Raw genomic sequence first — 143,153 nt, 5'->3', positions numbered from 1 at the left:
TATATATAGTGAAATACACAAATATCAAGGTATAGTAGAATGAATTTTGGCAAAGACATCCCCCAGTTCATCATAGCCAAGATAAAGAATATTGCCACCACCCGTGAGAGCCTCCTGCCCTTCCCACTGCCCCCAAAGCAGCTATTGCAAAGGTGTGCTCACTTTAGATTTATTCTGTCCTTAAGTCTCATGCAAATGGAATCGCAGCCTGCGCTGTTTCTAGTCAATTTTCATTTGCTCAACCTGAGGTTTCTGAGATTCATCCCAATTGTTGTGGGTTTCAGCAGTTTGTAATGTTTTTATTGATGAATAGGCTCCTACTGCATGGCTACACCACCATTTGTGTTTGTTTTCTTGTTAATGGACATTTGGGTTGTTTCCAGTTTGCGAATAAAGCTGCTATGAACATTTGTGAGCATTTGGTAGACATAGGCTTTCATTACTTCTGGACAAATACGTAGAGTGGGCCGGGTGCACTGGCTCATGACTATAATCCCGACACTTTGAGAAGCCAAGGCAGGTGGATCACCTGAACTCAGGAGTTCGAGACCACTCTGGGCAACACAGTGAAACCCGTCTATACTAAAATACAAAAAAATTAGCTAGGCATGGTGGCTCGTGCCTGTAATCCCATCTACTCCGGAGACTGAGGCACAAGAATCGCTTGAGCCCCAGAGGCAGGGGTTGCAGTGAGCGCAACTGCACTCCAGCTTGGGCTACAAAGTGAGACTTTGTTTAAAAAAAAAAATCAAAACAGTAAAATCACTGAGTCACAGGATGAGAAGTATATATTTAACTTTATTAGAAATTGCCAGTGATCCAAACAGGTATGGTTTTCCATTCTGATAGCAAATGGAGTCAGTTACCTGGGACAGGAGCATACCAGGTCCATTTTCCCAGTGCCCATGCAATAGCCCCACAACTGTACCTGGAGCAGCCCAGTGGCTGTCTATTCCTTGCACACAGGGTTTTACACATCTGAGTTAGGCACATGCACGGAGCACAGAATCCCGCCATGCCCGACGGTGTGTTTGCACAGGCATGGGCCATGTGTCCCTCCTCCCGGGAGCCTCTCCTGTCTCATGCCTTCCTCCACTGCTCCCTTCCTCTCGGAGGCTGAGCTCACATTCTGACCTCTGTCCTGCTCAGCCTCACCTGTGCCTCCTCTCCTCCCTCAGGCGTTTGGTTCCTGGGTGCCAGGATCTTGATTTGCCCCTGTGCCCTTGAAGGCTCAGCCAATGGTGTGATTAGCACCCTTCCCCTCGGTGCAAAGAGAAGTCTTCCTCTGCATTCAGGTGAGCTGAGCAAGCAGCCTCAGCCCGGGCATGCCCTTTGCCCAGAGAACAGAGGTGACTCCCTGCCATGCAATTCCCAGGAGTGTCTGGGAGCGCCCTGGGAGAAGCTCCACAAAGCAGGAGGGCTCAGCTCTGCCCCAGGCAAGGACAGCCCAGGAAGGAAAATTTCTCAGGGAGGTGAGGGTTGCACAGGGCCCTGATCTACTCAGAGAAGGGGACAAAGGGGAATTCCAGCAGATAGGACATGGACTCCTTCCACAAACACCTGGGCTTTGTGCTGGGCTCACTAAGTGTTGCAGATGTGCCCAGGAATAATATAGCCCAGTGTCCTCCCTTAGTGGTACAGAAGGCAGGAAAGTTAGCATAGGAGCTGCTGTGACAAGAAGGAACAGGAACAATCAAGAAGGAACAGGGACAATAAGAGCCAGGGCAGTGGCCACTTTCCCCTGGGGCTCGGGGCTCCTGCAGTGGGCCCAGGGCTGTCCTGACACAGCCTGGCCACTGTCACAGGTCTGACGGGGACAATCACCATTGCAGCTTTGTGGACAAAGGCTCAGAGGGGATAAGATCATCTGCCTAGGGTCACGCAGGGAGGAAGGAGCCGAACCAGGCTGCAGGGTAGCTTGGCCAAGTCCCTAAATCTGCACTTGTCCTGGACATGCCCGCAGAGGGACAGGAAGTTGGTGCGGGTAACCTCCCATATAGGCACCGAGGAATGAGAGCTAAGCAGAACCCTGACACAGTTAGGGCTTGAGGAATATCTCACTTTATAGCGTTACTGCTCAGCTATTTCCTTTTATATAATCCTTTACATAATAATATATTAGTTTATAGAAATAGGGCTTGAAGAATCCCTTTATATAATCCTCTATATATCATATAATAGTTGATACTATGAGTGCCTAAAGAATATTTCCCTACATATATACCTATAATTATATCTTAGTTCATAATCGGAGGAATGCCTAAAGTGGACAAAGTACAGAGTATGAATTAAGGAATAAGCAGCTTATAATCGGAGGAATGCCTAGAGCAGACACAGTGCAGAGCATGATTTAAGGGAAAAACAGTTATACCAGGACAAGAATCCATGGCCCAGGCGGCAGCGTTCAGTATCGTAAAGATATCCGCTGTATGGTCAGCTTGGGACAAGAGCCACTCCTCCTGATAAAGGAGCTGTAGGACCTTGCTCCAGTTCTTGTGGAAGGCTGCCCTCAGACCGGCAATCCACCTTGGTGACTGTGAACCTTATCAGCTCTTGCTACTGTGCTGCTTGAAAAGCATCTTCCCATAGAAGCCCAAAAGTGGGCACAGGATATGAACAGACACTTTACAAAAGAAGACATACATGAGGCCAACAAACATATGAAAAACAGCTCATCATCACTGGTCATTAGAGAAATGCAAATCAAAACTACATTGAGATACCATCTCATGCCAGTCAGAATGGCGATCATTAAAAAATCTGGAGACAACAGATGCTGGAGAGGATGTGGAGAAATAGGAACACTTTTACACTGTTGGTGGGAGTGTAAATTAGTTCAACCATTGTGGAAGACAGTGTGGCGATTCCTCAAGGACTTAGAAATAGATTCCATTTGACCCAGCAATCCCATTACTGGGTATATATCCAAAGGATTATAAATCGTTCTATTATAAGGACACATGCACACGAATGTTCATTGCCGCATAGTTTACAATAGCAAGGACCTGGAACCAACCCAAATGCCCACTGATGATAGACTGGACAGGGAAAATGTGGCACATATACACAATGGAATATTATGCAGCCATCAAAAACAATGAGTTCACATCCTTTGTAGGGACATGGATGAACCTGGAAACCATTTTCAGCAAACTGACACGAGAACAGAAAATCAAACACCACATGTTCTCACTCATAGGCGAGTGTTGAACAAAGAGAACACATGGACACAGGGAGGGGAGCACCACACACTGGGGTCCGTTACGGGGAAATAGGGGAGGGACAGCGGCGAGTGGGGAGTTGGGGAGAGATATCATGGGGAGAAATGTCAGATATAGGTGAAGGGAAGGAAGGCAGCAAATCATGCTGCCATGTGTGTACCTATGCAACAATCTTGCATGTTCTTCACATGTACCCCAAAACCTAAAATGCAATAAAAAAAAAAAGATTCTAAACTTGTCTCCCTGGCAGTCTTCCTCCTCAAAGACACCTATTATGATCAGTTGTTTATCTTTCCTATGTATATTTACGCAAATACAAGCAAATGAGTATAGTGTAAAAAAAGAAAAAAGAAATTGACCCACACAATGTATCACATGTGTGACTTTTAACTAGCTATGCTTACTACTTTCAAAAAAATAAAACACATGATTAAGAATTCTGGTGAAACCGAAGCTGTTTTTTTTAAATGAAATAGCATAAGTAGAAAGAAGCCAGAACCAAAAGGTTCTATATCATATGACTCCATTCATATGACATTCTGCAAAAGACAAAACTGTAAGGACAGAAAACACATGAGGAGTTAATGAGATTTGGGGGATCAGGAGGTGGCTATTATAAAGGGGATGCACAGGGCAATTTTTAGGGTGATGGAGATGCTCTGTCTGCTACTGGAGTAGCAGCTACAAGTACCTCTGTACTGGTTAAAACCCATAGAACTGTACACATTACAAAGAGTTCACTTTTAATGCATGCAAATTACAAAACCTCAACCAGTAGGCTGGGGAATCCCAGGATGGAACACAGACTGTGACAAGACACTCACTAATTTACAAACCTCCGCGAGGGGGTGGGAGGAGGATGACCTAAGTAAGTTGGGAAAGGGGCATTCTGACCGGAAGCGCCTGCAGACAAAGGGAGCTGTACTCTCCTTAGCACATGCATTCAAGTGAAAGCAGGCTAATGATTCCGAAGCTTCCACACGGGCACACTGGGCTTCAACAAACAGGCGAAGGCATGCTGCGTGGTAAGAGCCAGTGCCTCCCTGTGGGGAGTGTGGAGGGGGTTATGGATCAACAGCAGGAGTGGGAATGAGTCCTGCAGGGCTGGCCTTGAGTCTAAGACATCAGCGTGAATCTAGGCTTAGTTCAGTGGACAAACAGAGGGACAGAGGGAAAGCACTAAAGGCACAGGATATGATATGGTTTGGATGTGAGCCCCAGTGTCGGCAGCTCTCTCATGTATAGCTTGGTGCTCTCCTCAGGGTGATGAGTGAGTTCGCGCTGTTAGTCCACACAAGGGCTGGTTATCGAAAACAGCCTGGGCAGGGTGCGTTGGCTCACGCCTGTAATCCCAGCACTTTGGGCCTGAGGCAGGCAAATCACCTGAGGTCAGGAGTTCAAGACCAGCCTGGACAACATGGTGAAACCCTGTCGCTACTAAAAATACAAAAAATTAGCTGGGCACGGTGCGGGGCGCCTGTAATCCCAGCTACTTGGGAGGCTGAGGCAGAAGAATCGCTTGAATCCGGGAGGCAGAGGTTGCAGTGAGCCAACATCACACCATTGCACTCAGCCTGGGCAACAGAGCAAAACTCCATCTCAAAAAAAAGAAGAAGAAGAAGAAGAAGAAAAGAGCCTGACAACACCCCTCCCCTCTCTCTTGCTCCCTCTGTTGCATGTGACACACCAGCTCCCACTTTTCCTTCCACCATGACTGAAAGCTTCTCACTGAAACAGATGCTAACTCCATGCTTGCACAGCCTGTAGAACCAGGAGCCTAATAAAACTTTTTTCCTTTATAAATTACCCAGCCTCAGGTATTCCTTTATGGCAATGAAAATACACTAACATGGTATACAAATGGGTGAGTACACATACAAATGAGTCCTAGCACTGTCCACTGACAGAGGCTAGAGCAGCAACTCCCCAGTGGCCAGAACACCCAGCACCCAGATCTTGGGCTCCATACCATTTTCCAATTAAAGAGAGCAGGATCCCTGGAGAAACGGCTGATTCTGGAGCACAGCAGCTGGGGTAGCAGCTGGCCACACTTTGGCCTCTCCCTGGCTCCAGGGAGAAATCCAGGAAAGAAAGGCAGAGGCTGCAGCATGTCTCTACTCCCCTTCAGCCTGAGTTAGGGGAGACCCCTAGGGTTGCCCTGGGTCTAGCTGGAGCTCATTTGGTCATGCTTCAACTCAGGTCCATCTCTAAAAAGTCAGTAACACCACTCACCTGTGCTGCCATCAGAGGGACTTTGACAAGATGGGACTAGACCTGCCCTGAGGCCCCCTAACCTGGCAAATCCCCCCACCCCCTTCACCTCAGCCTGCAGGGTCCTAAAGCCAGCTAGGCCTGCTCTACTTAGTTCACCAGGTCACCTCGTGGGACAAAGCTTTGCATGAAGTGACCATTGGTTTTCTTCCTCCACAGTTGCACCCAGAATCTCTGCCCACAAAAGCTAAGGGGGAGAAAATGGCCAGTCCAGGTGTCTCACAGTTGCAGGCAGAGATCCTGGCAGGCCCCCCTCTGTAACCAGAAGGCACCCTGTGGGGGTATCCCTTTTGTCTTGGGGCACCTCCACCTCCACCTATAGCTGCCTGTGCCCCTGTGGCAGGCAGGGCAGGGTCACACTCTTAGCTCCAGCCCAGACAGCTTCTTGGGCCAAGGCTGCTGTGGGCTGGGCTGTGCAGTACAAGAGTCTGGGTTTGTCTGGAATCCACAGTAAATAAAAAGGACATTCCCAAGTGGCTCATGAAAATGACTTGTAAAGAGCAGGGAGAAAATAGATCATCTTAAGGAAAAAACAAAACCCCTAATCCACACTTCCTTCTCAGGCTCACTTTTTCGCAAAGAGATGTTTTTTATAAAGTCATGAATGGATTTTAAACACAGATAATAGAAGTATGGTGAAAGCGAGCTTAAAGGGGATGAAATGCTGATTTAGTTAAAACAGAGTGATTCAGAGAACTGGGGTCTGGACATCCATTCCCAAGGAGCCTGCAATGTGCCACATGTCCCTCCGGACACCCAAGCACATATGCACACGCATGAGGATATTCTGTGAGTAATCTGTACATGTGGGAGCATGCTGTACACTCGTCCAAGTATCCTGATCACAGAATCCTGCTTTCTGGAAAGACACGTGCCATTGTGTGAATGGGTGACACTTTACTTAAGTCAACCTGTTTGGTGGGCATCAGATGCTTCCTGACTTTTGTTGCAAACACTGCTTCAGTGAACACATCTGTCATTGTCTTTACTCAATTGTGAGTGCATTTGCAGGATAAAATCCTACAGAAGAAATCAGAGGCACATATGTGTAAACACAGTTTGAGTGATGTTGCTGGTGCCATGGGGAGTCGAGATGAGCAGAGCCCAGCAAGGGGTCCAAGCCAAAACTGGCCAGACACCAGTCACAAGGCCTCTGACCTCAGCCACGCTCCCCAGGGGGGCACCAGAGGCAGCGCCAGCATGCCCTGAAGAGAGGATGAGTGCCCACCAGCTGTCAGCACCACTGCAGGGAGGAGGAGCAGAGGAGGGCTTGGGAGACTCTCAGCCATCCGAATGAGACTGAGATTCCCATTAGGCTTTGGCCATCCTGTACCAGCTGAGAGGACCAGAAGGGGCACTGAGTCCAGTTGCCTTGTAGACCCTCCAGCCTGAGAAGCAAGGTGCAGTGGGTGGGGACAAACTGTTCCAGAATAAGGAGTGGGAAGAAGCTGCATTTCTCTACATGTGGGAGAAGCAGCCACATTCCCCTGCACCTGGAGTCCCAGCTGGAGGCCCCCAGTATCTTCCCGGGAGAGACAGGTCAGTATTTCTTATGCTGCCTCCAGCTGCCTGAGGTTAAGTTCTAGGTGAGGGTGATGAGAGGTGGGGGCTCCCTGACGTCCAGCCACCACTCATGACATGAAGGCTCTGCCTTGGGCATAGTGCCGCTGAGAATAGTGAGGCCCCACCAGAAAAGGCAAGCCGAAAAAGCCCGAGGCTACTGCCCACCTCCGTCCATCAGCGCCCAGCTCCTAAGTAGGAGTATCACCTGGAGAGAAGTGCACCACTGTCCCCGCCCCCAGCTCAATAACCACTGCTTGGAGATTTTTCCCAGGGAACTTGAGAAGTCCACCTGGAGTCAGAATATAATATCAAATACAGCTCATATCCACAAGGACTGGTTCCGGGACTCCCCAAGGATACCAGAATCCATGAGTGCTCAAGTCTCTTGTATAAAATGCCTACTATTTGCATATAAAATATACATATCCTCCCATATACTTGGAATCATTAAATTACTTATGCAATGTAAATACTAATACAATGTAAATGCTAGGTAAATATTTATTATAATGACAAAGAAAAAAAGACAGTTCAATACAAACATAACCATCTTCTTCTTTTTAAAAAACACCAAAACAGCATTTTCTATCTGCAGTTGGTTAAATGCATGGCTGTAGAACTCACTAACATGGAGAGCCAACAGTATCAACCTCCAGAACCACTCCTTCAAAGGATCCTGTATTTGACTGACTCCCTCTGTAGAGCAATTTAATCCCAAGGGCATTGTTGAGAACACCACCACAATCAGCCAGCAATCACTGGGGCTTAAAGCTAGGTGTGGTCAGGGAAAGAGACATTCAGAGACAGACTGCCAAAACCACTGCCATCACTGTGACCTGGGATCCAGCACTGCCTGAAGAAGCAATATCAAATGTTCAACACCAGGGGGAGTAGATTTCACTTAAACAATTCAGTCATTCACTAAAAAATAAACAAGTAAATAGCAAGCCCTTTGAGGAAAATGAGGATGAGCACCCAGCAACCCAAGTTGCTACAATATATTATCTATTATCTAAAATATCCCAGCAAAAAATACTGAAACATGCTAGGAAATCATAATCTGTACACCAGAAAAACATCAAGAGAAACTTCCTGTGAGAATAACTCGATGTCAGATTTTTTAAAATAAATTCTATTTGTCTATGTTTGAGGTTTACAGCATGATGTTATGAGATATGTATACACAGAAAAATGGTTACAATAGTGAAACAGATTAACACAGCTATCATCTCCCATAGCTATTTTGTGACAAGAGCACTTAAATAGGTGTCAGATTTAACAAAGACTTTAAAGTGGCCATTAAAATATGTTCAAAGAACTAAAGAAAACCATGACCCAAGAAGTAAAGTATAATGACAATATCACATCAAATAGGAAATATCAACAAAGAGAGATAAATTATTCTTTAAATGAAGATACTGGAATTAGAAAGTACAAAAATGGAAATAAATTTCACTAGAGGGACTCAACAGATTAAAACTGGCAGAAGAAAGAATTCATTAACTTGATAAATCAACAGAGAGTATGCAAGTCAAAGAACAGAGAGAAAAATAAATGAAAAATGAACAGAGCTTCAGAGATATACGAGACATCATCAAGCACACTAGCACACACATAATGAGAATACCAGGAGAGGAGAGAAAACGAAAAATATTCAAAGAAATCATGACTGTAAAATTTCTAAGTTTGATTCAAAAACAATATACATCCAGGAAGCTCAACAAACTCCAAGTAGGATAACCACAGAGAACCACAAAGAGTGAAATGTACTTTATCACAAACAGTTAATGTGCTGGGGGAAAAAGCTGAAAGTCAAAAAGAAGTGGACAATTTTGAAAACCTAAAAATAAACAAAGAAAAAAACTTGTCCTTTCCAAAAGAATTCCCATAAGATTCACTGCTGAATTCTTATCAGAAAAAAAAATGGTGGCCAGAAAGCACCGGAATCACATATTCAAAATGCTCAAAAAGGTCGGGCACGGTGGCTCACACCTGTAATCCCAGCACTTTCAGGGGCCAAGGTGGGCAGATCACCTGAGGTCAGGAGTTCAAGAGCAGCCTGGCCAACATGGTGAAACCCTACTAAAAATACAAAAATTAGCCTGTAATCCCAGCTACTCAGGAAGCTGAGGCAGGAGAATCGCTTGAACCCAGGAGGTGGAGATTGCAATGAGCCGAGATCATGCCACTGCACTCCAGCCTGGGCAATCTTTGCTGTTCTGCAGCCTCTGCAGGTGATTCCCAGGCAAGCAGGGTCTGGAGTAGACCTCCAGCAAACTCCAGCAGACCTGCAGCAGAGAGGCCTGTTAGAAGGAAAACTAATAAACAGAAAGAAATAGCTTGACTATCAACAGAAAGTCCGTCCATTCAAAGAACCTATCCAAAAGTCACCAACTTCAAAGACCAAAGGTAGATAAATCCATGAAGATGGGAAGAAACCAATGCAAAAAGGCTGAAATCACCAAAAACCAGAACATCTCTTCTCCTCCAAGGGCTCACAACCCCTCACCAGCAAAGGAACAACACTGGATGGAGAATGAGTTTGACAGTTTGACAGAAGCAGGCTTCAGAAGGTGGGTAATAACAAACTTCTCCAAGCTAAAGGAGCACGTTCTAACCCAATGCAAAGAAACTAAAAACCTTGAAAAAAGGTTAGATGAAAGGCTAACTAGAATAATCAGCATAGAGAAGAACATAAACGACTTGATGGAGGTAAAAAACACAGCACGAGAACTTTGTGAAGCATATACAAGTCTCAATAGCCAAATCAATCAATCGGAAGAAAGGATATCAGAGATTGAAGATCAACTCAATGAAATAAAGCAAAAAAACAAGATTAGAGAAAAAAGAGTGAAAAGAAATAACAAAGCCTCCAGAAACTAAGGGATTATGTGAAAAGAACAAATCTACGTTTGATAGGTGTACCCGAATGTGATGGGGAGAATGAAACCAAGTTTGAAAATACTCTTCAGGATATTTTCCAGGAGAACTTCCCCAACCTAACACAGCAGGCCAACATTCAAATACAGGAAATGCAGAGAACACCACAAAGATATTCCTCGAGAAGAGCAACCCCAAGGCATATAATCATCAGATTCACCAGGGTTGAAATTAAGGAAAAAATGCAAAGGGCAGCCACAGAGAAAGGTTGGGTTAATCACAAAGGGAAGCCCATCAGACTCACAGCAGATCTCTCGGCAGAAACCCTACAAGCCAGAAGAGAGTGAGGGCCAATATTCAACATTCTTATAGAAAAGAATTTTTAACCCGGAATTTCATATCCAGCCAAACTAAGCTTCATAAGTGAAGGAGAAATAAAATCCTTTACAGACAAGTAACTGCTGAGAGATTTTATCAGTGTCAGGCCTGCCTTATAAAAGCTCCTGAAGGAAGCACTAAACATGGAAAGGAAAACCTGTGCCAGCCACTGCAAAAACATATCAAATTATAAAGACCATCAACACTATGAATAACCTGCACCAACTAACAGGCAAAACAACCAGCTAGCATAAAAATGACAGGATCAAATTCACACATAAATGTATTAGCCTTAAATGTAAATGAGCTAAATGCCCCAGTCAAAAGATACAGACTGGTGAAGTGGATGGAGTCAAGACCCATCAGTGTGCTGTATTCAGGAAACCCATCTTCTGTGGAAAGACACACATAGGCTCAAAATGAAGGGATAGAGGAAGATTTACCAAGCAAATGGAGAGCAAAAAAAAAAACAGGAGTTGCAATCCTAGTCTCTGATAAAATGGACTTTAAACCAATAAAGATCAAAAGAGACAAAGAAGAGCATTACATAATGGTAAAGGGATCAATGCAACAAGAGCTAACGATCCTAAATATATATGTACCCAATACATCACACACTGGGGCCAGTCGGGGAGTGGGGGGCTAGGGGAGGGATAGCGGCGGGGGCAGGGATGGATGCAGCAAACCACGAAGGCACGTGGATACCTATGTAACAAACCTGCATGTTCTGCACATGTACCCCAGAACTTAAAGTATAATAAAAAATAAATAAATCAGAAAGCATGAAACAATGTAACAAAAATAATACCAAAAGTATTAGTTACAGTGACAAATGTGGGTAGTTCAAATACCTCTATAATGAGACAAAATTGGTTTATTAAACTCAAAAAACAGTATCCAACTATCTGCTGCTTATAAGTGACACAGTTAAATTAGAGTGAGGCGTGGAATGTGAGTTCACAAAGGCAAGAAACATGTCTCCTCCATGGCACTCTGCAAAGCCCAGTTCTGAGACACCACGTGGCATACATATAGGAGATGCTCACTATGGATTTGCTAATGAAAGCAAAGGAATGGACAAAAATGTCCTAGGTCAATTGCAAACAAGCAAGTGAAAAGAGCAGATGTCACATTTAAAAAAAAAAAGTTTTAGGCTGGGCATGGTGGCTCATGTCTGTAATCCAAGCACTTTGTAGGCCAAGGCGGGTGGATCACCTGAGGTCGGGAGTTCAAGACCAGCCTGACCAACATGGTGAAACCCCGTCTTTAAAAAAAAAAAAAAAAAAAAAGTTTGGAGAGAGATCCAAGATGGCTGATCACTAGCAGCTCGGGATTGTAGCTCCCAGAGAAAGTGCATAGAACAAGAGGACGCCACACTTTCAGACAAATTTTTGTTACCCACGGACTGGAAGATTCCCAGTGGAGGAGCCCCACGGGTCCCCAGGGCGACTCTTGTGGCCGGCGTGGCGGTTCTTGGTGCAGAGTAAATGGGACTGGGTCCCCTAGGTCGACGTTTGGAGCTCCGGGAAGGCAGAGTCACCCATTTACCTGATTGAAGAAGGGACTCAAGAGGGAAGCCAGACCGGAGATACCTGGGCAGAAAAGCACCACGAATCTTAATACCGCTGTTTTGGCCGGCGCAGTGGGTTGCTCAGATTTTGGTGCTGGGAATCAACAAGTTGGTCATCCACTCAGAGACCTAATTTGAAAGTAGGCAATTACAAAGATGACAGGTGGATGAACTCACAATGATGGGAAGAAACAGCGTAAAAAGGCTGAGAATACCGAAGATCAGAATGCCTCTCCTTCTACAGGGGATCACAGTTCCTCATCAACAAGAGAACAAGGCCTGACGGAAAACGAGTGTGTTCCATTAACAGATTTAGGCTTCAGAAAGTGGATAATAAGGAACTTTAGTGAGCTAAAAGAACATGTTCTAGCCCAATGTAAAGAAACTAAGAACTTCGAAAAAAGGTTTGACGAAATGCTAACGAGAATAGACAACTTAGAGAGGAATATAAGTGAATTAATGGAACTGAAGAACACAATACGAGAACTAAGCAAAGTATGCACAGGTTTTAACAGTCGAATTGATCAAGCAGAAGAAAGGATATCAGAGTTCGAAGACCAACTTAATGAAATGAAACGAGAAGACAAGATTAGAGAAGAAAGAGTAAAAAGGAATGAGCAAAGTCTCCAAGAAATATGGGACTATGTGAAAAGACCTAATTTACGTTTGATAGGTATACCTGAATGTCATGAAGAGAATGAATCCAAGTTGGAAAATATTCTTCAGGATATTATTCAGGAAAACTTTCTTAATCTAGTAAGGCAGGACAATACTCAACTCCAGCTAATCCAGAGAACACCACAAAGATATTCCTCAAGTAGGGCAACTCCAAGACACATAATCTCTAGATTCACTAGGGTTGAAATAAAGGAGAAAATTCTAAGGGCAGCTAGAGAGAAAGGTCACGTTACCCATAAAGGGAAGCCTATCAGACTCACAGCAGACCTCTCACCAGAAACGCTACAAACTAGAAGAGAGTGGGGGTCAATATTCAATATCCTCAAAGAAAAGAATTTTCAACCCAGAATCTCATATCCCGCCAAACTAAGCTTCATAAGCGAAGGAAAAATAAAATTTTTCGCAAACAAGCAAGCACTCAGAGATTTCATCACCACCAGGCCTGCTTTATAAGAGCTTCTGAAAGAAGCACTACAAACAGAAAGGAACAACCAGTATCAGTCATCCCAAAAACTTACCAAAACGTAAAGAGTATCTCTATAATGAAGAATCTACATCAACTAATGGGCAAAATAGCCAGCTAGCATTAAATGGCAATATTGAACTCACAAATATTAATTCTAAATTTAAATGGATTAAATGCCCCAATCAAAGACATAGGTAAACTGAATAAAAAGGCAAAACCCATCAGTACGCTGTATCCAGATCTATTTCACAAGCAACGACATACAAAGACACAAAGCAAAGGGATGGAGGAAGATTCACCAATTAAATGGAGAGCAAAAAAAAAAGGAGTTGTAACTTTCATCTCTCACAAAATAGACTTTAATAGTAACAAAGACTAAAAGAAACAAAGAAGGACATTACATAATGGTAAAAGGATCAATGCAACAATAGGAGTTAATGATTATAAATATGTATGCACCCAATATAGGAGCACCCAGATACATAATACAAGTTCTTAATGACTTATAAAGAGACCTGGACTCCCACACAATAATAGCGGGAGATTTTGACACCACATTGTTAATATTCGACGGATCAACGACATAGAAAATTAATAGGGACATCTATGATTTAAACTTAGACCTGGAATAAGTAAACTTTGTGAATATTTATAGAATTCTCCACCCCAGGTCGACAGAACATACATTTTTCTCAGTATCATATTACACATATTTTGTAAGTGACTACATAATTGGAAGTAAATGACTCTTCAGCATTTGCATAGCATTTCACAGACTTAAATAAAATACTGGTTGGCTGTTTGTTATTTTCTTCCCTTATTCCTTCCTGTCTCCGTTGTTAAGCACAATTATCAGCATAAAAGAGATTTTTAATACCTATTTTTAGACTGCATTCCAGCCCAGGCAATAGAGCAAGAATCTTGTTCTCTGTCCCCCTTTTTCTTTCTCTTTCTTTCTCTCATTTAAAAAAAAAAAAAAAAAAAAAAAAAGTTTATTAAAAAAACGTTTCACAGAAAATAGAATCTAAAACAAAAACTATGAAAATAAGTCAAAGGAGGTCATTTTATTTTTCTAAAGGATCTAAATCATGAAATGACAACTTCCACAATCCTTCCTACATGGGAAATATTATTCCACTAAAATGTATTAAAAGAAAACTTTAAAAATACAAGGGTAAATTGACAAAAATGCAATTGCACTGGGAGGTTTTACTGTATCTCTCACACTTTTTGATAGAGGCAGCAGATCAAGAATCCACAGGCATATGAACACCTTGAATAATATAATCAATATTGCTGATTGAACAGACACTGCTAATGAAGTCAATCCCTGCCACCCCACCCTCCCCACAACACTCACAAATGTTTGTTCAGAGATATCAGTTGTCACATGAATGCTTTCTTTTTTTAAAAGGAGCAGGCCGGGTGCCGTGGTGGATGCCTGTAACCCCAGCACTTCAGGAGGCTGAAGTGGGCAGATCACCTGAGGTCAGGAGTTCAAGACCAGCCTGATCAACATGGAGAAATCCCGTCTCTACTAGAAATACAAAATTAGCTGGGTGTGGTGGCACATGCCTGTAATCCCAGTTACTCTGGAGGCCGAGGCAGGAAAACTGCTTAAACACGGGTGTCAGAGGTTGCAGTGAGCTGAGATAAAGCCATTGCACTCTACCCTGGGCCACAGAGACTCTGTCTCAAAAAAAAAAAAAAAAAGAAAGAAAGAAAGAAAGAAATGTCAGTTCACAGGAAAAACAAGACTGCATTTACGTAAGATGGGAATGATGAGAAAACTGCCCAGCAAAACTTACGGGACATAGCCACGGCCTGTTTTTATTACTAAGCAAGAAGAAATGAATAGGCATGGAATGTGTTTTAAAAGACACAAGTCGGGACAAAAACAAAAGTTGTTTAAGTGATTTACATGAGAAAAAAAAACCCTAGTCTTGATAAATAACACGAAGGGCTGCTCTGGGAAGAGACTGGTCCCCAGCGGGCACCGGGTGGGGGAACTAGGATCCGCGCCCAGCCGCTGACATCAGCTGAGTCTCTCTCAACAACTCCCTGTCTTCCTCCATCTGCTGGATGAGTGTAAATCAGACTGTCACAGAGAAGCCTAGGGTACCAATTTGTGCCCAACTCTACCCTCTTCCTACCTAATGTAACTGCTTTGTAATTTTGCATGACTTGGGTCGAGTCGTTTATTCTTTGTGGGTCTCAGCCTCCTGATCCACGCCCCCTCCAGCATTAGGGTGCAGAATTATTAAACACGATGTGGCTCTCTGGGTCCTGGCAGTCAGCTTCCTCCAAGCCCGGGGACCAAGCCTCGGTGGCCCTGGATGGAGATTGGTTTTTGTCATGGAAAACCATCTCCTCAGAGCAGGGTCTTTGAAACAGTTCAACCAGCCAACCCTGTCCAGTTTGCAGATTCAAGAGTGAAATAAATGTGGCCATTGTCAAGCCACTGTTTCCAGGTGGTTTGGCACACAGCCATAGTGACTGGGAAAGTGCATCAAGGAAGAAATTAAGGAAAAGCAAGTGTGAAGTCAGAAGCCGAGAGACGATGCCTTAGACTGATACGTGTTCTACATCAATGTAAAAGGTTGGTGTTGGTAGGAATGGATATATCCTCGCGGGTCTGTGGTCAGGATAAAGGCCCTGAATGCAAACTACTCCGCAAAGTCCCTGGACACAGTAGGCCCTGAAGACGCAAACAGTGGCTACCATCATCATCCTCACACCACCAGCAGCAGCCCTTCTTCCAGTACTGGCAAGGGCGTACTCAGTCAGCGGCATTCAGGTGAAATAGCTACACGGTCCCGTAGCCACACAAACATATCAAAAGGGCCCGAGCGCGGTGGCTCCCGCCTGAATCCCAGCACTTACGGAGCTGAAGTAGTAGGATGGCTTGAGCCCAGGTGCTCAAGGCCAGCCTGGGATACATAGTGAAACCCCTCTCTACAAAAAATAACAAAATAAACAAAAACCTGTTGTGGTGGTGCGCGCCTGTGGTCCCAGCTACCCAGGAGACTGAGGAAGGCGGCTCGCCTGAGCGCGGGAGTTCCGAGGCTGCAGGAGCCGAGGTCGCCATACTGCACTCCTCCAGAGCAAGACTCTATCTCAAGAGAATAATAAAAATAAAAACATTAAGGGCGTTCTGGGGCCAACAACTCGCCCCCACTACTGCCCGTTGCTTTTCTTTTCATTCATGCGCCTCTTTTTTAAAGGACTTTGCAACCTGGTGTCCAGTCAGTGTCCCGATTTAAATCTAGGTTCTGGGGAAGCTGAGTTCGGGTGGGTTGTGGGAGGTGATGCGGCGCAGCGCGGGGGCCGCGTGGACAGGGTGCTGGGAGCGGGCACGGGGGTGCTCCGGGGCGGGTCTGCAGGCGCCGCCTGCGCTCGCGGGTCACCCTGACCTCCAAGCCGCGGGACTCTGACTCGCGCTTTCCGCTGGCTCCGCTGGGGCGGTGCCCCGACAGCGAAGGGCCCGCGGGTCAGCGTAGGCCGCCGCCTCCCGCTGTCTGCCAGGCGGCCACACAGGCCGCAGCAGGGGCGACTGCGTAGCGCCCCCCGGCACTCCAACCCTTCCCCCCACCGACCCACCCCCCGCCAAAGACTGGGGCGGGGCAGCTTAGTCACCTTAGTCCGGTGACTCGGGTGGGTGGCCTGAAGCCTCCGCAGTTCCGCTAACTCGGGACCGCAAGCAGATAATCCGCAGGCGTGGGGGGCGGGGCTGGACCCCTGACCTGCCCTCCAGGAGCCCCCCGTCCATAGGCAGCTGGTGAGCGCGAAGCGTTTCCAACAGACCTGCCAGTGAGGAGCCTGCTGCCAGAGCCCAGCTCCGGCTCTCGACGCTGGGCAAGTCCGCAAGCAACTGAATTCTGCCTTAAAGGAAGGCCCCTGGTGCACCCGTGCACCCGGAAGCAAGGCCCACGCAGGGAGCAGGACGGCGCAGGCCCAGGGGAGGACCCCGGAAGAAGCTCAAAGGACTAGGTTACGCCTAAGAGAAGGTTTGATGGGAAATAAGGCTAACCAATAGCATAACACGACTAACCCACGTCAGCCGTTAAGAACTTAGCTTGGGGCCGGGTGTGGTGGCTCACGCCTGTAATCCCAGCACTTTGGGAGGCCGAGGCGGGTGGATCACGAGGTCAAGAGATCGAGACCATCCTGGCCAACATGGTGAAACCCCGTCTCTACTAAAAATACAAAAAAAAATTAGCTGGGCGTGGTGGTGCGCACCTGTAATCCCAGCTACTCAGGAGGCTGAGGCAGGAGAATTGCTTGAACCCAGGAGGCGGAGGTTGCGGTGAGCCGAAATCGCGCCATTGCACTCCAGCCTGGGTAACAAGAGCGAAACTCCGTCTCAAAAAAAAAAAAAAAAAAAAAAAAGAACTTAGCTTGGTAGAGGGACAGGGGAAGGGGTTCGAGATGTTGGTCAAAGGATACAAAATTTCGGGCTGGGCGTGGTGGCTCACACCTGTAATCCCAGCACTTTAGGAGCCTGAAGCGGGCAGATCACCTGAGGTAGGAAGTTCGAGACCAGCCTCACCAACATAGAGAAACCCCGTCTCTACTGAAAATACAAAATTAGCCGCGTGTGGTGGTGCAGGCCTGTAATCCCAGCTACTGGGGAGGTTGAGGCAGGAGAATCACTTGAACCCAGGAGGTGGAGACTTAGGTGAGCCAACGTCATGTCATTGCACTCAGCCTGGGCAACTAGAGAGAAATTCTGTCTCCAAAAAAATAAATAAAAAGTAGGTGAGGTAATGGATATGTTAATTAGCTTGGTTTAGACACCCACAGTGTATACATACTGTATATCACACATCATGTTGTACATGTATACAGTTTTGTCAATTTAATTTTTTTTTAAAAAAGATATGGGCCGGGCGCAGTGGCTCACGAGGTCAAGAGATCGAGACCACCCTGGTCAACAAGGTGAAACCCCGTCTCTACTAAAAGTACAAAAATTAGCTGGGCATGGTGGCACGCGCCTGTAGTCCCAGCTACTCGGGAGGCTGAAGCAGGAGAATTGCTTGAACCCAGGAGGCAGAGGCTGCGGTGAGCCGAGATTGTGCCATTGCACTCCAGCCTGGGTAACAAGAGCGAAACTCCGTCTCAAAAAAAAAAAGATATTAGCTCATATTAGTATTTCGATCAGCCAGCCCAGGAATATTTGATACAGAAGGGGCAGGGCGCAGATCCCAAGAGACTAGAGAAGGAGCAGATCAGCTATCATGGGGCTGGTGGAGCCTCAGCTTGCCCAGGGACTGCTGAGGTGTCAGGAGAGGCATGTGCTGCAGCAGCAGACAGCACCAAACCTCAAGGCTGAGCACAGCGAAGGTGTGTCTCCCCTCACACAAGGTGCACTTCAGATCTGGGCAACTCTGCTCCCAGGAGGAGCAGTCACCCTGGTGGCAGGCAGTGGCTCAGTCTCCACCCAAGACGTCCTACGTGGTCACTGGGAGGGAAGAATGAGAGGACCTGGAGAGTCAGACTGGCAGGTAAATGCCTCCCCCTGGAGGTGACATAGCCTTCACGCATCACTTACTGTGACCCCACTTACTGTGAGGGATCCAGGAGTGTCATCTCCCAGGGACCTGGAAGGAGAGGAGAGCCAGATGGGGTTGGCGCTGAAAGTCTCCATCAGCCAAGGGTGGGAGCCTGCGGACTGGCTCTACCTATGCCCTGCTTTAGCAGGAGGCTGGCTTGCTGCCTGGGGCTACGCTCTGTCACCTGTCAGCTGTATACAGGCGCTCCTGGACTTACTATGGGGTCACATCCCAATAAACCCATTGTAGGTTGAAGATATGATAAGGTGAAAATGCATGTAATACACCTAACCTACTGAGCACCATAGCCCAGCCCACCCTACACGAGCTCAGAACACTCATTTCGCCTACAGCTGGGCAAATTGTCTGGCAGCACAGTCCCCTGGAGGGTTGTTTACCATCGCGATCGAGTGGCTGCTGTCCAGCATCGAGAGAGAGTATCGTACCGTTTCTTAATGAATACATATTGCTTTCTCACCATTATAAAGTCAGAAAAATTATAAGTGGAACCATTGTAAGTCGGTGACCATCTGTAATTACATGGCCTTCTGATTGGCTTGTTGGAAGTCGCAATGAGTGATCCCAGAGTGCTATGGAGAAGTCTCTTGTGGCCAAAGCTGCACTCAAACAAACCACCCCTGCCCCCAGTGAGGCCCCACTTAGGAACACACACACTCGGGAGGCAGGCAGAGAATGCAGCATGGGAGTGGCCTGCCGAGGTCACTCCCAATCTATATTTGTACGTGGACCTCCTGCGTGTATGAGAGTGAAGACATGACCCAGGACTAACCCCAGCTCTGCCTCTCCAGCCGAAGGGCTGGGCTCATGACCCAAGGGGGATGAGTGAGAAGACCACCCAGACTGTCTTGAGCACTACGCTCTGGAAGCTCGAGCTTCTCTGACCTTGGAGCTGTTGATGATCAGGTTGCTGCTGGGAGAGCTGGTCTGAGGAAGAAACCTAAAAAGTGGGGAACAGAATAGAATTGTGGAGAGAGAGACTATGTAAGAGAGACAGAATATGGACCCAACTAGAGCTCCTAAAACCAACAGTGCCTGAAGCTATGACATTCCACAGCCAATAAATTTCTTCTTTCTGTTTAAGCTAGCTTGAGCCATATCCTCAAACAGTTACAAATGAAAAATTCTAATAACAAATTGGTCTTTGGCTGCAAAGCCCAACACAGAATTCTCCTAAGCTAGGCTGATCCACTAGGAGCCCTCCTTTGGTGAGGCCCCCTTTTCCCCTAAGGCCAACCTGTTAGTGAAAAAAGCAAGTTACCCGGCCCTTGTGTGGGGGCAGGAAGACACAGGCCCTTCCTTCTACTGAGGGTGCATCTATCCTGGCCCTTCCCTCTCATGCCCAGTCTTCCCAGTTCCCTTCAAGCTCATGTCCTATGGGCCCAGGGGTGGGGATGTGACAGAAATGAGGTACTCCTAGGACCACTAGAGAGCCCCATACCCTGTGATGTGGGGTGGCCCAGGGGTCACTGAGTGAGCCTCCTCTGCACCTCATGGGAGAGCTCCTCGTGACTACTGCAGGGCGGGTGCTACAGGGGACAGGGTTTGGAAAACAGAGACCTTCCCAAGTGAGCTCAGGTGGAGGGGGATTTCCTAGCGGGTCCCAGGAGACCATGGCCCACCCACATGAGGGCTCACGGGGCCTTGGGAGTGTGTGCAGCTTCTCTCTTCTGCACCTGCAGGGGCTGGTTCTTTCGGCCCCTTCTAACCCCACATCCATTCTCTGCATGCGGGCTCTGCAGCCTGCTGGCCTGCCCTGGCTCACCCCAGGCGGCAGTCTCAGCCCCCTGCCCGTGCAGATGTCACTTCCAAAGACCTAACCACACAGCCCAAAGTCTAGCAGGTACAGCTGCCAGATAAATGCAGAACACCCATGCAACATTTGGGATGTGCTTATACTAAACTCTTGTTCAAATCTTTATTTGAAATACAAATATAACTGGGTATCCTGTATTTCTACTTGCTAAGAACTGACAGTACTCATGGGAGGAAGGCCCCTCAGCAGGAAGAAAAGCTAAGGTGGAAAGGTAGATCCCAGGACTGCTTTCTGGGGTGCACCCTTCCCTGTGCCCACCCCACAGATATTTAGGCTTTGAAGCAGGCCTTGGGCCGTCAATACCCCATCCTCACCGGGGGAGCTGTAAGTGGCTGCAGGAGCACCAGAGCAAACCCCAACATGGGGCATGGCAGAGAAGAGGCATCCTGCTGCTCCACCACATTCCCGGTCACCTGTGAGGGCCTCTGATGACTGGCACTCCAGGATCCTCTTCCCAGCCAGCAGCCACTCCTGGCGGTGACTGCATGGAAGCTCCCAGTGGCCTTGGTGGGTATGAGACTGCTGGGGTTCATCTCTAACCTGGCCTCGCCTTTGCAGGAAAGGATGATGAATGGCCACTCCTCATGCCATGCCCACACTTCATGAAAGTGCCCAGGGGACAGTCAGTCCACCTCAGATGGCCCTGGCAGTCAGGGCTGGTGTTCCACATGCCTAGGGGGCAGCCTGCACTTGGAGCAGCCCACCCACCAGGGTTTCCTAACTGAGCCTGCAGCAGGGAGCTAAGCCAGTGAGGATGGCAGCAGATCCTGAAGCCTGTGGCCTGAGCTCCAGTGGGTGGCTGGCTGGATGTTCAGTTCTCTCTCCTGCCTGTGATAATGAGTAGTAAAAAGGGGCTGGTCAGGTTCTTTCCAGGAAGCTAACATTGTCACACAGCGTGGAGTAAAGGGACCCCATATCCTGTTGGGCAGTGCAATAGCCCCAGGCCACACCCCTGTGAATGGAACTTCCTGGTCTGGGAGCCCAACCAGGGTGAGTGAGGGGTGAAGTGAGCAGTGCCCACCTCCTGCACCCCTCCCACCCACTCATGCCGGGCCCTAGGGGTGGGAAGAGCCGAGGGCCAAAAGTCCCACATGAATTCAAAGCACTTCCACCCTGCGTACCTCCTGCTGCACCGAGCGCTGCAGGAAACACACTCTTCCGGAGGCCGGCCAAGCCGCGGGCTGGGCATGGATTCTCATCATCACCTGCATTTAGAGGAGACCAGGACACAGAGGGGCTCAGAGGGGCCCGGCTGCCACATGGACTCACATCCTTGGATGTGTGACCCTGAATTCCTCTTACCTGGACCCCAGAAACACGTCATCCCCTAAGAAACCCCAGAGTCCCAGAGTGGTACCTAGCTTCCTGGCCCCGTTCAGCTCTCACGGGTCCTGCCCATGATGGTGGAGGTGCTCGCTTCCTCCCTCCCTCCTTTCCTTCCTTCCTTCCCTTCCTCCCTTCTTACCTTCCCTCCCTCCCTCCTTTCCTTCCCTCCCTCCCTCCTTTCCTTCCTTCCCTTTTTCCTTATGGGCTGAGTGCATATGCCAGCTTGACTGGGTGGAGCAGAGTGATCAGGACCCAAATTCAGGGACTCTTGGGGCCCCGCAGGCATGACTCCTCCCTGCTCAGTGTTTGCCAAACTTAGATTATGATCCACTGAGGTTTGGACAGAAGCTCAGTGGGCGGCGATTCCTAGAAAATAGGAGTATATCACATGCAGGGTGAGTGTTTCATGAAAATGGTATCAGCTATGCACATACATGAATATATGTGCATACATTTGTACATGCATGCATATATCAACTATGAATGTATACTTGAATTTTCTGTCGAGATGGAGGATGAGTGTAGGGTGAATGTGTCTCGAATAAGGGTGAGTGTTTTGTGAAGCTGGTGCCAGTTTTAGATATCTGTCCACGCCTGTGCATACACATGCATGTGGGGGGCTGTGCAGATTGCATCGTCTCCTTCTCCTGTGGGTCACAGCCAAAGATGTCTGAGCAACTCTCTTTTATTCTGTTTACTTCAAGAGAAAGAAAAAGTAACAAGCCAAAAGCCCCGGGGCTACTCAGGAAACAGGCCGAGGGACACTTGCAGCGGGATCGGAAGGTCCAGAGGTGGAGGTACATCCTTTGCCCACCACAGATACTGGAGGGCATGTCAACATTGCCTGCAGATGTCCAGGAAAGAGCTTGGACCTGGGAGGCAGAAAGCCGGGGGTCTGTGAACTTGGCAAGCTCTCCAGCCTTCCTTGATCACCTTCCTTGTCTGTCTTACCTGTAAAAGATCGAGATCCTCTTTCAACTGTTTTCAGATTAAACACAGTATTTGCAAGGGTCCTAAGCACGGCCCTGGAGAGACCCTTCTGTGAGTCATTCTCACAACCAAATGTTTTCAGCTTGCAGAGAAAACCCAAGCTGTCCCCAGTGTCCGTTACAGTGACAAAGGCCCCTCGGAAGCAGCCCCACCCCCACAGCCTACAACCCGCTGAAGGGACAAAACAGAGACAAAACTTAAAAGAAGCAAAAACACCCATGTTGATCCCACCCCATCCCTTAGCATGTGTAAGATATACACAGGAAGGAAGTGGCCGGGTGATTCAAGGAGGCTGAGCTGCGACGGCTCAGGGAAAGGAATATTTTCTGACGAGTCCGCCCTGACTGTGGTTTTGAACATGATTTCAGCCCAGTTTTGGCCCGTCCCCCGGCCCCCGCCGGCAGTTATGTCTGCAGTCTAGACACAGCAGCCAGGGTGGACGCCTGCGCAGGAAGGCGCCCAGCGGGCTGCTCCCCGGCCTTGAGGTTGGAAAGAGGCCGTCGGAGCAAAAGCTGCTGCTGGCCAGCGTTGGCGGGGGGCTGTGGCCGGGATGGGGAGGCATGGGCCGCTGCCCAGTCCACAGGGCTGAGGAAGGAGTAGAGCTCCAAGAAGCCTGCTTCCCCGCGTGTTCCCAGCTACTGACTCACAAACAAACCTGTTTTTGATTTCTGCTCTTAGCCCACTTCAGGCCCCAGCACGTCCACCCTGTGGAACCAGGAAGCTCCAGACACGTCACTCTCAAACTCAAAAGTCCCTTCCACGCCCCTGAGATAGCAAAGACCAGTTCCGAGCCTCTCCCACCTCCATCCACAGCGTCTCCTGCTTTCCAAGCCTTTCCACACCCCAAGTCTGGCTCGGCTGGAGGCAAGCATCTGATTCAAACCTCCCTTGCTGTTGGTTCCTAGCCCTCCTTCCCAGTCCTCTGTCCAAGGCCTGCCCATCTCCAGAGCCGGCTTCCTGGCTCTCCAGCTGGAAAGGCTCTCTCCCCTGCTGTCACTGATCCTGCATTTTACTGTGTGGGCAGCTGTATGTCCAGCTGTGTGCAGCTGTATGAGCCTTACCTCTCTGAGCCTCATTTCCTCATCTGTAGAATGGGGATATTGAGAGCCGTCTGCTGAGATGAAGTAACAGACACAAAGCAGCGAGCCTGAGCCTGACACACAGTCCTGGCACCAACGCTGGGCCGCATGAATGATTACACCCCGATTACACCACCAGTGACAAATGATGGCAGGCCTCTCCCCAGCACTAGGTGGGCATTTCTCTGGGATAGGACTTGGCTGTTCTCTCTCCATCTTCCCCCAGTTCTACAAAAGATTTCCTATATCCGGCAGGTACTCAAAAAAGAAATGAGAGAGCTGGTATCTCCTGGTGGTCTGGGACCAGAAGATTCTTCGCATGGTGAGGGCAGCTAAGAGCCCAAGCTAGGCAAACTGCACCTTTTGCAGGAGGGGCAAGAGCAGCTGGGAGGGCAGCTGTGGCCTTGGCTACCAGGGACTGGCATGGAACTCATGTCCCTTGCATGGAGCCTGAGTGGCCAGTCAGCCTCAGACCACACAGGGGCAGCACTGCTTCCAGACCAAGAGCTCAGGGAGACCTCATAGGGCTGGACTCTCAGGGTGGGGGTATTTTTGAGATGAGATTCCCTGGGGCCCACAAAGGCGCTATCGTCTGAGCCCACAGGCTGCACGGGCATCCTAGCCCATGGCCTTCAGTAGAACGGGAGGCGGGAAACAGGTGAGTCCTTCGACAGCCCTGGCATGGGGCCAGGGAAGGATTCACCCTTCCCTAGCAGACGGGAACTAGAGAAGAGGGGGGACACTGGTGGAGGAGAGGGGTCACCCTGGGTGGAGGAAACAGAGCCTACAGTCCCGGGAGACCAAGGTGGCTAAAGTTACCGAAAAGGAGAGAGCTGGCAAAACAGAGCCCTGGACATCTGCAAAGGGGCTCCTTGATTATTCACTTCATGCGTGTGAAGAAACTGCCTGGGCCAGGGAAAGCCACCGTGTGGAAGTAAAGAACAGCAGCTGGGGCTCTCGGGGGGCTCCCACCAGCCAGAATGCACAACTCCTGATTCACTGGGCATCGGCACAGTACTCAGCGGGTAGCCTGGACTTAGCCCTGGACTAAGCACTGCTCCACACCCACCTAACAAATCATCAAAGCAAGACCCAACAGATCAAACCATTCTCAGTAGCTTCACTGCATCTCAGAAAAAAAGCTCAAGATTATTTATGTGTTTCTTTTTCTGTTTGGTTCTGAGAGAGTCTCACTCTGTCGCCTGGAGAGCAGTGGGCACTGGAATCACAGGCATGCACCGCCATGCCCGGCTAATTTTTGTGTTTTTAGTAGAGACGGGGTTTCACCATGTTGGCCAGGCTGGTCTCAAACTCCTGGCCTCAAGTGATCCACCCACCTCAGCCTCCCAAAATGTTGGGATTACAGGCATGAGCCACTGCACCCAGCCTAACATGATTTGTAAGAATACAAAAATATCCAGCATCCAACATGGTAAAATTCACAACATCCAGCTTGCAATGGAAATGACCAGGCCAGGTGCATGCCTGCCTAGTTCACGCCTGTAATGCCAGCACTTCGGGAGGCCAAGGCAAGAGGATGACTTGAGCCCAGGAGTTTGAGACCAGCCTGGGTAACAAAGCAAGATCTCATCTCTACAAAAAATATTAAAAGTTAGCTGGGTGTGGTGACACATGCCTATAGTCCCAGCTACGCAGGAAGCTGAGGCAGGAGGATATCTTGAGCCTAGGAGGTTGAGGCTGCAGTGAGCCGTGATCACACCACTGCACTCCAGCCTGGGCAACACAGCAAGACCTTATTTCAAAAAATAAAAAAGGAAAGAAAGAGAGAACAAGAAAGAAAACAAGAAAAGGATGGAAGCAAGGAGTTGAGTTTGATTTGAGATTTAATGCTGGAATGGTTATTCTCATTATATAAAATTCTAGTGTTACCTTGTGTTTAGAATGGAGGCTATTTTGCTAGAATTTTAACTCCCGTTTCTCATAAGGATAACACTGTTGCACTCCTCCATCCCCACATTTTAAGTTTTTTTCCATGGGTGGTGACGGACAAGGGAGCATTAGGGGAGAAGTGACCTGTACCACCACTAGGAAGGAAGCTTTCTCAAGAGTCTCCTTGGTCTTCCCTGTGAGTACCTGGTGAGAAACAATTTTTAACTTCATACGTGCAATTTATATATTATATGAAATCTATTAATTGCTCTATTAATTTTACAACCTGTTGTCTTGCAGAATTCTTTTATTTTTTGAGGTAGTTTTACCAACTATTTTACAATCTTGTTCTCTAGGATTTTCCAGAGACACCATTTTGTCATCTGCAAACAGAGATGGTTCTTTTTCAAGTTGTATGCCTCTAGTTCTTTTCTCTTAACTGATTGTATTGGTTAATCTATTAAATAGTAATAAAACTAAGAAAATGTTTGCCTTGTTCCTAACCTTAGTAGGGATGGTTCTAGTGTTTCCTCATTAAATACCAGTGATTTTAGTATGAGGTATATACATAGTTTATAATTATAAGGATGTATCCATTCGCTTTTTTCAAGACTGTAAGTAAAAATGGGTCTTAAATGTTTTCAAAGGCTTTATTGGCCTCTGTAGAAACAGTTGTATAATTTTTTCTCCTTCAACTTGTTAATGTGGTCCATTTTATAGTATATTTCTTATTATTGAATCATCTTTGCGTTCCTGGTATGGAATTGCTTTTCACTGCAACATTTAGTTCTGTAGTTTGAGGAAGTCTTTTTCTTTTTCTTGATTTCTACTCTCTTGTAGCCAGAGTATTTCTCAAATATATGTATTTCCCCAGAATGAGTTCATGGGTTGTTAACTTTCAAAATCTTTTCATATATATAAAGCATTATTTATGCTTTCATAATTAACAGTTCGGCTTACTGTGTCATTTCTGAGTCAAGACAGTTTTGCCTCCCACCTTGAAAGCAGCCTTCCATTTCTCCTTAGTATATCCTGCTGAGCTCAAAACTCTGCCAGTGACCTGTGCCACCCCCTCCCCTTATCTTTCTCATAGTTCATGGCAAAGTGCCCAGGTATTGATCCTTTCTCTTCCTTTCCCTTGTTTTTTATAGAGAAGTGTCCCTATAGCCCAGGCTGGTCTTGAACTCTTGGGTTCAAGTGATCCTCCTGCCTCAGCCTCTCAAAATAATGGGATTACAGGTGTGAGCTACCACACCCAGCCATCTTTTCTCAATCATCCTGTTAAATAACTTGAGAAAGTTTTCATTTAAAAACGATTTCTCCTTTTCTAGCTCTGGGAAATTATTCACCCAAAATTTCTTTATTTCCCCGTGTAGTAGACAAAATAATGGCTCACCAAAGGTGTCACATCCTAATCCCTGGAACCTACAAATATGTAATCTTACATGGAAAAAGGGACTTTGCAGATGTCATTTAAAATCTTGAAATGGGGAGATTCTTCTGTATTATTCCAGGGAGCCCAGTGTAATCACAAGAATCCTCATAAGTGGGAGGCAAGAGGGCCAAAGTCATAGAAGATGTGGTAGCAGAAGCAGAGGAGAGGGTGGTGCAATGATGGAGGTGGGGGTCAGGGTCAGAGGACGAAATCTAAAGATGATACACTCCTGGCCTTGAAAATGGATGGACACACAAGCCAAAGAATGCAGGCAGCCTCTGGAAGCTGGGAAAGACAAGGAAACTGATGTCTCCCAGAGCCTCCAGAAGGAATGTACTCCTGCTGACACTTTGATTTTAGGACTTCTGGCAGTTATAGCTGTAAGATAATAAATTTATGTTGTTGCAAGCCATTAAGTGTATGGTCTTTGATTACAGCAGCAGTAAAGACCACTGCACTTCCCTCCATTTTTTTTTTTTTTTTTTTTTTTTGAGATGTAGTCTCGCTCTGTCACCCAGGCTGAAGTGCAGTAGTGCCATCTTGGCTCACTGCAGCCACTGCCTCCCAGGTTCAAGCAATTCTCCTGCCTCAGCCTCTCAAGTAGCTGGGATTACAGGTGCCTGTAGCATCGCCCAGCTAACTTTTGTTTTAGTAGAGATGGGTTTTTGCCATGTTGGCCAGGCTGGTCTCAAACTCCTGACCTGAGGTGATCCACCTGCCTCAGCCTCCCAGAATGCTGGGATTACAGGTGTGAGCCACCGTGCCAGGCCTATCGGACACATTTTGACACCCTAGATTGATGCTGTGCATCTCTTACCTGCCCTGTCAGACTCCATCTTATATCTTCTTGCCCTATAGTCTGGGAAGTTACTTTGACTTTACTTTCCTATCCTTCTTCTGATTTGTTTTTAATTTTTACCATTACATTTTTAATGTCTCTAAACTTTTGATCCCTGATTTGTCCTTTCTCTAGTTTCCTGTTCTTGTTTTGTGGATGCAATATCTCCTCAAACATCTCTGAAATGCTAATTACAACTTTTTTAATTCTATTCATTGCCTTTAGCATCTATTGCTTCCAGGGACAACCGTTACTCTTGTTCATCTTGGTCCTTCTGTCTTGTGACTGTTTTCCTTGGTTGCCTGTTATGTATACAGATGAAAGATAAGACTGATGCATACAGATAGCTGCCAAGGGTTCCCTTTGTGGTTCCGGGTCTGTTTACTCAGCAGGCCTCTTCCCTTCCTGGGAAGGCTGGCTTGACTTCTGCTTAGCAGGGTGAGTCATACCTGGCAGCCCTCACCATAGGGTACCCAGCTTCCTCATTTATATAAAAAAAAACCAAACTAATGAAGGCTTTACTCCAAAAGATACTAACCCTCGTCCTAAGTTCACTTCAACTTCCTAGCAAGATGTTTTAGTCAGTTCTGGATGTTATAACAGAATCATACAGACTGGGTGGGTTATAAACAACAGAAATTTATTCCCCACAGTTCCAGAAACTAAGTCTAAAATTAAGGGGCCAGCAGATTTGGTGTCTGGTGAGGGCCTACTTCCTGATTTGTAGACAGCAGTCTTCTTGCTGTGGCCTCACCTGGCAGACGAGGAGAGGGAGTGCTCCAGGGTCTTGTTTGCTAAGGGCACTAATCCCACTCATGAGGGCTCTGCTTTCAGGACCTAGTCACCTCCCATAGGTTCCTTCTCCTAATGCCATCACCTTGGGGGTTAGGTTTCAACGTATGAGTTTTGGGGGGACATGCTTCCATCTACAGCATAAGCATATCGTTGGTTCTATCCTAGTACAAAACAGCACTGCTGGCCTCTTTTGAGGCATGGTGGAGCCTGGGATTAGAGCAAAGAGCTCGCCTCACTGTTCTATGCATAATCTCTCCATCCATACCCCGTGAGTGAAGTCCCTAGCTTCCCTCTCTTCTCAAACTGTGGACCCTGAGCTTGCAGCCTTTCCAGCTGGTACAGGTGCCCTTCTACCCAAGCCCCCTCCTCCCTGCCATATACAGTCGCTCCTGCGCACTTACTGGGCTCCAGTGCCCTCTGCTTTGGTATATAAATTAACATGATCATGGCTGCTTTTTATTTTCTGGAAGTCCGTGAAAGCCATGGGCCCGCTGATACTCACCTGTGCCCCACTCTCCTCCTCAGTTCTGCTTGGGTTATGCTACTAGGCCATGCTCAGGGAGTTTGGAAGGAGAGGAAAGCAAACAGGCGTTCAGTCTGCTCTGTGGGCGCCTCTGCTGATGTGCTCAGTTACCACTGTACTTGTGGTAACACGCCAGTGTGTAGGAGTCCTCTCCCTGACAAGGACGGAGCCATCCCACAGATGAACCGCCTTAGCGCAGCCGGTGCTCCAGACCAGGATCGCTTAGAACCACTGGCTAGCCTTTTTCATGAGAAGCATAATTGGCTGTAAACTCTCTGAGAGTGGTGAATCAGTCAGGATTATCTCTAGCTATGGGTTTAAAGAAACCCTAACGCAATAGTGGCTTAAGCAAGAAAGCAGTTTACTCAGTGTGGGAGGCGAGAAATCCAGGTCTGTTACAGACCTACACTGTGATGAGGACTAAGGCTCCATCTATCCTGTGCTCATTACCCTTGTGTGGCTTTAAATATCCTTGTGTGACTTCTATTCCCAAGATGATCCCGTGGTCCAATGTGACTGCTGAAGCTCCTGCCATCATGTCCACACTTCAGCCAGCAGGAAGAAAAAGAAGGAAGAAGGGCTCATCCACTCATTTACAAGTTACTTCCTGGGATAGAAGTTGTTCGTGACACTACTGCACACCCCATCCACCAGAATTGGTCCAGAGAGCCACATGCCAAGCTAAAAATCAAGGTCTTCGTTATTAAAGATGGGAACATGTCTGGTGGGGCCTCTAAAGGAGCCTATCTCCTTTGGGATTTTACTCCCCCATCTTGACACAAGAATTCTGGAGTCATGATTCATCAATTATTTGCCGGGCACCCAGTTTCACTGTAGCCTTTGACTTGGAATATGTTGATCAGAGTTACCCAAACTGGAGCAAAAGATCTTGCCCCAAATTGCTTCACCAGTAGAAAAGACAGTAAAAGAAGCAGCGGAATCAGCAGACATATCTGTATTCAAACATTTTGGAGATCAAGATAGACTGATAGTTTGAACTGGCAATCGAGCCGTAGAGAGAGAGCAAATGGAAAGCAGCTTGTGTTCCCCAGGCCTGGGCTAGCATGCCTTTCCTGGCGTACATTTTTTCTGCTGGGCCCCAAGGGACCCGGCCCTGTGCGTCAGCTCTGTGGCTGCAAGGGATGCTAGCGAGGCTGCTTACGAAAGAAGAAAACAGTTCACAAGTCCCATTGCCCGTCCCTCCAAGGCAAACACTTTTAAAAGTATTTTTTCCCACATTTTAGCATTTCATATTCTGGTAAGGCCCATTTACTGCTGTTGGTTGAGCCAGAACAGCCTACACATCCCAGGGGAAGGAGGACCTTCTCCGACAGAACCAAGTCTAGACTAATGAGCCGCAGAACTAAGTGTCTGGAGATAAGTGAGAACACCGAGCCTGCCTCCCCACGCTCCACCTGGGGCTCTGTGCAGCAGCTGCTGCTGGAGACGGCTCCTCCGCTCTTGGCGGTGGGACGGCGCGCAGCCCTGGGTCCCAATGCCAACAGCCAGGTGGGACCTGAGCACAAGGCCCTGACTCAGAGCGGGGACATTCAGGCTCAGTGGACTTCCTGAGTGTCTTCTCCACATGAAGTCATCACATTTCCTGAATGGAACTGTCTCTCTGGGCCTTTGTCACGCAGGACCACTTGGGAAACCTCCACCCAGCCTCAGTTCCATGGCATCTGAGGTGCCCCAAGCACACTGCTTTCATACCTCACCCCTAGAGGTGCCCCTGTGGGGCGGGTCCCCAGCCAAGAGCGCCTTTCAATCTCCCCTCCTCATCTAAACCCCGTCCAGGTGCGCATCTCCTACCAGAGCGATCTCCCCGCAGGAAGGCCATGGACCCTCCCAGGGTCAAGAGGCAAAGGAGCAGCAGAGCCTGGAGCTGAATCCACATCTGCGGCTCCCAGGCCGGGCCCCCACGGCCCCTCTTTGGCCCCCTCAACAGCCTCGCTCAGAGGTTGTGTCCTGGGCATGTGGCGTCTCCCCGACTGGGGTGGACATTGATGCTGCCCACCCAGACCCGCTTCTCCTCAGGCACGTTCTGCATTCTGCACAGTGGATGGCAGCAGGATCTGCCTCCCAACGTGCTCTTCTGACATGGACACTCTATATGGCAATTCTGCTGAGAGGTGGGGTTGGCTTCCTTCCTCTTCACTCTGGGCAAGCATGCATGCCACTCTGGGTAAGTGATGCTCTGTGGCTTCTGAGGCTGGGTCACGAATGGAGACAGTGTCTGCTGTTTCTCTTGGGACTGCTCTTGGAGACTGTCCTCATGCTGTGAGGAAGCCCAAGAGGGCCATGCAGCTAGGGGACAGCTAGAGGCCCTGGAGCTAGACTGCTGAGTTCAGGTCCCAGCACAGGTTGGCCTTGGGCAAGTCCTGCATCTCAGAGCCTCAATTTCCCCATTTGTAAAATGGGCATAATATAGTCTTTCCCTCTGAGTGTTATTAGGAGGATCAAATTCCCACAGGAAGGGCCCAGCCCAGCCCCACACACCAGGTGGCCCCCACTCAGTGCTGCTTCCTGCTCTTGGCACAGGCTCGCACCCCAAGTACAGGCCCTGTGCCCACAGGGCAGGATGCAAGCGTCAGGCACATCTTTGACCCCTGCCCACCTCAGAGCAGGCCACCCATCACCTGCTTCACCCCTACCCATGCCATGCCCTGACTGGGGCCTGCCGGGATGTTACATCACCCAGGCAACAAAAAGTGGGCCCAAGGGACCCTAGGCAGGTGGGCAAGGACTTTGTGAAGAGAGGAAAACCTTGCAGCCTAGAAGATTTTGTCTCCGCCAGGCACAAGGGCTCACACCTGTAATCCCAGCATTTTGAGAGGCTGAGGCAGGTGGATCACCTGAGGTCGAGAATTCGAGACTAGCCTGGGCAACATGGAGAAACCCCATCTCTACTAAAAATACAAAGTTAGCCGGGCATGGTGGCGCATGCCTGTAATCCCAGCTACTTGGGAGGCTGAGGCAGGAGAATCACTCGAACCCGGGAGGCAGAGGTTGCAGGGAGCCAAGATTGCGCCATTGCACTCCAGCCTGGGCAGCAAAAACAAAACTCTGTTTCAAAAAAAAAAAAAAAAGATTTTCTTTTTTTTTTTTGATTTTCTTTCTTCATCTATCCACAGGACACATTGCAGCACCTGCCTCAGAAAGTCACCTGGTGACATAAAAGGTGATGGCAAATGAGATGCTTCCAGGTGCTCAAACCCAAATCTCGGGGTCAGCTCATCTTGCTCCCCTCCCACATGTCACAGCCATTGCATCCAGCCAGCCAGCCCTTCACAGGCAGTTACCCTGCACCCCCAGCACAATCAACTCTGGCCTGGGGCATTGTCCCTGCTCTCCTGGATCTGCCAAGGGCTCTCCACTTCCCTGCAGGGCACCTCACCCCCAGCTCTGTCCTCCCTGCTCTGCTCCAGCCCCCTGCCTCATGCTGTCCCAGCTCTGGGACCTGCCGCCTCCAGCTCTGGACCTGGGATTTGAGTTTTCCCTGCCTGGGGCACATTTCATAAGGCTTGCTGGCTCACTTTTTAAGGCCTTTATTGAAATGTCATCCACTTACAGAGACCTCCCTGAGCAGTCTAATTAAACAGTAGACCACTCCTTCCATTTGGGGTCCCCTGTTGTCCATCACCATTTTCTGTTTTGTGGTTGCCACCTGATACAATGCTCAGGAAGGTTTCTGTCCCTCCCCAGTTAAAACACAAACATGAACATGAAGGCAGGGCTTTGCTGTCATATTTCACTGCTTTTGCTCCCTGGATTCCGGCCAGTAAATGGATTTGGGAATACCCTGTCCCCACTGATGGAAGGCCAGGTGGAGGGAAAGCAGAGTCGGGGTGGAACAGGAGTAGGACTCGTCTCCTGGCAGGCTGTCAGGAACCCCATGGGGAAGCTGCAGTCCAGCTTGGCCTGAGACCATGTCTTATGGCCTCTGTGGGTCCAAGCAGTGCTGATGACAGCCTGGGGGTCTGAGTCACCCTCCCCAGTGGGAAGCCCCTGAGTGAAGAGCAGAAGTCAAGTTCAAAGGGGGCAGCTGAAGCTTTGAAGAGCCACTCAGCAAAGGGGCCTAGGAAAGCACAAGGTACCAAGGTGTGGGCCCAGCGGAGAAGCCCCGGAGCCAAGAGCCAGGCTCTCAGCCCCTCCCTGTGGCCCGCCCTGGCAGATTGGGCAGGACAGGTATGCACATGCACAAAAAACCCCTAAGCCAGAGGACCCTCCCTGTCAGTGGCTGGTGCCCCTCTGCCCCACAGCAACCCCACCCTGGCACATCCACCCAAGGTGAGCCAGCTCTGACTCTGACGCCACACCCCTTGTTCTGCACCTGGCCTTAGAGCGGCGGTTAGCACAGGTTTCAGCACCCCTGAACCTCATTTGGGAGTAGAGGGGGCAGGCTTAGGCCTGGACCTGGAGCAGTGGGTGTCAAGGAATCTGCAGGGCTGGCTTATCCCCTGTGTGGGCAGGATGGCTCTGGGAAACCAAGGGCAGTGTAGTGGGTTGCTACAGCTGACTACAGAAAACTCAGGGATAGGCCAGGCATGGTGACTCATGCCTGTAATCCCAGCACTTTGGGAGGCTGAGGCAGGCAGATCACTTGAGGTCGGGAGTTCGAGACCAGCCTGGCCAACATGGAGAAACCCCATCTCTACTAAAAATACAAAAATTAGCCAGGTGTGGTGGTGACCGCCTATAATCCCAGCTACTCAGGAGGCTGAGGGAGGAGGATTGCTTGACCCTGGGAGGCAGAGGTTGCAGTGAGCCAAGTGCCATTGAACTCCAGCCTCGGAGAAAACGCAAGGATGCAATTCCCCGCCATGTGGGTCACCCCTCATCTGTGGGGCTAAGGGGCCCCTTGTTTTCAGAGGGAGCTCAGCTCCTCTCAGAGGGTGACTGCAACTTTGCCCAGTGGGGTTAGGGTTCTCTGCTCTGCTTTTCCATCTGGTGCTGACCTCCTCCAGGGCAGCCAGCACCTTCCTCTTCACTAAGGCAGGATGAGGGGCTCGCACTCTGCCAGGGACCCTCAGGATGCTTGGGCCGGGGTGACGCTAAGCTTCCCTGGGCATAGGCTCCAGGGAAACCTAGCAGATGACACAGCCCCACCCAGAGGGGCGGATCAAAGGGAGCTGTGTGGGTGAGCACTAGCCGACAGCAGGGCTTGCCCGGCGCTTCTGGGCCCGGCTGCAGGCTCTTCCTGCCCACGGGGTCCTGTGGCTGCTCTGCAGGGAGAGGGAGGAGCGCACCGTGTGTGGTTGACTCTTCCTGCTTCTCGGCTCCAACAGCCTTGGCCTCCTGCTTGGAGGAGGGCCTGGGGGCCTGCTCCAAAGTCAGACACTCCTGATGTGGTACTGTGCCTGGGGACAAAGGTGGCTTGGAGGGACCTGGTGGCCACATGGGCCTTGGAGCTCTGAGCTCGAGCCCTGGGATGGGAGGGGTTGCCCTGGGATGGGAGGGGTTGCTCCTTCTCCACTGGGGTCCAGGAGGCAGTGGGCTCTTGCTCTGGGGGCACCCTGGGGGCCAGCCAGCAGCACCAAGCATGTCCCTGAAACAGGCACTGGCCAGAGCCTGGGTGCAGGCTAGGGATTGGCCCCAAGGCCAAATCGGCTCACTCACTGCCCAAAGTGCTCTGCTCCCAGCCACAGCACACAAAATGCCAGCAGCTGCTGTGGTTTGGCAGCTTCTGCCACCACCCCCATGCCCCTTCTAAACTCTTTTTCTTTCTTTTTTTTTTTTTTTTCCATCACTAAGGACTAAGGCAGTATCTCGGGCCCCTTCTAAACTCAACAGTGCTGCCGTGTCTGGTCGGTTGTGTCCTGGTGCAACCCTGTCCCCTAACACCTGGGCTGTTTCCTTGCTGTGTTTGGCCATGGCGGTGCCTCTGAGGCCTGGGCTCCTTTCAACTAAGGGACTGGGGAATCTCTGAAAACACCACCAATTACGGCCCCGCCCGAACACGAGCACTGTGTGCTTTGTGGTGGGAACGTGTCCAGGCAAAGGCCTTATCCAAGAGATCAGGTAAATTATCAGGCAGCCTTCAGAGCCTGAGCACAGACACAGGCCTAGCAGGCTCCTTATTAGGCTAATTACCGGTTCCTGGGCCACTGAAACTGTAAAACCCAAGATAAACTCTGGGTGGACCGGGAGAGCATCTGGGAAGTGGTGTTTTCCTGAAGAGGCCCTCAGGCTGAGCCCTGGGAGAGAAAGATGAAAGAATTCCTGGGGAGAGTGGATCACCTCCCAAGACGGGAGAAGTCTGCAGATCCCACATCCAGCTCCTAACTCTGACCCCCTCCATGTCCTTATCTGTTAAGTTCATCCCTCTGACATTTATGACACGTCAGGAGCTGCTGGCCACTGGATATGGTTGAAAATAACAATAATAATGTCACAAAATCAGCTTCACACTGTACAAAGAGCAGCTCATTCATTTTATAGATGGGGAAACTGAGGCTCGGGGATGTTAAAGAACTTGCTAACAGCTGCTAGAGCTGGAACCAAGAGGCAGCCCCTCCTAAAGGCGAAACAGGCCCAGGAACCTCCCCGGCCCCTCCCTCGAGGACAGACGACGCTGGCTGGCCACGGCCCCTCCCGCTCCGAGGCGTCTGGGCCTCTCGGCCTGCAGCCTTTGCAAGTGTGCGTCACTGAAGAGAAGAGGGCGCCACCGCCGCAGGCCTGAGAACGGCCGACAGTGGGCGGAGTTGGCGGCTCTCAGGGCTCGTAATTACGCTCCGTTCGGGTAATTATGCTGGCGCTGGGCGTGGCCTGAGCCAAGTGCGGGAAAGCCTGCCCACCCTGCCACGTGCGCCCCTGCCCTGCCCTGCCTGGCACCACGCTGAGCCTGGACACCATCTCGGCCTCAGGGCCTCAGGCTTGCCCCCAACCCCCCTTGCCCATTTCCGCCCGGGGAAATGACCCCCGGAACTGTCCCTGTGGCAAAGTCAAAGGAAAAACATGGACAGGAGAGAGGTGCCCTCTGGGTGCAGGGCAGGGACAGGCACCAGCCCCTGTGCCACTGTTGAAACCACCACTGCAAAATTATAACCCAGACGATGAAAGAGATCTGACCTAACCAACTCCATCTTGTTTCTAACCTCCAAACTGTCCTGGTTCATTCCCGGGCGTAAGCCAAACTAACTTTGGGAGGAACTTGGTTTATAGTTTATAGTTTAAAACAAAGAGGATAACAGCTGTTTCCCAAAGCAGACCTCCTTCTTGCCTAGGGACTAGGCTGCCTTTGTAGGACTAACAAATTAGCCAAAAGATTAGAAATTGTGAGTCGGGCCTGGTGGCTCACGCCTGTAATCCTAGCACTTTGGGAGGCTGAGGCGTGCAGATCATGAGGTCAGGAGTTCGAGACAGTCTGGCCCGCATGGTGAAAACCCATCTCAACTAAACACACAAAAAATTAGCCAGGTGTGGTGGTGTGTGCCTGTAATCCCAGCTACTCAGGAAGCCGAGGCAGGAGAATCACGTGAACCCAGGAGGCGGAGGCTGCAGTGAGCCGAGATTGCGCCATTGCACTCCAGCCTGGGAGACGGTGAGACTCCATCTCAAAAAAAAAAAAAAAAGATTAGAAGTTGTGGTTTAGGAGTCATGCAGCTGGAGACTACAAGATTCTGACTTTCCCCAAATTGCTTCTGGGGATAACATCACTATTGTAAAGCCTAAAATCCCTAAGACCTGTGCTTGAGATATTTTGCAGACCCTGCACTCAGTGGATCACCCAGCACCACCCAGATCAATAAACTGGCTCATCTGATCTTGTGGCCCCCACCCAGGAACTCAGTGCAAGAAGACAGCTTCGACTCCCTATGATTTCAGCCCCAATCCAACCAATCGGCACTCACAACTCACTGGCTGCCCCCGCACCTACCAAATTATCCTCAAATTCCCCAGTGCTCAGGGAGACTGATTTGAGTAATAGTAAAACTCTGGTCTCCTGCACAGCTGGCTCTGAGTGATTTGAGTAATAGTAAAACTCCGGTCTCCTGCACAGCTGGCTCTGAGTGAATTACTCTTTCTCTATTGCAGTTCCTTGTCTTGATAAATCGGCTCTGCCCAGGCAGCGGGCAAGGTAAACCCAGTGGGCAGTTACCTGACGCCTCCAAAAATAGCCCAAGGCTTTCATGGGAGACCCTTCCTGCCCCGCTAGCCTCCTCTCCGGCCCTACAGCCCCTGGCTCAGCTTGATCCCTCTGCATGGAAGTCCTGCCATACCCTGTCTCCTGGTCCCTCTCTTCTCTGAGCATCCCAAGTCACTCTCACAGCCCCCAGGCCCCAGGGCCCAGCACCTCACTCAGGCCTATGTGTTCCCCATGGGCTAGGAAGCCTGGAGGACAGGGATGGGGATTTCACACACCCTCCAAAAAGCCCTGCCAGGCCAAGACAAGGCCAAAGGCAGGACAAGACAAGGGACATCTATCTGCCTTGGGGGTCAACCCCCAAGTCACTCAGAAACTCTACTCTGTCCCCAAGGTCCCTGCAGCCCATACCACCGCCCCAGACCAGGGGTATTAAGAAAAGGAGGGGCCACATCAACTTCCAAATTGGACCCAACAGGCTTAACTAGACTTGCCCATCTCCTTTTGTTCCTTCCTTTTTTCATGAAATAGAAAGAATGAGCCAGGCATGGTGGCTCATGCCTGTAATCCCAGAACTTTGGGAGACCGAGGCAGGTGGATCACCTAAGGTCAGGAGTTCAAGACCAGCCTGACCAACATGGTAAAACCCTGTCTCTAAAAAAAAAAAAAGAATGAAGAGACGAGCCTTGTTTTTATAGCAGTGATTCTCAAGGCGTCACCGGGCCCAGCAGTGGCGGCAGTACCTGGGAACTAACTGGCTGGAGTACCCAGGCCCACCGCAAACTCACTGAATCAGACATTCTGTTTAATAAAACCTCCAGAGAAGCCTGATGCTGGCTTCTCCACTGCAGTTCCTGTCTTGATCAATCGGCTCAGTCCAGGCAGCGGGCAAAGTGAAGCCATTGGGCTTCATGCGGTGTGCAAGCTCCTGGCCTGTAGTCTCCCTCTCTCACCCTCACGTGACCCCACCATTGCTTCCTTCAGACCAGGAGCTCAGGAGCTCTGGGGCCCCAGGGCCTCTCTTACTCAGAGCCACTCCAGGGCCTCCCATCGGTTCCTTTCTTCTCTAAACCACATCCAGGCTGACCCCTGGAACTCCTAATCTGCCTGAATGTCGCCCTCGCCAAAAGCGGTACCCAGGTGTGTGGGCAGCTTAGGGTCAGATCCCCTACTCAGCTCACGGACTAGAAGCCCTGGTCCTATGGACAATCGCCTTTTGCCTTTTACCCAGGCTGGGGGTTACAGGTCTATCTCAGTGTCTTATCTTTTTTCTTCAAAGGCACAGCCAAGTATCTGGGCAGGGACAGGATCGGGCGCTCTGCAACCTCTGTCTGCTGGAGACATTAGGAACAGAGAATGCCATGCAGACATGAGGGTGGCTTCCACAGTGAGGTGCCAGGACCAGCACTCCAAGAAGCCACCATACTCCACCTAGGCACCCTGACCCTCTCTCCACTAACTCAGTTCATGTGTCAGTGCTGATGGGATGCCCTTCTAGGGCCCCATCAGTCCCCCACCCAACTAACCAGGTTGAAAATGTAAGCCCAGTCACGCAGTATGCAAAAGGCTGCAGGAGCTGCCTCGCCCGACTCCCCAGGACCCGGGCAGAGCCCCCGAGTCCTTCACTGGGCCCACCGCTTCGCCCACCCTCCCTGTGTCCCTATGTCCAGCCAAGCCAGCCATCAGACAGTGTCAGTCCCTCACAGCAGGTGTGCCCCTGCCCCTGCCCCTGAAGCCCACAGACCGTGGTCCTTCCTCTACAACTCAGTGCCAACTCTGTGCATCTCTTGTGTGGTATCTTTTCCTTTGGAGTAGTACCTCGAGTCCCTGTGGTCTCCCGACAAAGGAGACCTCCATCCCTAGAGGGCAGGTTCCTCACTCACCTGAATGTGTTCTTCATCTGCCACCCTCCCAGTGAGGAAAGAAACCCCTCTTTCCTGTCTCTTGTCTCAAAGAAGGAAGAAGTAAAAGTTGAGACATAGCAGGTATGAGGTCAGTGGCCTGGAGATTAAAGATTAAAACCTGGAGATTAAAGATTTAAATCTTGGCTGGGCATGGTGGCTCACATCTGTAATCCTAGCACTTTGGGAGGCCAAGGTGGGTGGATCACCTGAGGTCAGGAGTTTGAGACCAGCCTGGCCAACATGGTGAAACCCCATCTTTTAAAAAAATAAAAAAATAAAAAATAAAAAAAACAATAAAATAAAGATTTAAATCTCAGGCAATCTTAAGGGTGGGAGTGATATGGAGAAACGCCCTCTATTGTTCCCATTCAATCTCGCTCAAACCCCCACACTTCATGGATCACAACCCCCTCACATGTACTTTCTAAAACTATAAGCCCAAGACCCTTTCACATGTAATAGCTCAAGTTGTAAGCCTCTATAAAGGCAGAGGTGTCCTTTGTTAGATGCGCTTCGCTGTTAGGCAACTATGCCACCTTGCTCCCGGCCAAATAAATCACCCCTTCCTTCGCAGTTCAGTGTTCAAGAGGTCTGTTTCTCTCTGCCACTCCTGCTTCACCAGCACCGGCCACAGGCCAGGCACATGGGATTGCATGAGTCAGAGGGACTCTTTTTTTTTTTTTTTTTTTTTTGAGACAGAGTTTCGCTCTTGTTACCCAGGCTGGAGTGCAATGGCACGATCTCGGCTCACCGCAACCTCCGCCTCCTGGGTTCAAGCAATTCTCCTGCCTCAGCCTCTCGAGTAGCTGGGATTACAGGCATGCACCACTATGCTCAGCTAATTTTTTGTATATTTAGTAGAGACGGGGTTTCACCATGTTGACCAGGATGGTCTCGATCTCTTGACCTCGTGATCCACCCGCCTCGGCCTCCCAAAGTGCTGGGATTACAGGCTTGAGCCACCGCGCCCGGCCGGGACTCTTTTTAAATATAGTAAACTACATTTGAACATATAAGTTTTAATTTTCTTTTTAAATAGTTTAATAGTCTCAATAACATTAAAAAAAAAAAACCTTCCCAAGTATGTAATCAAGTAAGTATATTGAAATATGGTGATTCACATTTTCAGAGTTTTTTGGCATGGTGTCCATGCCTGCAATCCTAGCACTTTGGAAGGCAGAGGCAGGTGGATTGCTTGAGACCAGGAGTTTCAGACCAGCCTGGGCAACATGGCAAAGCCCTGTCTCCACAAAAAATCAGCCAGGCCTGGTGGCATGCACCTATAGTCCCAGCTATGTGGAAGGCTGAAGTGGGAAGGTCACCTGAGCCTGGGAGGTCCAGGCTGCAGTGAGCCATGATTGTGCCACTGCACTCCAGACTGGACAACAGAGTGAGACCCTGTCTCAAAAAGAAAAAAAAAACTTAGAAGTTAAAATCTTGAGCCAGGCACCGTGGCTCATGCCTGTAATCCCAGCACATGGGAGGCCGAAGTGGATGGATCATGAGGTCAGGAGTTTGAGACCAGCCTGGCCAACATGGTGAAACCCCATGTCTACTAAAAAATACAAAAAAAATTGCCAGGTGCAGTGGTGGGTGCCTGTAATCCCAGCTACTCAGGAGGCTGAGGCAGGATAATCGCTGGAACCCAGGAGGCGGAGGTTGCAGTGAGCCGAGATCACACCACTGTACTCTAGCCTGGGTGACAGAGCAAGACTCCATCTCAAAAAAAAAAAAAAAAAAAAAAAAAGAAGTTAAAATCTCAAGTCTAAATTAATTCCTCAATTTTAACTTTAAACTCTCATTACAAGGCTGGCGTATAACTCTTATGGGCCACATTATCCAAAACATAACAAATGCTGAAAAGACCATATGCACATATTTCACAATGCTAAAATTGTGGGTTTTGATTCTCATTAACATCTGGATGAACAATTCTACAATTTTGTCATCAAGATGTTATGAGAGTTACCTTTCCAAGGAATATTGGGTTAGGTTCTTGGCTGGTGGAGCATCTGATGTCTGGAGTGGCCCTGCCCACAGCCAGGTAGGAGGCTGATCCTGTGCCACAGTTACTCTGCCAATTTTTTTCACATGGCAGGAGAAAAGCCCTCCTACGCAAGTTCCCTGGACATTGGTCACATGTCACCTAATTTCTAACTCTTTTCACTGACAGTCCCCAGACCCCTTCTGGTGGCTGCACACTTCTGTCCCACTGGGCTATTTACTGCTTCCTTTACTTCTGTTTCCCCCACCCCCAGGCCTTCCTATCTGTTAGCAGAGCAGACAGATATTTAAATGACATCTGTCTCACTCTCTCCAACCTGGTGACACCTGACTGTGGCTGCTTGGTAATGGTAGGCCCCTGAGCCCTGGTCATCTGTCCCTGAAAAGCTGTACCAGCTTTAAGTCGATTGTGCTGTCTAGTGGTTCCAGACAGATGTCCAGCAGCGTGGACAGGATGACAGGGTGTCCCAGCCCCTCCCTGCATCCCCAATATGAATCTGTGTGGGGAGGCATCTCCCAAAGCCAGCCTCCCCGCAACACGCCCTCACCCAGTGTGCTCAGACATCCCTGCATCCCTCCCTCCAGTCACTCCAGATATTGAGCTGGGGACCAGAAAGGGGGGTATCCTCAGGTACCAGCCTCTCTGGAGTGTGAGGGAGCTGTGGGGAGGGGATTCTCAGCCTGACCATCCATACCCAGTCAAAGAGGATGAGAGCATGGGAAGCGCCCAGCCCCAGAGCAGATGTCCTCCTCAGCTGGAGAAGTGGGCTGGTAACAGAAGGAGTAGGCCTGGGAGGGTGGGTGGCCCACCCACCATCCTCTGTCTTGGTTAAAGCAACCCTCCTAAGGAACGTGTATCAGAGGCCATGACTGGACAACAGCTGAAAAAGCTGGCGAATGTCCAGTAGGCAGAAGGTGGAGGGTCGGGGACTCTGAGGCACACTTCTTGGGCCAGAATCTCAGTTCTACCACCAAGCAGCAGCATGACTTGGGAAACTCAATTCTTTATATTTTGGGGGTTCCCCACCCCCATTTTATTTTATGAAATTAATTTTGATGTGATATTATTAAATGAAATTAAATGTCAAAACTGTAGATGAAATGTGCACCCTTGCCATCAGGGAAATGCAAATCAAAACCACAATAAGGTACCACTTCCCATCTGCGAGGATGGCTGTGAACAAAAAGTTGGACAGTGACAAGCATAGGGGGATGTGGAGAAGCTGGACCTCTCATGGATTGCCAGTGGGAATGTAAAATAGTACAGATGGAAAATATGGCAGTTCCTCAAAACTAAACACAACATTGCCACATGACCTAGGCGTATATCTGAGAGAAATGAAAACTTATGTCAAAAAATAAAGGAGGAAAAAAGAAAAGAAAACTTACGTCCACACAGAAACTTGTACATACATGTTCATAGTAGCAGCATTCATAGCAGCTAAGGAATAGAAATAATCCAAACATCCATCAGTGAATGAATGGACTTTAAAAAATAGTAGATCCATAGGACAGAGTATTATTAAGCCATAATAGGGAGTAGGGGCTGGGCACAGTGGCTCACGCCTGTAACCCCAGCACTTTGGGAGGCCGAGGCAGGTGAATGACTTGAGGTCAGGAGTTCAAGACCAGCCTGGCCAACATGGTGAAACCCGTCTCTACTAAAAATACAAAAATTAGCCAGGCCTGGTGGCGAGTCTGAAATCTGAGCTACTCAGGAGGCTGAGACAGGAGAATTGCTTGAACCCAGGAGATGAAGGTTGCAGTGAGCCAAGATCGCCCCGCTGCACTCCAGCCTGAGTGACAGAGAGAGACTCAAAAAAAAAAAAAAAAAAAAAAGTGGAGTACTAAAACATGCTACAACATGGATAAACCTTAAACATACATGCGAAATGAAACAAGACAAGACACAGAAAACCACATATTGTTTGATTATGTTTATATGAGATATTCAGAAGAGGCAAATCCAGAGACAGCAAGTAGATTAGTGCCTCCTAGGGCTGGGAAATTGGGAGAATATCAGGGTGCTAGCTAACAGGTACAGAGTTTCATTTTGAGATAATATCCTATAATTAACTACTAATGGTTGCACATGTCTGTGAATATATTAAAATCCAATAGATTATATACAGCAAATGGGTGAATTATATGATATGTGAATTATATCTCAAAAAAATTAGAAAAAATGCACCCAGAGAAAGAAGTCTCTCACTTTCACGTCCATCCTCTCTGCCCATATCCATGGGGCTTCTTTTTGAAAAAATAAGCAAAGTTTATATATATATATATAATATACACCCACACTCTTTAAAATACTCCCTACTTTTTTCTCAAGTAGTATTGTCTTCCATGTACTGCTTAGTGTCTTCCTTTTTTTCCTTTAACTTAACAGTTCACCCCAAGGCTGTCAGCATCTCTGGAGAATGCACAGCGCTTCTCCGTGGAGATGTTAGCCTCCTGGACCGCGCCCCAGGACAACCTTGCCTACAAGTTGCTTCCTGTCTGTACAGGAGATCCCTGTGGGAGGCCCCTGAGATCCAAGAGCAAGGGCGTTCCAGGCTTGGCAGATGAGGCTGCCTGTCCATTCACCTCCCCACCCACCATCCACGCAGACAGGAGCCCCGCCTGGTGCCCTCCAGCCATGCAGCAGGTCCTTGACTCTCTACAGAGGCCTCCCTTTGTTTGTTTGTCTGTGAACCGGGCTGTGGTGGATACACGTCCAGCACAGAACGGTGCCTGCGCCACAAGCAACATAATCTCAGTGGGAACTCTCATCATCACCCCGCTCACCTGCAAGGCCAAAGCAGCGATACCTGGCTGGGAAGCTCTGCCTTTGCTTCCTCTCTGGTCTTGGAGCGCCAAAGCAGCTGCAGCTACGACCCCAGAGCTCAGCGGGCGTGTAGGGGATACTAGAGAAACAGTGGGAGGATCGAGGGTCAGGGTGCTGGGATGAGGCTGGATGGCCCGCACCTTGCCCTGGCACTGAGACACCCTGGCGGGTGGGTGCATCCTAGGTCTGCGGGGGACGGGGGAGGGGCCGGGAGTGACGGGGTGGGTGCTCTTTAGTCGGGTTTAGGGAAGGCCTCTCAAGGGGAGCACTGGAGCAGAAGCGTGCAGAGAGTGCGCAGCTCACCTCCGCATCTGGACCCGGAAGTGCAAAGGCAGAAGGGCAGGCCCGTTGCCTGCTTACAGAACGCTGCAGGCAGCAGGGAGGCCCCGAAGACTCAGCAGGGTGGGGGCTGGCGGGAAGGTAGGGACAGTGCGAGTTCTGGAAGAGCCGCAGGTGCCAGGTGTGGTGGGTCAAGAGGCCGCTGGAACGAGAGGGGAAGCCCTCTGTGGGTTCGCCCTGGACAGGGCCCGCGCGCCCGCCTGCAGGCTTGGAGGCTGTCCCAGGCTGCGGCCTGTCTCCGTCTAGGCGAGTCTAGCGGGGCTGCAGCGAGTGGAGCTGCACGGTCGTGAGAGGGCATCTGCTTTGCAGGTGGAGCAGCCAGAACTTGCTCCTTGCGCTCCAGGCGTAGCGGGCCTGGCTGGAGCCGGACCGTGCACCTAGAGCAGTTCGCGACCGGCGCACACAGCCGCCGAGACCTCGCGGAAGCGCCGGAGGCGGGGGGCGTGCGGCGAGGGCGGGGTGAGGGGCAATCCCGGAAACGGGTGTGTGCCTCGATGGGGCTCCTGGCCCAGACCACCGGTGACTTGGGCCCGTGCAGGGGCCCCATTGTTAAAATACCGCGAGCTGACGCCACTGAATTTCCAGACCGTCACCCTAGTCACTGGGGCTCCTTCCTTCGAGCTATTTCCAGGGCGGCCCCCCAGGACAGGCCCGAGGGGTCAGGGAGGAAGAGCTGTGTCCCGCGGACACCCTGAAGGCCGCTTCAGGGGCGGGACGGTCGCGCGCGTGGAGGACCCAGGATACGCGGTCAGGGACCTGAGGAGCCCAGGGGACCCAGCGGACAAGGACGCGGGTGGGGCGCGGGGGAGGCGCGGGGAGAGCGGGGCCGGGCCGCGTTAGGAGGGGCGGGGCCTGGGCGGCTGCAGACTCAGCCCGCCCCGCCCCTGTGACCTCTGACCCGGCGCCTCAGCCCGCGTCCGCGCAGGTGGCGTCTCCCGCGTCTCACTGAGGGTCGCTGTCCTCGTTACTTGAGCTCGCGTGAGAAGAACCTTACGGTGACACAGTGCAAGGCACAGTGACGGTTCTGATCGAGTGTCACCTGAGCTCGCCGCGGGCTGCGGGGCTCGCAGTGGGCAGAGGGCGCCGCATGGTGGAGACGACGTCCTTCGACGGCCGCGAGGGCCTGGGAGGGGCCGGGGTCAGAGCAGGGGTGGAGACCGCGCCGCGGAGGCCGGGGCCGCGGGGACGGCTGGAAGGGAGTGAATGGCCCGGCCGGGCTCAGCGCCCGCCCCGCCAACGGCTCCCGCAGCCTCCGGCCCCGCCGTCCTGGCTACCTTCCGGGCGCTGCTGCCCGCGCAGGAATCCCCGAATTCCAGGAACTCACCAGAGCCTGGGAAGCGCCTCACGCCGGGCTCCACCTCCTCCAGCCCAACTCCGTGGACTCCTCTAGGGCCTCTATCTGCCTGGGGAGCACCCAGTCCCCACAGCCACACTGCCCCCCACAGCCCCACACCCACAGCCCCAAACCCAGCCCCACACTGCCCCCCACAGCCCCACACATCCTCCTTCGGCCCCCCACAGCCTCCTCAGCCCTATACCCAGCCCCCACACAGCACCTCACAGCGTCCCCACAGGCCCAGACAGCCCCCTCACACTCCCCACATCATCCTCACCCCCATAGTCCCCACAGCCTTCCACGCCATAGAGAAGGCCTGTGCAGCTGAGAAGGTAAGTCCTTTCCTGACTCGACGGCCTAGTAAGGGCCGGGACAAAATGCCATGGCCAAGAGTGCCATGAACACTGCCTGAGGACGGGGATGGCAGGAAAGGCTCCCATAGGACGTGACATGTGGTCCGGGTCTTTAGGGTAAGTGAGATTTGAGTAAGGAAGCCTGTTTCAGCTCAAGGAGCAGACCAGAAGAAAAGAAGGAAAATAAACACAGGGCTGATGCTGAGCACAGAGATAAGGGACACAGAAGCCTGATTCAGTAAATCCACCTTCAACTAACAGGAATTCCAAAAGACGGTAGAGGGAGGGCAATTAACAATACAAGATTAGAGGAAAGCGTTACAGACCTAAGGAACAACCCTAAGGAGACATGGCGTCTTCAGATGGAGTGCTCCATGGAACGCAGGATCAAGGAAAAAACGACCTGACTCTAGAAATATCTGAACGAAAGTGCAGAGTGACAGGGAGTAAGGTTGGTCGACAGATTTCAAAGATGGTAAAAATAAAATGTTCACTGCAAAGGCTGAGAACTGCAGTGCATCAGATCCCCATCAGTAGCAATGGTTGTAAGAAGATGACTGGGAAGTAATTTCGAACCTTGTTTTCTACACTAGGCCAAATTATCAATCAAGCACGGGGCAGAAAAAAGATACTGTTAGACCTCTAAGGACTCAAAATACAGAAACCCATCCTCCCATGCATCTTTTCTTGGATAGTTACTTGAGGATGTATTCCAGCAAAGTGAGAAATCAAGCTTAAGCGAAAAGCCTGGGATTGACTCTTGAGTGATCCACCAGGGGGTGGTAAAGGGAGGCCGGTGCTGTGCTCTGGCCCAGGGACAAGGAGTGGGGATGGGATCCATGGGGTAGGAGAGGGCAGGGGAGGTCTTGAGAACAAGAGCCACATTATTACTGTTATTACTATTATTCTGTTAATAAGAAGGAAGAAAGGCAATTAAAAGCTATAAGGAAAATGTATATAACAAAATTCAGCTTCAACTAGAAAGCAAACTAACATGGGATAGGAGTTTCAGTTTCTGAGGGAAGGCAAAATGAGTTCGCCCTATTTGCTCTGGATGCTAAAACTATCTTCCTTGTGTGGTCAGAGACGGTGGTGGTGGTAATGACTTTAGGCCCATAGAGAAAGAACTGTCCCCCGGCCCAGCATTTAGCTGTGCAGTGAGTAACATGTGACAGTGACATGCTCAGATGCCCAGGGGTGTAGAGGCTCTCACTGCTGCAGTTCAAATCCACTGGGCTCCATTTTACTGTAGACAAAGTTGTGGAACCTAGAAAGAGTGGCTAGCAGGGGCCATCCTACCCTCTGCTTCCATGAAGGGGAGTCAAGACGCAGACCAGAGGTATGGTAGTAAACATAGGGGAGTTAAGTGCAAGTGTAAAGTTGCAGAGAGAACCTGCAGAAGAGTGAAAACACTCCTCTAATGTAAACACAGGCAGAGGAGGGAGAAGACGCAGAGGGGAGAGGGGAATGGAGGTGCTACAGTTGATGCTTGAACAACACAGGGGTTGGGGGCACTGATTCCCTCCCCCATGAAGTGAAGTCAAGAATCCTCACATAACTTTGGACTCCTCAAAAATTTTACTACTGATAGCTTGTTGACCAGAAGGCTTTCTGATCACATAAACAGTTAATTAGCACATCTTTTGTATGTGAGATATATTATATTCTGCATTCTTACAATACAGTGAGCTAGAGAAAAAAAATTTTTAAGAAAATAATTGGGGCTGGGGCCGGGCGCGGTGGCTCACGCCTATAATCCCAGCACTTTGGGAGGCCGAGACGGGTGGATCACGAGGTCAAGAGATCGAGACCATCCTGGTCAACATGGTGAAACCCCGTCTCTATTAAAAATACAAAAATTAGGTGGGCATGGTGGCGCACGCCTGTAGTCCCAGCTACTCGAGAGGCTGAGGCAGGAGAATTGCTTGAACCCAGGAGGCAGAGGTTGCAGTGAGCCGAGATCGTGCCATTGCACTCCAGCCTGGGTAACAAGAGCAAAACTCTGTCTCAAAAAAAAAAGAAAAGAATTGTAAGAAAGAGAAAATAGATTTAGTATTAAGTGGGAGTGGGTCATTATAAAGGTGTTCATTCTTGTCATCTTCGTGTTGAGTAGGCTGAGGAGGAGGAAGAGGAGAAGATGATCTTACTGTCTTGGGTGTGGCAGAGGCAGGAGAAAATTTCCATGGAAGTGGACCCACGCAGTCCAAACCTGTGTTGTTCAAGGGCCACCTGTATTCATCTTTCATACTAGGAAGCCAGTATATTTTGTCAAATACTCATAAATCACAAAGTACGAGAAGAAGCATTTTATTGAAGCTGAAGGGAATAACAACAACAAAAAAAAATTAAAAAGAGAAGCGATAAAAGGTTTAGTCCCAAGGTGGTAGAAATGGTGTGTGTGGTAGGGGATGGTAAAGAGACATTTTATCATTAGGTTTTTTTTTTTTTTGGTATTTTTTTTAACCTTGTTCATATGTATTATTTTGATTAGAATTCCTGAATTTTAAAAATAAAACCAACAATCAAATTACTTCTGAAGTCCTCGAACATCATGACTCAATACTCTGTAAACATATTTTACTGTTTCTTTTTTTTTTTTTTTTTTTTTTTTGAGAGAGAGTTTCACTCTTGTTCCCCAGGCTAGAGTGCAATGGCGTGATCTCGGCTCACCACAGCCTCCATCTCCCGGGTTCAAGCGATTCTCCTGCCTCAGCCTCCTGAGGGAAGGAGTATTACAGGCATGCACCACCATACCCAGCTAATTTTGTATTTTTAGTAAAGACAGGGTTTCTTCATGTTGGTCAGGCTGGTCTCGAACTCCCAACCTCAGGTGATCCACCCACCTCAGCTTCCCAGGTGCTGGGATTACAGGCGTGAGCCACTGTGCCTGGCCTTACTGTTTCATTTTAAAAATCATTTTCACTGGCACTTTCTTAGTTTTACAACTGTCACCAACTGTATACAGAGCTTGCATTCTTTACCCTAGACATGAAAGGGGGGGAAAACGCATGATTACACTCCAGTTTATAATGCTTACCTAAGGTACAATGCCAGCTGATGAGAATAATAATAACTCTCCAGCGCCATCATGTTGAGGCACCTCTGGGTACCAGGACAGGTGACTTTGACTCCTGCCTGACTTGTGGCAGCATCCTTACCTATTCTCAGATCAATGAAACCTGCTCTTGTTTTAAAGACCTCCCAGCAAGGAGCTCAGCCTGTCCCCTCTCTGGCTGAAGCAGTTCTATTTTTATTCCATGCTGTTGGATGGCTCGTGTCCAAGCCAGTGGCTGTGCTCCAGGTGCCAGACTCCCTGGCAGCATCCTTACTATGGGACAAAGCTCTGCCTGGTGCAGGCAGCAGCCTGGTCACAGCCTGATCACAGGCTGGTCACAGGCCTGTCACAGACATCTGTGTACATTTCAGTCTGCCCATTGTAGGGAGAGCCTGCAGGCCTCCCTGGACCTGGCCAAGCCCAATAACATGCAGGGACCACATCTGTGAACCATGTCACAGACTGTCAAATTGTCAGACATTTCACACCTAGAGCGAATACAGAGAAAACAAGCCCTAGTTTTCCCACCACTCAGTTCCAGTACAAGCAGACCTCAGAGAGATTGTGGGTTTGGTTTCAGCCAGACCACTGCAATAAAGCAAATATTACAATAAAGTGAGTCACACAAATTTTTTGGTTTCCCAGTGCATATAAAAGTTGCGTTTAAACTATACTGTAGCCTGTTAAGTGTGTAATAGCATTTTGTCTATAAAAACAATGTACATACCTTAATCTAAAAATACTTTTTTGGCTAACAAATGCTAACAGTCATCTAAGCCTTCAGCAAGTTGTGGTGTTTTTCCTGCTGGAAGGTCTTGATTCAATGTTGATGGCTGCAGACTGATCAGGGTGGTGGTTGCTGAGGGTTGGGGGGACTGGCAATGTCTTTAAATAAGACAACAATGAAGTTTGCCACACCAATCGACTAGTCTTTTTCTTAAAGACAGGGTTTCACCATGTTGGTCAGGCTGGTCTTGAACTCCCGACCTCAGGTGATCCGCCCGTCTTGGCCTCCAAAGTGCTTGGATTACAGGCGTGAGCCACCACGCCCAGCCCAATTGACTAGTCTTTTAGTGATGGATTTCTCTGTAGTGTGCAATGCTGATTGCATTTTACCCACAGTAAAACTTCCTCTAAAATTGGAGTCAGTCCTCTCAAACCATGGCACTGCTTTATCAACTAAATTTATGGAATATTCTAAATTCTGTGTTGTCATTTCAACAATGTTCACAGCATCTTCAAAAGGAGTAGATTCCATCTCAAGAAACCACTGTTTTTGCTCATCATAAGAGCAACTCCTCATCCATTCCAGTTTCATCAGAAAGGAGTCTTTTTCCCTGAGCAGTTGGTCTCAAAGTGGGCTTAAAAATATTCAGTGAACCATGCTGTAAATAGATGTGCCATCATCCAGGCTTCGTTCTTCCATTTCCAGAGCATGGACAGAGTAGATTTAACATATTTTAATGGTCCCAGGATTTTCCAAATGGTAAATGAGTACTGGCTTTAACTTAAAGTTATCAACCGTGTTAGTCTCTAACAAGAGAGCCAGCCTGACCTTTGAAGCCAGGCACTGACTTACTATCTCTAGCTTTGAAAGTCGGAGATGGCATCTTCCTCAAGTAGAAGTCAGTTTTATTTACACTGAAAATCTGTTGTGTAGTGAAGCCGCCTTCATCAGTGATCTTGGCTAGATCTTCTGGATAACTTGCTGCAGCTTCTACATCAGTACTTGCTGCTTCACCTTGCACTTTTATGCTGTGGAGATGCCTTCTTTCTTTAAACCTTGTGAACAAACCTCTGCTAGCTTCCAACTTTCTTCTGCAGCTTGGTAGCTTCTCTTAGCCTTTGTGGAACTGAAAGAAAGTTAGGACCTTGCTCTGAATTAGGCTTTGACTTAAGGGAATGTTGAGGCTGGTTTGATCTTCTAGCCAAGCAATTGAGACTTTCTCCATATTAGCAACAAGCCCGTTTCACTTTCATGTCATATATGTGTTCCCTGGAGTAGCACTTTTAATTTCCTTCGAGAACATTTCCTTTGCATTGACAGCATAGCTAACTACTTGGCACAAGATGCCTAGCTTTCAACCTACCTCAGCTTTTGACATGGCTTCCTCACTAAGCTTAAATATTTCTAACTTTTGATTTAAGTGAAAGACCTGTGACTCATCCTTTCACTTGAACACTTAGAGGCAATTGTAGGGTTATTAACTGGCCTAATTTCAATATTGTATCTTAGGGAATAGGGAGGTGCTGAGGTAGGAGAATGTAAACACAATATAGCTATAGAGAAAAATGTTTTCATAGATCATGATTATACTTTTGTACTGTTTTGCAACCTGTCTTCTTCACTTAATAATATACTGGGTATTGGTGATAATGGAGGTTATGTGGTTCATTGAATTAGTCTCCTATTCCTGGACATTTAAGCCACTTGAAACATCTTGATATTTTTAACAGATTAACTTTCTTTCAATGTTGTTCTTATGTGATGTTTGCTGCGTTCACAAGAACATATGTAATGCAAGTGTGAGTGCGGCCCTGCCCTCAGCAGGAGCCTGTCATCATTGCTGACACTCCTTTGTGTGCCTCTCCTGGCCCTGTGACCCTCACTGCAGAGGCACCTGTCCTCTTGGATTTGGAGTTTGGGTTTCCATTGTAATCCGGGTTCCACCAACTAGCAGCTCGTCTTCCCAGAGTGGAAGATTCATGTGCAAAGTTCCCTGGACCATTGGGAGAGCACTGCAGACCCCAGGAAGGAGGCCATCCTCCCTGCTCTGAGCGTGTCTAGCCCCCACAGGCCAAGAATCAATCTCAGAAAACCCACCGGAGTGTGTTTATGGTTACAATAGCAGGAGACAGACGAGAGAGGGAGTAGCTGTGTTGATCAGGGCAAGCATGCAATAACCACTTTCCCAAAACACAGTCGATCTGGGAGCCTTGTGTCGCTGGTGTTGAGATGAGGATTCCCCTTAGGAGGTGCAGGGGAGTCTGCTGATTATGCAGGTCATCTTGATATTTACTGTTGATTCTCCCTGGTCCCCTGGCAAATTCCTAAGTAAATGATTACCCAATTGTGAGGCTGGGAATGGAAAACATTATGATGGGGCAGGGATTAAGAATGAGCCCTGGAGCTGAGGTCGGGACACCCAGACTGAGCTCCTCAGGCCTATCATGTGCTTGTTAGTGAGGACAACACCTATCACCACTTTGTACCATCTGGCTCTGAGTTCAGGAGGTCTGAGTGAGTGGATGCAGCAGCTAGACACATTGGCAGCCTGGGCACAGGGAGTCACAGCTATGCAGGGGAAAGGGCTTTGCCCGGCTGCTTGGCGGGCCCTAAAGGGAGGTCTGAACCTCACGGTGCCTGGGACTGGCCCCCCTTGAGCGCAGCTTGCTCATCAACTTAGAGGACATTGCATTGGACAAACTGGGCTGCCAGATGCAACAGACTGGCCAGTGTTCAGGCCCCGGAAATGCAGCAGCCAGAAAAATGCTAAGTGGCCAGCCCTGTGTCCTAGGGCCCGCCAGCCTTCTGGGCCAGTCCCACAATGCCAGAGAATAGACAAAGGTACCCCTAGACATGTTAGAAGCCATTATTTAATTAACCCAGAGCTTAAAAGGCAGCTGTGGGCAGTGGTCCAATCAGACCAGGGTCCCTCGACTTTTGCCAGCTGTGTGACCTTGAGAAGGCCACTTTACCACTCTGAGCCTTGTGCCCTCTGCAGCCCTAAGTTGGGACTACTCACACTTCCCTCTGAGACTGCTCAGAGGACGTAGCTCAGCAAGCAAGCTCCTGGTCCAGGACCCACTGAGTGGCTGCTGCCTGGCAGGCCTCTAGAACAGGGAGTGCAGGCTGGGGCAGCCTTCCTCAGTGTCCCGAGCTGGTCCCAGTCTCTGTCCACAGGGATAACTTCCTAGTGGCGTTGAGAGTGGAGGCCTGGCTGCGGCTGGGTATCTGGCAAGGGCACAGTTCCCAGCATTGACGTCTCATACCCTGCTGTGAAATTCACCTTGACCCCACACAGACCGTGCCAAGCTTGCTTCCCAGGTGAAGAGGGCAAGGCTTAGGGAAGGACTTCTTTCCACAGCTGCATCGCAGGCTGCTCAGAGCCGAAGGCCCCACTGTGTCTGGCACAGAGATACCAGACCTTTCTCCAATACTGTGTGGCCACTGACCAGAGCAAGGGCTGTGCAGGCAGCGGCAGGTGAAGCGGGGTGCAGGTCGTCAAGAATTGATCCGCTTTTCAGAACTGTAATGCAGTGACAATTATTTTTATTATCACTCCTACTTTTTAAAGCTGAATAGTTGAAGGGGAATATTATGAAGGATGACAAAACACAGGTCGAAGAGATGCTCAGTCCAGTTTAATTACTGTTTTGTGGCTCTTGCTGCGGCCATGGAGAGTGGGATGCAGGCTCCTTCCACCATGCAGGAGTTCATCGAACCCTGTAGCCTGAGCTTCCACTTTCCTCTCCCCAGCCCAGGGGAGTGCAGGAAGGACACGAAGGCCGGGACAGATGGGGGGCTCATCCTGGACTAGTTGGGGGTGAGGGGCAGCCTGATGTGCAGCCACATCTCAGCTTCACAGGGTAATCACAGGAGTCCTTATAAGAAGGAGGTTAGGAGGTCAGAGAGGAGATGCTACTCTGTGGGATTTGACGATAGTGGAGGAGGCCACAAGCCAAGGAATGTAGGTGGACTCTACAAGCTAGAAAGAAAAACAGACTCTAGAAGGAAGCAGCTCTGGTGACACCTGGATTTTAGCCCTGAAAGACTTGTTTTGCACTTCTGACCTCCAGAGCTATATGAGAGTAAAAGAATAAACTGGTGCTGCTTTAAGCCGCTACTTATGGTAATTTGTTACAGCAGCAATAGGCATTGTTTTTTTTTTTTCAAGACAGAGTCTTGCTCTGTCACCCAGGCTGGAGTGCAGTGGCATGATCTCCCCTCACTGCAACCTCCACCTACTGGATTCAAGCAATTCTCCTGCCTCGGCCTCCTGGGTAGCTGCGATTACAGGTGTGCGCCACTATGCCCGGCTAATTTTTGTATGTTATGTAGAGATGGTGTTTTACCACGTTAGCCAGGCTGGTCTCGAACTCCTGGCCTCATGATCCGCCCACCTTGGTCTCCCAAAGTGCCGGGGTTATAGGCATAAGCCATCATGCCCTGCCAACAATTGGCAATTAATACAGGTCCTGTGCTTCCAACACTGTCTTCCATCCAAACCTGCCTGTCATATGTACCATTGGAATACTGGTCTCTGATGTGTAACGGTGGAGGAAAGTTGATGCAGAGGTAGCAGTCCTGCCAGGATAGCCACATGTCCCTACTGCTTTCCATGTAGATGACCTTTTAGGAGTGGTGCTAATGGCAGGAATTTTATCGTGGCATAGATGAGGTTTGATTGGGGGTGACTGAGCCACGTATATCCCCAGAATAAACTACACGTTACCTAACATGTTATTCAAGACCTTCTGCAGCCAAACACAATCCAAAAAAGGCCAGTCCACACCCCACCATGACTGACAAGGCTAGGATAAAGTGTCAGGGGGTCTTGATGATTACACCCCAATGAGTCTCCTTAGAAAATACTGTGGCCCATCTTCTGAATGCTAACCGGGTCCCCTTCCAGAACACCAGTCCCTGCATGGCATTCCTGGCAAGCATGTTTTTGCCCTTGCTTGAATGCCTCCAGCAACAGCGTGCTCACTGCCTACAGGCTGGCACCAAGAGATGGGTGCTTTATTTATTTACTTATTTATTTTTTAGATGGAGTTTTGCTCTTGTTGCCCAGGATAGGTGCTTTATTAATTATTTTTGAGACAGAGTTTCGCTTTTATTGCCCAGGCTGGAGTGCAGTGGCATGATCTCGGCTCATGTAACCTCCATCTCTCAGGTTCAAGTGATTCTCCTGCCTTAGCCTCCCAAGTAGGTGGGACTACAGGCGTGCGCCACCACACCCGGCTAATTTTTGTATTTTTAGTAGAGACGGAGTTTCACCATCTTGGCCAGGCTGCTGTTGAACTCCTGACCTCAGGTGATCTGCCTACTTCGGCCGCCCAAAGTGCTGGGATTACAAGCGTGAGCCACTGCAGCCGGCCGGAAGTCCTTCTATTGAGAGTCATGTGTCATTGTGAGCTTCGCCAGGCGCTGTCCTCTTGGGGAGTGCACTCCCACCCTTCACCAGATGCTTCTCCTCTCCTGGTCCCCACACAGCCAGACACAGTGCTTCACCTAACCACCACAAACCTGACTTCTAATCCCAGTCCTGAGAAAAATGCAAAAAGGGTCAGGCCCACACCCAGGAGTGTCCTGAGGCTGACCCCTCAGCCCTGCCTCCAGGACACTGTCATGTCTGCTCAGCACAGATCCTCCCCACCAGCCAGAACTGCTTTGTCACCTGGTCCAAAAAGAAAATGTGAGAAGAAAACATGCTATGCACGTGCCCCATACACTCAGACATTTGTTCTTCAAACAGGAAATCTATTGCTTGCTTTTTTTCCACCCTCTTACATTACGGGGGTTCTCTGAAGGCCTTAGGAGACCCCTACTTCCTGAGATTGGGGCTTCCATGAATGGTGGGCTCCCCAGTCTTCTGGAAAGAAACCCCAGTAGGGGTTTCAAATCTCAGCAGTGACATCATAACTGACAGGCTTTTTTTTTCCTGTCAATATTTTTTAAGCATCTGGGATCCTCTCGACACACAACTATTTATGGAAGCAGATCCACCCTGCAGTTGCTGCTATCTGGGGAAGTTCCTGAGCAATAAATGGCTCTGAGAAGGCGGAACAGTGGCTGCCCTGGGAAAATACTCCAACCAAGAATGGGCTCCAAATGTCTCAGTACCAAAAAGACTTTTGTTTGAAAATGTGTGCTTGTTTTTATGACTGTTCAGTATGTGCCTGGGTGCATTCATTTCACGCCTCCCTCCCCCCAGTCTATAATACAGAAAACAAATGTTCATCAGGAAATGCCAGCTGGTGTCAGGGTAGCTTCAGGAAAAACGATGTCTGATCAACTGCAATGCCTGTATTTGTTAGTAATACTTTACATTTCGTGGTGATTTTCATTTACCCTATGAACACGTAATCACAGGCCGGGCGAGGTGGCTCACTCCTGTAATCCCAGCACTTTGGGAGGCTAAGCGGGTGGATCACCTGAGGTCAAAAGTTTGAGACCAGCCTTGCCGACATGGTAAAACCCTGTCTCTACTAAAAATACAAAAATTAGCTGGGTGTGGTGGCAGACATCTGTAGTCCCAGCTACTCAGGAGGCTGAGGCAGGAGAATTGCTTGAACCTGGGAGGCAGAGGTTGCAGTAAACTGAGATCATGCCACTGCACTCCAGCCTGGGTGACAGAGCTGGGCTACAGAGTAAGAGACTCCATCTCAAAAAGCAAAACAAAATGGGTAATCACATAGGAACAGCGTATAGCCCAGATGCAGCACTAGTCTACCCCCGGGTGAGACTGAGATGTGGCTACACCAGCTCACTTTCAAATGAGCTTGCACTGTGGCCCCTCCCTTCCACATGCTGTGGCTAGCACAGGGTTCGGGCCAGACCCGCACCCCAGCAGCCACCTCCTCCAATAGCTGCAGGCTTCCCATTGCCTCTGATGAGGACATCACCTGCCCTGGGGGCAGACAGGGGCAGTTAGTGTTCACTGGGGACTTAAACGGGCTCTGCTACCAACACCTGCCTTCCTACTCCCCAGGGCCCCGGGACCTGTCCCCAGCGCAGCACACTTTGGGGTCAGTGCCTATGGTAAGTTGGAGAAACTTTGGTAGCTAGAACAGGGGTGTTTTCTAGACTCTAGGCTGAAGGATGAGGCGAGCAGGGTATCCGGGGTTCAAAGAAGCGGTGGCTTTGATCCAGGAAAAGGAAGTCCAGGTGTTTCTGTGGGACTCTGAGGGAAAGGTGCTGTGCCCTTTGACGGAATCTGTCATCACCACATCCCTTTCTCCTCCATGCTCTTTGGGATGGATGGAGGGGTGGGAATGTGATGAGCTGAAATAGCCTCTCACAGGCAGGAGGGGATGACAAAAGTAGCACCCACTCTCTTCAGAGCTCTTCTGCAAAGCCTTCCTTCCAGAATAGGACCCGCTAAGTTCCAGGCAAGCTTCAGTCCCTCAGTCAATTGCAACTGCTTGAGTTTATTCATTTCAGTTCCCTTCCCCTCAGAGCCTCTGTAAGACATGCCCTTCAAAGAAACTAGCTCCAGCAAATAAAATAATGAATCATAAATTTTATTTCAAAATGTAAACGTCACTAAACATGCATACACATTAAAACAATAAAATTTACAATTTCGTTAATTTTTCTTTTTGCATAGGACATCATTACAATATAGAATCTATGCCATACAAAATACATACAAAGTTTAATCCGAGCAAGCCAAGGCCAGACTGGGAACTGTACAACTGTAATACTTCACTGTAGTGATCCAGAAAAGATGAAACATGGCCTTCGGAATTATGGTGGGTGCTGGTTAAAAAAAAGTTCCTACAGAAAAGAAAAACATGAGCTCCATGGAAATGGTCTTGGACCCTTGGATTCTGCCTTGGGCTTTTGGCAAACGATTCCAGAGAAGCTCCACCAATGGCTTTGGATGGGAAGGGGTTGCCTGTGCGGGCCTGGGGCAGCTGAGACCCAGAAGCATGCACCCAACACATGCACACAAGCAATTCCTAGTCACCAAGGAACCACTGCAAGCCCCAAACCCGACAATGACAATGCATAGTTGCTCAGGAGAGCCTCCCTCCTGCTGAGGCTGACCAGCCCGAGGCCCCAGTACTCAGCACCAGGGGCCCCTCCAGGGAGAGGCCAGGGAGCAAAGTCTCCCACTCACACACCCAGAGGCAGGCACCTGGACCTGGCACAGACGCTGGAGCTGATGAGCCCACGTGGTGTCTAGAGCCACATGGGAGATGGCCCCTCACTCCTCTCAAGGTAGCCAGGTACAGTGGCTCCTGCACTGAGTGTGTAGCCTTGGTCATTCAGTTCACACACCTGCTTTCCAAATGAGCACGCGATGCGGCCTGTCCACGGGCCGTCTAGGAAGAGGCCAGGGAGCAAGGACCCTGAGGCCTGGAAGAAAGCAGTTCCCTTGCCACCCCACCCGCCCACCCCCGCCCCGGAATGTGTGACTTGTAGGGTTGGGGACGCTACTTCTCTCCCATCCAGTTCCTTTTTAAATAAAAGTAGTAAAGTTTTTAAAGCTGTATGAGAAAGAGAGAGGCAGGGCAGGGCCAGGCAGCCGCTCTGCAAGTCCGAAATCTTCATGGGGGTGAGTAGAAACCAAGCGCGGCTCCTCTTCCCTCGTGGACCAGGCTCCCATCTCCTGCCGAATTCAACTCTTCTGATGCTGAGGGAAAGAACAGCAGGTAGGAGGTGGCGCCTCACCCTAAAGGGTGCTCAGGCGTGTCAGTAGTAAGCTGGACTATGCATCCACGTTCTGGTACAAAGGTCTCTGGAATGTGTCTCAGACAAGCCTTCAGAGCCTCAGAATCAGGAAAATTAGTCATAGGACCAGGTTCTCCCTGGGTTAATCCTGATTTCAAAAACCATCAGCCTACACCTCAGATTTTAGCTTTGGAAAATATGGTGACCAGAATTGTATACGGAAACAGCAAAAGATGTAGATAACTACAAAGTAGTTCTTACTGGTTGTGACGTGATCAACACATCACATACCCTTTAAACCTTCTAGCACTGAGTCTGACTAAATGACCTTTTTTAAATGGGGGGGGAAATCAGTGACATCTGTCAGAAGTCAAAATGGTCAGGTAGCCCTGCAAACACAGCCACAACCAGTGCAGAGAAACAAGGCCACACTATTGCTCAGATCACATCTTCCTGTTGGGGGGCACCCCTGCCCGGCTGAGATCCTGAATGGGTCCCTAGGGAGCACCAGGATCCTGTGCAGTCCATCTTAGCACCTGCTTCTGGCAAGAAAGAGGCTGGTTTTCTGGACACACCGTGCAGGGAGACAGAAGACTTGAGGTCAAGTCTTGAGGCAGAGTGGCCAGCCCTCTCTGCCCATCCCCACCTTTGAATGACCCCTCACGGTCTGAGTTGTGCTCTGGGTACAGCAGGGCCTGGGGTTGCCATGCCTTAGATGTTTGTACCTGGAGGCTGCACCATGGCGAATCCTGCACCTGCCTCGGTGTGGGGCCTGGGAAACAAGTCAGGGTTGGGAGTGAGGGGATCTTGCACTCGAGAGTCATGGGTAGGGGTGCAGCAGAATGCAGGTAGGGCTCCTCCAGGACCATGTTCCCATCCAGGACATCTTTACATGTTCCTACGTAGCACCCTGCAGGACAGGACCCCAGGGCTCTTTGAGGAAAGGGCTGTGTCCGTCTGTTTTCCTGTATGGCTGTAGGATCCAGTAGGCCTTTGGGGAGCTGATAACCATTCCCCTAACATGGCTGATGTAAAGAGGGACTTTCTTATCTGGGGCATGAGCAATACCAGCCCCCAATGGCTGAGCCTGAAGTAAATTTAGGCCTTTTATAGGGGAACTCTCCCTTCACTCAGGCAACCTTCCTTTTGAGATCTCTGCCCCTATGGACCACCAGAACTGAAGTCCCAAAATAAGGGTTTGAGTTTTCAGTATTATTTCTATGAGTCCTGATTTCTTAACCCCATCAAAACTGGCAAGCATGGCCATAAACCACAAAAATGGAAGACGCTGAAATAGATGCAGGCTGTGAAGAAAACATTCTGCATGTTTGAAGAAAATGAAGGCTGTTTCAGGAGGGCCGCCCTGTGTGCCCGCTTCAGTGGAGGCAGTGTTCCAATGCCCACCACCCTCTTCTACGGGCATCCCTCACTTCATGATGAGATGGAAATCTGCCCATGAGGACCCCGGTGAACTGCTCCTGAGATTCATGGATTTCTCCCCACCCTTCAGGTGAGATGAGTTTAAGCTCCAGATGATTCAGGAGGGTCTGGCCAGGAGGACCCCTCGGGATTTTTCTCCTGGTGCCTTCCCCCCATTTCCCAGTCCAGGCCGGGGCCTAAGGACCGCACCCTGCCATTAAACGAGAACCACTTTGGGAATGAAGACACACTCTTACGCCAAAAATAGCCAACGTCTGCATATTTCTGTTTTAAGGCAATGTTACCCTTCCATCTATCAGACGGAACAGCCCTGGGTCATTTAAAGGAAAAATTAAATTAAGTGCTCTCTTTGGAAACAGCCAACACCCGCTTCCCTCCCCCACCCCCCACCCTGCTCTAAAACAAACCAGCTCTTCTTTTTATTCCAAGATGACTAGGTTTAGAGTCCTATCTTTTCCTTCCTATGTGCAGACAGATGTGAAGCTAGAAAATCTCCTGCCGTGACACCCTGGGCAGATCACAAGGACGACTGGCCCCTCCCTGGAGAGCACTTTGCCGGCCTCCCAGGGACGGGCTGCTCCCTCTCCCTGCCTTTGGGAACGGTGGATGGTGAGTGCACCAGAGGACTTTGGAATAAAATTCCTGAACCTGGAATGTGAATTCCTGAGACATGAAATGTATTCAGAGTGTGGCTTTCTCTGCCTCACACGAAAACAACTTTGGGAGGGACCTCACTTTGGAACTGGGCATGAAGATCTTTGCACCCCAAGCACCCAGGGCTCTCTTCTGTCAAGGTCCCTACTGAATATTCCACTCTGTCTTCCAGACCCGATGCAAGCAGGGCTGTCAGGGAGCCCAAACACAGCACGGCAGCCAGAGTGGCCAGCTCTGTATCCAACCAGAGCAGGGGTGACCCTCTCCCAGCCAGTTCCCACCGCAGCAGGAATAATGCTACTGCCCAATTTAGGGTCCATCGTGCTACCTGGAAGCTATGACCATGCTGTGGGCCAATCCCAGCTGACACACAGTAGTGAGAAACGGGCACCTGACGCCATACTGTGCCTGCGCAGCTGCTGTGACAGAGGGCACTCATCCACTCTGGAGCCTGCCCAGTGGCCAGCGGCTGGGCCTGGGTCCCGGGTTTGTGCTGCACCCCACACTGTGGTGGGGCGGGGTAGAAGCAGGATGGCCACGACCAAGGCACACTGAGCCCAGGAAGCCCACCTGTGGCCCTCTGAGGTCCCAGGGCCATTCCTTTGCATCAAAATAGGTACTCATCAAAACGGGTATCTCTGGCAAGATACCCTGAGTCCACCCCAATCCCCCCACCCCCCAACACACATGCGTGTGTGCACGCGCACACATGCATGCACACACACACAGATACGTACATGCACGCACACATACAGATGCGCACATGCACGCATACACACGCACACACGCACACACTGTCCTGGGTCCTTGCATTTACAGGCCCCAACTCTGAGGAAGAAGGGAGGGCGGTACCTGGGCCACAAGCCTGGGGTCAACACTCCAGCCATCTGCAGAGGAGCTTGCTGGACCACAGCTTGACTGACCTGCCCAGGGCTCAAACCCAGGCCCCGGCTCTCCGCTTCTTCTCTCCTGCCAGGAGAAGGCCAGTGATGGGGCACCAGAGCAGCCACACCAGCTGGATGTGGCCTGGGACCTCCAGGCAGGGCAGGGAGAAGCAGGAAGAAAAGGGAGGAAGAGTCCAGGGGACACAGCGACGCTGGAGGTTTGCCAAGTCTGAGTTGGGGATGTGGTGGGTCTGAGAAAAGCGTCTCCTACAACTTTCCATCTGGCGTTCCCTGGGGAGGAAGCAGAATGCACGCTCTCCAACAGCATTTCCTGTAATATCTGCGCCGCTCCTGAAAAGGTCCAAGTCACAATGTTCCGGTCTCTTGCTACCAAATGTTCTTTGTGAAGCACGGTGCACTGCCACATGCACAGCCGCACACACAGACCCTCTGATGAGGAGGCCCCAGGACCTGCCCACCATTTCCAACAAAGGTGCCCATGCAGGAGGACTCCGGAACTGGATGTGCCACCAGGAATTTCTGACATCTTTTTAGAAGCCCAGAATTCCTCATCGGAGGCCCAGGTATGATAGTGATGGGGTCCCACATGCCTTCCATAGGGACACAAAGAAGTGGAGTCCCGGCAGGTGTGACCTGGCCCCTGCCTCAGAGGAGGCCGGATGGTGCAGCACTGCGTTCAGCCAGGGCTCGCACCTCTGCTTCCAGTGCTCCCAAGCGCCCTAGGAGAGGGCTCCTGAAGGCGAGGAGGGAGGCAGGCAGGGCGCAGAGGGCTGAAAGCCCACTCCACAGTCATCAAGGTGGAGTGCTCCTCCGGCCCGGCACAGCTTTAAGGCTTCCCTTTGCAGGGGCCTGTCCCTCAGAATCAGCTGCACTGCAAATGTCCGGCCAGGCCTGTGGGGCAGAGGCCAGAGGCTGGGTAGGGCGGGCAGGGAGAGCTCAGGCCCGCTGCTTAGGAATCTGCCACGGAAGCACAAACGTCAGTGACCACGTCTGCTCCCAACAGACCCACAGGCTGGCCAGTCAGCCAGATGCTGAGCTCCAGACTGGCTGGCCGGCTCTGTCCCCAGTGTGTCCCCAAACCTAACAGAAAACTCCAGAGTGCAAATCTATGTACAGAGTAAGGCGGCAGGAAGGGGTGTCCTCACTGACCTCGTGGAACGTGTCCATCCCTGAGAAAGGGGGTTCAACACCGCTGAATCTCAACTTTGTGGGTCTATCTATTGTGCAATTGGTGGGTGGTGTTTTTTGAAATTTTTGTGGGTTTTTTTTTTACACAAATTTACTTTGACACCTGAGGTGAAGAAAATTCTTTTTTCGTGGACTTCGCATCGAGTTCTCTCTCTTCTTACTACAAAAGGAAAGGCCAGGGACTCACGAGGGGGCGGGAGCGGCTGCTCATGGCTGTGGCGGGCTCAGGGTGAGCTGGCCGGGCTGATGGTGGGGCTGCTGGCGTCAGAGCGGCTGTAGTCGCTGAGGGAGCCGGTCCGCGAGCCCCCACCGCGCCGCTGCAGCATGCCGGGGTGGAAGTTGGCGTGGCGGCGCGCGTGCTTGGTCAGGTGGTCGCTGCGCATGAAGCGCTTTTCGCAGATGGGGCAGCTGAACTTCTTCTCGCCCGTGTGCGTGCGATAGTGCCGCGCCAGCTCGTCGGAACGCGCGAACTTCTTGTTGCAGTCCTGCCAGCTGCAGGCGAAGGGCCTCTCACCTGTGGGCACAGGGGCAGAGCGTCAGTATCTGGCCTGTCCCTGCCTGCACACCCTCCCTGGGAAAGGGCCCATGACGCCCGACACCCCAGCCTCTCATTGCCCCTCCCACGTTCCCCACCTCCAAGAGCTTCTGTGACAAATCCCTCAGAGCAGAGATGAAGGTGGGCCCCTGCCCTCCCACCCACGCCTGGGATGGAGGAAGAGGACGCGGCCTAGGATAAAACAGCATTGCAGGTGCTGAACTGCAGGGCCCAGGCTCCTGGCCGTGGACCCCCTAAGTATCCCACAAAGCAGAAAGCACCACACACCAGGCAGGGCCAGTGGTCCCCAACGCATGGGGATGACAGGCCCAGGCCCTGGCTTCACAGGCCTCCTGGAGTCCAGGCACCCCTGCTGCTCACGGGAGCCACACTCTGGACCTCTGCAGGGCAGGAAGACAATTCTCCATCTAGTCTGTTAACATGAGAGGGTCAGCCTCAGGGATCTCCAGGGCCTGGAATTCTACAACCAGTCTGCCACTCCTTCTCTCACTCAAGTCCCAAAGTGGCCAACCAGGGTTGGCTGGCAGAGCAGGAGAACGAGACAGGTTCCCGCAGACCCAAGCGTGGTGACAGACAGCAGCCCAGAGCACCCCATCAGGGGCCTGTGCAGGTGGGGAGGCGGCGGAACACAGTGGGGGTGGGAGGTGACGAAGGTGGGCTACACTCAGGACGCTGCTTCCTCCTTCCCATCCCTCACTCAGAGCGGGAGACAGGCCAGCGTTTACCCCAGCAAATTCTCAACCACAAAGATGACATCGACTGCTCAGGAAGAACCAGGGTGGGGGGCTCTGGCACCCCAGAAAGCAGCCCTTCTGGCATTAGGGGTGGCCACAGGGCTGCCCTTCCTACCTGGCCTCATCCCTTCTCACCCCCCATATCCATAAGGCTGGATAAACTTCAGGACACAGTAAAAGCACATTATTACTCTTTGTTTAAAAGAAAAAAGAGAGGCAATTAGAAACTCCAGGAAAAATAGAAGACATACAAAAAAACGTGTGGTTCAAATCAGATGTAAACTAAAATGCCACATGATTATGAGTCAAGAGCTCTGAGCCAAGCTCAGTTGTAGGGGTTTCTCCTATGCTCTATTACTTATCCTTCACAACAAGTCTACGAGGTAGTGGCAGGAAATGTAATCCCAGCACAGGCCCTGCTGATGGAAACTTTACACAGTGTGGTCATGCTAACCTTAGCACTAGCTGTCAGTGTTTTAGAACCAATCCTATAAACAAAGGCCACACAACGGACCTATGAGCCCAGAAGAGAACATGGATTTAAGAGGGAAGTGGGAATGCACTTAGAGTACAAAGGACATGTCTAAGTGAAACACAGAGGTTTAAAATTACAAGGATAGTCAACAAAATAAGTAAAATAATACATCCACCAATTTAGGAAGAGTTGAAGGGGACGGATAGGAGTGAGGTAAATCCTTAAATTTCATGGCAGGAGGATAATGATAACAGCGAATACCTAAATTTGATAAATCAAGAAACAGCAATAAAATACAGTTCATTTATGGCAGTACCCATCAAGACAACTAAAATCAGAAAAGAAGTATTGTTCTCTAGGGAGTGGGGCTGGACTGGTGAGACCATGTTTTTTGCTGCAAGCTCTCTGTGTTATGGGTATGTATTCACCTACCTACCTACCTACCTACCTATCTATCTATCTAATCTGAGACAATCTCGCTCTGTCACCCAGGCTGGAGTGCAGTGGTGTGATCTCGGCTCACTGCAACCTCCGACTCCTGGGTTCAGGCAATTTTCTTGCCTCAGCCTCCTGAGTAGCTGGGATTACAGGTGCCCATCCGTGCCCGGCTAATTTTTGTATTTTTAGTAGAGACAGGGTTTTACCATGTTGGCCAGGCTGGTCTTGAACTTCTGACCTCAAGTGATGCATCCTCCTCAGCCTCCAGAAGTGCTGGGATTATAAGCGTGAGCCACATGTCCAACTTGGGTCTTTTAAAAACATACATATTTGTTTCTTTCATAACAATAAAAAGAAATGTTTAATTCTTTATATATCTAGTCCAATATTTCCCAAAACATGTTCAAAGAAAGGTTATCATTGTATAAAACTTCATCAGTTCCAGAATAAAAAATTTGGTCAACCAAAGAGTGAAAACGTTGCATGATAATTCCACTCTTGGAGATTCACAATGCATACTGTCATTAAAAGCCTGGGGAAGCCCAGCATTAAATAAATGGTTTAGTATTAGCCATGTCAGGTCTGACAGATGAGGTTCAGACCCTGTTTGCACTGAGTTGTGACAGTATGGCCCAAACAAACTCCTTGCTGCCTGCAGTAGGGCAGATAATGGTCCCCAAAAAGACACAACCAAGTCATGACCCCCAGAACCTGTGCATGTGACCTTATTTGGAGAAAGGTCTTTGCAGATGTCATCAGGTAAGGATCTGGACAAGAGCTCCCAAGTGTGGAGGGTAGGGACGAGGGGAGGGAGCAAGTGAGAGGGGAAAGGGAGCAAGAGAGAAGGGGGAGAAAGTGGGCAGGGGAAGGAAGGGGAGGCAGGGAGCGGATTCTCCCTCAGAGCTTCTGGAAGAAACTAACCCTGCCAACACCTTGCTTTCAAGGCTCCTCACTTCTGGAACTGCAAGAGAGTGAGTTTCCGTTGCTTTTCAGCCACCCAGTTTGTGGCAATGTGTGACAGCAGCTGCAGGAAGTAAGCACGCTGCCCCATCCTCCTGGGGGTCGACACAGGCGCGCCTCAACCCAGTGCCTGGCACGTTCCAAATGTGCACTCCTGAAATCTCTGCTATTACTGTTGCTCTTAGTCATTAGCCCTGTCAAATGGGTCTCCCCAGATTTGGGCCTGTTGGGAGCGGGAGAGGCCAACCCGAATTCAGACTGAGCCTTGCTTCCTAATAGCCCTTGTGAGGAGCCTTGTCCTTTAGCTCCTTCTGCCTGCAGGCCAGGGAAGCATGTGAGGTGTGCACAGCTACAGGTGGGCCACATGATGCTGCAGAGAACTGCAGCATCCACGGATGGGACGCTGGTGCCAGGCAGCCTGGAGTGGAGGCAGGCGGTGTCCGGCGCAGCCACTCCACCAGCACAGCGCTCAGCCTCCCTGTACTGTATATCAAGAGCTCTGTGCTTTGACAGGACAGGGCACATATGGGTGCCTGGCCCAGAGACACGGTCCTGACCCAGGCAGACACAGCCCCCACGGTGGCTCCATCCTCTGCTCCTCTGGCCAATGAACTGGCCCCCAAACTCGAGTTATGGCTCAAACTAGCAAGACCAGCACTGGGTCTGGCCAGGTCTCCTGGTAGTGACACTCAGGTAGCACCCAGGAGGCTGACAAGGAGCAGCCCAGAGAGGGGAACAGGTGGGGGTGTGAACAGGGAGCAGCATGCCAGGGCGCTTTCACCCATATGGTCGGCAAGGAGCCCCAGGAGCTTTCATGTATGTGGGCGAGAGCCCCTGCTACTCATCATCTTCAAAATTAGAAATCAAAACAAAACAAGGTCTTCCACCAAGCCACATTCCAGTCCCTCTGAGAGGGACAATGCCGTCACACCTCCCTGTAGCACCTGCAATATCCTACTGCATTCTCTGGGAGCAAGAGGCAAACAGTGCTATTGTCATGAAAACAGTTTTGAGCTCATGGCCTCCAGCTTCACTCTAAAAACTGTTCTGGGGACACACTCTGGGGGCTGTGCAGCCCAGCAGCGAGCGAAGCAGGGCACCCAGTGAGGTGGGGGGCAGCCAGCCCCGCCCTTCAGAGAGTGAGCCCAACTCCCATTCTAAGGCAAAGGGAGCCCATCGGACTCACAACCAAGCACCCTCCGTGCTGGGCTCAAACCCTGCATCTGCCTCCTCCCAGGCATGTGATACGGAGACAGTATGACAGGGACTCACAAAGACAGGGCTCCCTCTAGCTCCGAAATGACAAGAGAACCCATAGGAGATTCCAGACCCCTGCAGAGTAGCTCCCAGCCTTCCTGCTGGATCCCGGAGCCACTCCAGTTCCCCAGGTGGGGGTCTCCAGGGTCCTGGCTGTGTGTGCCTGCTCCTGTGCATAGGGTGGGGGCCCTGGGACAAGGTGGGATTAGGCCTTGTAAGGAGACCGGGTGAGAGGAAGGGGGCTGGGGTCAAGCCTGGAGAGGGGCTAAGTGCCCAAGAGCCTGGAAGGGAGGCTGCAGGAGGGCTGGGGGGACAGTGGGAAGCTGGGGGACAGGCCAGGCCAGGCTGCGGCTTGGGGGTCCTGTGGGTGCCAGGCAGCGAGGGACTCTTCGGGTGTCAAGCTGCATGGCCGGGGATGCAGGGTGGGGGGCCTCGCGGAGTTGTGGGGAGAGTGGGGATTGGGGGGACTGGGGTGGGGTCGGGTGGGGCGGCTGCTCAGGGCTGCGAGTTACATAAATGTTCCCTGGCGCCACAGCGAGGCCACGAGCGGAGCAGCGCCTAGAGTGAAAGCAGTTGCCTCATCTTATCAGGGAACACAGCGTCCCACAAGCTGCTCCTGCCCAAGCCGCAGGCCCGGGCGGGACAGCGTGTTCCCTCAGAGAGCCAGCCGGGAGGGGAGCACAAGGCTCTCTCTCCTCCATCCAAGCCCCTCATCCGCCTCAGCACCCACGCCCCAGGCCCTCCCCCTTTCCCCCACAGCAGCCACGTGCAAGTGCGGCCAGCTCAGGAGCGTGCGTGCTCCAGCTCAAAGCCTGGCTCAGACTTGGGCTATGGTGTGAACTCTACTCTGTTCTGCCCTCCTGCGCAAAGGGCACGCTCCAAGTTACCTCCTACCATCCAGCCTTCACCAAACTGCTACCGATCATCCCACAGGTGAGTGGGCCCCTCCTGGCTCCAACTGCACTTGTATAAACGACACTGCACATCTTTCTGTGAACCTCCTGTGGGAAGCCTGTTGTGGGGTCATTTTTCCAACATTCCCAATGCACCAAGCTGGGGCCAGAACAGCGTTTGCTGCAAGGGCCTCTTCTGCTCACCTCCTGCTGGGTCTTCTCTGGGAAGCCCTGCTGAGCTCCCCTTCACGGAAGGGAGAAACAGAGATGCAACTCCTACCGGGAGGTCCTGGAAAGACAGATGACCCATCGTGTCTTGGATACAACAGCAGACCTCTGCAGCGCAAGGATCCACAGGGGCAATGGCAGGGGCAGGACTGGTCAGATTCAAAGGGAGGCACAGGGAAAGCCTCCCAAAGAGAAACTGCTTCTCCTCGGGCTCCCAGGCCACTGCCCCCCGTCCCCGACTATTCCCCACCAGTGAGTGGGCTGTCATTCACCGATGGACAACTTTGCTCTGTGGGCACTGGCTTGGGGCCACTTCCAGCTTCCAACCTCAAGACTGCCATGTTTTCCACTCCAAGGAAGCCTGTTCGCCTTCCTGCTCTGGGGCAGCTCGGCACATGGCCAAACATGGGGGTTGATCAACTGCTGGCCTCCAGTGAAACTCAGGCACACAGCGTCTCGGGTGGCAGAAAGGCCTCCCCGCTCTCTGGTGGAGGATGGAGTTCCTAATTCCTTAGGAGGCCATTTGGCTGCCCTGCTCATCACTAGAAATGCTAGTGGTTTGTTAAGCCACATGGAGCTGACATGCACATGGTCTCCCAGGAAGCTCTTGGGAAGCTCTTACTCACCCACTGAGCAGGAAGGGAAGTGAGGCTCAGGAGGAGAGAGTGAGCTGCCCCTTAGCCAGCTGGCGGCAGAGCTAGAGCCACAGCTGGGGCCTGCCTGTGGCAAAGAAGCAGCCTGACCCACCCCCACTCCTCTGTTGATGCCTCAGTGATTGTCATCCAGCCAGTGTCTCAGTCACTGAGGGTTAAGTGGGAGGATACTCCAGGCACATGCCTGCTGCACAGTGGTGCCTGGAGGAGATAACACTGTTATCACCTGTGCGCCAAGGGGCTCCGGGACGCATGGTCATGAACCGCCCGGTAGTAAAAGGGTCATGGGAGGCAGGTGTGCCCCGTCCCAGGGCACTCTGGTCTGGTGCCACTGACCACCCTTCACGTGCGAGAGCTGGCAGGGTGCTGAAGCCTGGCTGGAGACTGTCACACACAGTGTTGGAAGAACCTTCCTTGGACAAACATGTGTCTCCACGTTTCTACAATGCATTCAAAGGTATTTTTTCAAAGTAGGCATTTTTCTTGTTGCTTTGCTTTGTTTTCAAACAGGTTAACTTGATCCTAAAAATTCATACAGAGAAACAAACAGGAACAGCCAGAAAAAAATTCTGCAAAACGATGTGGGGGAAACGAGACCACCAGGATTCAACAGTTCCGTGAGCTGCTACGTGGCTAGTGAAGCCCAGCAAGAATGGCAGAATTAGAACTGAAGGCAGTGGTAACTGTGCACAGGATGGAGTGTTATCTTGAACCCTTGTGGCAGGGGACACTCAATACGTGTATCAGGACACTTCAGGAGCAAGGTTAGATCCATTCCTCCCCCGCTACACCAGGATAAATTCTAAATGGGTCAAAGATTCAAATGTAAAAAATAACCACAAACATTCTAGGAGAAAACTGTAAGATAGAAGTTCCTTCTATGAATCAAAGTCCACAAGCCATAAAAGAAAAGACTGACCGCTGGGCGCGGTAGCTCACGCCTATAATCCCACCACTTTGGGAGGCTGAGGCAGGAGGATCACCTGAGGTCAGGAGTTCAAGACCAACCTGGCCAACATGGTGAAACCTCATTTCTACTAAAAATGCAAAAATCAGCCGGGCATGGTGGCTGACGCCACTAGCTACTCAGGAAGCTGAAGCAGAAGAATCACTTGAGCGTGGGAGGCAGAAGCTGCAGTGAGCTGAGATCGCACCACTGCATTCCAGCCTGGGCAACTGAGCGAGACTCCATCACAAAAAATAAATAAATAAAAAATAAAAATAAATTTGACTGCACCAAAAGGTATACTATACTTCTCTGTGAACTAAGACATCATAAACAAAGGCAAGAGATAAATGACAAACTGAGAGAAAAAATATTTGCAGCTCCTACCACAAAGGGCTAATCTCTAATACAGAAAGAGCTCACAGAAATTTAAAAAAGAAAAATATCCAACAGAAAAATGGGCAAAGGCAATTCATAAAAAAGGAACTACAAACGGCTCTCAAGCACCTGAAAAGATGCTCCACCTCGCCCAGCAGGAGCTAACAACAAATGAAAGCCACTGAAGTGCAGCCTTGTAGCTACGCCTTGGTGAGGCTGTGGGTAAGCAGACATGCCTTGCTGATGGGAGTGCAAACTGCAAACTGCTACAACCTCCACGGAGGGTGACTGGCAATACCTATTAACATCAGAAATGTGCACACCCTTCTACCCCACATCTCAACTTTTGACATCCTAGCCTACAAACACATATGCACACCTTCAACATGGGATATGATCCTGATAACTCAATGCATCGGGAATCTGAAAACAACTCATGACCTTCCACTGGGGCCTGTCAATAAATTATGGAACGCCAAGACAACAAAATACTAACAAAAAGAAGTATTACAAACTGCTATGGAAAGATCTCCAAGCTGAATGAGGAAAATGAGGTTGAGGACAGATGACCAGCAAGGAAGTACGTGTGCCTTGGCCGGTCCGTGCAGAGAGAGGGTCCCTAGGAAAGTCGGAACAGACATCACCCAGGGGAACATTGAGCAGATGGAGGACGTGGAAGGTTGACAGAATTTTCCCTGGGGAAACTCCTTAAATCTTTTAGATTCTGAAACACACAAATGCATTTCCTATTCAAAAAGTTAAATTAAAAACAAAAAAATCCATAGCAAACTAGAAAATGCTAGCCATCAATAATGCCAATTAAAAACCAGACATTCCACACTCTGGGCACATTACTGGCCCCATTCTGTATTCCTATTTCAAAGCACATTTCCTCAGATTACCCCAAGAGCTCTCTTAAAATAACAATGGTCGCCCAGGCAGATTCTCCTCAGAACATGCTGGGCAGCAGCTTCCAGGATGAGAAACTCAAAAATAACCATTAGGTCCAATCTAGCTTTGTAGGGCTGCTCTCAGTGCAGGGCTCAGGGTTTCAGCGCCCTTGGGTCACGTCGCTAACTGTCCTATTGGAGGAGGGCGCTCCCTGATAAATAATTTGACAGGCCCAGCAGTTTAGAATGGGTCAGACTTAAAAGGCTATGGGTGACAAATATTCAGCAAAGGATTTAAACAGCAGCAGTTCCAGGGTTGTATTACACGTCAGAAGCTCCCTGCAGGCTCCTGAATGCCACACTCCTGCCAAAAGACCATCCCTCTGTGCACTGACACCACTGGGGGCTGAAAATTGACCCAGGTAAGTGGGGCAGGTGCTGGCAGCTAGGAGAGCCAAGTCCATCCAGCCACTAGGATGCAGACCCCAAGTGCCGCTCTAGGGGCTGGTGAGGAGTGGAAACCAGGGAATCTGCAGACTACTGGGAAAGGGTTTTCTCTTGCATCAAAAAGCAAAGGAAGGAGGGAAAGAAGAGGGCAGACCTTGTGTGGGGTAGGGGAAGAGGCAGTTTGGAAAGGACTCTTGGGCCCGCCTCTGGCTGGGACGTCTGGTGGGAGCACCAGCCTTGGCAGTCACAGGGGAGATGTCACAGGAGAGAAGTCCCACTGCCCCTTGACACCAACAAGCCCCTGCACAGCCAGCCCAGCTCTGCATCCTGGGCCGTGCTTCAGCCGGCTCTCCAGGCCACGGAGGGAGGGGCCCTCTCTGCAAAGCCTCTGCAACCATGGTAGCCCACTTCCTCTTCCTGTGTCTCCCCTCCCCCAGCCTTCACTTCCTTCCCCTGCCCTCTCCTTCAGTGCCTCCTGGGTGAGCCTTGCCAGTAGAGACCCCACCCTGCTAGACTGCTATAGGCACTCAACGGCACCGACAGCTGCACGTACACCCTTTACAGGCACGCAGCTTTTACTTTTGGCCTGCACTGGGCTCATCTGACCACCAACCCCAAGAGACAGGAAAGTGTTGATGTGAAACCCATGTCAGAGGTGAGGAACCAAGTGACCTCACCAAGGTGACACACCCAGATGGGTGGGCCTGAGGCCAGGCTCCAGCTGGAAGAAAGATTGTCACAGCCCCTCCCCAGGCAGAATAGGAACACTGCTGCCCACGTTCACGTCCCGGAGGAGCAAGGAGGGGCACCCGCCCATGGTGTGGCGAGCCTATCCTCTGCACCCCGGGCCCCCGCTGCTCCCATAGCCAGGCTGCAGCATGTGGGCCTGAGGACCTGTGGGGGACCTCCACAGTTGTTCCCCAGCTCCCCTGCAACTGATGAAGGAGCCAGGCAGTTCCCTGGGAAGGGTGAGGGCCACCAGGCAGCGCACTCAAAACTCTGGTGCTCAGAACCCCTGGAGGAGCCTTGGAGGACTCTTCCTCCAGGCCCAGCACCTGCCACCTGGCCAGCTCCAGGTGCACAGCAGGCTCGGTTTTCTCAGGAAAAATGTGGCAAGGTTTCCAGCAGAATATAAAAACAATATACTCTTGAGAGTTGCTTTCATTAAAATGAGCTTGTCATCTGGACGACAAGCTTAAAACACCTTTGGTTTTTGAGGGAGCCGAGGCAAAACCACCACAACAACATCGGACAATGATGTCTTTTCTGGAACAGCTCCACAGTGCCAGGGACTTCTAGGAACTTCCAGACCCCCAGGGAGGAGCTAGAAAGCCCCCCGGGCCTCTCCTGCAGCAGCCCAGGCCCACAGGCCCACCTGGGGCTTTCTGTCTTGCCCATTAGGAGCAAGGTATCACCCCCTATCTTTTAGAAAAGGCCTTGTGTTCTGAATCCTTCTTGGTGGCCTGGCAGCCCCAGGCCCTGTCCCTCAGCTCTGCCCACAGGTCTAGTAGCCCCTGCATCCTGCTCAGGCTGGTCGAAGCCTAAGAGCACTGGAGAGGGGACCGCCCTGAAACAGAGCCCCGCTGCCTGCCATGTGGAGAGACCACTGCTCTGGGGGGGGCCGCCTCTCCTTGGGAGACAAAGCCCACCCTCTTCTGGGCACAGGCCTGCCCGATGCGTGTCCGTGCCCTCCCTTCTTCCCTGTATCCTGCTGGCCCTGTTTCCTATGCCCTTCCCTGTCCTAGCCTAGAACAGGGCCCTAACCTTAAGGGAGCTGACCCCAGGGACACCAGCCAGGAGGAAAAGCAGTGCCACACTCTGTACTATCCCATGGCTAGGCCCCCAGAAGCTTCAAGGTTGGAGTGACCCCCTCTGCAACAGCTCTGTACGGGACTCTAAGACCCGAGGCTACCTGGGTCTGCCTGATGGCAAGGGAGGCTGGCAAGAACTGGGAGGAGCCACTGGGGCAGGAGCACTGTCCTGTGTCCTGCCTACCTCCCTCCCCCAGGACCACAACATGGGGGGTGGGGGGCTCGGTGCTCCTTGGTGTCATCCCCAAGGTTGCTGGAACCAGGCTTCATCTGTTGGGTGGGCTAGACGAGGGAGAGTAAGCACACAGAGTGGGCCCACCGTCTCTCTCGAATGTTCTTGTGAACCACCAACGTGGGCTGCTCATAAACAGCCCCGGGTAGGTGGACAGGGAAGAAAACAGACTACCAAGTGGCTGAGCCCCACCCTCAAATGCACACACAAAATTGCAGGAAGGAAACAGAGGTTACCTCGGGAAGACGGGATATGTGTGTGACTGTCCTTTCTGCATTTCTGTCTTCATCAAATCAATCGCTTTGGACAGCCGAATTAATGCAATAACACTTATAACAAAGTGGTGTATGTACACACCCATACACCTTTCACCCAAGCTCCAGCTCACAACTGGGACTGCTTCCACAGAACCCAGCACCCCTGACCCCAGAAGGGAACAGCACTAGTTTGCATGCACCAGTACACTGCCTGGAAAGGTTAAAAGGACCACATGCCAGAGTTTCATAAAGGTATTTGCTCTCCTTTGGCTAAGGGTTACAAAACACATTTGAAAATTTCCATTCTCGAGGTCCCTTTTAAAAACAGCAATAGCAGAATACTGATGGTTTCTGCCAACAGAAGGCCAGAAGCCACCTGAGACAAGGGCTCTGGAGCTTCTTTCCTTCACGCACACGCCCAAGTCACAACCCCTGTTGCTTCTGAAGGGATATGCAGGGAAAGGTGTATCTGCCCCTTGCCCCAGAAAGCTTCCAGATCATGGATTGCTGCAAGTAAAGGCCTTCTCCAGATGAACGGTGTTACCTGTGGACTCATGGGAACTGAACCCAAAGAACACACATTTCCATTTCCTTTCCACTGTGAGGGCCTCATCACTAACTGCCTCCCAAGAGAAGCCAGGAGCATCTTCCCTGAGCCCGGGGGGTGATGCACGTCCAGCTGACCCCTGCCCCCGCCTTTCCTCTGCCATCTTGAAGGGACTGTTCCCTGGCTTCAGGAGCCTTGTTCTGGGCATTGGAGGCAGCGTGGCTGCTGGAACACTAACACAGCCCCGATGGCAGTGATGGCCCAGGGATGACATTCCTGTCCACCTCTTCAGAGAGTCTCTGAAACACCAAGGCAAGACAGGAACATGAGGTTGGAATCCACAATTAGAGCCAGGTTTATTTAGCTGATAAAATTGCTTTTATTTGAGGCTGATCCGAAGTAAAGGCAACTTGTATCTAAAGTACATAAAGAACTCAATCTCAACAATAAGCAAACGCCCAATTTAAAAAAATGAACAAAAGATCGGAACACTCAACCAAAGATCAACAGACGGTAAACAACGTGTGAAAAGGTGCTCAGTGTCATTTGTTATGATGGAAATTCAAATTATAATAATGAGATATCACTATACACATTTATGAGAATGGTTAAAATCCAAAGCAATGACAGTACTGAATGCCAGTGGAGCAGCTGGAACTCTCGTCCATTGCTGCAAGAATGTTAACCACAGGGGAGCTGACCAGCCACCTGGGAAAACGTGTTTTGCTGGAAGCTAGAAGAATGCAGACAATACAGTTAACCTGCCAACCTTAGGTTTGGACCTTCTCCTTCCTCTGCACAAGTGTCTTTTTGTGAGCTGCCTTCAGTTGCTTCCAGAATATTGCTGGGTGTATCTCTGGCAAACTCCCAGATAAGATTGTTGGGCAAGAAAAAAGGAGATGCTGGCTGCCCAGCGGCTGGACAACTCAGCCACCCCTGCCTAGTACTAACCTACTTCTCATCTCTCCCCACACTCCTGCACTGGACCAAAGCCTCAAAGAACTCTGGATAAAGATGGCAGATCAGGCACAGGCACTCACCACCCTTCTGGCCCCAGATCCCACTACAAAGAAAGTGGATTTTAACAGACAAAGCAAAAGGGAAAGAGAATAACAATAATAATCTGGAAGCAAGACATTAGAAAGACAGCAGAGAAAGCAAGAAAGCAATCCACGTTACCCCACAGAGGCTCAGGAGTCTCTAGTGGGGGTGGGGGGACACCTGAACATCAGATAAAGCACCTGTGGACACAAGGTCTTTCCCCGCCTTACAGATGGCTGCCTGCCCTTCATGCACCTACCAGGGACCAGAGGCTGGCTGACTGGGAGGGTCCACACAGGAGGGAGCTCTGGACCGAGGACTCCAGACACAGCTCGGAGTAGGGCAGCCTCCAGAACAGGGGTGTGGGGAAGGGCCGCTGACTGAGTGCTGCCTCCCAGCTTCTCTCCCAGTGCAGCAACAGGACCACCCTCCCCGACCCCAGGCAGGAACAGAACACTCCTCTTGCGGGGGCAACCCTGAAGGAGATGGCCCTGTAGACCACCCACAGGAGGCCACCGTGGCCGAGCCCACCGGGTGCCCAGGAACCCCACCCAGGTCAAGTTCTCTGGGCCACCACCAGACATCAAGGATCATCAGACAATGCAGAAGAGCCTGACTTGGGTGGGCGAGACCCAGACCAAGGTGCAGGGACGGGCGATGTGGAGGGAGCACAGGCCACGCAAGGGGAAGACTGCCAGAGCCGTCACTAACATCCCCACCGCAGACGGACCCGCGGAAGCAACAACCACATGCGCCTTTACAAAGGGAGGCCCAGAAACCCAAGTCTGAAAGGAAAGAAGGAAAAATGTGGCAGAAATAAAAATCCCAATAGCGGGGTTAGAAAACTGAGAGAATTTCACAGAAAACAGAGCAAAAATGCAAATAGATGAGAGAGAAAAAATATACAAATGGAAGGGTCAGTCCAACAGCTCCAAATGAAAGGGGCCACTGCAGGCAGCCCTGAGAACACAGGGGGTGAGGTGCCTGCAAAGAAAGGGCAAGAGTGTCTTCCAGACGCCACCTGAAGGGCCCGCTGCAGGGCAGAGTGTGGCCAAGCACCTCTACACACGTGTGCACCTCCAAGCCCTGGGTAAAGACACGAGCCCAAAGGGCCTCGAGACGCAGAGACCAGCAGGTACACGCGGTCAGAATCAGAACCGCTTCCGTCTTCACCACAGCAACATCAGACATCAGAGACTGCAGTAAAGCCTTCCAAACCCCATAAGGAAACCGGTCCCACCTACGATTCAACCCAGACAAACATGAACCAACCTCAGACCAGGATCAAGACGTTTCAGACATGTGAGCCTTGAAACAATGGCCTCCCATTCTCGTAAGTGAATTAACGCAGGAACAGAAAACCAAACCCTGCATGTTCTCACTTATAAGTGGGAGCAACACACTGAGTAAACATGGACACAAAGAAGAGAACAACAGACACCAGGGCCTACTTGAGCACGTGGGAGGAGGTGAAGCCTGACAAGGCTACCTATCGGGTACTCTGCTTATTACCCGGGTGAAGAAATAATGAAAACACCAAACCCCATGACATGCAGTTTACCCACATAACAAACCTGCATATGTACCCCCGAACCTAAAATAAAAGTTAGAAGGAAAGGAAAAATGGCCTCTAGTGTACCCCCTTCCAGGAGGCTATGCAGCAGGAGCTCCACCAAGAAGCAGACGCAGGGGCTCCAGGAAGTGGGGCCTGGATGGTAGGGAGGAATCCCAGGATGACAGCCAACCCCCACAGAGACACTGCACAGGCCACAGTGAGCAGGCCACACTCGGGCGGGACTGTGGGACAACACTGGGAAGACCAAGCAGCAACGGTGACTATTGAATCTAAGGGAAATTAACATGTGTAAAGTATGGGTGACCCACAACTAGCATTAACTGTCATGATCCCCAAAATACTGCCTGCTGACTCCATCCTAAATATCCAATAATCACACGGGTGGGGGGAAGGGTGCCAGCTTGCAGGCACTCATGTGCCATCATGGGAAGTCAGGAGGTAACGCCTAACACTCTTCTAAGAGCCCCTATGAGCACGCTATCGAGTTGGGCAGGTAAATAACAAAGGAAGTAGCTGAAGAAGCTGGCAGAGGGTGGGGGGGTGACCTGCTTATCACAATAAATGTACAGAACGATGGGATCTTTAAGCTGTGTGTATTACCATATGCACTATTCTAATACAATTTTTAACACCATTTACAAAATGGGATGGGTGTAGCGTTCTCGCAGCCCAGCCTTTCCTTAGGGTGTCACTTTTTTCTCCTAGTGGCTCATCTTCAGAAGCCGTCTTCTGTGCGGAGATGACACCCTGCCCCTCTGCTCAGGGGAGGTGAGGGACCGTCCACAAAAGACACTTACTGAGCGCCCCGCCTCTTCCTCACCTATCCGTGTTACCTTAGTAGCACTGTTGATTGCTTTGGTTGCTGTTGCTTTTGATCTCATAAACACCTGTGTCCTTGTTGCCTTCTTTTTACTTACAACTAGTTATAACTTGAAGCTGAGGACGGCGAGATAGGCTCCATCACTTCTTTAAATGGTGGCTCCAACCCCAAGCTTGGGGCTTTAGGGTTGGACCCACACAAGTCCTGATACCAAGTCATGTGGGGTGACTTCAGGCTTTGGATTCTTCGCTCTACATTTACTATTAGCCCACTAGTAAAATTAGATGTATCAGGCTTTCATTTGAAGATGTAAGGCATTAAAATATTTACGGACAAATTGATATTGCATCTGGGATTTCCTTCAAAACAACTGGAGGGGGCAGGGTCGGGGAGGGGTAGAGATAAGACTGCAGGGGGCTAGCATGTGGGTGTCTGTCTGAAGTTGTCCAAACAGAACTATTAATACAGCTAAGCACAGTGCCTCACACCTATAATCCCAGCACTTTGGGAGGCCAAGGTGGGCGGATCACTTGAGGTTAGGAGTTCGAGACCAGCCTGGCCAACATAGTGAAATCCTATCTCTTCTAAAAATACAAAAATTTAGCTGGGCATAGTGGTGGGTGCATGCAAGGCTGAGGCAGGAGAACTGCTTGAACCCAGGAGGCAGAGGTTGCAGTGAGCCGAGATCATGCCATTGCACCCCAACCTAGGCAACAAGAGCGAAATTCTGTCTCAAAAAAAAAAAAAAAAGAAAGAAAAAGAAAAGAAAAGGAAAAAAAAAAACCTAACTATTACTATCTGGACAGGGATTGCAACCCCAGGCCCCACCCGGAGGCCACTCCTCCTCGCTGGCTTTCAGCCCATTCCTCCTCAGGCTCTCCTCAGGCCTGCTCCCTACCACACTACAGTTGGGGTTTGGTTAGCTGATTCTCTGCCTGCCACAGGCAGGCAAGGTCCCATCCTGCAGGCCTGGGCTGATGTCCTGAACTGTCCCATTGCTGTCGGTCAACTGCAGCCTGGCACTCGCTGGGAAGGCAGAGCTGTGCCAGGCTCCAGGGCCAAGCTGGGTAGGGACTGGACAGGCTGAGGCCTCCGCACTGGCGCTGTCTCCAGGACTTGGCTGCAGTCAAGCGCCACGTCTGACCCCAGATTACAACTGGGTCCTGGCGTCTGAAGGGCTCAGGGGAGTGAGGGACTCCCAGGGGTCTTCAAGCTAGGCAGGGTCGTGGGGGTGCAGGTTTTCCCCAGAAGCAGTCTGGTTTTTGCTTAAAAGAAGAAACAGAGAAGTCCTCTTTTCCTCTGAGGCCCACACCTGCAGTACAGGGTCCTTGGTGAGACAGGGGAAGGGTGTGAGGGGCTGCCGGCCGAGAGCGACCTGCCCCAGACCTGGCCACAGCAAGCCACCCCACAGCCCTGCCAGCTCACTGTTGGAACTCTGGCCACAGCCACCGCAGCCCCCCTTCCCAGCAGCTATTCTTGGTCTGTGTCTCCCTTTAGGGGGAGGATAAGGGTGGAAATGATCAGAAGCTAAAATTAGCAAAAGGCAAACAATTGAGGCCAGGAATCCGAGGTCAGCTGAGGACAACAGTTTGTTCTCTGCGGCCCGAGGTGGTTTTAGCAATAAAGGGAATTGAAAATGAAAACAGATCTGGAAGCAGCCCAAGCCCTGCTGGGACCAGGCCCAACACCGCCAGGCCCAGGTGGGCAGGCCAGATGGCAGGGACTTTGCCCGGCCCAGGCCCCCCAACCTGGGGCTCCCCTCTTCACAAGGGGGCCTTCTACAGGCGGGAGGCAACACCCAGAGCACCTGTAGCTACGGGTTACAGAATGCCAGGGACAGGTTTCCCAAGCACTTAACGCAGGCGTGACTTCCTCTCCAGTGAAGGCCCAGCACGGGTGGCTGTAAACATCCCCACTAACTACTGGATGACCAGGGCCACAAGCCCCTGTTCTGACACCTCCAGGCACTCACCCTTTAACAGGCCCCAGTAAAACTCCCTAAGTGACAGACCAGGAAATCAAGCCACAAAATCAGCAGATGTGAAGCCACCCTTGAGCCCAGTCCCCTGGCCCTGGGTCCCTTCCCAGTCCCTCCTCCCTGGAAGGCGCAGGGCAAACCGCACACTCCAAGGTGGCAACAACAGAGCCCACAGTCCAGGTAGGCTGTGTGGTGGCTGCAGATAAGATGGGGAGGAGGGTCTGGCCTCGTCATGCTCCACCGTCAAGAAACTGACCTCCCTACAAAAACTCCAAGTAGCCACCCTGGAGGTCTCAATGCCAGTGGTCTCTGGGTTCTATCTGGTGATGCTCAGTCCTAAGAGAACTTGGCCCAGTCTTGGATGTGTGGGATTTAATACAGCCTTTTATTAAGTTTCTATTCATTGATCTCTGCCACCTAACAGTTTGCAAAGGTCAGAAGAAATAAATCAGGCCAGTGGTCATAATTCAGAGCTAGGAAGCATACAGGAGGCTGGAAATGTGCAGAGCAGGTCAGCAGACCCAGCCCTGAGGATGGTGCTCCTGTCCCCAGGAGATAGTAGTGCTGACAGGCCCTTCCACAGGGCCAGCACAGGGCCAGAAGCCAGAGGCACACCAAGTAGCACCACACACAGGCGCTAATCTCAGCAGCTGCTGAGGCTGCTGGCCGACCTCGTGGCCCATGGAGAAGGCTAGGCATGGAGCCCATGGCCAGCACATGCCTAGGCCAGGCAGAGCTCACACAGCCTGTTCTTTCTCACTGGTGCCATCAGGTCTGTGCATTCTGAGCGGGACCAAGGACACTGGGAACACAGAGAGCCGCAGGGCAGACACGGGGACTGAGGGATGTAGAAACCCCTGAGCCCACGTGGCCAGGCCTCTGCAGTGAGACAATCTCACCTTTCCCTGGAATGCAAGATCTCAGGACCCTGGTGTCTGAGGCTGGATCACAAACCCTCCAAGATCTGAGGGTCCAGGGGAGGCCTATTCAGAAGAGTCTGAAACTCCCAGGTGCAGAGCAGCCTGGGGACCCTCTGTTGTGTAAACGCTACTTAAACAGTGACTTCTGTTCACTGCAAAACCCTTTTAGACATCCAACAGCCATTCACCCACCCACTCTGCCCGGGTGTGTACCTGGACGCTTTCAGGCCTTGCTTGTGGATAAGCAGACTCATCCTTCCTTTCTGAAAAGAAGCAATTTGCCCTAAAAATAATGAGGTGGACGCTGTCCTGGTGCTGTCCCAGGACAGCCAATCACTGGCGCTCTCAGTGCAAGACAAGCGCACACCAGGCAACCATTCAGACCAGGTCAGAAAGCAGTCAGTGCCTTGGGGTCGTGAGCCTGATAGGGTATTAAAGCAGGACAGCAAATGGTTTGTATGAGATGATCCCAGGTTTTAACAGCAGAGACTTGTGAGTGGTGGAATTAAAGTTATTGATATTCCTCCTTGGTAATTTTTCTTGATACTTTCTCGTTTCCCAAATCATCCTTAATTAACATGCTCAACTTTCACAATTAGAAATAAAAATGAATGCCAGGCACTCAAATGATGGTCTTTTGGCAAGGAAACTTCTCGCAAGAACAGGAACACACTTACATCTGACCCCAGCCCAGAGCACCAAAAGCAAGTCCATGACATGGACTGAGCAAAGACTCTCCAACTCAGTTCCTCAGGCTTTGACCCAACTCAGAATCTGCACCAGGTCCAGCGACGGTGGATGTGGGTCATCTTACACAGCAAGTGGTTCCTGGAGACACTGGGGGTCTCTTACTCGGATGTCCATCCACACTCCTTCCTAGCGTCCCTGCTGTCACCATCATTATCATGTTCTTACACAGAGGTCGTTAAACATTAGGCTCCTGACTTACTCCAAACTGCCGCAGCCCAGAAGGCCCCTGGGTGAAGAGTGCCAGGCCTGCGTTCTGGCCCTGCCATGGGAACACCTCAAGAGTTTGCTAAGCCTCACCTTCCCCACTGGGCTGGCTACCTCTAAGGCCCTTCTTGAGGGCTGTACCCAGACCAAAGCTTCCTTGTGGATCCTTCAAGGTCTGAAAGCTGAGCCAAAGATCCAGTCCTTGTGCAAGTTCCAGATCTCACCAAAAAAGGGGGTGAAGTTGGACCAGAGACCACCTACATGTCAAGCTCTTTCTCTAAATACCCAGTGGCTGGAACAAGTACAAAGAACCAAGCCTTGGGTGTCATTTCCTTTATCCTGAACCCTGCAGGGGAAGAATTTCCTACACTCCACATTTTAAGAGTTTGGTGAAGACAGAAGCTAAGGGGAGCATATACACTCTGCCTCCTTTGAGAGCTGTAATGAGATGAAGTTCACAGATGTCCACCTGCCCAGCTGAGAGACGATCGTTCTCATTAGGCCCAGGCAGAGGAGAGCTAGGGCGAGATTCTGAACAACGGGTCAATGTGGTCGGCATCCAGGTGCCCTGAACCCTGTGGGGCCTGCTCGGCCCATCCCCTCCCTCCCCAATCCCAAAGCTTCATCCTTCTGTCTAGGATTCCAGGGTGCCCAATATCCCACCATGACTGGGCCAGACCCTGGCCCCTTCCTGCCCTGAAATGGGCATATTGGCTTAAAAACAGGGGGCCACATGCTGTACCACGGTCTAAGTCTGGAATGACTGAGGGTTAGGGGCCGTTCTCTCCAGGGCTTCACTTGGTGGAGAAAAGCACATCATCCCATGAATCACAAATTCGGCAAAGGCTACTCTGAGGACTTGGCAGCTTCAGCAACACTCTGAGTACTTTTGGTTCCGCCAAGAACACATGGCTGGTAACATTCTACCATTCAACTTTATGTGGAATTCCAGGGACATCTGAGCCCATCTGCTTTTCATTAATTCACACCCAAGTTCACACTGGCAGGAGGGGCCCTGGAAGCTATGAACCTTCTCCTCCAGGAAGCCCTCCGGGCCCAGGAAAAACAGGCTTAAAGCAGCCCAAAGACCTGAAGCTCCCTGCTCCCAGCCTGGGTCACAGGCACAGTGGCACAGGCCTGGCCCAAACCTGCCCCACATGGGCCGAGGACTTCTCCTGCAGACACCAGCCTAGTTCCTCCCCACTGCATGCTAGGCACTAGGAGCAGAGCACTGCTTTGCGCTCCTGCAGCCGGAGCAGTGAAGTATCAGAGGTGAGGTGACTAACTACAGGCTGGCACCAGCTGGAGCAGTCTGGGTCCCAGAGACTCACGTGGAGGGTCAGTGAAGAACAAGGCAAGCGCCCTCCAGATCCCCAGGTCCTCAGCACGGCAGCTGTTCGATAGAGGAGAGCGCTGCCGTACCACTGCTGCCTGACAGGGCACCTGCCTCCCACGTGGCCCAGCCGGCGTTAGTCAGTCCCAGGCTCTGAGGAAACACATCATAACCTGCACAGGTGGCTCACAGGAAAGCAGCATCAGCCTCCCCTTCCTCAATGGGCAGCAGCAGCATTTCCCTGTGTCCTGAGATTCCCCCAGATGGAGTGACAGTCATAGGCTGTAGCCCTCCAAAGTTAAGGGACAAAAAAGCTGCCATGAGTGGGGGGAGTAGGCCTGCAGAGGATACAGTACCTCACCAAACCTCGCCATCTGCACTCCGTGGCTAGGCGAGAACGCTTTGTCCCCTGAAAACCCACACCCTGAAGCCCTAACCCCCAGGGCGATGGATGGTCCTAGGAAGTGGGGCCTTTGAAAGGTGATGAGGTCATGAGGACAGGGCCTCCTTACAGGATTAGTAGCCTTAGAAAGGAGACCCCAGAGAGTCCCCTCGCCCCCTCTACCATGTGAAAATGTTACAGTAAGACGACACTGGTGTATGAAGCAAGAAGAGGGTCCTCACCAGATACAGAATCTCCCAGCGCCTTTGCCTGGGACTTCCAGCCTCCAGAACTATGAAAATAAATGTGTCGTTTGTCCGCCACCCGTCTCCAGTGTTTCTGTTACAGAGGCATACTGGGCCTCCTCCGCGGCCCTGGGCGGTACTTCAACTCTCCACTGCCATCACTGAGACGCCGCTGGAGCCCAGGGCACTGTGGCCCGAGATGCAGTCAGGGCCCAGGGGCTTCAGAGTGCAGCCATCGGTGGTCAGAGCAGCAGGCTGCAGTGACTGCAGGGCCACACCCACGGCTGCCAGGAGGGGATTCCTGGGCTCCACGTTTACAGGTTTTCGGTGAGAATGGGGCCAAACGACAGTCCTGTCTGGGAGGTAAAACTGCGGGTGCCACTTAATTTCTTTTAGCTTTTCTGCACTTACGTGGTCTGTAGCACTTGTACGCTTCAATGCAAAGCATGTGGTGCGTTGTGCGTGTGTGCACATGCGTGTGTGTATGACTACGTACCATGCATGGTTTTTCCTTTCGGAAGGCACTGGGGGCTGGGCTGACACAGTCAGACCCCTCTGGGTTCTGCTGTCCCTTTAGTGCAAAACCAACTTGAAGAGGGGCGCCTGCGCTCCTGGGTACTGCTCTCTCTTCCAGATGTCACCCTCCAGTTACCCTCCTGCAGTCATCCTGACAAGACCGGCAAGCTTCCCATCCCAGCTCTACACGCACTCCCTGGGAGGAGGAACGGTGTCCTGTCTTCCCATGAAGCCTGTGCGTTTTCCACTTTCCTCTACCAGTAAGAAGGCTTGGGGTTCGGGTCCTGCCTTCCACCTTCAGAAATGAAGCACCCAGAAAGTGCAGGAAGACGCCTCCACGCTGCGGCAGACCCACATAGAGTGGCGTGCCTGAGATCTGGAATGCACTGAGAAGCGCGGCTCCCCTCGTGCTGGGAGGGCATCATTCTCAGGGGCTGTGGTCCAGGAGAAGCCAACAATGCACCTTCCTGTTCTACCGACACCGCGGCCACGACCCGTTCCACCGACACCACAGCCACGACCTGTTCCACTAACGCCACAGCCACGACCTGTTCCACTGACGCCGCAGCCACGACCTGTTCCACCGATGCCACAGCCACGACCTGTTCCACCGACGCCGCAGACACTACCTGTTCCACCGATGCCGCAGCCACGACAGAGGCAGCCCCACCCTGCAGCCTACACACCATCCCAGGGCCCCAGAGGCTGGAGGGTGGGAGGGCAGACACAAGAGGTTGGGCCCCCTCGAGCTGCTGCCACAGGATGGCCCCAGCCACTGTGCCACCCACTTCTCCTTTAGCCATTTCTTGCCCTGGCTTCCCAAGTCACACTGCCTGCCTCTCCCCTGCCTCTCCCCTGCCTCTCTCCCCTGCCTCTCTCCCCTGCCTTGAGGCTCTGCTGGCCAAGGGCCTGCCACAGGACTCCGGTGTCCCTCACGAGCAGCGCTCCAATGCAGAGCCACACCCTGGGCCCCACATCCGGCCTCTTTCATCACCACAGTCAAGGTGGGGCCCAAGGGGCCTGCAAGGAAGGAACACCCCATGTCCTGAGAAAGCTGGGGCAGGGGGCAGCATGAAGCCTTGGGGCTCTGGCCTGGAAGCCCCTGAAGAGGATGAAGTGAGCCCAGAGAGGAGCTCTTGCCCAGCTGTGGCCCGGGGGTTCTCCGCAGCCATGTGGCTGGCTGAATACTGCTAACAGCAGCGGGGTCCATCACACTCTTTACCAAAGGGGATGGGTCAGGTTAGAGTGGACCAGTCCAGGAGGGGAAGGACAGCGGCTGCTGTGTAGGAGCTCAGGCCCGTGGCCAGGGCGAGGGGCCCGTGTGGAAATCTCTCCCTCTGGGCTCAGAGAAAAACAGAGGACAGGAGGTTGGGGGAGAAGACTGTGAGTTTCAGAAAAAGGAAGAGGTGATTTCTGGAAGCCACAGATGGGTAATCTTCCCAGAAACAGTCAAGATCATTGACCTGGTGTTCTGTGCAGAACAGCTCTAGGTTCCTGTCAGGATTCCTGGGGGCTCCTGAGAGATAGGCCCGGGCCGTGAGCATCTAAGTATGAGGCAGGCATCCGCAGAGAGGTGCTCGCAGGCACCTGTGCCCAGTGCTGGCACACAGGGGCACACTTGTGGAGCTGCACTCCCTCTGAGCTCAGACACTCTTCTTCTAGAACCATAACCCCCATCAGTGCTTATAAACAGTACTCTGTGGGCAACAGAGGCAACCAGGGGTGAGAAGTGGGGAGCAGCTGCAGCCCTCCCCAGCAGGTCATTTGCCCCCGGTAAACTGACGGTACAATTATGACATATCATGTGGCGCACAGCATCTGATGACTTTACACCAGGCTGGCGGAGCAGACGCCTGGGTTGGAACTAAGCACGCTATGCACTGGTGTGGTCGGCCTCAGGCTGCGGCCTCACAACTTCGACAGCCAGGGAGGATGCCGCCCATGTGAGGCCATCAGAGACAGAGAGCAGGGCAGGGTTCCCTGGTGAGGGGGCTGGAGGCCAAAGGCACGGTGCACCTCCCCGGATTTCTCCACCCACCGGCTCCTCACACTCACAGACTTCCTGTCAGTTTCAGACGGGACTCTGCCACACTCCTGGAGATCCCCTGCTGCTTGCTGCTGGGCATGCGGCGGTCCCAGCAGGATCTGTCCCCATCCCAGTGCTCTCCAGGCAGGCACCCAAAGGGGCAAGAGGCAGGCCGGGACCGGGGCACAGGCCTCCAGGCTCCAGAGCAGCACACAGGGTGGGGCCACAGGCCCTACCCTCAGACACCACGCCCTCAAGGGACAGAAGCACCAGCCAGAGCCAGGCCCCTCATGACACTCAGGCAATGGGTGAGGAATACCCAAGCCCCCACCAACCGATCCACTGACACAGGCAATCCCAGCCCAATGCAGCGCGCCTGACCACCATCTGCCCTGCTCCTCTCCTGGCTCTGGCCAGAATCTCACAGCTGCCTCCTCCTGCCCAGCCCCATGGAGCCCAGACCCAACCCCCACCTGCTCAAAGGCTGGGAGGCCAGGGTGGCACCCTAAGAAGGGCCAGGAGAGGAACCTGACTCACATAGTCTGAAAGGCACCTGCCCCAAACTGCAACAGCTCACGCTCCCTGGCCAGCTCCCAGGGTCCGCTTGTACCTAGCCTGGCTGTCCTGGGCTGAACCCTGGGATCTTGGCCTGCTCCGGGTTACTTGTGGCCCCTCCCTCCCCACTCTCTTAGGCGTTCCTTTGGGTACCAAGGGAGGATCCCGCACAGCCTCAGGACAAAGTCAAAACCCCTCCCACCCTCACCCTGCCCCACCCAGCAATCCTCCCCAGCTCTTTTCTACACTGGATTCCAGGAGATTTTGTTAAAAGAAAGGTTCTATTAACAAAAGTTTCTATCAACAAAAGGTTCTTTTGTTAAAAGAAAGGTTTAGAATAAAAATCTGTAAATCCAAGGCCAGAACTCCTTCTCCACATTCTTATAGCAAATTCTATAATGGTCCCATGGTGGGGGGGGGGGCTCTCCCTCCCCACTGGCCCAAATTCCCCCAATCCAGACGAGAAACAGGGCCCTCAGCCCGGCCCAGCCCAACCTTAGCTCCTAAGCAACAGGTGACCCCTTTTGCTGTGGGCCAGCCACGACAGGGGGTGAAGTCACCCCCAAAGGCCACCAGCCAAGGCACTGAGGAGCCAAGCTTGGCAAATGTCTGAGCGGCTGGGGATTCCTGGCCTTGGTGCCTGGCACCCCTGCCACCTCCCCTGGAGCCCCTGCCAGCCAGACACATGAAAACGTCCAGCCATGGCGTGTTTTCAGAGTGTGCCCTGGCTTAAAAGGCAGGTGAAGGAGGCCACTCTCTGCTGACACTCCTCCAGTCCTGCCACAAAGAAGGGCAAACCCAGGTGCCTGCTGCCCTCCTGACACAGGCTGGAAGGGCAGATCTGGGGTGTCTCATCTGCACAGAGATGGGTACAAGTGTGGGGAAAGCCCCACCTCTGGAGCTGGAGTGACAGGCCCAGGATGGCGTGGGTGCCCAGCGCTAGCAAAAGGTAGCTGAAAGTATTGGCAGGTGTTTGTTCCAAGGGGGTGGAGAGCATCCCCCAGGGCCAAAGTCACCCCTGACAGCCAGCCTGTCTGTGCACAGTAGTATTTAGAGCAGCAACCAGGCATGAGCCACTTGCAATGTGTGTGTGGCTCTCCTGTCTCTGCTGCAGTCTCACAGGGAGCGACACTGAACACATCATACAAACAATGACGAGTGACCAAAAGTAGGGGTGGCGCAGGGGATCAAGAGGTCGAGGTCTCCCAGGGAAGACTAAAGAGCAGGTTAATTCATGCGCCAGAGCCTCAGGCCTCTCCAAGAAGACCTTCCCCGTGGAGTCATGGTGACCTGCAGTCAGTGGGAACACCCCCACACCAGGACCCAGCTTCGCCTGAGGGTTGTGTGTGCTGCTGGAAAGCCAGAGCTGGCCAGCTCTTAAGAACAACAGGCAATTTAAGTAGAAAACTTTTCCAGGTCATTTCTTGAAGTTGGAAATTATCTCCTAATATGAAACCTAGTTCTTGTTCTAGTGGTTCAGGAGGCTGACAGCATGGGTGGGCACACAGCCTGTGCCAGGGCCTGTCAGCACCCAGGCCACTGCGGTCCCCACTGGAGGCTGGATGTGCCCCTCATGCCTCCTTGCCTTCTCCCTGCAGGTGAGCAGCCGGAGGCTGGTCTCCTTCCCACTGCTGGGGACCAACACCTGGTGTGCAGACTTGAGACTGCAGGAGGCTGTGTAACAGGCTGTGTGACCCAGCCTGGCTGCGGGCACTGCAACCCCGCTTTAGGGCCGGGGGCAAGTCTGAAGTCCCGAAGACATCTGCCTCTGCAGAACATTCAAATGTGGCCACCCCGGACCCTTCCGTTGTTTCTCCCAGGATGGTGCCTGCTGCACACCTGAGCCGGCAAGCCCTGTGCAAGGGTGCAGGACAGTCCCCAGCTCGGGGTCCACTCCATACCCAGACACTCAGAGGGCCACTCACGACCACAAGAGCAGAGCACGGAGACAACATGTGTGCCTCGGTGTCCTCCTCTGCCCAAGCACAGGAGCCTGGCCAGCAGGGGGATGCAGAAACCCCACGCCCAAGAGCAGCCCCGACCCTCTACAGCAAGCGGGCCCTGCCTGGGGGACACGCACAAGTGTCCACAGAGCAATCAGATGCCAGGAGAGCAAAGAAGGCCACGGTCTTACAGTCACTCCAAATGTTCACCTCTGACCACAGGAAGCATTTCCATACCAAATCCACTCACAAGAAGGCAGAAATAAAAGCAGGAAAGGGAGAAATAAAGCAGAAATGAAGGCAGCCGAGAGGCCAGCCTCAACAAGGCCTCCGTGCTTTCCTTTAGGAAACAATTCTCTATTTGCAAACATAGAACTGCTGCCCCAAAAAAGAAAGAAAATAAAGAAAAAAATACATATATCCGCAGATGGCCCAAAGCTCATGAAGGCAATTACTCCTGTAAACAAGAAGAGGAATGCCTGTGGAAATGAGCGAAGCCCAGGCGAGACACAAAAATAGCAAACCTAAGTCCTGAGTGGGATTCCCCGGGCTGCTGATGGCTGAGACGCCACTGGCAGCGATGAGCGCCCCCCTTGAAGAAGCTGTTATAAAGTGGACGACTGAGGCAAAGTTTGGCTGCAAACAGGATTTCTATTGTTCTCCACTGAAGAAGAGCTGTCAGTTAAGAAAACTCTCATGGCGCCTGGGCCTCAGGAGGGGAGGCAGGGCATCCAGCACGGAGCTGCGTCTCCGGGGGGACAGCCAGCATCCCCACCCAGGACTGCCCGGTATGGGAAGTCTCGCTCAGAGAACACCTGGTCTCAGAAAGTCCTTCCCTTGAGGTGGGGTCACTCGGCAAGACTAGCACAACCACCTGCAGGAAAAGTCTCTCCTGTCCCTGTGAGACTGCCCAAGACTACTGACTATAGGGTACAGGGCAACCTGTCCAGAAATGTTCTGATGACTGGTGACTGAGTCTTTCACCGTGAGGTTGAAGTTTCAGTTCAGCTACTTCTGCTAATAGTCTGGCCAGGTACAACCTGCTGGTACCTCAGAGGGCTTGGTTACCTGGTAACACGTGAGGCTCACCTGAGATCGGGTTGCCACTCCCTAGTCTGAGCACGCCTGATGCTTAGCAACATGGTCTCCATAGCAACAACAGGATGCTCATAGAAGCTCACAGACTGTACCACCTTCTGCTGCAGGTCGGAGTTTATCCGGGAAGATACAGACACGGAAGCTGAGGTTGGATGTGCCTGAGGCCGCGATGCTGGGAGCATCACCCCACATGCTGTGCCACAGGGTAACTCTGGCAGGGGGCTCAGGGCAGGCTGTGAGGATCCTGGAAAGTGACCCAGCACCTGCTTTAAAACAGTAGTTCTGGGCTGGGTGTGGTGGCTCACACCTGGAGTCCCAGCACACTCCCAGGCTGAGGTGGGAGGATGGTGTGAGCCCAGGAGTTTGAGGCTGCGGTGAGCCACGATTGCACCACTGCACTCCAGCCTAGGTGACAAACTACGACCTAGCCCTCAAAAAAAAAAAAGTTCTGAATTGTCTATGAGTCTGTTTCTTTTAAGACAGCAAACCTGTGTGTTCATTCAGGTGCCTGTGAACAACATTCTCCCCCTCTGCTCCTAGAGGCAGCGTGACCAGACCCACTTTACCATGAAAACCCAGTGCTGGGCTCAGCCTGTCCGACTCAGGCTCACACCCACTACGCCACAGTGTCTGTTTAGATAACAAAGAATTATCAGATAAGAAGGCCTTTCTCTGATGAAAAACAACACTGAGAGGCTCCCTAGGAAGGTCATGCGAACATAACATCTGTGGAGTCAAACTTCCATGAGGCCGTCCAGTAAGAGAGACAGCCATGACTCGGGGCTCCAGGTTCAGAGCCCAAATTCTCAGGATGAACGCAGGGCACAGGGGTGCGGGGTCTCCCATGAAACTCCCACGAGTACTCAGGTTTTGGACTCCTTTAACACTTTCTAGTACTATTTCAATACCTTCAACTTCAGAGTTTTTTTTTCTTTCTCTTTTTTTTAAAGACAGGATCTCCCCTGTCGCCCAGGCTGGAGTGCAGTGGCAAGATCACAGCTCATAGCAACTGCCACCTCACAGGCTCCAGTGATCCTCCTGGGCTCAAGGGATCCTCCTGCTGCAGGCTCCCATGCAGCTGGGACTACAGGTGTGTGTACCACCGTGCCCAGTGGAGTCTCACTATGTTGCCCAGGCTGGTCTCAAACCTGGGCTCAAGCAATTCTCCTGCCTCAGCTTCCTAGAGTGCTGGGATTACAGGCACGAGCTACTGTGCCCAGCGTAAGTTTTTCCTTAACCACTATAAAAAGTATATTTTTCAGAAAAAAAAAAAAATTCCGCATACATCCTTGAAAGGGGTGATGTTAGCAGGACTGTTTCTGCTTTATAAAGAGAGAAAAGATAAGAAAGGAGTTGGGCACCCAGGTGAGGAGGGATGCTGGGGCCCTCGCCACCGCCCTGTGCCACCCAACCACAGGAGAGCTGCCTGTTCAACAAGGAACCCTGGAAAGGCCAGGAAGCCTAGGGTGTGCACAAGCAACCCCAGGGACTCATTCTAAACAAATGCAGCAAACCTGAACATTTTTTTCATGCTGAGTTGGTAGGCCCAGCTCCCAGGGCGACTGCCACAGCAGCTGCTGCAGGGAGAGGCTTTGCAGCAGGTTCCCACCCCGGGTTGGCCATGAGGGCAGTGGAGGGAGGGTCCGTGAGGCAGCCCGGCCCAACTCAGCACATCCTCAGCCTGCTGAGTGGTGGGAAGGGACCCAAAGAGCCCTACACCTACGATGAAGACGAGACCCTGGAAACAGGCCTAGACGTCGAGAGGCTCAAGGGACACACCACCCACCAGGGCAACCTTGGTCACCCCTACTGACGGTGAAATAAACGAAGCCGCTTCCCTGGCTCCTCACCTGGCTCCTCCATGGGGTGGGTGACTCACTACAAGATCATCCATGGGTGGGCAGAGCAGGTAAGCCCAGTGAAATCCAAGGTGAAGAGTTGGGCCTGTGCGAAAGCCTGCTGCCTCGTCTCCTACAAAGAGCCACCTGGGGCACTCCCACAATGGGCGGGAGGACATCCACTGGGCGCAGCCAGCCCAGGCTACCTACATGAGCAGTTAGAATTTAACAGCAAACACCAACAAGGGATAAACAAGCGCATGCCCTGACCTGCAGGGAGGGGCCGGGCCTCTGGTGGGAGAGTCCAGCACTGGGTGGGAGGGCACCCCTAGGGCTCAGTCAGACTCATCCGCCTTCAGACAGCTTCTGGAAGCGCCAGTTATGGGTATCTGACCACCCAATAGGAGACAGCCATCTCCCCAAAATTTTCCATAGAATTTAATTAGCCTCAAAGCCAATAAAATCCTGGTGTGGTGTTTACGTAAGCACTCCTGGTCCCTGGATCGTGGCCAGTGCTCTCCCGGCCTCCCGTGCCAGCTGTCGGCAGTGGGGGCCCTCTTTGCTGCCCCCGTACTGCCTCACCAGAGCCCTGTCACAGTCTAAAAGAAAAGTCAATGAATCACTAAAACATTCCTGCTATAAAGGGAACGCAAATGTTTATTAAGAAATTATAGGAACCAGGTCAGACATTTTGGTGTCTTAGTCATTCTTGCTAATTAAAAAAAAAAAAAAAAAATCAAAATAGAAACCCATCCTAGAAACTTGAGACAATGGGAACTTCTCTAGCCAGGAGCACTTGGAGGCTTGGTGCAGCCCAGTTGCCAAGGCAACCTAGTGTTTACCTCCAGTTCTGCTGTGTAGGAGGACCCTGACCGTGAGCAGGGACAGTCAGCCAAGCCACCTCCTCCCAACACCCCACGGGACAAGCCGCCAGGGCATCCCCAGAGGGCGGAAGGAGGAAGCCACAGCCTCCCCCGCAGTGTCTCCCAGGCAGAGCAGCTACAAACAGCACAAAGGAGTGGTGCCTTCACCCTCCCTCCTCAGGCCCCTGGGGGCCGTTCCCCTGCATACCCACCTGCTGCTCGTCCTGAGGGCTGGAAACCCCTAAAGGCTGTTAAAGAAATGCTCGGATCCCAGGCTACAAGGGAGAGTAATTGAAGCGAGAATGGGGCCAGACTGAACCTCAGCTGGGCAGCCAAGGAGCTCAGTTCCCATCCATTAACCCGGCCAGGGCCAGGATCCCAGCAGGCTGCTGGGTCCCCTGGTTTGCAGAGGAGGAGCAGAGAGACCAGGAGGCAGAATGGCCCAAGATGGCGTGCCCCATCAGGGACCAAAAGTACACACCCTCTGGCTTGGCTCCAGGGTCTCGCCCTCCATCCTGAAGCCTGCTTCTGCCTACACAGCCACAGCTGGGCCTGCACTGCTGCTTCCTACCCTGCTCTTGCAGAGACCAGCCTTTAACTGATGCAGCCCCACTGGAGTTCATGGAGCTGGGAGAAACAAGCATCATTCTGCAGCCCACACCACCTGGCCAGACGCCTCAAGACTGGGTTACTTCCAGTGGAACAACTGTTCTGAGACTTGGCTACATGGCTGATCACGTGTGCATGTGCATATACAAGCACACACACATCTGCACGCAAATACGGGCACATACACACACACATACATACACACACACACACATAAATATCTATCTTCCAAGGCCATGTGTAGTGCTAGATGTGCAAAGAAATTCAAATGCTTGGCTCATAATCCAGGGCAACTAGGAAGATCAGGGAAATAAACTTTGAAGTTTCTCAAAGGCTAAAGTGAGTGAACTTAAGAATGATACAATTTGTCCAAAGCAAATTGCTGAAGTGTTCTACCCAGCCCATCATTAGGGAAGCTTCAAATCACAAGCTCTAAGTAGCCAAGGCTGTATTTCCTGCAAGACTCTAAGGTCTGACAGTAATTCAGGACAACCATCTACTTGCTCACCAACACAGCAGCTCTACGCCTGTGACACTAGACACTGAAGGGCTCTTGCTCTGTCAGCTGAAAAGGGGACACGGCGGAAAGTGCTAAAACTAATTTCAACCTTGATAAAAGATGGAACCCTGCAAAGCCCCTCAGGCTCACCCAGAGAATGCTCTGGCACCGTAGGTCAAGCAGCAAAGTTCAGCCATGCACCACATAATAACGTTTCAGACAATGACAGTCCACGTGGGATGAGGCTGGCCTCATAAAATGACATCCCATTTTAATTGTACCTTGTCTATATTTGGATACAAAATGCTTACCATTGTGTGACAGTTGCCCACAGCATTCAGGACAGTACCCTGCAGTACAGGCTGGTATCCTAGGGCAACAGGCTACACCACAGAGCCTAGGTGTGCAGTAGGCCATGACATCTAGGCGTGCGTAAGTGTATTCTATGATGTTCACATAAGGACAAAACTGCCTAATGACACATTTTTCTGAATGCATCCCTGTAATTAAACAATCTATGACTGTAATTTTAGAAAGGGCCTGCCATGCAAGCAAAAAAAAAAAAAAAAGGCACTCTGGAAAAGATAACAAAACCTTGGGCACCTTCCCTCAGAACGCACAGCAGCGAGGGGCCAGAGACCCTTGGGTCCTCACACCACACCAGCCATGCTAGGAGACAAAAATGACAACTGGGGGACAAGCACAGGAGAATCCTTGGCGGCAGTGAGACCTCAGCGATGGGATGGAGGGAATCTGAGTCCCTGCCTGCCCTGCTGCGGGCCACTCAGCATGCCTCGTGGGAGAGGTACATGGGAGCAGATGGCAACCCCATGGATGCCTTCAGTGACCAGTGAGCAAACCAGACATGGCCAGTCATGCAGGTGAGGACAACGGGCAGTAAGTGTGGAGGAGCAGATGGGCCAAAATGTGCAAAGCAAGACCATCGAGAGCCGGCCATACGCCCAGACACTGCATCACATTTACACATCCCGATCTGGATATGTGGCAACCACGTCATTAACTCCCATTTATCAGCCCTGGTCCGTGAAAATGTGTTGGGGTTTGCTGATGGCAGGATGCCTGGGTGCACCCATGGTGCTGACCCCAGCTCCCAGATCTTGGCTTTGAGTAGCCCACTCAGCCAGTGGCCCAGGTGAATAGCCTTATCCCTTCTGGTAACCCAAGACCAATGACCTGCTGGACTCATGCCCTCTGCCCCATTCCCAGTTGACAAAGGAGTCAGGTTCTGAGACTCACATATGCCTTTGCTCCATTTCCAACCTCCTTTCCAACAATTCCTTGCAGACACTCCTGTTCATGCTCCGCCATTAACTTTAACTTCTACCAACAGCCCCAAAGCAAGTTCCCTTTATTCTTTTCTTTTTAGTGAGCATTTGGACAATAAAAGAGTTAAAGACAAGTGGAAAGACTCAGAGAAGGAATTTATCAGAGGAGGAAATTCTGGCTGCATCACAGGTTCTGCACATACTTGGGTGTGGCCCAAGACGGACTCTCAGGTCTCGCTAACCCATGCATACACGTTAGACCTACAGGGAGCACCTGACCACGCCCCACATGCCAGGACACAAGGCCTCCCCATCCACAGCTTGGACCCACATACGGAAGCACAAAGCCCCTGCCACCCCCAGTGACCACAGGCCTTGGGGTCACCTGATTTCTTCACAGGCTCTCCTTACTTCAGGAGGAAGGCAGAGGTGTCCTCCAACAAGGCTGGACCAGGGGAGGATGGTAGAGCCCCAAGGGTCAGCTGCTAGAGCTCCAAAAAAGGGTGAGGAGGCCCCAACCAGGGCCCCCACCACTTGCCAGGCTGCTCGGCCATCACCTCACCTCCCATGTGTGTTCAGTGAATGCTGGGGTCGGGGGAGAAGCCCGTGGCTCCTCTGAGCCCATGTCATCATCTCTCCACTCCCAAGCTTCCTTCCACCTGGCCCATGCTTACAGGAGACAGGCACCTGCCTACAGGAGCCCAAGGCAGGCTCGGAGCCATCTGCTCTTTGGTGAGTGATTTTTGCTTTGGGCCTTCGATTCTTGCAGAGCTCTTTCATGATGCAGCCTGGGACCCAGCTCCAAGGAGACAAGCCTGTGCCCTGTGCCTGGGGACCCAGGGTCACCCATCCATGCAGAGTAGGCCACACCCCTGTGGCACCAGCACAAGGACATTTAATCTGAGGCATCAGGCCTCAGTGCTACTCCAAACAGGTCACCTTGGGACAGACTGGCCAATGGCCACAGAGTGTAGCCAAGTGTCTGGTTACCAAGTGTTTCTGTGTGATGAACTTCAAAATGGAGAACAATAAACAGACTCCTCCTCCCGCCAAGAGTGTTCTCTGTCCTGTTTGTCCAGAACGATGTTGGTAAAAACCAGGAACTGATCAAGGCTGTGTTTCTGGTGCTCAGTGCCATGCTGTGCCCTCCCCCTCCCCCCACAAACCATGCCCAACAGCAAATGGCGATCATAGACTGGCCCTGTATCAGGAGGCAGGCAGCGTGGAGAACACAGGAGCCCGGTCACTCTGCTGGGTGGGGCAGCAGGGTGCGATGGCACAGCCCCTTCACCATAGCCCTAGTTTCAACTGAGCAAACTCCATGTCTCCCCCAAGAGCCTGACTCACAAACAGCTGATCCGCATTTGCCGGGAGTGAAGATGGACCTCAGATCTAAAACTGAACTAGAAATCAGAGACTCCACATAGCCACCGTGTTCCAGGTGTGGATGCTGCTCCGTTCAGCCACGAGCATGAATAGGGTGCCACGTCCCCTCACACACACCCCGTATGTATTTATACACATGCACCTGCATATGGAGGCATACATGTGTGTTCAGGGCCAAACGGTAGAGCTTTTGGTTGGGTAATGATTTCTTCTGTGCCTAGTGCCCAATCGATGCCAACAAGAGTAAAACAAGTTCAAGTCTCCGTTGCAATGGCCCAGAACAGTGGCCAAAGCGTTCTGAACTCAGTACCTCCTGCCCTGAGGGCTGCACTACTGTCTGTCTCTATGACCTCAACCCCAGCCACACAGCACAGCAGCTGCTTCTGAACTGCCAAGCTGGAGAGAAGTGTACTCCCATCTCGACAGGAAGTTGACTTCTCAAGAAAATAATCCCATCTGGGGCTTTGAAAGGAAAGAAAAACAGGCTCAGGTGTGTGGACCTAGGACAATTTTTGCTTTTTCTTGAAAGCACATAAAGACTCACCAGGACTTTGAGGGTGTCACCCACCGTAGGCCCTCCCCAACCCTGGGAGACAAGCAGCCTGTGGCCACAGGGCCGGCATTTGGGCTGACCAAGAACACACTCAGCTATCCTTGAGCTGGCTACTAAAGTCACCTTGAGCCATTTTCATTCCAAAGAAAAACAGGGTGTCTTGTCTGTTTGGGGAAAGGAGTACCTAAGCCTCCTCCAGGTGGTCCTTTGACTTCGAAAGCTGAACCCAACCCCTCATCTGTCCAGTCAAGGAAGCTGGAAGATGGAGTAGCAACCAACAAGGTGGACAGAAGGGGCTGAGCCTGGCTGCCCACCTTAACCATGTGATCCTGCAATGGGACGGCTGATCTCCCATGCCCCGCCCCCACGATGCAATTCAAGTGCCCAACATTGCCTGTGCCATATTTTGGACCAAAATTTGTTTAAACCAGACCCAATCATGAGAAACAATCAGGCCAATCCAGACTGTGAGATGTTCTATGAAACAAGTGGCCTCGGGCCTTCAAATGCCAGTGTAATACAATAGAAAACCCAAAGGCAAGAAACTCTCCTATGCTAAGGAACAGACAGGACAACCACAGGCAGTGTATGATTAACCAGATCCTGAATCCTACACTGGACATTTCAGGAATTACCAAGGGAACTGAATATGGACCGTGTGTCAGATAATAGATAATATTTAAAGAGACAGGAGAAGCAGAAAAGGGAGAAAAATATAGATTTAAAAATATATTTTTTATTTATTTAGATAGAAAAAGGGAAGGAGGAGAGGAGAAAAATGTGGTAAAACATTACCCAATGACTCTATGGGAAGAGTACAGGAGTGGTCAGTGCACTACTTCCTCAACCGTTCAAAAGCAAGAAAAATCTGTGCGGGAAGCCGTGTGCTGGGGACATCTAGGCTTCTACTACCATGGGGCCCTGCCCACCTGCAGTCACCTGGAACACAGGTCCAAACAGGAGCAGCAGTAGGGCACAATGGGGACACCCAGCTCAGGAGCAGCTGCCCAGGCACAAGCCCCAGCTCCTGTCCCTGTTCCACCATCACTTACTGTGTGACCTTGGGCATGATTCCTAACCCATCGGAGACTCGGCTTCCTCATTTGAAATTTAGTAATCATAATAGTGCCTACTTCACAGGGTCCTTGTGAAGATGAGATAGCTTGATGTAAACTAATAGAGACAGAACAATGCCTGGACCCTGGAGCAAACAGTCTGGAAGTCCTAGGATTGTGAGAGCCAAGTGTACCATTCTAGAAGTTTTTATTTTTAAAACTATTTTAACTGCTTTCTGAAAGCACAAACTGAACACACTTCACAGTGCCTTGGTATCTCAAGATCCCTGCTAGAGTGTTAGTTATTCTAGGGTCTCTCATGCAGGCCTCCATGACCCTCCACCACAAATGGCCCCACGCTTGTTCCAGCACCGGTTGACCCTAGGGCTTCTTCATTACCCATGTAAACACACACACTTACACATGCGTACGTTAGCAACCTGCTGGTTTGTTTCCTCCCTGCCTTTAGCTGCTATCCATGTCTTTTGCACTTCCTCAGTAACCAACGGAATTAAAGCTATGTGTAAAGTGGGAACAAACAGGACCTAAGGGCAGGAGGATGTCAGAAGTTTGAGAAGTGGGCTTCATGGCACCTACTCAGAAGGATTGGGTCCCCACCTCTGCTGTGTTCCAGACATGTGAAGCCCCAGACACAGGCTACAGGTTAAATGCCTGTGGCCTATCTGTTGGCTCAGGCAGCACAGCCTCCAGTCCTCTTTCAGCAGGGAGGGAGGGGAGATGTCGCCACACCGGCCCCCACCGAACACTCTCCAATCTCTGGAAAACCAGAACTGAAGATGGCCAGGAAAGCAGGCCACGAGGTGTGCAGGAGTGACAGTGGTTTTGCTGGTACTGTTTTAAATGTTCTCCATGTTCTCACACATGCAAGAGGAGAACTGGGAGAGTAAACACTTTCAGGAAGGTGGAGTGGCGACACAAGAGGTCTCTCCCTCAGCACAGGGGCACCAACAACTGTGGTCTGTTTCCTTTAGAAACATAATGTCTTTTAGGTTAACACAGTAACTCCACAACAGATGTAACCAACACTTATCAACCCCATCAATACCACCACCAGGTCTCAGTCCTACAGAAATGCCAGCTCCCCTGCACCAAGACATACACACATCAGGGTCCACTGCTACGCAACTGCTAACAGCAAAAAACAGAAAAGGCAATGAAGCTGTCCTTTCAATAAGTGAGGAGTTAAGTAAGTTATGGTGCAGCCATGTAACCACATTTTGGAATACCATGCGGTTGTGAAAAAGAATGAAGATGCCTCATTTAAGCAACACACAGAACAAAATGCCAGCAGTGGGATGTTTGCTAGGATCCTATTTATGCACATTTCAAAACGTCTATGTGGATACACATGTATGCATACATGCAAATCCCTCTAAAAGGTCTGTAAAAAAATGTACCAACATGGGGTAACAGTGGTTTGGTGGCGGTGCAGGCTGGCACCTCCCATGCCGCATATACTTCTGCACTATCTGAGGAGTTTCACAACTAGTGCCACTGGCAACCTGAGGGTGTAAGAGGGAGGGGCGGGAGCGCTAAGCCATTGGCCTGCATGTGTCTCTGCACAAAGCACGGGCCACCAACAAGCCTGTCTTTGCCCTGGGTAAAGGAGATCCCACCCAGATGCCCTCTGCTTTGCCAGGCAGCAGCATCAGGAAGTACATGCAGGTGGCTAGGGAGCAGCGTGCTTGGAAACAAGGCTCTAAAGCCAGAGTGTGCGTTGGGGAAGGGATCATCCGTCAGGATCAAATCCTGTTTCTGTGGGTAAAGATAAATTTCAGGTGAACCCCACCCAAATTATCACAGGAAATGGCTGAGAGAATGTGATCTTATTCTGCTTCCCGCTTCCACCCCAAACAGGGCCAGGTCACCAGGAACATGCCTCAAGCTCTGTGGGAGGGTGGGCTGTGCAAGGCACTGTGCCCACCTTTCCATGGGGCCCCCAGAACGCAGAGATGGCCCAGCATGTGGAGAGATGTTTTGGCTCCAGCACTGAAGGGAAAACAGGGGCACAGAGCAGTTTTGAAAACAATTCTTTGTGGGAACAAATAGGTAGGAATGTATTCAGTGCTTCTTTGCCAAGAAAGACCAAGTGGCCATTCTGCTAGGGGCCTGCCAAGTTTCCCCATTCAGGACAACAAGCAGGACCTCTCCAGAGGCAGGATCTGGGGAACAAGTTTGCCCTCAAGAGTGCCCCAGCCTGACCTATCTGGAGGTAAGTACTTGAATTTCTGCCTCAAAGCACCTCAGGCTCCAAGAAAGTCTGCTCCTGGTCTTGCTGTCCCCCAAGCTCCTCTTAGCAAACTTTCCAGGCCTGGGCTGGAAGTTCTGATTGGCCAAATAATAAAGTAGCACGAGCTGCAAAAACACTTTTCTTGGTTTTGTGTTATCATGCATTTGTTATAACATCAACAATTACCTAAATGTGACAGAGGTCAACATGTCCACAGGATGCCTTCTGGGATGTAGGAGTGGGAGTCCACACTGCCATACGGCTAATCAGGACAGAAAGCTCTTAGCAAGCAGCTGTTCAGGGCTGGGGGTGGGAGATCAGAGCACAGCAGCAGCCAAGGGACCACAAGTACTCCAGAGTCAAGGCTGACCCTTGCACTTCCCAAAGAGTCTTCACATACTTGACCTCATTTCCCTGAAGACTTTCCAGGTGGTCAGGGCAGACATCACTGAACTGCAGGGAGATCTGGGAACCCGTCCCCAGTCACACAAAGGAACAGCACAGAGAAGCTGGCTACTTCCCTGGTTTTGACATTCACCCTCTGCCATGAAATTACTGTGGGTCCAGGAGATGCGGTAAGGGGGTCAGGGGCACCTTCCTGCATATAATGGAGTACAGGGCCGGGCAGGACCTCCGTCACTGACTGCAGAGACCCCACAATGCTGCTAGTGGCCCACAAACCACAGACACCTCAGAACCCGCAGCTGTAGCAAAGCCATCCCCCTCGTGGCCTGCCTTCTCAGTCATTTCTAAGGCCAGCCTCGGTTTCTCCCTTCTGTGAGATGCTCCCCTTCTCCCTTGAAGAACACCAGTTACTTATGCTCTGCACACCTGGTCAGAAGCTGGAAATGGGCTTCCCAGGGGTGCCTCCACCAGATACTGAACCAGACTCCCTCCAGAGGCAGGTTTCTGGGCCGCGCAGCCCTCATAACGAGTCATCTGGAGTACCGGTTAAAATGCATTTCCAGGTGCAGACTGGAACTGTATGTACTAGATCAGCATCAGGGGCCTGGAAATCTGCATTCCTCCCAACTCCCCTCCAACCCGCTGCCGGAACCCTGTGCACTCCGAACTCGGAGGCCGGCATCCACCCTGGAGGTAGGACTTCTGATCTCTGCACACGTGAAGGGGTGGAGCAAGTTTCTCTGCTCCAAGAATAGGTGTTGTAGGACATGCAGACACTCAAAGAATTGGTTCCATTCTCTTTTGCCTGCCTTTGGTTTCTAGATGCTCTGAGGAAACTGGCCCCACCCACAGCGGGAGGCCCGGGACTCCAGGGCCCCTGCACCAATCTTCTAGTCAAGGGGCCCGCGCGGGGCAAGAGCCTAAAGCGGAAGGTGAACCCATCAGGAAGACATCCCAGGGCAGAGGCCCTGCCGAGCCAGCCCTGACCACAACAGTGAGCCCCTTCCCTCGGCCACCCCCTCCTCAATTTCCAGCTACCGGTGCTCCGGGTGCAAGGCCACCCTGACAGGGGCTGTAGAAAGAGTTCCCAAACATTAAGTGTGCCGCCTAGCACAGGCATCATCCCCCAAAGCGGTTCTCAACCCCAGCCACTCCCCAAGTGCTGCCCCCATTCGATACTCAGGGTCCACCAGGATCCGAGCCTAGCCTGGCCCCTCCCCCAGGGCCACACCCACCCTGCAGCTGCGCCCTGGGCTGAACTCTGAGCCCACACTGACCCCCATTTCCAACCTAAACCCCACACCCTTAACTGACGCATAATGCCTAGAAACGGCTCCGCTCTCACCCCCTACCCCATCACCTGCCACGTGGTTTGGGGCGGCCACAGCACAGGGTTAGGAGTCCGGGTACAGCCTCGGGGCGGGGGAGCGAGGGGAGTGGGGAGTGAGTTCGAGATCCGAAAGCCTCACCTGCAGACCTCGGGCCCTTTCAGTTCCAAATGTACCGGAAAAAAGTGGCCTTCAACTCTAGGGTCTCCAAGGCTGCAGCTTCTTTTAATCACTATATGAACTATTTTACAAATAAGAGACCACAACCCTTGGTCACAAGATAACAGTATTCAGTACACCGGTTTTGAGCCTGTCCCCAAGGTAAAAGAGGTGAGTGTCACAGAAGAACTCAGGAGCGCTCAGAGGAAGCAGACAATTCTTTACACCAAAATGGGGGAGGAGGATAGCCATCCATTAAAACCTGTTCATCTTTGTGTTAAAAACGAAACAAAAAGGGGGAAGGGTGGAAACCGCCGCAGATGAATCAACCACAAAGTACCCGGCCGCGCGTGGGAACTGCTGCCGCGGGGCTGGCGGTGGTCCCCAAGCTGGAGGCTCAGCGCCCGCCCTCGCGCAGGTGCCGCCCGCCCGCACCGGCCCAGGGCAGGTGAGAATTGGGTAGGCGAGAGGACGGCAACAGAGGACCGGCAGCGGCCAGGGCGCTCCTTTCAGGAGAGAGCCGCGAGGCAGAGGAGCCCTGGGGCCGGGCCCGCCCCCGCCAGCCGGATGGGCGGGGGCTCCTACTGAGAGCCGCAGGCGGGGAGCGGGACCCGGGACCGCCCCCCGCGTCGCCCAGCGCCGCCGCGGACTCTGGTTACGACAAATTAAACCTTAGAGAGCTGGAAAAATTACAGGAAGAAGAGAGCGAAGAATGTGCCGAGTGGCTAAGGGAGCCTTGTCCCTGCGTGAACTTCGCCCGCCGCGCGCCGGGGCCGGCCCCTCCCCTCCTGAGCGCGCGCCCGGGCGGCGGAGGAGGAGACGAGGAGGGACCCGGGAGAGCGGCCCCGGCCCCCGCCCCCGGGCGCCCCACCGTCACGAGCGCCGCCTGCGATCACCACCCAGGCCGCCCGCACCTGCCCGCGCCGCCCCCCGGTCAGGCGGAATCCCCGCACCCTCCCCCGGCCCAGAAGACTACAGCCGCCCCCGCGGCCCCACCCGAGCGCGCCCTGGGAGGGGGCGTGCCCGGCGGGGGCGCGGTCGCCGGGTGGGCGCCGGCTCCGAAAGCCGGGACCCGCCTGGCGCGGCGCGCGGGGCCGGCCGCGGGTCGGAGCGACCCGGGAAGGGGCGAGGCCCCGGACGTCTCGGCCTGCCCGGTCCCCACCTCGCGCCTGGCCGGCGGCTCTGGGGGCGTGGTCGGGCAGCTCGCGCTGGCACCGTCCGCGCACTCCGGGCGTCCGCGCACTCCGGGCGCCCGCGCCGCCCCACTGACCTGTGTGAGTTCTCAGGTGCGCCTTGAGGTGCGAGGATTTCCCGTAAACTTTCTCGCAGCCCGCGTAGTGGCACTTGTGCTTCCTCTGCGGGGACTCGAGGTCCGCGCGACTCCGGCCCCGCCGGCCCCTTTGTCTGAGGCCGGGCTCGCTGCTCCCCGCGGGCCCCGGCTCCCGCTCGGGCTCCAGCCCCACCTCGGTCTCCGGCTCGCTCCACGCCGGGCTGGGGGGCGCGGCCACCGCGCCTTCGGCGCCGGGGGAGGCGGGCTTGGGGGCAGGCGGTGGCGCGGGCGGCAGGCGGCAGGGGGTCCTCGCCTTCCGGGCCGCGGCGCCCTCTCTGCGCTCCGCCGGGGCCGGCGCCGGCGCCTGCTGGTTGAGGTCCGCTAGGATCCGCGCCACCACGAAGAGCGAGGCGCTGTCCTTGCCGTCGCGGCGGTCCTCGACGCGGGGCAGCGTGGGGGTGGCGGCTACGGCCGCGCCCTCGGGCCGGGACTCCGGCCCCTCCCGCGGCCCGTGCACGACCGCGCGGCTCGACATGGACACGAGGCACTCGGCGGCGAAGTGGTCCACATAGGCGGTGGCTGCCATGCTGCGGGCTGGGGCCGGCGGCGGTGCTCTCCCTGCGAGGCGTCAGCCGCGCATCCGCACCCACGGCCTCGGGAGAACGGGCGGGGGGCGGGGGCGCGGCGCGCCCTCTCTTCGGGCTGGGCTGGGCTGGGCTGGGCGCGCAGCCGCCTCTGCCGTCACCCGCGCGGCTCCGCGTCCGCGAGGCGCCGGCCCGGCCGGGCACCGAAGATCGAGCACATGGGGGGCGCGGGCGAGTGGGGTCCCCGCGCGGCGTAAGGGGCTGAAGGTTCTAAGGATGCCAATCGGCGACGTTAGGGACCACCGCGCTAAGTCGCGGCCGCAGCTTCGCCGCGCATTGTGGCAGGCGGGACAGCTGCCGTGCGCGCCGCGGCTCGGTGTGGGCGGCCCGGCCCCGGGGGTGGGCGGGGCCGGGGCCACATCTGGACCCGACGTCAGCCCCCAGCCACATCCTGGCGGCGCAGGTTACAGGCTGCGGCGGCCGCGGGGATCTGCGCGGGCTGAGGGGGCGGGGAGCCCAGAGCGCGCACCGGCGGAAAGGAGCGGTCGCGTGCCCGCGCCTGGAAGGGGGCGTGGCCGAGGGCCAGGACGGACCCCATTGGCCCGTGAGTGCACGGCCAGGCCAATCCCGGCCGTTAGAGGGGCGTGCCCGGTCCCGGGGCCTGCGCGCGCCAGTGGGCGTGCCCCCTGGGCCGGCGGGAGGAGGGGCGGAAACTGGAGCGGGGCGCTCTGACGCACTACGTCCGAGGGCGGCGGGCTCGGGGAGTTGCCGCCAGGAGCGACAGCCCGTACCTCCCGCGGCGGGGACACTGGGGGCACTTTCCTGCCGGAGCTTTTGTGTAGTGACAGCCTTGGTCTCCGACGTGGAGAGGCGAGCTCTCTGGAGGGCGCCATTTGTCCCTCCCGCCCTCCCGCGAGGGGCGTCGGCGGGGAGGCGTGTCTGCCTGGGCTGGGCGCTCGGCTACCTGAGGGAGGAACGCACTCGCGCCGCGCCCTCCGCCGCTGGCTTCCCTGGTGGCCGCGCCTAGAGCCTCGGGCCGCTTGCCTGCCCCCCGCCCTTGCCCTGCCGAGCTCCTGGAGTCCGGGCGGGGCAGCTCCCGTGGGAGGGACGGGTCTTCTCGAGCTGGTTCCTGGAGGCCGGGTTCCGGGGTGCGGTCGCTTTGCCCTTGAGCTCGTGTCAGCCGGAGCAGGACTGGCCTCCGCTGGCGGTGAGCCTGGCAGCCCGGGTGGCGCGCCCACCGCGGCCTGTGCCTCTAAAAGCGAACTACGTGCCAGGGCGGACGGCGCCGCTGCCGAGGGAACGCGGGGCCCCTTCCTCCCCTCCCGCCCCAGGCCCGCTGCCAACTCCTCTAGGCTACCCCTCTCCCACCGCGGTCGGGGGGCTTCAAACGCCACCAGCTGCGAGGACCCCGCCCACCGCGCCCCACCCGCTGTCTGGGCCTCCCGGAGGAAATGCTCGGCTGCGCGCGGCCCGGGCCTGGTCAACTTGCCCTTGACTCTCACCGGTAACCCCCCACCCCCGCCTGCGGCCCCAGCCATTCTCCATGCCTAGGCCATACCCAGAGACGCCGGTGAATAACTTCCCACCCCCTCCTCATCGGGCTCAGCAAACCCCCTCCCCGGTGCATTGTACTTAATGGACTGGGAAGCAGTCAGCCACCCCTGCTGTTTTCTGAGAGGAGCCGGGAGAATGTAGGAGCCCGGGCACTCACCCTCAGTGGACCCCAGCAGTGGATAGGGGGTTGTCATTCTGCTCAAGTTCTCACTAAATTAATTTGGGGTTGGGACCCAGTAAGACTGCTTTTCGGATAACCGGCGAGGGACGGAAACAGCCATTCTGAGTATGCATTTTATTGTGAGCAGCTAACTGCATGGATGTTTGAGCACCCTCAGTGTCTGTAACTAAAACCCTAAAATGCTGTCTCACTGATTGAGTTGCTGGCCTCTGGGAGACTCTAAAGGTGCTGGGCTGGGTCAGGTCCCTCTAGGAGGGTCTGGGCTTGGCAGAAAGTAATCATACTTCTAGGCAGATTGTGTTGATGACATTTAAGAGACGAGTGTCCTGACCGAGTAATGATTCAGAATGTTCCTTCATTCCCACCACGTGTCACAATCAGTCACTTCTTAAGGAAGGAATGGTCCTACGCCAGCTTATCAGCCACCCATACCCACCTGGCCCCTTTCCAGCCATCAGAATTCTCCCCAATCTTCAAGGTTCCACGTCTCTCCACTGGGTCACCCCAGCTGTCATGCACAATGGTGGGCCTCCTAGAGTCAGCACTATTCTAGGTATTGGGCTACTACAGCCATGAACAAAACAGCCCTTCCTTGGGTAAGGGGATGCCCGGTGTGGTCAAGGGTACTCAGTGCTGATGCACGCCCTCCAAGAGTTTCCTAGGAACGTGGGTCCCAAAGGATTTTGACTGTGCTCTGTGGCACTCTGGAGACAAAACTCAGTCCCTTGGCTGCTTTCTCAATAATCCACTGATCAAGCATTTGATTATTATTGTGGAATTCACCGACTTGATCCCAAACCCACATGGAAGTGTCTTCCAGATAGACACAGTTCTCTTCCCCAGAGAAAATGTCCCCTTAGCTGAGACTCCATGCTTTCTTTGCTAAGTAAGATTTTGACAGAGATGGCCTATGTATATGTGAGGGCGGGGCCATCTAATTTCAAATGGAAGCAACAGAAAAGCAGAGCAGGTGTGTCTGGGGAGTATAGAGACTAAAGGCTGAAAGGGTTGTTGAGTTTCTGGGTAAAAGTGGTGGACGGGTAGTATGTATTAACTTTAACTTCCTTCTGGAATCTCTGAAACATTTGTTAGAAGGCAGAAATCCACAAAGACAGGGAGAACAAGAGAGGAAGTAACAACACAGTTTTTGAAGCTAAAATACTTAGCAGATCCAAGAAAATGAAACCCTGAGATACTAGCTAGGAAGGAGAGCTAAGAACATACACCATGGAATCCCCAGAAGTTTCATGAATGGGTGGCACTGTGTACCACTGTACGTGAGAGTAAAGGGGGGTGAAGATAAGATTGACTGGCTGAACGTTTGCTTGAGGAGCACTCAGATGCCCATATCTGCACCCCAATTTCATGCAGCCTGACAACTGCCCCTTCCTTGTTCTGACAAAAGGCTGGATATTTATGACCTGAAAAAAGTAAAAATCAGCATCTTGGGTGGGTGGCCACCAGGCATAATTAAGGACAGAGGTACAGTAATAGGATCAGGGGATTCAATGCACACGTGGATATTGGATGCTGAGACCCACAAGCCCCTTGCTGGGACTTTAGAATGCAAGCAGCCAGGAGACTAGAAGGGTCTTTTCCTGCGGGAGCCAACCATGCCAAGGGGAAACACCCAGACCTTCTGCCATCTGTGCCCAGCTAAACAGGCAGCTCACCCTAGAGGGAAGGCCACAGTGAACACTGCCACTCATGTTCACAGAGGTTCTCATCGACCTCTCAGTCCCTCCCAGGCAAATGAAAGCAGGCAGCCAGAGCTGACCCAGCACCTCAGGAAAGCCTGTGTCATGAAATACAGAGTTACAATAGATTTTTAAAAAGCAAGTTGGAAGAAAGAGACTATGCAGAGAGAAGTAAACGTCAACAAAACCATCAATAATGTCATTAGGTAAATTTTAAAAGACATCACAATCTGTGAAGGGAGAACATAGATAAAGAAACATTCAGGGAAAACCAAAAATTGTTCTTGAGATGTTTACTAGGTAGCAGAAATGTAAAAGAAAAAAACCTCCCTGAAAGTAGAACAACAACAACAACAACAACAACAAAATGGAAAATAGGAAAGAAAAGTTAAGTTAGTGGACCAACCAAAAAAATCATTGATTAACTAATAGGGACCCCACATGATCAGAGAAAACACAAGAGAGAAAATCATCAGTGAATTATCATCAGAGGGCTTTGACCCCAAAGTTTTTGCAGTCCTCAAGTCTGACCATTTCAGAATGGGGTTGTTGGATGAGGAACTTCTGACCAAAACCCTCATCTCCGTCACTGATGGTTTGGTGTTTTACAATGAACAAGCCATTTTCTGTCATATGACATGGGGTTGGTTGGGGGAGAAAACTCTGTTTTCATGCCCTGTCTCCCAGTAGTCCAGAGTGCAAAATAATTCATCAAGTTCTAAAGGATGAAAGCCAACTTTGCATCTGGTGCACATTTACATGGGGAAAGATCAAAACCAGCAATGCTTCTGAAACCAAGCCATCTAGACACTGGAGAGGTATTTACAGTGTCTGCAGTAAATGTATGAGGGAAGCATGTTAAAGTGACGGATGATCCCTTCTAGGCTTGCCAGAGCAGATGGCTCCCGCTCCTAAACATGACCACTGACATGGGATCCCTGCCCTCTGTCATGATCTGGGAAGATCTCCAGCCTTGATGACAATTGTCCGTTCTGTGTCCCCTCCCACTGTCACTCCTTGGTGGTCTGCCATTCATAACTGGTGATCCTTTCCTCAGTTGGGTCTCAGGGTCAAATGCTACATTTTATCCCATTGACTCAGATTCCTGCCAAGCCTCTGGTCAGTAGCAATCAGCCCCCACCCATCAGCGCTCACCAGGCACATTGACACACACAAGAACTCTACACAGAAGGTGCTGTTCATTTCCATTTGCAGGTGAGAAAACTGAGCCTCAGTCAGGTCAAGAGACTCCCACAGCCACATGTAGCAAGATGCAGAGCCCAGGCTCTCGGCCTCAAGTCCTTTCGCCTCCCAGTAGTGCCCCCCCACCATCCTGCAGGAAGCTAGCCAATCAGCGCAGGGACTTACCAAATCAATTCAGGGAGAGCCAGGCTGGTTTGTTCTGGGCTGTCACGGGAATCCTGTCTAATGAGTGTTCTCATTAATGGGATTGGGAGGATTTATCATGAACAATGTAGGCTATCACTGCCTTGAATTCTGGGATGTTTGCAGCTAGAACTGAAAAATGGCAAGGGTTAGCCATTTGGATACACATGAAGCCATTTTTCTTTTTGTTAGTGCTAAAGTGAGTACCAGTCGGTAGCATCTAGGCACCATCAAATCCCAGAAAGTGAAGCTGGAAATGAACTGCGAGGCCACTCGTGGTCAGGTTGAGCTCAGCAGTGGGCACACATGGTCTGTTATTAACCTGGGGGCAGCAGGCAGTGAATCCTCAATCTGTCATATTCTTCATGTATTCAGTTAGTTTTATGGGCTCTGGGCTTTCTTTGTAGCATGGTACATTGAAGAGTCCGGAGCTCTTAGACCTGATTTTATAGCTCAACACATTGATTTAAAACATTTACAGAATGTAGGTCTGAGTAGTTCTTTCTCTTCGAGCCTCTTTGAACTGGAGCTTTCTGATTTGGTATGAGGTGTGACTTGTTTCCTATGTAGAGCAGAGAATGACACAAAGAGGGATGTTAATATTCCAAGGGAAAAAGAATGCTTTCCCCCAGTGAAAGAGAAAGGAAAAGAAGTTGAAAATCAGATTTAATCATATTACAGGAAACTCGACAGCAGCCACGAGGCTGCCATCTCCAACCTGAAGTCACTTCCTGAAAGTCCAGGAGTCATTCCCACTGGAAGCCACTGACTGGGACCCTTTGAGGGGTCTGCACTGGTTCTGGTGGGTGAATACAAGGTAGATCCTCGAACAGCTCCTCTCCAGCGGGGTGAGAATGCCCACAGCTCTCAGCCAGCTCTGGGGTCAGTCACCAGCTGTCTTCCCTCAGTGCCTTGTGCCTTGGGTGAGCAGCCACTGAGGAAATAGGTGCCCAGTCAGTGGGGGAATTCTCCAGCCACATCTGTGGTCTCATTGAAATCTTTCCTCAAAGACCTTTATCTGCCCAGGTATCATTATAAAGCAGTAATCCTGGACTGAGAGAGCTCAGCTCAGGGACTCCAGCCCGGATTCCTGGGCCCACCGACAGTGAGACATCCAGAAGAACTGCCCACGGATGTAACCACCCCAGTGGTGTACACACACTTCTACCTACAGCAGCTCCACTGTGTGCCCACGACACAGAGAGGACCAGCTGGTGCAGGGGCTGCCCCTGGTCTCAGGGAGACCTTCAGTGCAAGCAAGAAGGGACCAGGGATCTCCTGAGTCTCAGCTCTGCTCGCAGCCCTGCTGAGCTGAAGGAACCCTCTGCTTCAAGGCAGAGACTGTTCACACAGTGTTGTTGCAGTTTCTTAAAAAATGGCCAGGACAGGCAGTGACTCACACCTGTAATCCTAGCACTTTGAGAGGCTGAGGTGGGCGGATCACCTGAGGTCAGGATTCGAGACCAGCCTGGCCAACATGGTGAAACCCTGTCTCTACTAAAAGTACCAAAAAAAAAAAAAAAAAAAAAAAAAATTAGCTAAGCATAGTGGTGCACGCCTGTAATCCCAGCTACTCAGGAAGCTGAGGCAGGAGAATCACTTGAACATGAGAGATGGAGGTTGCAGTGAGCCAATGTCGCACCACTGCATTCCAGCCTGAGCCACGGAGTGAGACTCTATCTTAAAAAAAAATGGCCACACTTTTTTTTTTATGCTCTTGCCATTGAGTCTGGGCTGCTGGTGACTACTTCAGCCTGGAAGGGCAGCCTTGTGACTTCTAAGGCTGTGTCGTGAAAGGCGGGGCAACTTTCTCCTGGCTCCCTGGGCACGGGCACTCACACATATCTCCACTTGGGGCACTGAGCTTCATGTAAGAAGTCCAACTACTCAGTCTGGTGGGTGTCTGGGGATGGGCCAGCTGGGCCCAGATTTCCCTCCATCTCTGACACAGTGTCCAGCATGTGCATGGGGCAGTCTTCCAGGCCTGGGTGTTCCAGCCCTGATCTGTTGGAATCACCCAGCCTACCAGACCTCCCAGCTGAGGCCCCAAATGGGAGGAGCAGAAACAGATCATCCCTGCTGGGCCAAATTCTTGACCCACAGAAGCAATGGTTATTGCTTTAGTCCATTACGTTTGGGCTTGTTTGTTACACAGCAGCAGTAACTGGAACAAACAACTTGGTTATAGTTTCTATAAACCAAGAAACTACTGGTCTAGTGATCAATCACAAGAAAAGGATCCATTTCAACCCTGGGGGGAATAACTGGTGCTGCCGGCGTTAGGTCTGACGTCTGTACCTGATGGTTGGCTGAGGCATTTTTGGGGAGATTTGACCTATACCATATTTGACTTGGGGAATGACTCAAGACTTCTAAGTACTTGCAGCTGCCCAGTGGGTCCCCACTGGTGAGCTCTGTCCTTCCTCACAGCCAGCTTCCTCTGAAGGGAGGAGGGGTGCCCATCTGGCCACTGTCCATGTGGGATCCTTGCAGTGCAGCTGCCTCCTCAGGGCTGATGGCCATCTGAGCCCTGGCCCTCCTGAGTCTCCACAGTCCCATGCTTCAGTACCTTCCTTATTGTATCATTATTTAAATGGAAAAATACGTTAAAGCTTAATAAGTAAAACATTGCTGATAACCTTTACTTTCTTCAGGAGAGAACTATGTTTTCCCTTCTTTTCTGCCATCAACAGTCTACTTTTCTCTTTTTATACATTATGATGGCCACTGCTAATTGTTTACTGTTAGGCAGCTATTGCTGCATTAAAAAATACCCCAAAACTTAGTGACTCTAACCATAAATATTTGCTACCATGCTTTTAGTTTCTATGGATTTGGGAGTGGCTAAATCGGGGGATGTTGGCTTGGGGTCTCTCTCATGAGCTTATTGTCATGACATTGACTGGAGCTGCAGTTGCCCTAGACTGCGGTTGGAGAGTCTGCTTCCATGACAGTAACTCACGTGGCTGGAAAGTTGGCATTGGCTGTTAGTGGGAAACATCAGTTCCTTCCCACTTGGACTTTTTCACAGAGCTGCTTGAGTATCCTTACAACATGGCAGCTGGCTTTCCTGACCTAGAGCAAGTGATCCAGAGGGAGAGCCAGGGGACAGCTGTTCTTTTCATGGCCTAGCTTCAGACATCACAGAACATCACTTTTACCCTATTTATTCATTGGCTCTTCTGAGTTACTAAGTCTGGCCCAGATTCAAAGGGAAGGAAATTCAGCTATGCCTTTTGAAAGGAGAAACTTCCAAACATTTGGAGACATGTTTCAAAACCACCACACCTACCCAGTATCTGTTATTCCCTTCCTTCTGTAACTGTATTCTAAGCAGCAAGGTACCTGGCTAAAAAACTACATTTCCCAGCCTCCCTTGAAAGAATTAGAGGTTACTGAGATATAAACAGAAGTTGTTAGGTAAGGGTTGCCAAAAGCTTTTTAAGAATGGGATCAAGTAGCTAAAATGTGCCCTTTGCCTCCTCCTGTTACTGGCTGTTTGGAATGCAGATGTGATAGCTGGTACTCCAGCAGCCATTTTATGAATATGAGGCAACTCTGAGACTAGAAATTATATGCTAAAAATCAAAGGGAAAACTGGATGAAGCCTGGGTCCCTGGTGACATCGTGGAGCCTCCCATAACTTACTTGGACTGCCTAACACTGAACTACTTTTATTGAGGGGGGTGAGGGACTGACATTTCTTGATATTTAAGCCAGGGTTACTACCAGATAAACACAGATCCTGGCTGGGCGCTGTGGCTCACGCCTGTAATCCCAGCACTTAGGGAGGCCAAGGCGGGTGGATCACCTGAGGTCAGGAGTTCGAGACCAGCCTGGCCAACAATGGTGAAACCCTGCCTCTACTAAAAATACACAAAGTTAGCTGGGCATGGTGGCGGGTGCCTGTAATCCCAGCTACTTTGGAGGCTGAGGCAGAAGAATCACTTGAACCTGGGAAGCGGAAGTTGCAGTGAACTGAGATCACACCATTGCACTCCAGCGTGGGCAACAAGAGCAAACTCTGTCTCAAAAAAACAAAAGCAAAACAAACAAACAAACAAACAAACAAAACCACAGAGTTAGAATGATAAGCTCACCATAGTTCTTTTTTCACAACTGGCTTACATGGACTCCATCATGGTATTTCCAGGCCCTCTTCCTTCATCATGTCCTTCTGCAGATGACCTAGTTTTCTTGGTATCTATAAATTAAGCTGCCGAAGGAAACTGACCCATAAAATCATAGCAGTCCATTTTGGCATAACCTCTTGTGCCAGACTAAGTCATAGGCCACCTAAAGATGGGCCAACTTTGAGGTCTGGTGCCCACCCCTAGTGCAATCACCTGTGGCCATTGGGATAGGGAACTTGCAAATACTCTACATTGATATCTACCTGGAGCCAGGGCTGGATGAGGCAGGGAGTGGCTCTGCTCGAGGGTGTGAGAGAGGGGATGGATGAGAACAGCTCTTGACTCCAAATTTGCCATTTGGGGAAAAGTCCAGGCCTGCCCTGGAGGACCCTTAAGTGGTTAGCAGACCAGGACACTTTCATTGACATATGGCCCCTCTGATCTCTGAGGGCTGATCTGCAGAAGAGTTAGGTGGTCTTTGGCCCCCTCTACCATCAGCCAGAATACAGATCTACTGCTTAGTCCCCTCCACCAGCAGCCAGAATACCTATCTCTCTCCTGCCTGGCTGTCCTGGGGCACCAGAAGGGCAGTCTGGGGTCCTGGAGCCATGTCCCTACTACCACCCCTCTGTGGAAATGCTGCAAATCACCTCTGCTTTCCACAGTTCAGTTTCCTCACTGGAAATGGCTTACCATTGCTGCCTAAAGTCACCCCACACTTAGTGGCCTAAAACAACAACCGCCATTTATTTATTTTTTTCACTTTTTAAAAACTAGAGGTGGGGTCACACTGTATTGCCTAGGCTGGTCTCAAACTCCTGGGCTCAAGTGATCCACCCACCTCAACCTCCCAAAGTACTGGGACAACAAGCATAAGCCACCATACCTGGCCTACTTTTATTTTTAGTTTTATTTTTTTTGAAACAGGGTCTTGTTCTATTGCCCAGGCTGGAGGGCAGTGGCACAGTCACAGCTGATTGGAGCCTCAGCCTCCCAGACTCAAGTGATCCTCCTTCCTTGGCCTCTCAAAGTGCTGGGATTATATGTGTCAGCCACTGCACCTGGCTACAACTGCCATTTATTTTGCTCACAGCTTTGTTATTTGGACAAGGCTTAGAGAGGATGGCTCATCTTGGTTCCATGCACAGTCGGTTAGGGTGGCTCAGCTGAGGCAGGAAGACCCACTTCCATGATGTTGGGTTCACATTGGTCCTAATTGTTTAATGGGAGCTCAGCCACAGCTGTGAGATTGGGCACTTGGTTCTTAACCTCTAGATAGGCTGCTTGGGCTTCCTCACAGTATGGCGGGCTGTGTTCTAAGAGTAGGTGTTTCAAGAGATCAAGGTGGAATTGCATGACATTTTTACAACCTGGCATTCAGAAGTCACGTGGGTTAGGCAGTTACAGTGACCCACCTAGGTTCAAGGGAATGAGGGAATGGTGATGTAGATTCTACCTCTTGGTGGAGGAATTACAAGGTTCTAGAAGAGTCTGTGGAACTGGAGACAGCAGTGTGGCATTCTTTAGGAAGCACAGTCTGCCACAGAGATCTGACAGGGCTGAGCCCTCTTCATGCTGACGTTTGATGGTGTCTGATTCTCCTGTAGTTCATAAAGACTCTGGGGAAGCCTCAGATAGCACACCCAGTCTCCCCACCTCCTTCCAGGAAACCAAACTTCTTTATGAGAATAGAGACTTTTCTTTAAAAAAAAAAAAAAATAAGCTATAAGGCCAGATGTGGTGGCTCACACCTGTAATCCTGGCACTTTGGGAGGCTGAGGTGGGTGGATCACAAGGTCAGGAGTTCAAGACCAGCCTGGCCAACCTGGTGAAACCCCGTCTCTACTAAAAATACAAAAAATCAGCTGGGCATTGTGGTGGGTGCCTGTAATCCCAGCTACTCGGGAGGCTGAGGCAGGAGAATTATTTAAACCCAGGAGGCGGAGGTTGCAATAAGCCAAGATGGTGCCACTGCACTCCAGCCTGGGCAACAAGAGTGAAACTCCATTGAAAAAAACAACTATAGAAGGAAGATGGCCATCTCCATGCCAGGGAGAAAGCCTGCTACTGGCACCTGGATCTTGGACTTCCCAGCCTCCAGAACTGTGAGAAATAAGCCACCCAGTCTGTGCTATTTTGTGATTGCCTCCTGAGCTGAGAAAACACTCCATGATGCAGGAATCAGCCCACTGTGTAAGAGGGAGACCTGCTGCGAGAGACACAGCGGGCCGCACAAAGCCACGCCCAGGGCCTGCGTTGGAGCCTGCTGATCGCTTGGATCGGCCAACAGCCGGTTAAACAAACAAGGGCCTCCCATCATAAGAGGTTGGGAGGTGGGCTTCCCAGGGCCAGGGAAGTGGCTCCTCTACCACCTTTCAAGTGTTGGCTTTCTGCTCTAGAGACACTGGCCACTGCTCCAGGTGTGCAGCTGGAGTCAGAATCTGGGGGAGGCTGGTAGAAGACAGCGACCTGTGCCCTCTGTAAGAAGAAGCTGCTTTTCCAGAAGACGTCTGCTTCACTTTACTGGCCACAGGGTGCCTGGCCCTGCCAGCAATGGGGGAGATGGGGAAGCAAGGCTCTGACCTGGCAGCTCTTGTAGGGGAGGAGGCATGGGAGAGGGGCTAGGCACATCCACTGGGTCTGCTTATCCAGTGTGGGCCACCCCCGAGGTCTTATTACAGACTCTGCATTCTGATTCCGTTGGATAACGTGAGACAATTTGGGGAACTCATTCAAATTCCAAGTGCCCTTTAAGGTTTAATTGGATAGCTAGCAGATGAGCATGCTCTGAGGTGTGGGGTTTTGCTTTCCTAGTAGTGGGGGAGCAGAAGATGAAATGTTTCTAGTTCCACATCTCCCTTCTGCCTCTCTCTGACCTCCCAGGGTCTTGCTGGTGAGGACTGTCAGCCTGTGTGTGAGGGTTTTCAAGCTCACTGTAAGCTTGCTCAAGGCAGCTCTGACCCTCAGGAGCTTCCTGTCAGGTTCAATGGGGGAGTCCCTGGGACCTAAAAGGAGGGCAAGCACCATCCTTCTCCCTGAAGCTCTGCAGCGGGCTCCGTCTTGCCCCACAGGCTGAATGGCTGTGCAGCAGGGATGCAGGCGGTTGGGGGGGGACAGGCAAGGGCTCAACTCCTCCTGGGCCATGACACTAGGTCCCGCCCATGGCTCTCCTGCTGGCCCTGCCCACCCACAGCCTCTCCTGGGGTCTTCCCCACACCTCCCTTTCTTTCGAGGCTGTGGGGCCTTTCTCCTCCCGAGCACTGGCTTCTGCACCTGCCACATGTTGATTCTTCCCTCGGCCCTGTCTCCCAGTCACGGTGTTACCTCCAGCTGGGCCGAGCTTTCCCCCAGGTGCTGTGCTCTGGGGTCCTCAGGGAACGCCTCCACCTTAGTCCTCAGGGCTCATCCTAGACTCGTTTGGCCTCACTCTGCTGGTGTTGGACTTTGGAGAGTCCCAGCAGGAGACGCTGGGACAGAGGAGGAGGGACCGTGCCCTGGAGCCTCTGCAGGTGTGCTGTGTCCCTCAGGGGTGCTGGCTTCTCGGGGTCCTCTCCTCATGCTGTTCCCAGGTTTGCGTCACAGCCTTCCCGCCCCGGGTGGCTCAGTGGTAATGGCCCCTTCCCTGCTCGTGTATCACCACAGCTTTCCCTGCCCGAAGGGCTGCTGCCTGCGGGTGTGTGGAGGCCTTCGCTTCTACGGCTAGCACTGCCCTAGCACCTTCAGGTGAGCCAGAGACAAGTACTAGTTAAGCCTTTCTCATGTAAATCAGAGTAGCCATGACATTTGCATTTGGAATACAGTTGCGAAGTTAATTTAGCTGATTGCAGGCACTAAGGTGGAGCTTCTGGGCCAGGTACCAGATGCCAAAATGCAGAAGCGCTCACAGCTGGGACACAGGATCATGCATGGAGAGAAGGCAGCCAGGCTCTGGAGGGGCTTCTGGGGAAGGGGAGGGGTGCACAGGGCTTGGTGGGCTAACAGGAGTTTGTGGATCCATAAAGGACACAGGGAGTGGTGTGTGACGGACGCACCCCCAGGACCAGCGAGGAAGAGGGCAGTGCTCCACAGGGAAGGGGAGGCCGCTGATGGCAAGCACCCCAGGGGTGCAGTGAGGGCAGGGGGCCCTGTGCTGGCCGCCAAGGCATCTGGATGTTGTGTCAAGGCCATTGAGGAGGGAGAGAAAGGACTCAGAAGCTCAGAAGGGAAAGGGGAAAGGGCCAGGGGAAACTCTGGGGCCGTTGTGAAGAGCGAGCCCTGAGGGGCTGGGCTCTTCAAATCTCACCTCTGCTGTATGATGCTGGGCTGGCTGGTGAACCTCTCTGAGCCTGTTTCCCCATCTGAAGAGTAAGAAAAACACCTGTTGTGAGCGAAGCATCAAATAATGCAATGCTACAGCGTGGGTACCACACACTTGGGGTTTGTGGTTTTCTTCCCTCTTCCAGCCTAGGGCCACCATTAGCCACTGGTGACCTTGGAGTCCTCACCTCACCACTGCCCAGCTCCAGGCCATCTCTCCAGGCCCTTTGGTAACCAGGCAAAGTTCTCCCACTACCATCCCACCCCCCACAATGTGTTCTGCATGATGCCCAGGGCCTTGGGGGCTGTCCTTGGCTGTGTCCCTAGCAAAGGCATCAGGCGCCTCACAGAGCCTCGAGTCAGCGGCCATGCGGGGAGCAGGTGCTGGCAGCTGCCGTCAGCCCCACAATGTGGCTTTTGTCGGCCGGGGTGGCTGTGGAGCTCAGGAACAACCAATGTCGGGGAACAATTCCCAAGGCTCAGCCTGAGCAGGGTTGCAGCTCTCAACAAAGCCGCGGAGAGCCGTTGGGCAGGCGCTTTTGTCATGCAAATACAGGCGGGGGCACTGGCGCACTCCCCTGCATGCTAACCACGCTGCGATTCAGAGGAAGCCAGGGCCCTCCTGGGAAAGGCGGTGGCCAAGCTTCCCCTGGCCGGCCCTGCCTCCCCCATTGTCCTCCCCTGCGCCCAGCTTGGTGAGCGTCACGCTGGGCACGGGACTCTGGCCCTGACTCTCGGAACTCACAGTCTGACCAGGAGATGACCAGACCCCTGGAAAGATGCAGAAACCAGAGGGCATCACCCCAAAGTGTGCAGCTGGCCTGGAGGAAGACCAGGGAGCTGGGAGAGGGCTGAGCAAGAAGGCGCCTCACAGCAAGCCAAACTGCCAGCCCGGCAGAGGACAGCGGCTCATGGGAGAGAGCCTCGGAGGCAGAAGGACTGTGCATCGCAAGGCCCCACGTCGGGTAGCCAGTGAATGGTTCCAGGAGGGCCTGGCTGGTGTGCAGAGGGCCCAGCCACGGGCTCCTGGCACACAAGGCTTGCATGCTTGAATGGGGCTTGGAGAACAGGCCAAGGGTCCAGGCCCTCTGGGCAGGGCAGGTGCCTCAGAGCTGGGCCTGCGTACCCTTAGGAAAGGGCCTGATAGGAGCCTGGAGACTCAGGGTCCATCCTGGCCCCACACCACCAGCCCAGATGGTGATTTGGCATGTGGCTGAGTTTATCGGAGCATCTGTGTGCTTATCTGTAAAACCAGGATCGGAATAACCTCCATTTTAGGGCTATGGTGAGATGAAATAAAATTATCCAGGTAAAATGTTGAGTTCAGTTGTACTAGGCTCACAATGGATGATATCAACGGACAGCAATTTGAAAAAATTTCCAAACTTAGAAATGCATACACTAATTTCCCAATAATGTTACTTCTGGGAGTTTATTCTACAAATATTCTCACATGTGCAAAACGACATATGTTCAAGGTTATTTTTCAGATTTGTTTGTGACAACCAGAGATTGGAAACAGCCCAACTCTCCATCTAGAGAGCCTGGTTAAATAAATTATGGTCTGTCCATCCATGTCACAGGGTAGTCTGCAGACGAAACAAGAATGGGGTGCCTTTTGTGTACTGATGCAGGGATCTGACCTCACAAGGAGCCACGAGGGAGAGCCCCCTGCACAGCCAGTGCCTGTAGCCCAGAGTCAGTGTCCTATGAAAGGAATGGGGCCCAGTATCTTGGGGACCCTGGCAGCCTGCTGAACAGGGACAGAAGGTCCACTGGGCCCCGGGAAAAGGTAGGGGGCAGCAGGAAGGGCGGTGTACAGGGCCCATCTCTCTCTCTCTTTCTCTCTCTCTGTCTCTCTCTCTCTCTCTCACACACACACACACACACACACACACACACACACACATACACACACACTTGGAGATAGAGTTGGAGACAGACTTTCTCCTGCAAAAACAGACCGTCTTGGGCAAGGTAGGGCACACAGCTCTGCAGGATAGAATAACACAGCCAGTCACCATAGCAACAATAGGGAGTTGTAATTTTCAGACGGTGAGCTGTGCCAGAGCCCAGAGAGTGGATGCAGGCCGTCGGCAGGGCTGCCTCCGGGCAGGTGCCCTGTAACCTGGGGAGTCGAGGCCTCAGCCACCTCACCTGTAAAAGTAGGATCTGATCCGCACACCGCTGCACTGTGATGCCTTGGAGCAGAAACTGAGAAAGGCTGGGAGGAGCTTTGAAGCAGGCGGAGGGCTCTCCAAAGTGTTTGAAGCAAGCAAAGGGCTCTCTAAAGCGTGATGGCTGTTAGCCTCCCACGGCACGCCAGCAGGGATGCCTGGTCCCCTTCTCTGCTCCTGAATGCCCTCATTAGGGATGCCTATGTGCCTATGAATTTCTGTCATAAAAGCACCTTTCAGATAAATAAATAACGACTAGAGGAAAGGAAGAAGGTGGATTGCATTTCACCGGGCAGGAAAGCTACTTGGCCTCTTGGGGGAATTTGGCCAAGCTGCCCACAGGTGCCCTCTGCATGAGCACAGGTGTGGGTCCCCTCCAGGTGCTGTTGATTGCTTTATAAGCACCCTTGCCCCTACCTCCACCCCAACCCCACTCCAACCCTACCCAGCCCTTCCAGCTTACAAACTGTTTGCAAAGTCATTCTACCATGGCTGTCCCTCCAACAGAGAGCAGTTTCCCAGGAAGGCACCACCCTGACCACTGGCCTTGTCCTGTGGCATGAAGCCAACCTCACGCTGGACATCGCTAACTGAGCTGGTTGGACTATGACCGTGGTGGCCAGCGCCTCCCAGGCCTGACCTTGCAGAGAAAGGCTGAAGATGAACTCTGACCCCTGGGTGCGGCCACCCTGGCCAGCCCAGCCAGGTCCAGTGGGCAGCCCTCCTCCATCCCCATGGGCCTGGGATGCAGTGTCCCATTTTCCCTGGTAAGACTGGCCTTGTAGGCTATACCAGGGGCAGGAACTGGCAAAGCCGTTCAGGGCCTCACCAAGGGGAATAGCCATTGTTTGCATGTCTTCCAGTTTCTGGAGACCTCCCCAATGGCCTTCCTTTTGCAGGTTCTCAGGCAGTGCCCTCCCACTCCAGCCTGTGCCTGGCTGGGGGGTGGGGTGCAGGCCAGGCTGGCTCCAGGCTCCCACTCACACTAGTGCTGTGGGCTATGGTCATATCCCTTACCTGGGCTAGAAATGGAGAGGAGCTAGGCTTGGGGCTTGGGGCTTGGGGAAGGGTCCATCTTCAATAGCTTAGTTCTCAAACTGTGTTCTGGGGTGAGCAGAGAGGGTGAGCCACAATCCATAGGCAGTGGTGAGTGCTTGGAAATGCCTTTTAAAAACCAGTGAAAGCAAATGCAGGAGTCCGCTGTGTCCCATACGCCATTCATGATGTTTTAAGGCAGAGCAATACCTTGCGCAGGCAGGGCGCCCTCTTGGGCCTTATCACTTTCAGTTGGTGGTGGGTGGGTGGTTGGACAAAAGCCTGGGACCTCATCGCGTGAATTTGTGTTCCTGTTACTTTTCACATGCATTCGTGCTGGTGTGTGATCTTGAATCTTCCTAAGAGTCATTTGATCTCCTTTGGAGGGATTTGGGAGTGAGGAGTTGAGAGGCAAGGCTTTAAAGGAGCCTGAGGTTGCCTCCCCTCACCCACTCACAGGTGGACTCAGCCCCTGCAGCCCCTCTTCCAGCCAGGCAGGCCTGGGCGTGGCTCGGGGCTCTGGGATGAGAGGCTGCGTGGGCAGTGTGATGCATCTCGGCTTGGCTGAGGGGCCTGGCACTGCCCCGGTCTTGTTTGGGGTGTGGTCTCTTTTATGCTGTATAATGACTCAAAAAAAAAAAAAAAAAAAGACCTTGTTCTTGAACAAACCAAGAATATCTGTCCCAGCAAAATGATAGAAATATTGTGAGAAATTAAGCATCTGTCATTTAACTATCAGACTCTATTTTAGGTTAAACCTGCTTAGAGATGACACTTCTTTCAGCTTCAGTGCTGCCTCTCACTGTGCCCTGTAGGCACTCTGAGGCTCTGGGGACAATTGCTGGGCCTCACCAGGCCCCCATGGTCCCCTCTGAGATTCAAGGGGATGGGCTCAGTCCCTGCTCAGTAAGACACTCATGAGTCGGCATATCCAGCCAGCCTTGGGAAATTTCATCCAGTTCACGGTCCCCTTCCCCTCCACGGTCCCCCTCCCCTCCTCCACACCCCCATCTCCCACCCAGGTCCTAACGGCGTGTGGCACCCAGCGAGCTCCAACTCTCGCTGGACAGTGGGAGTTGTAAAGGGAGCAAGGTGCCCCGCTTGTCCCTGGCAGAGACAGCTCAGGGACCCCACAGCAACAAGGTCTAGAAACAGGCATGCACCATCTCCTTTCTGGGCCGGGGCCAGAGGGACACACGCAGGGCAGCTGAGGGGGCTGAGGTCACCTTCACGCCACCTGAGGATGGTCTGGAGCCTGCCCTGCTGTGTGCCTCAGCCCCTCCGTGCCTGGCACTGGCCCCACCCCCGCAGCACCCCCATTCCTAGAGGAGATTCCAGTGGCCCGATTTCCCCAAGGATCGCTGCATTGGCAGTGCTTGGTACTTTGTCTCCCACACCGGTCTCAATTCACAGAAGAGACAACTGCCTCGGAGAGGCGACCTGCGCCTGCTTCCCCAGCCACTTCCAACTGCTGCCCTCACGCCCTCTTCCCCAACCTGCAGGTCCTCCCCCAGCCACACCTGGGGCCATGACATCCCCTCTCGGGAAAGAGCCAGGGACTCCTGCTCTACAGAAGCTCAGCCCTGGGCGACTTGGACTCATGGCCAGGTAGTGTGGAATGGCCCTCCAGCCGGACGGCATGCTGCGTTTTGCAGAACATGCCTCTCCTGGCGCCCCGCACATGCTGCTCCCTGGCCTGGAATACATCCCTGGGCATCCTTTTTCTGCTCTGGGAGGCTTCTCTGCCCACACTTCTGGCAGCCTGGACACTGTGCAGCTATTTAGGGCTGTTTCTGTTCGTTTGCCTCCTGGGCTTCCTACCAGGCTCTGAGTTTCTTGGGAGGTTGGTCTGGACTCAGGGGACCTAAGATGGGCCTCAGGGTGTCCAGGGAGGGTGTGCAGACTTCCCTCTGTTCCCAGTTCCCACTGTTCCCCCCACCCAATGCATACAGAAAGGCCAGATGGCAGGGAATGTTCTGAGCCCAGAGCATCTCTTCACTGATCCCTCCCTGAGACGGGCTGTCTGTAAGATGCTCTCTTGAGTCCCAGAGCCCCTCAGGGCTGGGCCTTTCTCCACTGGTGTGGGGAAGTCCACCTCAGCAAACAATTGCACCTAATCATTCACAGGACTGAAATGGGTTAAACACCTTGCAAGATTCAGACCCAGTAGAAAGGCCTTTTTGCATTTTTAAAAAACCTCAATGCAGGCTGGGCATGGTGGCTCACATCTGTAATCCAAGCACTTTGGAGGCCAAGGCGGGCAGATCACCTGAGGTCGAGAGTTCAAGACCAGCCTGACCAACATGGTGAAACCCCGTCTTTATAAAAAAATTAAAAATGACAACAACGAAAAAAAGCCTCAATGCAAATCCAATGAGAAAAGAAAATAAAAATATCTGAGGGTGTTTCTTAAATTAAGTTTGACACATTACTGTGTCATTCAAAAAAAATAACCAAAACAGGCCTTCCCTGAATTTACTTCTTAAACATTTCTGTGAAGGAGAAGCCATTTCCCTGCTGGCCCTTCACTCCAGATGGCCTAATCCCCAGGGACCTGCTCCAGGCTGGATGACATCTCCTGGTGGGCTGGCCACGGTGAGGCCCCCCCTCACTTCCCTGCAGGGTCCCCAAGGGACCTCGCCACTGGGCAGCCATGGCAGATGGGCTGCCCCTGCCTGCCCACACACGGCGGCCACCCCCACGAGGCAGGGTCTGGTCCCCGCTGGCTGAAGGAAGGCAGTTTTTCAATGCTCTGTTTGTAGCGAAGCTAGGGCAGCCCGAAGAGGATGGACTCTGTAGAGAGCCCACTGATGCCACCCTTGTCTGCCAAGGGAAGAGCATCGCCAAGGGTGTTCCTGAGAGCTGGGCTGGACACCAGGGCCCTGCCCTGCCCCACACAGGCTGCAGGGGAGCCGTGCAGGGCTGCACAGGTTTGTGTTCTCAAGGTGGACAAAGGCAGTGGGGCTGGGGAGGGCCCGGGAATGGAGGGTCAATGCCATCCCTGGTCCAGAGGGGAGAAGGTCCCAGCTCAGGAGAGCCCCTGCCCCCACCCAGCTCAGAGAAACTCTGAGGCTTCCCACACAGGGACCTCCAGACATGCCTTCCCGGCTGCCGCCCACCAACTGTTCCCTCAGGCTGCCCAGCTGCGCCTGCACGAAGCGCCCAGCCAGCCCGGCCAGCACCAAGGGGTCAACACTGGGGGGCTTCAGGAGCCACATTTTTATAAAGGCTGAAAATAGAGTTGGTGACTTTCAATTTTGCTGATTAAGAATGGAGTCATAAAAACAATCTCTGTGTACCGTAATCATTTCATTTAAAAAGGATGTTTTAACATTTGAAAAAACTCACATTAAAAATAATAGAAACATTCAGCATGACAGGCATTAGCAAAGCTGTCCTCTTTTTTCTTATTTCACTCAGGACTAGGGAGCTCTGATAGGAATCCCAAGGCAGGCTGAGTTGGTCCAGCTGGTGGCCAGGCAGTCCCAGGGTACCCCACAGGGTCTGCTAGTTAGGGACTGACAGCCAGGCCTCTACTGAAAGTTTCCTGTTCCCCAGACACAGCCCCCAGGGGTCCTGGGTGTCCCCTGAAGCCGCCTGGCCAGCCCAGGTGTTTCCTGGAGAGCGCCTGGCCCCAGGCCCTGGAGGTGCTGGGCAGGGTGGATCCTCCCTCCCCGGTCTGGCATCTCTGGTTTCCAGGGCTGGCACTGCTGGTCAGGACTGCTCCAGACACTCTGCGTGTGCTCAGAGCCAGCTGCTGCACACAGCCGCATTGTGGGCCTCCTGCTGGCGGGCAGACACGTGACAACAGAGGGTGGGTGGTGGGCTGGGCGGGTGTGCCCTACCTCCTTCCTCCTGGTTGGGGCCCAGCATCCTCACATCTGACTTCATATAGCAGGAGCCAGGACAGGCGGGGTCTGGGGCCAGTGGGGCACAGACAAACGCCAAGTTGTCGTCATAGTGCCCTGGAGGAGGGCTATCATGCAGGGGCCCCCAGCTGCACTCCTTCCAGGGACGGCCAGCACCCAGGCCACAGCTTCACCCAGAGCCTGGTCCCTCTGTCTCTGCTGCAGCCCAGGGCCCCCACGCCCTCCTTTCTCTTGTAGTTGATGGATGGACGGCTCTGACTTAGAGCCTCAGCCTGGGCCACCTCGGCTGCAGGAAGAAAAGGGAGCCAGGGCCTCCAGCCACCTGGAGGTCTGCCTCCAGGAGCATAGCTTTCACACCAAGAAGAGGGCAAGACTGCTCTGCCCATGCTGCCCGTGCCTTCCTGCAGCCCCCAGTCCTGCTCAAGCCTCCCACAAACAAGAAAACAAGCCAACAAGAAACACTCCAAATGGAGAAGAGAGAGCCCTCCCTGGCCTGAGTGTTGTTTGGAGTGTAACCTTGGGTTCCCTCCTTTCCAAACCTCCCAACAGCACGGCCTGCACTCCGGGGTGACGGGGATGCCCGGGCATGATGGGGCACCATCTGCACTGTGGAATATTATGCCATTAAAAAAATACCAAGACTCCACACTAACATGGAAAGAATGTGTGCCTGGCTATTTCCCTGGAAGTCCCCATCTTGGTGAAGGGGGCACCACGCTCCTCCTGGCCCAGGCCAGGTGCTGCAGTGTCCCTCTAGAGTCCTCCCTCCCCTCCTTCCCTGCATTCCCCTGTCACCCCCTGTAGGGAGTCCAGTGCCACCATCGGAGCCCCTCTTCCAGGCCTTCCTCCAGTGGTGCCCTCCCCACAGGCTAGGAGTCTGTGGGCCCAGGAGATGTGCCCACCCAGACCTGTGCCCCTTCTAGACCACACAGCTGGCCCTGGGGCCTAGAATTCCCCTCAAACACCTCCACCTGTGCCTCGTGGGCCTCCCCAGGTCTCTTCCTGATAGGGATGCAGAGCTGTGGGCCTTGCGCCACAAGGTGCAGCTGTTTGCAGTGATAATCCCCACATGGGCTGAGCTGGGCTGGCTGGGCTGCACTAGCGGGCCTGTGGGACGGGCAAGGAGCAGGAGCCGAGGGGAACCGGCGGGGCTGCGGCCACGGTTCTGTGCAGAATGGATTCCAGGAGCCTACACCTGAGCCTGGCCTTCCGGTCATTGTGAAGACGTAGCTGTTGAGGTAATGGGTCGAAGGTACCCCATCAGCAGTGCAGTAGCCTGAACACTTTCCTGCACTACGACATTGCGATACTGCGCTATAATGAGGAGTATGCGTTTGGTCTTTGTAGTTTCCCCACCCTCTTTCCTGGCACACGGCTTCTAAAGCCATCAGTGTCTTTTTGTGTGCTCTTGAGCAGGACTGGTGGCTGGGGACTCCTGGGTAGACTCAGGAGCGGGCTCGTTGCCAGGGGAACCAACCAGTAATTGGAGGGTTGGAATTTGAGCTCCACACACCCCTCTGGAGAGGGAGAAGGACTGAAGGTCAAGCTGATCACCAATGGCCAATAATATAGTCAGTCAGGCTATGTAATGGAGCCTCCATAAAAACCCAAAACCACAGGTTGGGAGAACACAAAGGGGCTTGGAGGGTGGCACCCAGAGAGGCCTGGAGGCTCCGACCCCTTTGCCTGCCAATGCGTGTCTTCCATCTGGCTGTTTATCTGTATTTCTTATAAGGTCCTTTAAAATAAACCGGTAAGCGTAAGTAAGGTGTTTCCCTGAGTTTTGTGAGCTGTTCTGGTAAATGACTGAACCCAGGAAGGTGGGAACCCCTGATTTACAGTCTGTTGGTCAGAAGCACAGGTGACAACCTGGACTTTTGGTGAGCATCCGATGGGGCAGGGCGGCCCTGTGGGACTGAGCCCAGCCCTTAACCTGTGGGGTCTGATGCTATCTAGGTAGGTGGAGTCAGAATTGAGTTTCACTGTAGGACATCTGTTTGGTGTCTGCAGAGAACTGGAGAACCGCATTGCTTGGTGTGGGGGAAGCAACCCACACTTCCAGAGACCAGAGTGGTGCACACAGGTGCAGAAGACACATGGCTCGCCCTCCCTGCATGGGCGTGGAGCAGGTGGGCTTTGGGATGCGCTCGGCCCTGCAACCCTGAAGGCTGTCTTGACCTGGCTCCACGCTCCTGCCAGCCCCAAACCCACTGCTTTCCCAAGGCTCTCCACGCTGAAGGAGCAGCTCTGACCAGACTCTCCCAGCCCCTTTTTGCTCCTTTGCCTATGCGCTCCAGGCCCAGGACTCCTCTGGGTTGTCAGCCCCACCCCAGGGTTTTAGGGTTGACCTCCCTCAAACCTGTCTTGTCCCCCCACACTCTTCTCCCCAACCCCAGTGGGCGCAATGGTGGCTGGCCCATTGGCCATGACCCCTTTTCCCCACTGTTTGAGGCCCACCTTGATGTGCCCCCTCTTCCCTCCCAGTGATGTGGGAACCATCCTGGCTGGCCACTACCAGCTGTTTGACTCTCTCCTTGCTTGCCAGGAGGCTGAGGACCCTGTCCGGCTGATGAGACATAAACAAAAGTCGGCTGGGAGTTCCTGGCTAAGGTTTCCTCTCTGATAAAAGAGACCCACAGGAAGAAATAGTCTAGCATGTTCCACTGGACTTTTGCCATTGTCAGGATATCACATCTTTTACCAGCCGAGGGTGAGGTCACACCCTGAGGAGGGCTACACCCAAGGAGACACCCTGGAGCCTGGCATAGGGTGCCCACTGCCACCCTGCCTCTGCACTTCCTGCTACGAGATCCTCAGTCCCTGTTGCTCCTCCAGCTTGAGCCTGGGTCTTTGTCACTTGCAGCCAAACAAACACCCTACACCTGGTGCTGCCCTGCAGAGCCTCCCTGATTCAGTCCCTGGCCTCCTCCCAAGACTCAGTCCCTGCTGTCTTTGTGCTCTGGCTCCGGAGGCAGCATACTACCCCCCAATGTGTACCTGAAGGGCAAAGGCCATCCCGCATCCAGGGCTGTGTGCTGCCCTCTCCTGCCCCTCCTGGTGTCCTGGTGGCAGGCCACGTGCCCGTCCAATAGAGTTCAGTAGAGTTTGTTGACACAATGCATTTTTTTTTTAAAACATCCACTGGTGAACCTGCTCATTTTGTTGTGCAATATCTTTAAAGTCCACATGGTATTAGATTTCTGAAGTAGGAAAACATTTCTCCCTCCCTAGAGATTAATTAACAGCTTCTATTACAGGTCTGCAGTCTCTAACGCACAGTTCCAAATTCTAAATATTCCTGAAAATCAAAATTTTTTCCTTAAGTTCGTGGTAAACTCATTTGGTGGCAAAACCTGACCTGGTCAGATATGAGGATAGATAAAGTCTTAATGTGAATATTTGCATATTTCACTGCAAAGATTTCTGAAGTTTTGCTTGGTAATGAATTGCCACCCTGATCCTGTTGGGGTGTTACTTCACATACATATGCACTTTACTACTCATCTAAAACCCAAATGTTCTGAATCAAAAGCATCCATCCCCAAGGGTTTCTCATAAGGAATCACAGAACTGTGCTAGATAGCAAGCGCTTTGTAACGCTCTTTATTCCACCCTCCCCGCTTTTTTTTTTTTTTTTGCCTTGACTGCCAAGAAGGTCAAATTTAAATAATTAAGCTTATTCACAGCAACAAGCCTTTGTCTCAAGTTTCTTAGTACAATGATCCTGTCTTTTTATAATTTGCCTTTAAAAGGAATTATTTCCACAATATAGCTTTCTTGAATTGATGTCTTTTATTTAATTCTGGTTCACAACATTATTTTTTACATAAAATGAAGATAAACTTACAGCAAATTTGTGACTCCAGAAGGCTTCTATGGACTATTGGGACAGATGGTCCATAAGTGTCTCTGTCTGCCATCCTCCCTCCTGGGGGAAGGAGGGGCAGGGCTGGTCCGATCGTGGATCGGCTCTCCCTGTGCATGGATTTTCCCTGTGCCTCACTGCATGCCCAGGGGAAATGAGAGACACTCCCCTACTATCCCAGCAGTCACAGCCCTCGGTAGCTTCTCAATCAACCTGTCCATTTCACACCCATCCTGCCGCCATCCGCAAGCGGCACACGCCCACTTCAGGTCAGTGCAGCAAATAACTGGCTTGTAAATTTCCATCATTAACAACCTCCCTAATTCTTCCATCAGACCCACCCTGCTAGGGAGATCCAAATACAGCATTTGTAGAAGTCATACATTATGAGTTAATTTCCATTCAAGAATATTCGTGTGGATATAGTGATAACACAGTGCACAGGTTTAGCTGGTGCAATAAAAAGTGACAAGCACTAACTGATGGGGACTGTGGGTGATTCTTTTGGGGGACTCACCATTACATTCTAAACTTTCAATGATGTTACTTTTGCAGTAACAAGAGTGCAGGGTTGTGTTTAATTCCTTTGCAAATATGATTATACAGCCGTTTCTTAGAGTATGACAGTCCTTTTCTAAGAAACAGAGTCACTGGATCTCCCTAAGACACTTTCATGGGAGTGTGTCAGAAATTTATCTAAAAATGTGATCAGGCTGCACAATATTTACTTCAATTGAATTCCTGAGGCTATCTCTTTTATCAGATAACACTTTAATTTTAGGCATTTTATAGAGACAGGATCTCACTCTGTCCCCCAGGCTGGAGTGCAGTGCTGTAATCACAGCTCACTCTAACCTTGAACTCCTGGGCTCAAGAGAACCTCCCTGCTCAGCCTTCCAAAGTGCTGGGATTACAGGTAGAGCCATCATGCTCCACCGGGTAACATATTTAAAAAGCTACTTAGAGCTTTGTCTGCATGATGTCAAAGCAGTCCAATAATTCAATAATTCTGATTAAAATATGCAGACTTTCACTTCTAGTTAAGACAGAGTACTGGCATCAGACTAGCCTTCCTGCTGCAAACAAGGAAACCAGACAAAATATATGAAAAGACTATTTGCAAACAATAGGCAGTGCAGGCACGTGACCCCTCAGAGCAGCTAGGCAGAGAGCTTGAGCCCTACAATCCACCTGGCTCCTTGCCTGCGGGCATTTCCCAACCCTTGCGCAGAGAGGGAATCCAGCAGAGAACAGTGGTCTTACTGAGCTGAGGAAACAGCAACTGGAGTTTGGGGAGGCAGAAAAAGGAGTTCATAGGCCAGGCGTGGTGGCTCATGCCTGTAATCCCAACACTCTGAGAGGCCAAGTTGGGTGGATCACTTGAGGTCAGGAGTTCAAGACCAGCCTGGCCAACGTGACAAAACTCCGTCTCTACTAAAATTACAAAAATTCGCTTGGCATGGTGGTGAATGCCTGTAGTCCCAGCTACTCAGGAGGCTGAGGCAGGAGAATTTCTTGAACCCAGGAAGCAGAGGTTGCAGTGAGCTGACATCACGCCACTGTACTCCAGCTTGGTCAACAGAGCAAGACTCCGCCTCAAAAAAAAAAAAAAGATTCATGAATCTGCATGAGGTCACCCTGAGTCTCAGATGAACACAGATGCATACCTATAAAGGGCAAGACTCCATGGGACGGGGCACACAACCACAATGCACGAGAACAGGCAGCTGTAGGCATTGCAATAACCAGAGCTCACACAGGGTCGGAGGCCCTCAAGGTCTGGCCACGCACAGGGGCGAGTCCTCACTGAACACCAAATTACAGCCATGCGCTACAGAACAATGTTTTGGTCAATGATGGATCACATATATGACAGGGGTCCCTCAAGATTATAGTGGAGCTAAAAAGTTCCTCTCACCTAGTGACATCGTCGCCATGTGACATTATAATACAACACATTACCTTTCCTATGTTCAGATATGTCTGGGTACCATTGTGTCACAATTGCCTCCAGTATTCAGTATAGTAGCATGGTGCACAGGTTTGTAGCCTAGGAGCAATAGGCTGTGCCACATAGCCTAGGTGTGTAGCAAGCTATCCCGTCTAGGTTTGTGTAAGCACACTCAACACTCTGTGTTGTTCGCACAACACAATTGCCTAACATACATTTCTCAGAACGTATCCCCTTTCTATAGTGGCATGTGCCTGTAGTTCAATAGAGAACACAGAAAGAAATGACCCTAGATAAAGCCCTAACGAAGTTTTAAAACAAGTCTTGAAAGTTTCAAGTTGATTCACGAAGGAATTTAGTGCCTATCAGAACAAAATGCAACACTTTCTAAAGGAAGACAACAAAATGCGGATATACAACAATATAATTTTCTCAAGTCCAGCATTCCATAAAAATTATTAGACATGTAAAAAGGCAGGAACATGTAACCCAAAACCAAAAAAAAAAAAAAGAATCAATAGTAACAGACCGAGAAAAAGCAGAGATGATAGAATTAGTATCACGGACTTTAAAACAACTATTACAGATACATTCAAGGATTTTTTTTTTAATTCAAACATAGGCTGGGCATGGTGGCTCACGCCTGTAATCCCAGCACTTTGGGAGGCTGAGGTGGGTGGATCACCTGAGGTCAGGAGTTTGAGACCAGCCTGACCAACATGGAGAAACCCCGTCTCTACTAAAAAATGCAAAATTAGCCGGACATGGTGGTGCATGCCTGTAATCCCAGCTACTCAGGAGGCTGAGGCAGGAGAATTGCTTGAACCCAGGAGGTGGAGGTTGCAGTGAGCCGAGATCGTGCCACTGCACTCCAGCCTGGGCAAAAAGAGTGAACTCCATCTCAAAAAAAGTTAACATAACAAGGGGAGGTATTGAAATCACAAAAAGAAAAAGAAAAAAAAAAGGAAACTCTAGATCTGGAAAAATATCCTATCTGAAATGAAAAATTTACTAGATGGAGGTAGGTTCCTGATCTGGGCGAGATGAAACAAGCAACTTTCACCTGCCTTTCCACTGAGTGAAACGATGCTTCCTGGACAGAAGGCGAGCACCTGAGGACTCTGAAAAGGCAGTGGTAAGCAGACGGGGAGTGAGGCAGAAAGCTGAGGGGCCACCAAATTAGTGGTGTAGTTTCCATTTACTTTTCCTCCAGTAGTACCCAGCCTGGACTCAAAGCCCCTTCCCCGAAAACCTGGGAGGGCACAATGGGTGTTGACAAAGAACACTCCAAGAGAAGCCCTCTCTTTCTGCTCTGAAGAGCAGAAAGGGGACTCCTGACAGTCAGAGAGTGAGGGGAATACCCTGGTTATTTTTCCGTCCTCTCCCTCCCAGCCTCAAGCAATCCCACAGCACCAGGGGCGACAGTGGCAGTGGCTGTTGGAAGGGTGCCTACAACTCTAATGGACAGGAATCCTTCTCTCTGACCATAAGCGCCATAGTACCAAGAGTGTGAGACAAAGCATCATTGTCTCTCTCTCCCTGTATCCTCCCACAGATTGACCCTGGATGCAGCCACAGTTGTGGGAAGTGTGCAGCAGAGTGAGAAACTAAAGCCCAGGCTTTCTGGCCACAGGATGAGAAAGGGAAGTTCCACAGAGCTGGAGATAATGGAAAGAAAAGATCTCAAGCAAGTAATCCCATAGAGTTGTGTATGAATTTCTAGGCTCACTTCTGAGCTGCATTTCCATGAATCTGTCCCTCACAGCATACCACAGGCTTTGAGAATTGAGCTTAAAGGTAGACCACAACCCCAGGTCCCAGACAAGCCCATGGAGAATGCAGAGGCAGAGCAGATTCACATAGCTGCACTGTGGCTTACAATATATGTTGTACCATGTACAACTCTATGTACCTATATTTTAAATTTTAGATGAAACAACTCTTTAAAAGCTATAAACTACCAAAAGCATGCAAGAAGAAACAGACAACTTGAATGGTCCTATGTCATTTGAAGAAATTAAGTTTGCAATTAAAATTATTTGGGAACAGAAATTTCTAGGCTTATTGGTGAATTCCACCAAACACAGAAGAAATAACACCAATTTGACAAAATCTCTTCCAGAAAAATAAAATAGGAGGAAACACTTCTCAACAACTTATGAGGCCATCACTACTTTGATACTAAAACCAGGGAACAGTGCAGGAAAAGAAAAGTACAAACCAATATCCCACATGAACAGAGACACGAACAACCTCAACAAAATATACTCAAATACAATCCAGAAATATATTTTTAAAATACCTCACACCTAAATGGATGCAAGGCTGGTTCAATATTTGAAAATTAATCGATATAATTCACAATGTTAGCATACTAAAGAAGAAAAACCATATTATAATGTCAATTCATGCAGAAAATATTGAAAATTTTCAACATTCATTCATAATTAAAAAAAAAAAATCTTTGCACAAACTAGAAATAGTGGGAGAATTCCCCGATATAATCAAGGGAATCTGTGATGGTAAATGGCTGAATGCATTCCCTGAGATCAGGAACAAAGCAAAGATGTCTGGTCTCATCACCCATATTTAATATTATATTGGAAATATTGTCAAGTTCAATTAGGCAAGAAAAAGAAATTAAAGTACATCAATTTTATAAGAAAAATGAGCTGTTCCTATTCACTCGTAGTGGTCTATGAGGAAAATCATATTGAATCTACACAAAAGATTTTGGAATTAATTAATGAGTCTTGCAGGGTTTCAAGATAAAAGGTCAGCATGCAAAAGTCAATTGGATTTCTATTGTATGTAAAGCCCTTGGAAACCACTAATTTGCTTTCTGTTTGTGGGGATTCACCTATTTTGAATATTTTGTATAAATGGAATCATATAATATATGGCTTTCTGTGTCTGGTTTCTTTCACTTAGCTAAATAAGGCTTAGCAATGTACATTTAGAAAACAAAATTTAATACAAATGTCTCTTAAAGAATCAGAAAGTATAATCAATCTTATTCATAATGAGATAAAATTTTAACTACACTGAGATATCACAGTGAATACAGTAAACTATTAGAGAAATAAGGTAGAGAGAAGAGCATGAGATATGCATAAAATATATCTACGGGTTTGTCCAAGAAAATGCTAACACAGTTGCTTGTGGGGAAACTGGGTGATGGAGAGACTGGGAAGAAAGGAAGAATTCAGTGTACAAATTTCTTTTGTACATTTAGAATTTTGGATCATGTGAATGACTTTGAAACACATGAAAAACAAATAAATAAAATTGAACTCTAAAAAATTGTTTAAACACAAATTTTAAAAAATTACATATAGTAGTTCCAAAAATGAAACATTTACTATAAATACAACAAAACATGGTTGAGATCTATATGCTGAAAACTACGAAACATTGATGAAAGAAATAAAAGAAGCCCTAAATAAATAAAGAAACATGCTATGTTCACGGATTGGAAGACTCAATATATTTGATATGTCAGTTCGCTCCCAGATTGATCTCTAGACTCAACACAATTTCAATCAAAAGCCCAGCAATGGGGATGGTTAATGGGTACAAAAATATAGTTAGAATGAATAAGACCCAGTATCTGATAGCACAACAGGGTGACTACAGTCAATGATAATTTATTGTACATTTAAAAATAACTAAAAGTATAATTTGATTGTTTATAGAACAAAGAAATGATAAATACTTGAGATGATAGATACCTCATTTACTCTGATGTAATTATTATGGATTATATGCCTGTATCAAAATATCTCATGTACCCCATACATATCTATGCCTACTATGTACCTATAAAAATTAAACATTAAAAAATTCTTAAAATCCCAGCAATACTTACATAGACAAAATAACTTTACAATTTATATTGTCAATTTGATGATGTTGTTCAAGTCTTCTGGATCCTTACTGATTTTCTGTCCATTAGGTGTTGAAATGTCCCACTGTAATAGTGGATTTGTCTGTTTCTCCTTTCAGTTCTAACTGTTCTTGCCTCATATATGTTAAAGCTCTCTTATTATGTGCATGCACCCTTCACATGGCGTCTTAGCCTGCTCGGGCCACCATAATAAAATCCCATAGGCCAGGTGGCTTAAATAGCAGAAGTGTATTCTCACAGTTGTGGAGGCTGGGTGTCCAAGATCAGGGTGGCAGCATGGTTGGGTCCTGGTGAGGGCTCTCTTTCTGGGTTGCAGACGGCTGCCTTCTCACTGTGTGTTCACGTGGCCTCTCTTCAGTGCATGCATGCACAGATAAGGAGAGTCCCTCTCTCTTCCTCTTCTTTTTTTTTTTTTTTTTTTTTTTGAGATGAATTCTCACTCTGTTGCCTAGGCTGGAATACAATGGCGTGATCTCAGCTCACTGCAACCTCTGTCTCCTGGGTCCAAGCAATTCTCCTGCTTCGGCCTCCTGAGTATCTGGGACTAGAGTTGTGCACCACCATGCCCAGCTAATTTTTGTATTTTTAGTAGAGACAGGGTTTCACCATGTTGGCCAGGCTGGTTTTGAACTCCTGACCTCAGGTGATCCTCCCGCCTCAGCCTCCCAGAGCACTGGGCATCTCTCTTCCTCTTCTTACAAAGATGTGAATCCTGTCAGATCAGGGCCCCATTTTTGCAACCTCATTTAACTTTAATTAATTCCTAAAGGCCCTTCAGATACAGTCACCTTAGGGGTTAGGGCTTCAACATATAAATTTGTGGGGGACACAGTTCAATCCATAGCAGATAGTTATACCTTTTGGATGAATGGACACTTTAACTAATATGAATACTCCTCCTCATTCCTAGAAGTATTCCCTTTTCTGAAGCCTACTTTATTTGATATAAATGAAGCAATTCTTACTATGATTAGTGTTTACATTATACATATTTGTCTATCCTTTTACTGTTTATCTCCCTGCGGGTCCCTCGCCCACCAGGATGCTGCGTGGGCTGTGGGACACCTACCCCTGGGTAGAGTCCTCCAGGCTCACCACCCAGGTTCCACACTGAGGAGGGCAGGACGGAGTGCAGAGAGAGACAGACTCACTATGCCCTCGCTCCCTCAAGGGACTAGGCCTCTGCACCAGCGACATTGGTGGTTTATTGTCCCACTGCTGGCGGCATCGTTTCAGGAGGGGCTTCTGAGGCAGAGGACAATTCCTGGGGAGGGACATGCTATGAACCAGTCTCTGCCCAGTGGGTGGGTGGGCGCCAGGCCTCTGAGGAGGGCGTGGGGTGGAGTGCCTGGCATCCACTCCCACCCTCCTTTCTGCAGCCCTTGCTGTCTCCCCTCTCCTCTGCACTGTGGCTGCCTTGGACCACCTGGGGTGAAGGCCTGTCCCAAACTTCCGGTCCTGCAGTGGTACCCCGCCCCTGCATGGCCCCCACTCCGCCCTGCCCCAGCAGGAGGCCAGTTTGCCCTGGAGGGGAAGAAGGCCTTACTGGCAGGGAAGGCTCCCTGCCACCCCTTCAGCTGCACTCTGGGGTTCCGATCCTGGGATTCTTAATGAGTTTATCCTTGAAAGTGTTTTTTTTTTTTTTTTTTGAGACGGAGTTTCGCTCTTGATACTCAGGCTGGAGCGCAATGGCGCGATCTCGGCTCACCGCAATCTCCGCCTCCTGGGTTCAGGCAATTCTCCTGCCTCAGCCTCCTGAGTAGCTGGGATTACAGGCACGCGCCACCGTGCCCAGCTAATTTTTTGTATTAGTAGAGACGGGGTTTCACCATGTTGACCAAGATGGTCTCGATCTCTTGACCTCGTGATCCACCCGCCTCGGCCTCCCAAAGTGCTGGGATTACAGGCTTGAGCCACCGCGCCCGGCCGAAAGTGTGTTTTGTAAGTGAAGTTGATGGGACGATGGAGCGCCCCCCAAGGCCCCTTCTCCTGCTTCCTTCCCGCCTTCTGGTAGGCGTTCTGGGTTGCCCCCTTCCCTGCCTCAGGCCCAGGCTGTCCCGCCCAGGCCCTCCACGGATGGGACAGAGTCCTGGGCACCTGGGAGGTCTGGACGTGCCACGTAGGGATCCCTGAGCCCAGGGCTGATATTAAATTGCAGAGAAAAGCACCCCTCCTGCTTTCTGAACAAGGGCCCACACTTTCATTTGCTGCCTGCCCTGCTTTCTGAGTGTTTTCTCAGCAGACAAACCAGGAGGGCCTGCAAGCTGCCAGCTGTGGCCTGCACTTCCCACACACTGGTCCCCAAATCTCACCTTCCTTCCCTATCTTCCCTTCGTCAGGAAGAGGCCTAGCCCCTTTCTCCTTGACCAAACCTACAAACTGACTCCAGGGCCCAGTCCTATTAACTTCTGGAGGGTGGGAGTGTTGAACTTGAGCTCACCAGAGATTTCTGTGGTTTTCCAAGATTGCCTCTATGACCGACTTGGGAAAGCTTGCTGGGAGCACAAGCCACGTCCTGCCTTCAGGCCCGGGTTCCACCGCGCCTATGGTGACCAGGTTGGCATCGACATGCCCATGCCGCTGCCCTGTCCTGGGCCAGACATGCTGTCATGGCCTTGGGTGCCAGGCTAGATGAGGTCTGTCACCTGTCCCCTGCTCATGGAGCTGAGTGTGTTTGAAGTTCATTTACCGTGTTTTTTCCCCTCGGGGTGTGACAAGTGAGCCCCAGCTCCAGACAACAGTGCCAGAAATCCAAACAGGCTGGGCCCTATCCCATCTGCCTGGGGCTCAGGGAGTCCCTCGGCTGTCCCCACCACCCACTCCTCATGTCCCACCCCCCAGCATGTGGAGCTGGAGCTGGGAGCTCTCAGGCCCCTGGGGACCCATGTGCGCTGTTTGTTTGGGTGAGAGCTGTGTGTTGACAGCAGCCCTCGGCAGGGAGGAGGCCGTGCCGAGTGGATATCAAGCAACGGTTGGGCACACGCTCCAGATGACACACTCGGGGTGGGGCGCAGCCCTCCCCTACCCTGGGGGAGCCACCTCCCGATAATCCCTCCCGTGGCTCCCCGGGGAGGGGCGGGAGAACACAGGATGATTGTCACAGATCATGTGCTGGGAGGAGAGCCACACAGACCTGAGGCCGGGAGAGGGGGCGATGAAAACAGCCCTTTGTCCAGGGCCTCGTCTGCCACACACTGGGCTTGTGTTTCTTGCTTTGTGACAATTGGGCGAAACATTAGACTGGGACATCAATTATTCAGATTTCACTGTGAGGTCAGAACACAGCAGCTCCGTCCTGTCCCCACCCAGAGAGAATGAGAAGGCGGCGGGAGTCCGTTCCAGGCTGTGAGGATTTAGACAGACTCCTGGGTGGGGCGCCTGAGCCCCCTGCCCCCACACTTGCACCCTCAGGTCTCAGCTGCCCAACCCCCACCAGGTCTAACCCTCCTCTGCCCGCACTGACCAAACTGCTTTTCAGGTATTTGGGTAGCACTGAACACCAGAAGGCATTTATCCATTTTCAGGGAGAAAGTGCAATTGAAGGAATTGTCTAGTGCTCGGTAACCTTCCACCCAACCCTGAAACACACACACATGCATGTGCACATACGTGTGTGTGTGTGTGTGTGTGTGTGCGCGCGCGCAAAAGGCACTGACACTTCTCTGGCTCTGTTCGCTTGGGACCCTCAGCCTGATCCCTTACCTGGCCAGCTGCCCCTCATGTGCTGTCCTGGAGCCCCTCCCAAAGTGTCATTTGCGCATTGCTGTGGTCCTGGCTGCCATTCACCTTTCTCCTTTCTAATATGTGTTTCAAGCCACACGTTTCCCTCCAAGCACTGTTTAACTGTATCCAGAGGTTTTGACAGGTTGTGTTTTCACTACCATTCAATTCGAAAGACTTTCTAACTCTTGTTATTTCTACTTTGACCCATGGAATTTTTACAAGTATTCTGTTTGACTTCCAAATATTTGGGGAATATCCAGACATCTTTATGTGATTTATTTATACTTTGATTCCAAGGCAGTCAGAGGATATTCTTGGTATAATTTCCAGCCATTTCTAATGTATTGAGACTCGTTTTATGATCCAGTATATGGTCTGTGCATGGAAATAATGTGTTGTCTGCAGTGGGAGATGAAATCTTGTGGAAATGTCACAATATGGCAGCCACCATGTCACTCTGTCTCTGTGGATTTGGCTACTCTGGGCTCCTTATGCAAGTGGTTTCATACAGGACTTATCCTTTTGCTACTGGTTTATCTCACTCGACGTAATGTCCTCAAGGTTCATCCAAGTTGGGTCATGGGCACGGAAGGCTTTTATGCCAAAGAAGTTGCAGGCCCAGGCTGGACCAGGAAGACCAGGAGAATGTGCACAGGATGAGGGAGAGCCCGTCACTGTGGGCACACCCACCCTGAGGCAGAATTTCACGGCCGGCCAGGACCCCAGGAGACCCCTGATGGAGAACTTCACAGCCCAGCCAGGACCCCAGGAGATGGTGCTGCCATGTCCTAGAAGGATTCTTGGAACACCCAGGAGAGGACAGCCCAGGACCAAAGGCCCTGAGTAAGGCTGGAAAACCCAGGAGGGCTGAAGGACCCCCGTACACCAATGTGACAAAGAGAACTGGTGAGGGTGTGGCATATAGTTGAAAAGCTCAGTGGTGCTTCCTCTGAGGGTCGGGGTTGACAGTAGAGGCTTCTAGAGGGGCCTTAATAGCAACAGGGATGATGACAAGGTCTCGATGGGATAGAGGACAGCTGGTGCTGCTTAACCTTCAGAAGCAAGGTGGATGCAATTATCTCAGCGGGTGGCCACTCCGAGTAGCAGCTGGGGCCTGCTGTGCAGAGAGCTGTAGAGGTGGTTCCTCGAACCCAGAGTCCACAGAGGCAGGCTGGGTAGGCAGTTAACAAGGGCACGGCTTAATGGCGCGATCAACAGTACCCAGGAGGGACAACCAGGAGGCTGAGGGCAGCCACCTCCCACCCCCAAATCACAATCCCTTGGCTGGTTTCTGGCCTCGAGCCAGTCCTCAGACCCAGAACCCAGACTGAAGGAGCTACCAGATTTGTGAGGACTGACCTGCAAACCCATGGCGAGTGTGGGCAGTAGTGACTCCTCCAGGCCTTCCCCAAGGGGATCCTCAGCCGTGGACTTGCATCTCCATGTACAGGGGAAAGGGAGACATACAGAAATTTGCAGACTGCTGGATGCAGGATCTAAGTTGACACTGATGAGCGGAGGTCCCAGTATCTCCACGGCCCCTTGGTGGGGAGGAGTATGAGGGACCAGGTCTCAGGTCTGGCTCACCATGGCCAGGGGTCACCTCTCCACCACCTGCACATATGCTTGGGATGGAGATTCCCAGTAGTCAGCAGAACCCACCTGGGTTCCTTCAGCCGTGGGAGAAGATCCATTAGAGCAGGGAGGGCCAAGTGGAAACCTCTGAAACTCCCCCTCCCCTGGCCAGGACAGCAAAGCAAAAATGATATCACATGGCAGGGGGAAGTGGCAGAGATTAGTGCCATCCTCAAAAAATTCAGTAGGTCAGGGATGGTGGTTCCAGTCATGTCCCCAGTTAATTTACAAGCCCAGTTACTACAAAAACCAGATACATGGTGTCAGTGACAGTGGACCATCCAAACTGAAGCAGGTGCGGCCCCTCGCAGCTGAGGCATGAGAGGCGGTGTCAAGGGTGGAGCAGACGAACACAGCTCAACAGGGTGGCCGGTACCCCTCCATCTGCTCCTGTCGTCCTTTCCATCCTGTAAGAAGGGACCAGAGCAGTTCGTATTCCTGCTGTGTGGACAACAGCACACTTTTATCCAGGGGAGCCCAGACCATCTGCTCATTCCATGAATGGATGAGTCATGTCTACTGGATTCTACTCGCAGATGGTTTGTCCTCCAGGCTCACCACACGCTGATGCGGTGGTTCTTTGGCAAGTCCAAAAAATGAAATAAAAATCACTCATGCCATGGTCATGGTGGGAGCCAGCTGAGGGGCGATGGGGCCAGCAGGCTTGCTCCTCAGAGTGAGGGACAAGAGGCCAGCCTCAGGTCGGGGGACCTGGCAAAGGAAGGGGTGCTAGTGAATGTCACCATGCATGTCAGAGGACAGGGCACCCAGAGCTGGTGGGGCTCGTGTCTGATAGGGGAGTGTGGCAGGCATTGTTAAGGGCCTAGAAGATGGGATCACTTTGGGGAGCAACTGGGCAGGTGGTGGAGGGTCTCCAAGACAGGCTTGGGTAGTGTAGTGTCGCACACGATTGCCTGGCAGAGCTCCCACAGCCCATGTGGCCACTCTGTGTGATTCAATCAGAAATGGCCCCTGCCTCATAGACAGCAGAGCCCAGGTCCCAAGCCCAGGACTCCGGGTGGGACTCAACCTGCACAGCAGCACCCAGAGCCTGTGTCAAACACCCAAGAGCCGACAGGCACCCCGGGCACGGCCTAGAGCGTGCAACTGACCCTGCGGCTTGCATTCCTCCAGTCCCTCTCCCGCCAGCCCAGCTCTGCCTTCTGCCCTGTGAGTGTCCAGGCACGAGCCGCTGCCCCTCTCCTCCACAGACCCTCGTGTGATGTCCGCAATTGGAGCAGATGCTGTGCATGGGCTGGCTGCACACCCTCTGACATTCAGGTGGACTCTCCTGCCCCAGGCTCAATCCTGTCCTTCATTCTACTCTGCCAGCGGCTCAGGACAGCAGAGCAGTTGGTTCCACCCAGGCCCCTGGGATCCTCCTTCCATCCTGGGGGCTTACCCCGCCATTGCTCCTTCCAAAGGGGAATTCCAGAGCCAGATAGCAGGATAATAAAAATGCTTCCACTTTTTCCCTTGGGAACCAACCAGGAGCAGGGAAGGAGCCTGTGACACCATGAACTGGCCAGCAGGCAGAGGCTTAAGTCCGTTCTCCCTGCATCTACAACCACCAGTCGCCACCTCTAGGCCTCATGGTCTCTCAGAAGTGCGGGTAATGAGGCCGATGATGGACAAGCTCCTCCACCTTCCCAGACAGATGCATCGTCCCCTTCTCCAGCTGCTCTGGGAGCTCAGGAAACGCCCCTCGAGATGGGAGGTGCCTGGGGAGGAGGAATGCCCCTCCCACACGTGCCCACCTGCTTCCTGTGGGCCCCTGTCTGGAGTCCGCCTGAAGAAAGGAGCAGTCCTTCTGCGTCTCCATGCACAGGGGAAAGGAAGACATACAGAAATTTGCGGGACTGCTGGATGCAGGGTCTGAGTTGACATTGATGAGTGGAGGTCCCAGTATCTCCACAGCCCCTTGGTGGGGAGGAGCATGAGGGACCAGGTCTCAGGTCTGGCTCACCGTGGTCAGGGGTCTCCTCTCCATCAGCTGCACATAGGCTTACGATGAGGCCCGTGGGGGCACTCAGAAAGGGCCTCACATGCTCAAGGCTAGGTTAGGGTCTGCTGGAGCCTCACAGACACCAGGAACCAAGGGACACCCAGCAGGGGTGAATGAGGGCTGGTCCGAAGCCCTTCATAGCTGCCCTACAGGTGGAGGACTCCGGGTTCTCGCAACCCTCGACTGTGCGTCGTGCCCAGCACACCATTCTGCTGTTTGTTTTCAAAGGAGGCCTTATTGAAATTTTGAATAAGGATTATGAGAACAAATAGAGCCATGTTTCCGCAACATCAGCTGTTGCCCTTCTATGTGTTGGTGTGAAGTTTATTTCTCCAAAAGGTTTAGGAGGCTAAGCCATGCTGTTTTCTTGACCACATCCCAGACACTTAAGATGCGCAGTGGGTCACATCCGGGAGAGTAGATCCCAGGTCATCCATGTGCCTGAGCAGCCCTGAGAACAGGCTCTGTGCAGAAGGAGGAGGAAGCCTGGGTGGGGGATGCCGGACACACGCGAGGTTTCTGTCAACAGGCTCCCTGGCCTGGATGGCCCTGGGGGTGAAATTAGGATCCTTAGGAGAGTTGCAGAGGCTTTGAGGCTGCACAAAAGACAGAAGTGAAACACGTGGCTGGAGTGGGGAGCGCTTGCAACAGAGAAGGGTGCCTCGCGGGTGGAGGGCTCTCTTTCCCTTTGAGACTGCAGGCTTCAGGGTCGGGGGAGTCCTCCTTCGCTCACCTCTCCTCCGAAGTGTGCATTGGTGCATATCTGAATCGGAGCAGGCCTGAGAGGCAGTTCCTGGCCCCACAGAAGCTCCAGATGGCAGCCTGGTCAACCACACAGGGTCTGGGGTCGCAGCTCATGTCTAAATCCCTGTTCCACTGCCCACTGGCCTCACCCCTGAGAGGATCATGTCACTTCTGTTAATGGAAGTTTCCAGATTTGTAAGATAGGATTGAAATTGCACCTACTGCCGCCAGGGTTTTGTGAAGATGAAGCCGAGTAACAAAGGTGAAGCTCTTGGCTTGGTGTTGGCCACTGTGCAGGAGGCGGGAGGCGCTGTCTGAGCGGCACGGCCCAGGCCAGAGAAGGGCTGGGGTGTCCAATTCCAGCTGGAGGATGTGGTCAGAAGTGGCTCAGGCTCAGGCAGACCTCTGCAGAGGGCCAGGGTTTTAAGGACCACCTGATGAAGCTCTCAACCTGTTCTCCGGAGCAGATGGAGCTCCCAGGGCTGCCGGCAGAAGAACAGAATTCATCCAGCCTGGTTCTGAACCCAAAATAGCCTCCCCACTTAGGGCAGAGCAGCATGGCGCATATCCTGCACGGGTGCAGGTTCCTTGGCCCAGGCGAAGCTCCATCTCCCACAGGGGGCCCGTAGCTCCTCCACCTGCGGGGACAGGGCCACGGCAGGGTCCTTGGGGCTACTTTGGAAACTACCAGAGTGAGGCGGGTGTTAAGGGCAAGGAGGTAGGAGGCACCGAGAGGCGGATACATGGGATCTGGGCCTGCCCGTGCCTGAGCCCAGCCACACCCACCTGAATCCTGCCCGGCCTCTACCAAGGGCCACTCCTTGCCTTGCACTGTGGTCCATTTTTTTCTTTTAATTGCCAATGACAGGCCAGTCTTCTGCAGAGGCTTCCTGAAGGGCTTTTAAATTCCCAAGTCTAAACTCCTCAGCCCGGCAGCCGGATCCCCTTCCATCTGGGCCTGCCTGGCCTCTGCCAAACCTGTCACCTGCAGACCCCAGAATGAAGAGCTTGAGTCTCCCTTCCCCCCACTC

At 51.7% G+C, this 143,153-nt stretch overlaps 1 protein-coding gene and 1 long non-coding RNA gene across 2 annotated transcripts in view; both read right to left on the bottom strand.

Moving 5' to 3' along the window:
- Positions 1-57,425: 57,425 nt before the first annotated feature.
- KLF13 (KLF transcription factor 13) lies at positions 57,426-103,966 on the bottom strand. Its single transcript, XM_021666813.2, has 2 exons — positions 103,381-103,966; positions 57,426-63,303 (listed from the first exon to the last, which is right to left on the bottom strand). The coding sequence occupies exons 1-2, from the start codon at positions 103,964-103,966 to the stop codon at positions 63,014-63,016; spliced, it is 876 nt and encodes a 291-aa protein (XP_021522488.2). The 3' UTR covers positions 57,426-63,013.
- Positions 103,967-142,728: 38,762 nt separating this feature from the next.
- The window catches only part of LOC105730944 (uncharacterized), a 5,873-nt gene continuing 5,448 nt past the window's right edge, over positions 142,729-143,153 (bottom strand). Inside the window, exon 3 of the long non-coding RNA XR_001110606.2 lies at positions 142,729-143,153. This exon is cut by the window's right edge and continues 87 nt beyond it. This is a non-coding gene — a long non-coding RNA (uncharacterized LOC105730944).

The sequence above is a fragment of the Aotus nancymaae genome, unplaced genomic scaffold (assembly GCF_030222135.1).
Source record: "Aotus nancymaae isolate 86718 unplaced genomic scaffold, 86718_ANA_hifiasm-v0.15.2.pri h1tg000014l, whole genome shotgun sequence".
NCBI lineage: Eukaryota > Metazoa > Chordata > Mammalia > Primates > Aotidae > Aotus > Aotus nancymaae.
Note: the sequence above shows the minus strand (reverse complement) of the source record. Positions and strands in the feature narration are given on the sequence as shown.

Excerpts from the sequence above, each read along its gene's own strand:
- KLF13 (XM_021666813.2), bottom strand. The coding sequence starts at position 103,966 with ATGGCAGCCACCGCCTATGTGGACCACTTCGCCGCCGAGTGCCTCGTG. Across the intron at positions 63,304-103,380 it reads GCACCTGAGAACTCACACAG|GTGAGAGGCCCTTCGCCTGC; the intron begins GTCAGTGGGGCG and ends CTGTGCCCACAG.